We start from the raw sequence: 144,179 nt of genomic DNA, 5'->3' as shown, positions 1-144,179 counted from the left end.
ATGTCCAAATGCAGTAAGAACCTACAATGGTCCCCCAAAGAAAGAGGGAGAACATCGCAAGACCAGATACCACAGGAAAATGAACATTTCGGCCCGGAAAAAGAAAGTAATCCGGAAGTAGGAGGAAGCTGTGAGGAACTGGGAGACAGTGACGTCCATTGGCAGAAGAACATCTAAGAGAGGAAAGTGGAACCCCGCGGGGAGAAAAGCCTGGAACTCAAGAGGATAAGGTGGCGAGTCCAGCTGAGAACAGTTCCAGGGAAGTTAACTCTACTCCGGTAAGGCGCACACAAGCAGGTAGAGCGGTGGTGAGACCTGCCCGATTTCGAGACTTTGAACTGGAAGAAGAAAAATAACTTACCCCTTGAGACTGCATATTTTCTGTTGTTGTGCAAAAAGGGGGAGATATGTAGAGTCGCGCTCTAGTGTTGTGCGCTACGTCACGATGTAGCGCGTGAGGCGGACAAGGTGGCGAGTCCAGCTGAGAACAGTTCCAGGGAAGTTACCTCTACTCCGGTAAGGCGCACACAAGCAGGTAGAGCGGTGGTGAGACCTGCCCGATTTCGAGACTTTGAACTGGAAGAAGAAAAATAACTTACCCCTTGTAGAGACTGCATATTTTCTGTTGTTGTGCAAAAAGGGGGAGATATGTAGAGTCGCGCTCTAGTGTTGTGCGCTACGTCACGATGTAGCGCGCGAGGCGGACATTTTGTAGGCTTGCCGCAGCAGCGCGAGTCGGGGAAAAAGCCGTGAGAGCACCGGATGCTCGGCGCTCTCCTGCCTGCATTGAAATAATAAATTACTTGTTTCCTCACGCGCCTGGCCCTCGAGTTGTTTGTGCAGGAGGCTAAAGAGCCTCATTACAGAGTTGTAGTTGATTAATGCTGTGTGCGCAACCTAACTTTATTCCAGGTGTATGTAAGAGGCATGGTGTCAATCTGTCGAGGGCGCTCACTGATGTGAGAAGCAAAGAAAGCAGGCGCTTTGCAGCTAACACACTTCTCCCCTCTCATATGTAGACTCACGCTGGGACGGCATCTAAGTAGCTTTTAGACCTCTGTGACCAATATAAGCCTCCAGCGTAACTTTGCCCCCCCAACCCCTCTTTGTGTACCAGTGGGCAGAGGGCACGCACGTGCTATGCCGATCACTCTTTAAATATAACTGATGGCAGTGCACCTCTGCACCCGGGTTACCATAAAACCAGCGGCAGCCAGTGTCTGCCCACGCGGTTACTGGGGCAGTACTAGTGTCCCAATACAGGGACCTCAACCTTTGAAAACTGTTGTATTCTCTTACTCTTTTATAACTTGCTTTTCTCTTTAAATAAGAACAGTCTAACTTCGCTGATGTCACAATGCAACTTGGTGCTCTGGTGTTCTGAGTCTGCCAGTTGCTCCTCAGCCTTGGATGGGATCACCAGCTTGTACTCTGTTACTTACATTAAACCATCATTATAATTCATATGGTTTCCTTGACCATTTATCTTTGTTTATATCAAAAACCCTGCTGCCCAGGGCAGAGAACACATGTGGGCAGTGGCACTCTGTCCTCCAGAGCTAACTGCCTTGTGTGTGCATCCAACCATAAAACCGGGGTCACCCGGTGTCTGCCCCGAAGTAACGTGGGCACTACTGGGTGTCAGGGCAGAGCGTTGGCTCTGTGAGAGCCCTGCTGCCCCGGACAGAGAGAGCATGGCAGTGCCAGTGCCATTCCATCCTTCAGAGCTCAAACAATGCCCTAAAAACTTGTAGCAATTGGTGTGTCGACCCAAGAGCACCAGGTACTGGTGGCTTCGGGGGTGTCAGAGAAACGAGAAATGACTACGCTCCACCCCCTGTGTAGAGGTACACAAACTGAAGCAAAAGTGAGCACATGCCTTCATGGGATGGAATGATGCAACCTTACAGATGGGCACAGTACCGGATGCACACAGATCATTAATGTGTGTGTTTATATAAACCTATAGTGTGCGTGCACACGTGCCCAGAAGGCTGGTTGACGGAAGTACCGACTGTTCAATGAAAGGATAGACAGGTAGAGAGACAGACAGTCGCATAGATAGATAGATAGATAGATAGATAGATAGATAGATAGATAGATAGAGAGACAGACGGTCGCATAGATAGATAGATAGATAGATAGATAGATAGATAGATAGATAGATAGATAGATAGATAGATAGATAGATAGATAGACAGACGGTCGCATAGATAGATAGATAGATAGATAGATAGATAGATAGATAGATAGATAGATAGATAGATAGATAGATAGATAGATAGATAGATAGACAGACAGACAGACGGTCGCATAGATAGATAGATAGATAGATAGATAGATAGATAGATAGATAGATAGATAGATAGATAGATAGATAGATAGATCGATAGATAGATAGATAGATAGATAGAGAGACAGACGGTCGCATAGATAGATAGATAGATAGATAGAGAGACAGACGGTCGCATAGATAGATAGATAGATAGATAGATAGATAGATAGATAGATAGATAGATAGATAGATAGATAGATAGATAGATAGATAGATAGATAGATAGATAGATAGAGAGACAGACGGTCGCATAGATATATAGATAGAGAGACAGGCGGTCACATAGATAGATAGATAGATAGAGAGACAGACGGTCGCATAGATAGATAGATAGATAGATAGATAGAGAGACAGACAGTCGCATAGATAGATAGATAGATAGATAGATAGATAGATAGATAGATAGATAGATAGATAGATAGATAGACAGACAGACGGTCGGATAGATAGATAGATAGATAGATAGATAGATAGATAGATAGATAGATAGATAGATAGATAGATAGATAGATAGATAGATAGACAGACGGTCAGATAGATAGATAGATAGATAGATAGATAGATAGATAGATAGATAGATAGATAGATAGATAGATAGATAGATAGACAGACAGACAGACGGTCGCATAGATAGATAGATAGATAGATAGATAGATAGATAGATAGATAGATAGATAGATAGATAGATAGATAGATAGATAGATAGATCGATAGATAGATAGATAGATAGATAGATAGATAGAGAGACAGACGGTCGCATAGATAGATAGATAGATAGATAGAGAGACAGACGGTCGCATAGATAGATAGATAGATAGATAGATAGATAGATAGATAGATAGATAGATAGATAGATAGATAGAGAGACAGACGGTCGCATAGATATATAGATAGAGAGACAGGCGGTCGCATAGATAGATAGATAGATAGAGAGACAGACGGTCGCATAGATAGATAGATAGATAGATAGATAGAGAGACAGACAGTCGCATAGATAGATAGATAGATAGATAGATAGATAGATAGATAGATAGATAGACAGACAGACGGTCGGATAGATAGATAGATAGATAGATAGATAGATAGATAGATAGATAGATAGATAGATAGATAGATAGATAGATAGATAGATAGATAGATAGATAGATAGATAGACAGACGGTCAGATAGATAGATAGATAGATAGATAGATAGATAGATAGATAGATAGATAGATAGATAGATAGATAGATAGATTGATAGATTGATAGATAGAGAGACAGACGGTCGCATAGATATATAGATAGAGAGACAGACGGTCGCATAGATAGATAGATAGATAGAGAGACAGACGGTCGCATAGATAGATAGATAGATAGAGAGACAGACAGTCGCATAGATAGATAGATAGATAGATAGATAGATAGATAGATAGATAGATAGATAGATAGATAGATAGATAGATAGACAGACGGTCGGATAGATAGATAGATAGATAGATAGATAGATAGATAGATAGATAGATAGATAGATAGATAGATAGATAGATAGATAGACAGACGGTCGCATAGATAGATAGATAGAGAGACAGACGGCCGCATAGATAGATAGATAGATAGATAGATAGATAGATAGATAGATAGATAGATAGATAGATAGATAGATAGATAGATAGAGAGACAGACGGTCGCATAGATAGATTGATAGATAGATAGATAGAGAGACAGATGGTCGCATAGATAGATAGATAGATAGATAGATAGATAGATAGATAGAGAGACAGACGGTCGCATAGATAGATAGATAGAGAGACAGACGGTCGCATAGATAGATAGATAGATAGATAGATAGATAGATAGATAGATAGATAGATAGATAGATAGATAGATAGATAGATAGATAGATAGATAGATGGTTAGATAGATAGATAGAGAGACAGACGGTTAGATAGATAGATAGATAGATAGATAGATAGATAGATAGATAGATAGATAGAGAGACAGACGGTCGCATAGATAGATAGATAGAGAGACAGATGGTTAGATAGATAGATAGATAGATAGATAGATAGATAGATAGATAGATAGATAGATAGATAGATAGATAGATAGATGGTTAGATAGATAGATAGAGAGACAGACAGTTAGATAGATAGATAGATAGAGAGACAGACGGTTAGATAGAGAGACAGACGGTTAGATAGAGAGACAGACGGTTAGATAGATAGACAGACGGTCGCATAGACAGACAGACAGATAGATAGATAGATAGATGGCTCATTGTGAACATTGACTGGAAACTATTTCCAGACATTTTCACAGATTCCACCTCTAAATCAGTGAGTCGCCCAGGACGGAATTCATATCGAAATAAATTAATTAATTTTTGTTGTCTAAAGGAGTATTCTTAGTGCTATTGGTTTCTTAATATTGGAAGTATCTGAGAGAAGTGTTAGGTGCTATTCACTTGGACCACTCGGTGTTACACAGCTGGTACCATTACCCCTGGTTATGACATAGGGTGTAATTTGGACATTAGGGAAAAATTAGGACCTTGTAGAGTAAGGTGCAGCGTGTGCTTGGCCAAGGAGGTCCTATAGTGGTCAAGTTGCTCCTTCTTCTCCACGTAAATTGTTGCTATCTTTGTCTCCAAACTATTATTGACAGACTATCGGGCTCACTCAGACCTGTGTACCTCCCAGAGCCTCCTCTCATCATTGAGTGGCTTGCGCTAGGAGTGGACTAAAGGTTTTTTCGACAAAGCCATCATTTTTTCCTCTGTCACTTTTTTCTCTTCTAATTTCATTGTGGTTTTCAATTGATTCCCTTTTAGATCTCGCCTAGCATTGCAGCGCGTATGCGCTGCTTGCTCTGCGAGACATATTGTGAGAGAGGAGATTTCAGAAGGGGACTTGAAGCCCCGCCCAACATTTTCATTGGGTGGTGTCAGCGTTTATGCTAAATGCTGGCTTCCCATTGAAAAGGATGCTTCTTTGTTACTGCCCTGTCTCCCTTTTGGACGGCCCATCCGGACTTGGTTGTGTGCTTGACGGGCTGTCATGAGGGTATTTCTTATCTCAAGGAGACGTGTAGTGACGGATCATGTTTCCGAAGTTAGTCTCTGAGCTCTACTTTCTTTAATGCACGCACAACATGCATGGCGCACTTTCAGTTTCCTAGCAGACCGTCACTTGTTGTTGCAGTTAGAGAGCAGATTGCTCAGCCTCGCAGAAGTTGCTGAATGTGCACGGTCGGGATATTACCCATTTTAACCTGCGTAGGAGGAAACATAGGGCCCGATTCACAGAACTAAGTTAAGACAAAGTCCTAAACTTACTACCATTTTGGTATTCACAGAAGGCACTTACTCATTTTGGTATTCACAGATTGCACTTACTCATTTCGGTTTTCACAGAAGTTAGGAGTCCTAACTTTAGGACTCTTAAATGCCTTCTGTGAATACCGAAAGTCTTAAAGTTAGGATTTTTCTCAATTTAGTAGTAGTAAAGTTAGGACTTCTAACTTTAGGACTCTTAAATGCCTTCTGTGAATACCGAAAGTCTTAAAATTAGGATTTTTCTCAATTTAGTAGTAGTAAAGTTAGGACTCCTAACTTTTGGACTCCTAAATGCCTTCTGTGAATGCCGAATGTCTTAAAATGGTTTTTTTTCTCAGTTTAGTAGTAGTAAAGTTAGGACTCCTTACTTTAGAACTCCTAAATGCCTGCTGTGAATACTGAAAGTCTTAAAATTAGGATTTTTCTCAATTTAGTAGTAGTAAAGTTAGGTAAAGGTAAAGGTACGAGTGCGTGCTTCGTGGAGTGTTGCGTGCCTCAGGGGCTGCAAGGGTGCGCCTCAGGGGTGCGAGAGCATGCGGGGGGTGTGCGTGCGTGTTTTTCAGGGGGTGCAAGAGACTGTGCCTCAAGGGGGTGTGAGACTGCGCCTCAGGGAGTATGAGAGCGAGCCTCATGGATTTGTAAGAGTGCGACTCAGGGATGTGCGAGAGTGTGCCTCAGGAGGTTGCCTCAAGGGGGTGCAGAGTGTGCCTCAGGGGGGTGTGAGAGTGCGCCTCTGGACTGCGCCTTAAGGGGTGCCAGAGTGTGCCTCAGTAGCAGCATTCTTCAGTGAGGTACGAGTGCGTGCTTCATGGAGTGTCAGTGGGTACCCAGAATGTGAGTATCGTCTCAGCAAGTTGAGTGAGTGTCTCAGTAAGTATATGTATATCCCTGTCTTATCACGGTCTCCGTGAGGTAGGGAGCATGAGTTTCGTGTGCTGCGTCAGTCTCTCGGACACACAGGATGCCTGATGGCGAACCCTGAAGATGGGGACACCCCACAGCAAAAACCCTGGGACAAGCTCTCGAGACTCCCCCAGCGAATGGATCCGTTCACCATGCAACAAAAGTGAAAGGAGGAGCAGCCCTGCGACAGGGTTAACCCTTAGGTGCCCAAGGGCAGAAATGTTGTGACACAGGAGCCTGACCCCAGTGCAAGTTGCAGCAAAGACAGCACAATGGTGACCGCTGTGGTGATCATGGCAGACACTGCCAGGATCATGTCCTCTTCGGAGTCTTCCTTCTCGTCCACCCCCTGGATGATCCTTCTCTCCACACTAGTGTAAATGCAATGCAATGCAATAGGTTTCGCATTTACAAACATTTTATCTATTGCCATTTCAAATCCCAATGCATTTTATTTATGTTTTACAAAAGAAAAACAAAAACAAAAAACAATGTCATTTACAATGTCAATAGCTCAAAATAATGTCATTGCGAGACCTATTGCATTGTAAATGCTTGTTCTTGATGTTGTAGTACTGATAAAAGTATTGCAAGTATGTTTCATGTTGAATGTTATGTCTCATTAACGCTTCTTTGTGCATATTAAGGAATTGCCCCTTTTCATATTTGCTATTCCAATACTAAAAGTACAATTCACACTGTTTTGAATTAACCATTGCACTTTCTTACCGGTTGTTATTTATCATATGTGTTGTTTCATCTAGTGTGAAAGTTGTCTTGATGCATCATTGTCCTAAGTGAGCTCATAGTAAAAGTAGTTATTGCCGGTATAATCCCTTGTAAATATTTACCCTATGATCAGAGTAAAATTTAGGATTATTTCAAAAGCCTTGAAAAGTTAGTAGTGTACTATCCCTTTAAAAGTTTCCAAACCCATCATGGAGTTGCCTTTTACCCACATGCAAACTAGATCCCCCCATGCAGGATAAAAAGTTAGATCAATGTTGCCATGAATGGCATGCACGCACTAAGACACATGCCTTCCCCTGGCCAGAGGGGGGAACCTGTGACACCAACATAAAGAAGTACACAAGTACACACATTCAACCAAATGTGTAGGGCAGAAGAAGGCTAGTGGAGAGGCACTGTTAGAACTTTGGGCGCCTTCAGGGTGGCCCTGTCTACCATTTTGTTCCAGAATTCAAAAGGCAGATGTCTGCACCTTGCCACCATATGCAGACGTGCTCGCTCTGATGCTGGCTATTGCTGCACTAGGTCACACCAACCCGCCGATTGGGTGGGCCAAATGGCCCCCCACCGGGCAGCGAACCACCAGATTCAGGGTGTGATGTCACTCATAAGGTACATAAGGAGCACGAACAGTGCAATGGTGGAGAGTAGAGTGACGTAGAGTGTCATAGAGTGCAATGATGTAAAGTAGAGTATAGTGGCATAGAGTGGAGTGACATAGAGTGACATAGAGTGCAGTGGCATTGGGTGGAGTGCTGCAGAGTGCAGTGGCATAGCGTGAAGTAGTGCAGTGTAGAGTGGCAAAGAGTTCAGTGGAGGGGAGTGTACTGATGCAGAGTAGAGTGTCGTAGAAACATGTATAAAAGATGGTCATCTAATCTTGTTGTCTTTCACCCACCGAAAAAAGAAAATGATTCTAATACCCTATATTTAAGAAACAGGAGCACTGAGATTTGGAATTCTTTAACTGGCAATGACATGTGACCCGCCCAAATCTAGTTTTATTCCTGGCCCTAAAGCAAAAGATCAAGAGTACCCCGATGTACAGAAACACATTACAGGACAAAACAAGCATTGTATGTGGGGAGCCTGATATAATTTGAAAAGAGGTCTATAGAAGTATGTAGTCTATACACTTTCCTCACATTAAGGTTTACTCTTTTGAGCTGCTTGCTTCGGCAGAAATACCCAAGTTAGGTCCTTCACATATGGGGCGTGTGCCGTTCGGATGCTATGTCTGGAACGATTCTGCCACCTAGTGAACAGACTGTGTACGACGTTTAGTCCAGTTCTCAACCTGTATTTCCTCTTCGCTCTGGAGTTGCTAATTTGTAAAGTATTGTGCTGAAGACAGTTTTAATACTATGCTGATTTATATGTGTTCTTTTTTTTACAAATTGCAGTAAAATGCCTTAATTTATTACGCCTCAATTGTTTGCTAGATGATTGTGTTATCTGAAATTAGCCATGAAATGTGTCATCATCATGCAGGAGCGCAACACCCATTGGGCTCACGGGGCTTCAGCCCCCCCCCCCCCCCCGTTGTGTGTGTCAGCCCGGCCGGAGACAGCTTCGCGGGCTGGCGAGCATTTAATTGCAGCCACACCCGAGTACTTAACAGGTCTTTAAAAGACCATTTACGTGTAAATGAGGCTTTTGTTGTGTGTTCGCCCCTTCTTACAGCACTCTGTCTATGTTTGGAAGAATTAGCCCCCCCCCCAAAATATTTTTCAGCCCCCCCCCCCGAAATTTGACTCTAGTTGCCCGCCTGCCATCATGTGTACTTCGGCCGTGGCTACGAAAAGGAGGTAACTCTCTATATAAAACAGATAAAGAAGCACAACAAACATAAAGAAACACTAATAACTGAAAGAAACCATAATAACTGGTGGGTGAGGAGGGTGATAAAAAAATTAACAAACAGTATTAATTAACACCTTGGGAGCTTCGTAAATAGACCTCCCCAGTGCTGCGCTGTCCATTATCCAGTGCTGAAATGGACGTCCAGCGGTCGCACGCAGCACTGGGGAGGTAGTGCCCGTGACGACCGTTGGCCGACGGCAGCACTTAAAGGGTTAAAAGAATAAATGTGGTTCAGCTATGCAGCCCAAACGAAACAGGAAGTGACTGCAAAGCACATACTGGCCAAGTAGGATACAGAAAAGAAGAGAGACAAAGGGGCCAATGAACGGTAGTGAATGGGTGGGATGCAAGCCCCTTACTGATAGGGCGATCAGACGTCCCAAGTTTGCATGGACCATCCCTGTTTTTGAAGGACTGGCCCGGCGTCCTGACACTTAGTGTCAACATCGGCCCATACCCCAAACCGCTCACAACAATTTCCCATAATAACAGACACCACACAATGGGGGGGCAGAGCGTTACAGGCAACCCCCGGTTGCTCAAGTCCACAACCGCCCGAAGGACTAACGGGGTGCCATCACTCCTCCAGGATCCCACCGAGGATCTCCCGGGGGATAATTGGTGTTAGACGGGGACCCTGAGGGTCGGCCGGATACTGCGGGAGAGATCCCCGAGGGGGACCGTCTCCGGCGATCGTACAGACAAGTTACCTCCCTCCCCACAAACAGGCACCACACCAGGTCGAGTTCAATACTTTATATAAGGTTCGTAAGGCAAGGATATCAGCGATACAGGATATCTCGGACCCGGGGGTCCTCTCACTTCTAGTCTCTGTAGGGAAAGGGGGTAGCGGGACAGTCTTGGTACCGGATCGGTACAGGTAGTGGTAAGAGGCGAGCTCACAATCCTCGAGCTGGAGTGTCTGTGGATCGGGCCGCGGCAGCGCCAGCAGGCCAAGATGATAGTCTCACAAGGCAGAGGGCCGCGGCAGCGCCAGCAGGCCGAGTCGATGGTTTCACGAGGCAGAGGGCCGCGGCAGCGCCAGCAGGCCAAGACGATGGTTTCACGAGGCAGAGGGCCGCGGCAGCGCCAGCAGGCCAAGACGATGGTTTCACGAGGCAGAGGGCCGCGGCAGCGCCAGCAGGCCAAGACGATGGCTTCACGAGGCAGAGGGCCGCGGCAGCGCCAGCAGGCCAAGACGATGGTTTCACGAGGCAGAGGGCCGCGGCAGCGCCAGCAGGCCAAGACGATGGCTTCACGAGGCAGAGGGCCGCGGCAGCGCCAGCAGGCCAGTCACAGATGAGTTCTTCTCGGGTCTCTCGACTCCAGGATACAACTGGCTTCCTGGTCTGGCCCTGCCCCAGTTATAGGTCTGGTCCCCTTTGATGTCCGGACCCTCGCGCCTGGGGGGCCGGGAGGTCCGGGATGAGGGAGTCCAGACACCCAGCAGGGGGGTGGAGCCAGCGCCCAGGGCGGCCTGGGGTGATCGACACCTGGCGGAGGAGAGCCGTTGACGATTCCTTTCTCCCATTGACTCGCCAAGTGGTCACTCTGCCTCCTGGGGGGAGGTTGGTGCCTCGATGTCGGGCCCGGCCGGGCCCAGGGTGAGGGTCGAGTTGAGGCCACGCGGCCTCGTGCTGCAGTGCCCCAAGATGGCGGCTGGGCCGAGGCCGTGGTGTGGATGGTGACCCGGGCCAGCTGGGTCCGGAGCTGGTGTCTTGTGGGTGAGGGATTGCAGTGTACTTCGGGTGGTCGTCGGGGACTCTGGCTGGGGATGCAGGGGGAGCCAGGGTCCAGGTCCCATTGCGGGGAGGGGGGCAGCCCGACCATGCGGCCTGTCCAACATGCGTCCCCCCCAGCTGAAGGCGGGGAGAGTCAGCCATCTTCCTGGGGACTCTCCTCGCTGAGGCGGAAAAAGCGTGACAGGCCGTCGGCGTTGGCGTGGTCCTGGCCTGGACGATGTTCTACCGTGAAGTCCATCCCCTGCAGGGAGATGGACCAGCGCAACAGCTTCGGGTTCTCCCCCCGCATTTGCATCAGCCATTGCAGGGGTCGGTGGTCTGTTTGCACCCGGAAGTGGGTGCCGAAGAGGTAGGGCCGGAGCTTCTTGAGTGCCCAGACTACGGCGAAGGCCTCCCTCTCAATGGTGCTCCAGCGCTGTTCTCGGGGCAGCAGGCGTCTGCTGATGTAGGCCACTGGTTGGTCGACCCCTTCAGCGTTGAGTTGGGAGAGGACGGCCCCCACACCATGATCGGAGGCGTCCGTCTGCACAATGAATTCCCGGCTGTAGTCGGGAGCCTGGAGCACGGGGGCCGTGCACATGGCGGCCTTCAGTCTCTCGAAGGCCGATTGGCAGTCCGGGGTCCAGTTGACGGTTTTGGGGCCCTTCTTGGAGGTGAGCTCTGTGAGGGGCCCCATGATGCTGCCATAGTCCTTCACGAACCGCCGGTAGTATCCGGTGAGCCCCAGGAAGGCCCGGACCTCCGTTTGGGTCGTAGGGGGTCGCCAGGCCTGGATGGCAGCAATCTTGAGTTGGAGAGGGGCCACCAGCCCGCTTCCCACTTGGTGTCCCAGGTAGGTCACGGACCCTTGGCCAACCTGGCACTTGCTGGCCTTGATGGTGAGCCCGGCTTGCTGGAGGGCGTGTAGAACCTCCCGCAGGTGGCGGAGGTGGTCGGTCCACTGGTGGCTGTACACAGCAATGTCGTCCAGGTAGGCGGCGCTGAAGTCTTCCAGGCCCGCCAGTACCTGGTTTACCAGCCGTTGGAACGTTGCCGGGGCGTTTTTCATGCCGAAGGGCATTACTTTAAAGTGGTAGTGCCCGTCCGGGGTAGAGAAGGCGGAACGTTCTTGGGCCCTAGGGGTGAGGGCGATCTGCCAGTAGCCCGCTGTTAGGTCGAAGATGCTCAGGTAGCGGGCGGCCCCCATCCGGTCAATTAGCTCATCTGCCCGGGGGATGGGATGAGCGTCGGTCCTGGTAACTGCATTCAGCCCCCGATAGTCCACGCAGAACCGGAGCTCAGGGGCAACGCCCGGGGCGGCTGCTTTGGGAACCAGGACGACTGGGCTCGCCCAGGGGCTGTCTGAGGGTTCGATCACTCCCAGGGTCAGCATTTTGGACACCTCGGTCTGGATGCAGTTGCGCACCCGATCGGGTACGCGGTACGCCCGGTGTCGAATAGGAGGGCTGTCCCCGGTGTCCACATCGTGAAGGCACCAGGGGGTGACTCCGGGGGTGAGGGAGAACAGGGAGGCGAACCGCCTCAGGAGCGTTTGGCAGTCTTGGCGTTGCTCCGGGGACAGGGCCTCGGAGAGCTGGACCCCTTCCACTGAGCCATCCCGTTCGAGGACCCTCAGTAAGTCCGGAAGGGGTTCGGAGTCTTCTTCTGTCCCATTATCGGTAGCCATCAGGAGGCTGAGTTCGGATCGCACAAAATGGGGTTTGAGCCTGTTGGCATGGAGGACCCGTAGGGGGTTCCGGGCAGTCTCCATGTCGATTAAATAGGTGACGGGCCCCTTGCGTTCGATCACCTTGAAGGGCCCGGACCATCTGTCTTGGAGTGCACAGGGTTCAACCGGGGACATCACCCAGACCTGTTGTCCTGGTTCGAACTCAATGGAGGACGTGTGCTGATCGTACCACCTCTTCATGTCCTCCTGACTGGCCTCGAGATTGGCTTTGGCGGTGTCTCGGAACCGCCGGGTCTGGCTGCGGAGAGCCAGGAGGTACCTGTAGATGTCCGGGGGAGTTTTCTGGGGGGGCTGCTCCCAACCTTCCTTGACTAGGCTGAGGGGGCCCCGGACGGGGTGCCCGTACAGGAGTTCAAATGGGCTGAAACCGAGGGATTTCTGCGGGACCTCCCGATAGGCAAACAGGAGGCATGGAAGTAGCACGTCCCACTGGCGTCGAAGGGGTTCTTCTAGGCCCATAATCATTCCTTTGAGGGTGCGGTTGAACCTCTCAACCAGTCCGTTTCCTTGCGGGTGATAGGGGGTCGTGAATTTGTAGGTGACCCCGCATTGTTGCCAGAGAGACTTCATATATTTGGAGATAAAGTTCGTGCCCCTGTCACTGACGACCTCCCGGGGGAACCCCACCCGGGAGAAGATCCCCATCAGAGCTCGGCCCACCACGGGGGCCGTCACAGTCCGAAGAGGGATGGCCTCGGGGTAGCGGGTGGCGTGGTCTACTAGGACCAGGATGAACCGGTGTCCTTGGGCTGTTCGAGGGTCGAGGGGCCCCACAATGTCTATTCCCACTCGTTCAAACGGGGTGGTGACGACCGGAAAGGGTTGTAAAGGTGCTTTGATTTTTCGGCCACTTTTTCCGCTGGCCTGGCAGGTGGGGCAGGCCTTGCAGTGGTTGGTGACATCCTTTCGCATTTGGGGCCAGAAAAAATGGGTCACCAGGCGGTCGTAGGTTTTATCCTGTCGCAGGTGTCCGGCAAGGGGGACATCGTGGGCTAAGTTCAGGAGGAAGTCTCGGAAGCGAAGGGGCACCACCAGCACCCGACTGGCTCCTAGTTCTGCAATTTTCTGCTCGCTGTAGAGCAGGTCTTGGTCCCAGTAGATCCAGTGGGCCCCCGAGGTATCCCCTGTGCCCTGGGCCAGGGCTTGCTGCCGGAGTCCTTCGAGAGAGGGACATGTTTTCTGTTCGGCCCGGAATTGTTCCTGAGTGGGGCCTCCCTCCTGACGCCATTGTGCCAGGTCAGGGACGTCCCGAAGCTGGTCGGATCCTTCTTCTGTTTGGGTCGAGGGACTGGCTTCTGGGGCGGCCTCCTCTGGGATGAGCGTGGGAGGAGGTTCCGGCCACTCGGGCTCTTCTAGACTGGGGACCGCGCGGGCGGTCATGGACCGGGTCGTGACGCAGACCCATTCGGGGAGGCCGAGCATCCCCAGGTGTTCCCTCCGTTCGACAGCTGCCCAGGGAGAGCTTTCGAGGTCGTTTCCTAGGAGGCAATCCACGGGGGCATCATCGCGGACAGTCACCTTTAACATCCCCGTTACTCCTCCCCACTCGAAGGGGACGCAAGCCATGTGGCACAGGCTTTCGGAATTGTCTGCTGAGCGGACAGGGCAGAGAATGTTCGGCAGGATTTGGTCTGGAGTGACGAGATGGCGTCGGACCGCCGTTACACTGGCCCCGGTGTCGCGGAGGGCTCCCGCCCGGCGGCCATTAATGTTGACCCATTGACTGTACTTCTGCGTGTTGGCGGGAAGGGGGGCCCGCGGAATCATCTCTCTCTCCCCTAAGCAGGCCAGTGCCATGGCGGCGGGAGCCCATTCAGAGGGGTCGGTCTCGTACTCTTCTTGGTCTTCCGGGACTAGTTCTTCCCCTAGGGCGGCCGCTGCGACCTGGCGGGGGGTAGTGTTCGGATTCTTTGGGCAGTTGGGATCACTGGCGTAGTGGCCGGGTCGCAGGCATCTGTGGCACATAACGTGGGCCCGAAAACCGGCCCGGATGGCAGGGCTTCCTCGGCCGACCGGGGTCGAGGGGCTCCTGGGGGGTGACGAGGGGCCGGGGTCTCTCCCCCGACTCTGGCCTCCTCCTCCTCCTCGGGGGCGATGGGGCCCTGGGTACGGTCTGGATGATTCGCTGGGTCCGTTCCGGCCAACTCGGGTGCTTTCCCACCGGTCGGCTTCGGCGGCGAGTTGTCGAGGTTCGGTTAGCTTACTGTCCAAGAGGTGTTGGCGGAGCTCCACGAAGCAGTTGTTCGACAGGTGCTCCCATACGATAAGGTCAAAGAGTTGTTCGTAGGTGGTCACTTTGTTGCCCTTGATCCACCCCTCGAAGGCTCGGCTAAAGAAGTTCACGTACTCCACCCAGGTTGTACCCGGAATCCGTTTGCAGTCGCGGAACCGTTGGCGGTACATCTCAGGTGTGAGCCCGTATCGAGTGAGGAGGGCGGCCTTCATGTGGTCGTAGGATGTCATCAGCTGGTCCGGGAGTTGCAGCAGGGCGTCCCGCCCTTCGTTGACAAACCTCCCCCATAATCCGGCTCCCCAGTCGCTTCGGGGAATCCGGTGGGAGGTCATTGCCACCTCATAGGCTTTAAACCACTGCTGTATATCATCGTTCTTGTGGTATTCCCGGATGACATCTTTGGGGATGTGAACCTTGGGCTCGGTAGAGGCAGGCATGGTCGGTCGTTCGGGGAGCCCGAGGTCTTTATTCTGTTTCTGGATCTCCAGTTCTTTGAGATTGCGCTCATGTTCTTACGCTAGTTTCTTTTCCTCTAGCTCTCTCTGTTTTTGCTTCTCTTCTCGCTCCTCTCGGAGCCGTAAGTGTTCCAGAGTTATTTTTTGTTCCGCCAGCTTGAGTTCCCCATCCAAGCGAAGTCGGGCTAGTTCTAACTCGTGGAGTCTGCTTTTTTCTCTTTCTCGGATCTCTTCCAGGGAGAGACCCGCTCTTCTTTCTTCAGTTGGTGCGGGGCTCGTCTCGGTTGTTTGTGTTCGGGGTACGGCCGTACCCGTTTCCGCCCAAGCTTCTAGGGCTCGTTTGAAGTCTTCCTTTGTGCTCAGACCTGTGGTTGGGAGACCAAGTTCTATGCAATATTGCTTCAGTTCTCGGTGGTTGTAGTCTTCCAATTTTTCCATCTGGAATTTCTCCGTTGTTCCGCTCTCTGTTGTCATGGTGGTCGTGTGCCGTGGGTCGAGTGACTTTCTGTACGATTATGCGTAGGTTCGGATCCCGTCGCTGGCCACCAATGTTAGACGGGGACCCTGAGGGTCGGCCGGATACTGCGGGAGAGATCCCCGAGGGGGACCGTCTCCGGCGATCGTACAGACAAGTTACCTCCCTCCCCACAAACAGGCACCACACCAGGTCGAGTTCAATACTTTATATAAGGTTCGTAAGGCAAGGATATCAGCGATACAGGATATCTCGGACCCGGGGGTCCTCTCACTTCTAGTCTCTGTAGGGAAAGGGGGTAGCGGGACAGTCTTGGTACCGGATCGGTACAGGTAGTGGTAAGAGGCGAGCTCACAATCCTCGAGCTGGAGTGTCTGTGGATCGGGCCGCGGCAGCGCCAGCAGGCCAAGATGATAGTCTCACAAGGCAGAGGGCCGCGGCAGCGCCAGCAGGCCGAGTCGATGGTTTCACGAGGCAGAGGGCCGCGGCAGCGCCAGCAGGCCAAGACGATGGTTTCACGAGGCAGAGGGCCGCGGCAGCGCCAGCAGGCCAAGACGATGGTTTCACGAGGCAGAGGGCCGCGGCAGCGCCAGCAGGCCAAGACGATGGCTTCACGAGGCAGAGGGCCGCGGCAGCGCCAGCAGGCCAAGACGATGGTTTCACGAGGCAGAGGCCCGCGGCAGCGCCAGCAGGCCAAGACGATGGCTTCACGAGGCAGAGGGCCGCGGCAGCGCCAGCAGGCCAGTCACAGATGAGTTCTTCTCGGGTCTCTCGACTCCAGGATACAACTGGCTTCCTGGTCTGGCCCTGCCCCAGTTATAGGTCTGGTCCCCTTTGATGTCCGGACCCTCGCGCCTGGGGGGCCGGGAGGTCCGGGATGAGGGAGTCCAGACACCCAGCAGGGGGGTGGAGCCAGCGCCCAGGGCGGCCTGGGGTGATCGACACCTGGCGGAGGAGAGCCGTTGACGATTCCTTTCTCCCATTGACTCGCCAAGTGGTCACTCTGCCTCCTGGGGGGAGGTTGGTGCCTCGATGTCGGGCCCGGCCGGGCCCAGGGTGAGGGTCGAGTTGAGGCCACGCGGCCTCGTGCTGCAGTGCCCCAAGATGGCGGCTGGGCCGAGGCCGTGGTGTGGATGGTGACCCGGGCCAGCTGGGTCCGGAGCTGGTGTCTTGTGGGTGAGGGATTGCAGTGTACTTCGGGTGGTCGTCGGGGACTCTGGCTGGGGATGCAGGGGGAGCCAGGGTCCAGGTCCCATTGCGGGGAGGGGGGCAGCCCGACCATGCGGCCTGTCCAACAATTGGCTCTCGCACCCTTACTGTTTTCCTGTAGAGGGTATCCTTCGGTACCTTCCAGCGTTGGTTCGCCCTGTAACTCCGCCTGCAACACAAAGCAAAATAGTATTAGATAACTACCTCTCCCCCTGCTGCCCGACAGCCGGGTTAGCAGTAGGGAGGGAAAACAGCATCCGGGCAGCACTGCTCGTCCGGGTCAAGGGGGAGAGGGTCCGTCCACGCGGTCGATCAGGGGTCAAAGAGGGCGCCAGGCACGCGACCCTAAGCCATATACCTTGGCTCCGCCCCTCCCCCGCCGGAAGTGACATCATTGGAGACCCTCCGGGTCCCAAACACTAGACCGCTCTTTGTGGGCCTGTGCCATCCTGTGGCACTAAGGGTAGCCGCCCTCTTAGGTGGCCCCCATCGGTGGCCCGGGGCAGCCTGGCATAGCAACAATTTCCCATAATAACAGACACCACACAATGTTTTGTCGGAGAAAGTTGTTGCAGCTTTATTTGCATAAACATTATGCCAACATGTTGGGTTATCTTACGGGCGATCCAGGGTCATGCCGCCTCTCGCGACCTACCCACCTGAAGAGCCATAAACCCCATGTGGTGTTAACCGCGGGGGCGTTGTCAGTTTTGGGGGAAGGGCTAACCCCCTCCCCCGGCGGACCTCCAGTCCACCCCTTACTCACGCCCCTCCCACTACTGGGGGGCGGAGCGTTGCAGGCAACCCCTGGTTGCTCAGGTCCACAACCGCCCGAAGGACTAACGGGGCGCCGTCACTCCTCCAGGATCCCACCGAGGATCTCCCTGAGGATAATTGGCTATCGCACCCTTACTGTGCTCCTGTAGAGGGTACCCTTCTGTACCTTCCAGCGTTGGATCGCCCTGTAACTCCACCATGACTCTGGGTGTGGCCCCCGCCGCCCCAGAGCCCCCCCACCTTATATTGCTCTTTCGCTTACCACCTGCCGCTACCAATGCCTCCGCTAAATCTAGCAGGAAGAGGTCCATCCCCACTTTGGATAGGTGTATGTCTTCCTCTTCAAAGCACCCTGTGCATACGCATGTAGCAACCCATGCCTGACCAAACCAAATCCTCTTTGCTCGGTGAATTTGCACATTGCGCTGTTCACCCGCCTGTACGAGGCCTCCATTGCCTCCCCTGACCTTGCGCCCCATCAAGATAGCCTTGGGGTAATTTCGGAACACCATATCTCACAGGTCCCCAGCAAGTTGCTCAATTCGCCCAAAGTGCTCCTCATCATGTGCAGCCGGCCCCTGCGCCCCAGGTGAAACCAACTTATCACCACCTAGGTGTATTACCAATAAATCGGGTGGTGAGTCCCCCTTGCCCAGTATCTGAAGAATTTTCCGCTTTAAGCTATTCCAGTGCATGTCGGGAGTTCCCAGCCCCTGACCCTTCACTTCCCGCCTGCTGCTGCCAATGCTTGGCCTTATTCTAGCAGGAATAGGGCTATTCCTACTTTGGGCAGGTGAATCCCAAGAACCTCAAAGCCCCGTTGCTCCTTCAGGGTCAAACTTGAGGACCTCCCTGTGGATATTCGGCTTTCGCACCCTTACAGTGCTCCTGTAGAGGGTACCCTTACTGTACCTTACAGCCTTTGGACCGTCTTGTAATTCCGCCACAGTACTAGGTGTGGCCTCCGTCCCCCAGGGCACCCCACTGCCAAGACCTAGATACCTACAGCCTGTTCATTCAGAGGCCTCCCTCGGCTCAAGCAAGGACATGTCCTATCCTCCTCTGGACAGCAGTGCTGTCCAGCAACCAAAATACACTTTCAGTTCTGCCGCTCCACAGGACTGTGAACTGTATCAGTAATGTCCCTGAACCTCTAACTATCACTGCAAACTCTGCTATGGAGATGTGCCTATTAGTGCTCCATCCCCTCCATTTCAGCACTGTCAAGGCCAATCGCACCCTCTTGGGAATGGCTCACTTGCGCACCCTGCACAAAGCAAGGCCTATCTATGTGTAGCCCATAACCTTGAATTTATCCCAGACAGTGTATCAGAGTTCTGTTGAAACATAGTTTGCTTGACTGCCAAGTGCACAATGCTCTGTCCCGGATATGAATTTTTCTCTACTCCGTATCCGGCTGCCAAGCTGCCGACCTTGCCCGCCCCAACCCTGGGCGAAAAGAGGTTATACTGCTAACCATAAGCAGATGCTGTTGCTAATGATGGTCCTATATATAATTGGTAAACTCGGTGCTGTACTATATCACTTACACCTGGTGCAGCACCCTTGGGCCATCACATCAACTTTACAAAACCAGGAGCGAGCCTGAGCTGGCTACCCCAGGTCCATGCTGCACACGCCTAACTCTAAGGAGCTCCACCCCACGGAGCATATGTCCCCTCTCCTCTGCTGTGTGCAAACCCTATAGTGTGTCACAAGTACTGACCTTCAGAAAACTTCTGGAAAAGACCCTTGAGCACCCTCCTAAAGATACTGTACCAGTCTTCTGCCCAACTACCCTTGTGGTTACCCCTCCTGTGAACTAAGAGCTGAGGCCAGTATTTGCCTAAGGTACTTGAGCACAACTGGGGCTGATGTGTACGGAGGTCATGTTAATAGCACAACCGCTACACTTAACACTGCTTCTACACTCCCCTACAAGAAGTCAGAACCGGGTTGTCACCTTGCCCCCCAAGAGCTCTTAACCAGGAACAGCATTCAGGCTCCGAGACCGGAGCACCCTTGTCCATTCCTGCTTCCGTTCCCACCTGTCCTTCTCAGAGTGGTGCCTATGTACTTGATCCGATTATCCTGAAATTAGAAAACAGGTTACACTCCAATCCTGGACGTGCTGACCCAGAACCCCACACACTGGCCCCAGTGTGTTCTTCCCCTGTTCCTGCTCTGAGCCCTGGCTGGCCAGCTTGCTAGGCGTGTTTTGACCATTATAGAACAAAACCCATGCGTTTCTGGAAGAAATAACAAATCCATGAAAATAGCCCCTAACCAGCATTGACAGGTAAGCCGATTGCTCGCTCGATTGCCAGGATCAGAGCCCCTTACTTGCGCACCAGTTGCTGTACAAACGAACACATTCCCTTATTGCACATGGGATGCGTGATATGCCAGTTGTGTAAAAGCAAACATATTTCATTTTTTGTCACAGGGAATGCATGATTTGCCCACACTCTGCCACTGCTTACAGCCAGAACACCCCAATTATTGCCCAGTCAAACAACAAATTGCCCAGCCGTCAGTTGTTTTTACAAGATGTAACATCCAATTATTGCAAAGGGGCTACCTAATATGCACAGACTCACCAGTTAACTACCACTGTATTACTTCCATGGGGTGTAACCTGCGCGCCCCACAACAGGGACAGTAATGACACCTGGGGAGAACCTGGGAATACCAGACCCTAGCACACTGCCCGCAGTGTGCTATGACCCTTCTACCTGTTGAGAGTTCATGTCGCCCCCCATGTGAGTAGGGTGGTTCTCCAGCGCGGTTCCTGCATTTGAGACATAAAACATCCATTAGAAGCCATGCCCCCCCTCATATACCAAATGGATTCTCTGCAATGAGACAGGGGCCATCAATGCCCCCCACGCTACCAAGGCCAAGCCTGTTTTGTCGGATACGAGAACTAGTTTGCTAACTCGATCGCCAGGATCAGAGCCCCTTGCTTGCGCGCCAGTTGCTGTACAAAAGAACACATTCCATTATTGCGCTTGGGCTGCAAGATATGCCCTGACACATCACATGTGTACAAGAAAACACATTTCAATTTTGTCACAGGGCATGCATGGTTTGCCCGCAGTCTCCCACTGCTTATCGTCAGAACACCCCAATGATTGCCCAGTAAATCAACAAATTGCCTGGGTTCATCCGATGTTTTACAAGAGAAAACATCCAATTATTGTACAGGAGCTACCTGCTAAGTTCCGATTCACCAGTTGACTACGAATGTAATATTTCCATGGGGTGTAACCTGTGTGCCCCACAACAGGGACAGTCCTGACACCTGGGGAGGACCTGCGTGTCCCGGACCCTAGCACACTGCCCCCAGCGTGCTATGACCCTTCTACCTGTTGATAGTTCAGGTGGACCCCCATGTGAGTAGGGCAGTTCTCCAGCACGGTTCCTGCATTTGAGACATAAAAACATCCATTAGAAGCCCTGCCCCCCTCCGTATAGCAATATGGATTCTCTGCAAAGAGACAGGGCCATCAATGCCCCCCACGCCACCGAGGCCAAGCTTGTTTGTCAGTTACGAGAACTAGTTTGCCCACAATACATTCTCGTATGGAGGGGGACATACTTGAGTACCTCCAGCGCCAGATGCAGAAGTGTAGTGTCTTCAAACTAAGTCAATTATTCACATGCTAAGTCTAATAATGACCATTGCACTTTGGAGGGTGTGAATTAGAGTCACTTCTTAACACGTCCCCTTACTATTCTTCTCTCCTTATACTTTGTACGCTTTTGTAACCTGCACACCTGTCACCTTACCTCCTATAACGCGCCGTTTGCTACCTCTTGTATTCTTTGATCTGAGTCAAATTGTCCACGGGGCCCGTCCATGGGCGAACAAATAACTGCCAAATGTAGGAAAAGCTCTATACAGTCACCGTTAATTGGACAATAAATCCCACACCAAGCTCTCTCCCCGTGCTGTGGTTTAAAATGTTGCATAATCCTGGGGGTAGCTTTGACACCTACACTATTAGAACCACAGGGACTCAAAAAAGGTTGTGACCCTGCACACACTCGCAGTGAAGGTATATAAGGATGGTATATAAAACACATCTGTGACACACAAATGCTGCGCATTCACGCACAGTGGTGACGTGCTTAAGAGATATCAATCTCTCCCCATGGCACATTGCTGTCACACAAACTCCCACACCCAACACAGCGACAGTTCGCAAACAGTAGTGGCGCCCTCATCCAACCACAAAGGCTCATGACGCCCTAGCCCCAGTAAACTAAGACTCAGTTTACACGCAAATACATGTAGGCAGCTGACAGGTACGCAAGCCCTAACTCAGTCGTCCGTGTCCCAGCCCCAATACGATAGCACCAGTTGCTTTACAAGGGGGCATCAGATTTATGACACTGGAAGAACAGGATTACCCTCGAAACACAGGATGTATGCGTGTCAGTTGCCGGGCATCGAACCTGATGCTACCACTGCAGATACGCCCAGGCCCAAGAGCAACAGATCCAATGGTGTCCTATTTTATAGAGAGAAGCCACACATAACCAGGGTACACTTGGACTGTACTATTATAGATAGTGTGTCCAACCATACCTGCTCCAGATCAAATCCCAAAGTCCTCTTTGTCGTCTAATCCTTTGCCAACAGACAATCTGTAATTAGAAAAACACGTTAGCCTCAAACCACATCTGTTTTCCGTTACATCTGGCTAACTGACCCCAGTGTGCCGACACTTGTTTACCCATGGTCACTCCCGTGACTCTCAACGAGGCGTGCCCGGGCATCCTTTTCTGAATGGTAGCCTGCATGGACATAGAACAAAACGTAAAATTAGCCCCAACCCTGCCCAACATCATTACACCAGGCCCTGGGGGTGCAGGGCGGGCTTGGAGAAAAGGCACACTAAATAACCACATGGTTTGGGCCAATTGCACCCTATCAATGCTGCGTGGCCTTGTACCTACAAGAAGTGAGCAAGAAGACTTGTACCTGGGTCTACGATGCACACCTAAATTAGCAGTCACATTGCAAGTGTAAATAGAAACACTTCCCCTATCCTCATGTCCATAAGCAACTCTAGCATTTTATTCCCCTTATGAACTCATGTAATCCACAATACTATGTAATGCCACTGATTCACTGTAAAGCGCTCTGACACCTTGCGGTAAATTTCGCGCTATATAAACTCTCAATTAACTAAGCATAGCCTCAACTCCTGCCAAACATCGTAAAGGAGGCAGTAAACATGGCATACATAACTTGGAACTGGTTCTTCCGCGAGGCGCTCGTACACCTACGGGTAAAGTTTGCTCTGATTACAAACGAATATGAACATTGAACGTAACGTTTGCTCTTGTGCTCAAGTGTCTGCCATGTACTGCAGTATTATACCTCTACTTGTACATTGTGCGCCTATGTAACCTGTACACATGCCACTTTAACTTCCTGTGATGCACCAACTTGATACTGGTGCTTCTGCGAGGCGCTTGTACACCTTCGGGTAGTGTTCACGCTAATTCCAAACGTAATTAAAGAACATTGCTACGTAACTTTGGCTATTGCGCTTGAGCGTCTGTCATCTATAAACGCTTCCACTTGCCACTGTTCATAACCAACTTTAACCATTTGTGCCTCTTAAGGAACTCATGTAATCCCAAGTCTATGGAAAGCGCTCTGACAAATTCAGGTAATGTTCACGCTATTTAAACACAAATAAATAACTTGGGCACAGCTCCCGCCAACGGCGTGAGGGAAACAGTACATGGCTTATATAAATTGCGCTAGTTCTTCTCTGAAGCGCTTGTACACCATCCGGTGATATTCGCACTGTAGCCAATCGTATTTAATCCTCGACACTCCAGCTGAGCCGCAACGTTTGTTCTTGTGTTTCAGTGACCTCCATTTATTGCAGTATTATACCTTTACTTGTACTTTATGCTCTTTTGTAACCTGCACACACGTCACCCTTTCCTCCTGTAATGCACCGCCCGCTACCTCTTGCATTCCGCCTGCCCACCATTGCCATCCTTGCCTAATGTAATGTAACGTTTGCTTTTGTAATGTTCTCATGTATCCGTTCTGTTCCTATTGTGAAGCGCTCTGACACCTTCGAGTAAGGTCCGCTCTATATAAAAAAACGCGTAAACAAATAAATAGTCCCCGGCAATGCCTCTGCCCGCCCCCCCCCCCCCCCCCCCCATGCAGACTCTCTCCGGTCAGGTGACCACAGGCGTGGTAAACACCCGATCACCCACGAGCCCTGAACCAAACAAGGCTAGCCACGGGGGAGTGCAGCTGGGAGCGTGCTTGATCCCCGCGCCCCGCCCCTACCAAGCTCAGCTCGGGCAGGGGTGTAAGCAGCACGGGGACGCACGCTTGAAGAATCCAGGCCGACCTACCCACCGCGACCCCATACCATGCCGGCAATGAGCCCCAGGGTGCCCCCCCTCACAACCTGCCCGAAAAGGCGCGCACAGGGAGACTGGCCTCAAGGGGCACAGACGGCATGGGGTTCATGCCCGAGAAGGCGCACTAAGGGGCTGCAGCGAGCGCACCTATTGGACCTGGCAATGCTCCTAAACCTGAGGTGAGCATGAAGGGCCACAAGCCCCCGAAAGCAGGCCCCACCTCCTCAATGCTCAAGCGCCCACACCGCCCGAAGCGCGCATCACCACCCCCGAGACTGGCAGAGCCCCGGCCCCCAAGTAGAGTTGACTGGGCCACGGGACACACAAGGCAAGGAAGGTCGCAGACGGGGCAGACGCACACAGTACCAGGCAGGCTGGAAGAACGGAAAGGCACAGTGAAGCAGTGCCACGCAAGAGATCACAACCCCCCCCCAAGAGACCCACAGGCAGAGGGACGGCCGCACGGCCACACCAAGGCCGCCCTGACCAGCGCGACACCAGCTAGGAGAGCGCGTCCCCCAGAGCACAAACTACTCCCAACAGCCCCGCAAACGAGAGGCCAGACGGACCCACTGGCTCCCCACTCCGCCCGCAAGACCAGGCCCACCCTCCCAAAGGCACTGTCCGACATCCGCACCGGTCCCAGACCACGCGACCGCAGCCCACCCCCCGCACCTAAGCAGGCAGCACCCGCCCACCGAGCACCCGAGGGGAACGCAGGAGCAGGGGGAGGGGGGGTGAGAGGGTAAACCACTCACCTAACAAAAACAGCGTCCGGGCAGCACCGCTCGTCCGGGTCAAGGGGGAGAAGGTCCGTCCACGCGGCCGATCAGAGGTCAAAGAGGGCGCCAGGCCCGCGACCCCAGGTCATATACCGTCAGCTCCGCCCCTCCTCCGCCGTAAGTGATATCATTGGAGACCCTCCGGATCCCAAACACTAGACCGCTGTGGGAAGGATATGCCCAGACGTGGGTCCCGTGCTCACCACGCCACTGGAGTCAAGCTATCCTGGCTGATGACGGCTGATAGCCAGAAACCGTTCCTAGGATGCTTGATTCCGGACCAGGGAAGACATGGCTTGGCAGCTCGGGCTGGACTGTTCCCATGAGGCACAGGGTCAAGACTGATTTTTATATGGCCATGTCTGAACTGGGGTGGTGTGGTGAGCAAAATAACGATGGATTAAACCCAGATCTGTGACTGGGGGTGAATGTTTTGCCAATGTGCAACATTCCGTCCATCATCTTATGTGTTTTGCTGTTCGCCCTATGTGGGAAGGGTATGCCCAGACGTGGGTCCCGAGCTCACCACGCCACTGGAGTCAAGCTATCCTGGCTGATGACGGCTGGTAGCCAGAAACCGGTCCTAGAATGCTTGTTCCGGTCCAGGGAAGACATGGCTTGGCAGTTCGGGTTGGACTGTTCCCATGAGGTACAGGATCAAGACTGATTTGCAAATGGCCATGTCTGAACTGGGGTGGTGTGGTGAGCAAAATAACGATGGATTAAACCCAGATCTGTGACTGGGGGTGAATGTTTTGCCAATGTGCAACATTCCGTCCATCATCTTGTGTGTTTTGCGGTTCTGTAGATATAGGCATGGCACTTATAAAAGATGCTTTATAAGCTTCGGTGTTGGAAAAAAATGCCCAGTTTTCCCCCCATTGCCAATCCCCAGTTACAAAGGTTAACATGGCAAGAAGTTATTCATTAATAATTCCCACCAGGAAACACAGAAAATATAATTCAAGGACTTACTAAAATGGGATTGTAAAATCCGCCATTATGATATTGTTGAATTTATCTTAAAATGTACAGACAAGAATTTATAAGACTTTCTTGTCTGTTAGCCAAAATTCAGCCTTCCAGTGCTCTGCCCTGATTTTTCAGAGTTAGGTGGATTAGCCAGGCTGCTTTGATGAGGTGATAAGTAGCCCCTGGGGTGAAAGAGCCATTCTGGGAGGAGAGGGTTTTCCTACATAGGAATGCCAGAGCAAGAGGGAGGGGTTCTAAACCATGATCTTCCAAGAAGGAGGAGGCAGGCAGAAGAAACCAGTTTCATGTACACCCCTACCATCTGAACCCGGCCAGATGACAGGCTTAAGGAAGGAATGTGCAGATGCAAGGGGGAGTGTAGTGTAATTCCTATATTCCCAATAGGCTCTGCGCATTGGAATAGTATATCCTATAGATTAGACGTAGGACTGAGGTTGACTAGGTAGCTATAGAATATACTAAACTTAATAGTAAGTGCCAGCTAGCTCAGTGGTCACTAGAAACGTTCTCGAATTCACAAGAAGGGATTAGTTTCTGACAACCGCCTAAACATGACAACTTTGTTTCCCAAGAGTAAGAAACATATCTCTAGAGTCGCGGAAACAATAGATAAGTATTTCACTCAGTCAATCGTGCATGCTTCGTTTCAACCTCCCCAGTCATCTGTTCTAACATCTTGCCAGAACACTGGATCGCTCATTTCAAATCTCTGTACAACCAACAGGAGGCAGACACTGGTGATGGAATATGGAGGGGACCAAGGGCAGACAAATTTGAACTTTCTTTGGATGAAGTATTCAAAGCAATCTTAGGGCTAACACGAAATAAAGCCCCGGGCCCGGATGGGACCCCCCCTGATCTCTTTCTTAGCAATACTGAGCTATGGGCCCCAATGGTAACAAAAGTACTGAATGCAGCAATTAAAACGGGTCTGCCGAGATCATGGTCCACTGCGGTGATTGTCCCGATTTATAAGAAAGGCAGTAGGGACAGCCCGCAGTGTTATAGACCGATCTCGCTCATTGACGTCTCCGCCAAGGTACTAGGGAGGGCACTTCTCAATCGACTATTAGATTGGACCGACACCAATAACATCCTGGTGGACACCCAGTATGGGTTTAGAACAGGCAGATCAACCACTGACCAATGCCTTAACCTATACCTGCTCACCGCTAAGTATACCAAGGCGTCTGATGGCACCATTTACATGGGGTTTATGGACTTAGCAGCTGCTTTCGACAACGTCAACAGAGCCAAACTCTGGATACTCATGTTCAACCTAGGAATTGATCCGGATCTCATTAACATCTTGAGGGAGCTACATTGGAACACCACTGCTAAGGTCCGCTACAGCGCGGGGGGGTGAGTACTGATCCCTTCCCGTGCTCGGGCGGGGTGAGGCAGGGGTGCATCCTGGCGCCATTCCTGTTCTCCCTTTATATAAATGGCTTGGAGAGTGACCTGATTGCATTGGGAACTGACTGCCCAAAGGTGGGCACACGTCATCTGCCAGTACTTCTGTACGCCGATGACGCGGTCCTCCTAGCCCGAACGGCTGTTGGTTTGCAACTTTTAATTAAGGGTTTCTCAGATTTCATGAGGAAATTGGACCTCTCTGTCAATATGACTAAATCTTTCATCATGACAGTGGGCAAGAAACCACAGAAGAAATTCGTATTTAAACTGGGGGATCATGTCTTGGACACTGTTAAAACATTCCCATATCTGGGCCTTTTATTTGATGAGAAGTTAAAGTTCGCCCCTCTGATAGAGGAGAGGGCGAGGAGACTAGTCTCAGCTAATGGGGCTATATTGAACTTTGCACGTCGAATGGGTCGCTGGTCCCCAGAACAGGTGATGACTTTGTATAGATCAGTTACCATATCAAAGACCATTTACGGAGCTGAAGTGTGGGGTTTCAGAGATGCACAATCAATTCAAAGAGAGGAAGATAAATTTCTAAAAAAACTGTTAAAACTTCCGCCGAGCATCCCCGCAGCAATTACTCACGATGAGCTGGGAACCACATATATAACCGACATCATCAGACTGAGACCCATAATGGCCTGGCTTAAAATTTGGCTAAACCCCAATGCAGAATTATTCAGACAGATCATCCAGGACTGCTTGTTGAAAGAGAAATGCCTTCAAATCCCATGGCTGAAATATGTTAAAGACACTTTGGGAGATATTGATGAACAAATGCTATTCTTGGACCCCTCCAGGGTGGACATATACTCCAGACACTCTGTACAATGTCAATTGCTGGATAAATTTAATAGAAGGAGGAGGGAGCTTGACTCTACTAAATCCTCGGCAGTTGCTCACTCGCTTGTATCTAATCAAGTTGGCATGGAACCGTACCTCTTTTTAATGTACAGTCAGCACGAGAGGTTTTTAATGACTCGTTTTAGGCTCAATTTGTTGCACCATATTTTAGCCTATCCGTCAGGGTTCACTCAAACAATTGAGCAGAAGGGTGCCTGCGGCTGCGACAATAGGTCTCCGCAGGACACCCTTCATTTTGTTTTATTGTGTTCTTTTTATAAAACACCGCGTCAAAGATTTTTAGTGGGTGTCTTGAAGGACTCAAATATTTTCCATGCCAAAGCTGCCTTACTGTTTCTGCAAAGAGCCATTGAAACGCGAACTTTATTCGCTATTATAAGCTTTCTTAAAATTGTTTTTAAATTGAGAAACACAAGGGGTTGATGAAATTGGTGGGTTTGGGAGGCACCTGTAATGTTACATGGGGTCTTGCATTACACTTGTTTTCTGGTTTTGCTACTCACAAAAACCCTCCCTTTTTAACTGGAGGTTTCTGCTTTTTGTTTCTTTCAAAAAATTGTCATGCTGTTCAGAATGTTTTTAATGGAGATTATGTATTATTATTATTATGTATTTTCATGATGGTTTTTAACCTTCGAAACAAATAAACGAACTGAACTGAACTGAACAGAGTTGCAGAGAAATAGAGAGACGGGCGTTTTCAATAAAAAGGTTTTATTGAGCAGTCTTCTTTCTCAAGCAAGAAAAGTGAACTGCTACAATCGTTAGGCAGACTGCAAAGTATAATGCGTACAGCGTAAAAAGTAACATGAAATAATACTGTAAGAGCATTGTATGGTTTCTTAGCCATATAAAAATATATACATAAATAACAATGACTAAAATACTCCACTGGTGCTTCTAAAATACGCCTACCCCAATGTACATAACCTAAGTCTAGTACGCGGGAAGAAGTAAGTATTGTGTAGCATAGGTTTTAGTTTTCTTTGCCAAGAATCTATCCAAGATTTCTCTAGGTTCTAATCAGCTCCAGCCCTTGGTTAGAATGAAGGAGGTCTGGTATCTCAGTCTCAGGATTTGATTTCCCAACACCCCGCAAGGGGAGCTTGGAAACACTGGAGCTGGATTCTCGGCAGGAGAAGAGACAGCTTCCTGATCAGTGCGTCAGCTGGAGGGTCGGCTTCTTTCTGCACTTGCTGTAGCGAGCTGCGTCGGGCAAGTAGATAGTCGAACTTCTCTGAACCACCGTGTCTTGCTAGAGCAAGTGAAGGTATATTAATACCTTAAAGGTGTCTAGGAATTCCATAGTTTGACGTAAAGCCGGGCATAATAACGTCAGGAAAGAACCTCTAGGGAATAGTTGTTCTTTGCAAAGTACATGAGTTCTTGGACAAATCAATATTCAAGCACGGGGAAGTTCCCTGACTGCTTAAGCCGATTTTCCAAGAAATCGTTGTGACGTTTGGTACGGGTGGAAGTAGCCATGCCTGTATTTGGTCTGCATGGGCTATGTCTAAATAAGTTCTTGATTGCTATACCTATATTAGGGCAATGTGAATTGTACCTACATAAGACCATGAATCGGGAAAATTCACTCGGAGCCTAAAACGCCACACAACAGGAGGGAGTCTATGGAGATGAGCCATCATGGAGGTTGGTTTAGCCATCTCTTGCCTCTCTGCTGGGACTTGTGCCATATTGAATTTTAGAGAATCAGTGCTCTCTGGGATACCATTGTTCCACACTTTGGAGGAAATGGTCATGCTCTGGGGTGTTGCCTTGCACCTTATTTGACAGGAGTGCCTTCCTTTGTAACCCCAGAGAACAATGAAAAGGCATCTGAGAGGGGCAGTTCCTCTCAGGTCTTCTTCTTGAAATTGAGAGAAGAAGAAGGATTGCCAAGCTGGAAACTTGATGCTGCATTATCTAGACCTTACATAAACTAAGAGGTCCACAAACATAGAGGTCGAAACGCGTCTGCATCATTTATAGAGGACTAGAGTATAACACACTTGGAAGATAATGTTGAAATAAACATGTGGAGCCAGATTTTGGGAGCCCACCTTGTTTCTATTAATAAATAGACTCTTAACTCTAATAGGACCAAAACATTAGGAATTGCCAAGTAATAAACAGTGCAACTCTGGCAACAAAGTAGGACGCTTATCAGAAGAATTGATATAGGGTCGATGTTTTGAATAACACAATTTATTGTTTATGATTTGAATATATGTATGATATTTGTATTCACAGGCTAGTTGTAAATATTGTATGGTGTATATATTTTTGTGCAAAAATTAAGACATGAAATGTTAGTGACCATTCTTTGTGTATAGACTGCAAGCATACCGAACCAAACATTGCATATAAATAATGAAAAAGGAATAAGACTAGTAGAGTCAATAAAAAGGACTTCTGCTTTCAAAATAAGAGTGCCAGATTTATGGTGTCAGAGGTAAAACTTTTGATAAAATGTGTTATCTAGAACTACAGTCCTATGGATGTACTTTGCTTCAAGAGAAATAAAGAGTTAATGACCAAGCTAGAAACTTGATTTGCACCATCTGGCCCTGCATTCTGACTGATTGCGGCTGCTGCATTATCTGGAACTACAGCCCTTTGAGTGCACCTTGTTTTAAGAGCAATAAAGAGTTGGCTCCTTGCAAGCTACAGGTTAACAGAGCTCACCTGCATCAACTCCACCAAAAGTACCCTGCCTGGAGTGTATCCAGTGGACTTATAAGGGTGTTGTCCAGGTGCTTTGTGGGGATTGTGGTCCCAACCTTTAAAGGACCACTTTGGAGATTCCCAAGCCTTGTATTGTGTTTTGGACACTTTGGACCCTCAAGAGAAACTTCAGAGTTTGGTGAACTTTTGTAAAAAAAAGCTCTAAAGGGTGACTGGACATTCACAGAAAGGCAATCCGGTGAACCCTCGCCGAATCTGCCCTAATGGAGGAGGGTGCATAACATCTGGTGAGAAATCATCCACAAATGTTTCTAAGTGTAAAGGTAAAATCTTGACCGGGGCTTCCGGTTAGTGTATCCAACCAGGGTTCCAACGCGATTGGCCTCAGACTTTGACTTTATCCCGGTAAGAGGCGACCAGAGTTCCAGAAGTGGCACTATTGGTTTCTAAGCACTAGAAAGTGTTTCTTCTTTAAAAATTTAAATCTCTGGTTCTCTACAGTTTATAGATAACAATATTTCCTATTTTTATACATTGGTGTTGGATTTTTATTGTGTGTTGTGGCTTCATTATTTACTGACTTGGTGTTTTTAAATGTTTTACATACCTGCCTCTGAAGTTAAGTCAGCCTGATTGCAGCCAAGCTACCAAGGGTTGAGCATGGGAGTAATTTTCTGAGACCTATTCAGGGCCCTAGATTGTGTTATTGGCCTTATTGCCCTACCAATACTAATAATCCTATTTCCAATATATATACATATATTTGAGCTGATGGGGTTTGCTTTTGAAGGCCATGGAAAGACACTTTGTTCAGGGGTTTTGTGCTATCGTCCGCCGGGCAATGCACCCTCCCTCCCCGATTTCATTGATCTGATCTACGATCTCTCGAACACCCACTCGAAGCTGGTGATTCTAGGAGACTTTAATTTGAGGCCGGGCGGTCCACTGGACAGTGCCTTCTCCACTTTGTGCCAAGCTTGCAACGACATCCAGCTGCATCAGCTGGTTTGTTCTGCCACACATCAAAAGGGAACTCTTATCATATTCTGAAGATTATATAGATAAATTGTTGGAAAATCCAAATAATTTTTTTGTCTCCAACGACATCCCTACTATAGACTTTACACTTAAAGATAAAATCTCTCGCCTGGAACGCCTGGAAAAAAAGTTGGTCCGCACCAGATGGCATGGCCATCTTCTGACACGATATCTCAAAGAGAATATCATTCCAGTGGGGCTCCAGATTAAGATCGAACCGGCCATCTTCGTAGAAGTCCCAAAATTTAAAGAAGGGTTCAGCCACGTTGCCAACAATTGCTCTCGGCATTGGATGGTCTTGGGGGTGGAGACAGCTGCTGACCAAGTCCAAGTTATTAGTGCTGAGATCAAGATCCTGAAAGCGGAAATAGCAGCCGACGCTAATTTTGCAAACGCCAAAGAAACCCTCAACAACTTGGAAGCCACTCTCAAGGATTTCGACTTAACCACACAAAATCGTAAACTTGAGAAACTAGCCCGAGACATAAGGCTGTACGACAAGAAAAAGACCTACCCGTACCTCCAGGAAGACTATTTCCGCCAGGACGGCCAGGGCCGCTTCACTAATCGGGGGCGAGGTTCCTACAGAGGGAGACGGAACTATCAGACTTTCTCGGATTCCTCCTATAGCTCTGAAGGAGAACACGAACAACCTGGTCCAAGCAACCAATACAACTGCCCAGACTACGGACATCAGCAGCAACAACACCAATACAATCCTTTTTTGGGTCAGCGCCAATGGTCATGGCGTCCCCCTCGAGGTCGGGGCAACAACTGGCCCAGAGGCAACCAACGTGGATTTCAACCAAATGCAGGCAATTGGGATGGAGGTCGTGGTCAACCACAAAAACAGGTTCAGTTCCAATCAGAACAACACGGAGAACGGGTTACCCGAAACAAAACATACAGATGGTGAATGATACCGACGGACGTTTTGAAATGAAACTATTGGGTGGTGCCCCCCCATCGCCTAGTAGTCCTGTTGTTAACATCTCAAAACAAACTCTCAGTGATAATGAAATCAAAGTATTGGAGAAAGGACTATCATATGTTCCCACGAATAACCCTGACAACTTCACCATCCGCGCAGAACTTTACCAGTTTTTTCGCAAGGTGAGGCTTAAGTATTTCTTTCGAAATTCGGAACCGAGAATGCAACCATCGGTAACCGGCCTCAGACCCCCCTCTACTTTTGTCCCCTTTAATAGCACCTTGTCACACAAGATTCTGGCATTTGAGGAGGTAGTATGGCGTGATGTTCAACTACTTTTAGGTACCAAAACGTATGTCCGGTATAATACAAGCAAAGAAGAGAAGGCTGCCTTACAATCACTTGCCTACAACGACCAAGTGGTTATCAAACCGGCGGACAAAGGGGGAGCCATTGTTGTCCAAGACTTGTGCTCATACGAATCCGAGGTCCTGCGTCAACTCAATGATGGAGTCAGCTATCAACTTTTGCGAGCTGACCCTTCGAAGGCGGTTGCACTTGAAATTCTTGAAATAACCAAAGCGGGACTGGATCTGGGTTTCCTTTCTGAATTGGAATTCAATTTTTTGAACCAAAAACATCCCCGGTTAGCTACAATCTATACGATCCCCAAGATCCATAAAAGTATGAACAACCCACCGGGTAGACCGATTGTATCTGGATGTGGTTCTATACTTGAACCCCTAGGCAAGTACATTGACTTCTTCTTGAAACCATTGGCGGAATCCACCCCCACTTATCTTCGGGACACAATGCATACGATCAGTATTGTTGAGAAGTCTCCCTTTGACTGGCGACATGCGACGTGGTGTCGCTTTATACATCAATCCCGCAACAAGAAGCATTGAACGTAATAACACGATGCTTACAACGACGCCCGGCACCGGTCCAAGTACCCACTGAATTCATCGTGTTCTTGCTCCGGATTGCAATGACTAAAAACTTTTTTATTTTCAAGAACAAGTTCTATATCCAAACGTCCGGTGTAGCAATGGGGGCTCCCTTTGCTCCAGATGTAGCCATTCTATATATGGCCGCATTTGAGGAGGACACCATACTCAACTCAGTAAATCCATTTAGAGACCAACTTGGTCTCTGGATGCGTTATATTGATGATATTCTCATGATTTGGAATGGTAACCGAGACGATCTGATGTCCTTCTTTAACTGGCTAAATCATCAATCTGACTTCTTGAAGTTTACAATGGAATCCGACAACCATAGGATAAATTTCCTTGATCTCACCATCTACGAGGATGCAGGAGCCCTACTTACGAAGCTCTATCGTAAACCAGCAGAGAGGAATTCCCTGCTGTTGTACGACAGCCATCATCCCAGAGCCCTGCGGGATAATCTGCCGTTCGGGCAATTTCTCCGGATTCGTAGAAACTGCTCAGATCGTGAACATTACCAGATGGAATCTGATGAGCTCACTAATCGACTGTTGGCGAGAGGATATCCCAGACGTCTAATCAAGCAGTCCAGAAAAAGAGCTTGGTTCTATCCTCGTGAGGAACTACTATCTCCTAATACCAATAGGAATCAACAGGAAAAGAGGATTGTTTGTGTTACCACTTTTAACACTAAAAGCAACCAGATCAAACGGATTATAAATCATCACTGGCAATTGATATCGGACGATATCGACCAACCGTCAGTACCTCTACATGCCTTCAAAAAAGCCAAGAGTGTGAAAGATTTCGTGGTCAGATCCTTGTTACCGACACCTCAGGATCCCACGATAACAACTCTGTGGAACCTGCCTCCCGTGACCGGCCACTCTAGATGCGGAAACTGCAAAGCCTGTGAGACCACCATTCAGGGAAAAGAATTCCAACACGATCAATTGAAAATTCAGCTGAAGGCACAGACGAACTGCAATTCTTCGAACGTTATATATGCGATACTTTGTCCATGCCAACAGATATACATAGGCCAAACACAGCAGAAAATCAAGGTGCGCATTCTCCAACATATGAGCAGAATCAGGTGTGAGGTACAGGGGGCTCCCTTGGTTGAACACTTCAGCGCTTCCTCACATTCACCAGACAGCCTCAGATGGGTAGTAATAGAGACAGCGATTCTGGGACCCCGGGGTGGTAATATCTCAAGCATCCTTAACACCCGGGAATTGAAATGGATGTTTTTCTTTAACTCCATTGAAAAGGGGCTCAATGAGCATGACAGCTCCTTCTCTCAGCTGGCCACCTTGCCCTGATTATGTAATCAATTCAACGTATGATACTATGGCCTTTACCCTTATGCTAGAGGTACGCCATTCAGTTACTGTATTGACACTGATTTTCTGGTATTTTGTCTATGTTTTCACTGTGTGTTTTTCCTATGTGTTTGATGTCATCAACATCGCTCCACCAGTGGCCTTTACCCTCTTGTGAGAGGTACGCCAGTCACTCATAGATTGCCTCCACCAGTAAAATATGGATGTTTGTTATATTAGGCTTCGAAGGATTAACTGGCCTTACCCTCGTGTGAGAGGTACGCCGGTTACTCATAGATTGCCTCGACCAGTAAAATAGAGATGTTTGTTATATTAGGCTTCTAAGGATTAACTGGCCTTACCCTCGTGTGAGAGGTACGCTGGTTACACCAAAAATGCCATGAATAGACACACGATTTTATCACCCGCCAAAATATTCACCCTTTCGCGAGGGGTATGCCAGCGATCCCCTCTGGCACGTGATATGTTATACCTGCTTATTTGCATCAACACCAACAAGCTTTTTGAATTTTGTTGTCCTCTTGTAACCCTGGTGTGTATTAGTTGAATTTTCCCAAAATTATTGTCTATTCAAACTTCCACGTGGTCTCATTGAATGCTACCACTGAGTAGCACAGTAATTTTCCAGTATCATTCCTGCACGCGGTATCCTAGCAACCGCTAAACAGTCTTTCGTTTAGCTCCATACTAGCTCGAGTCATCATGTGACTCCGTTACCACAGTAACTTAAGGAATCAGGAATCGAAAATCGCCATTGCGAACTCGTGCGGATTCCCAGCCAGATTAATTCGGCCTCCGGTAAGCTGGTTATGTGGCATGTCCTGGCTGTTAGCGTTTATTTCACAACGTTAGAAGGAGCGCCCCCTCATAATCACACTCTCCTTTTTACTTAACGCACAGATCTGTTCGACGATCTAATCTGACTCCGAACGCTGTCCTCGGACTGACGGGGTAAGTGCCTCCGGGCTCTCTGCCTGTCTGCCGTAATGAATGCATGATGTGTCGGTCCCGACGTGTATCAACTTGTCGAACAAAACCCCCCCCCTTTTTCTTGTACATTTCCTCACAGGAACATCAAACAGGATGTCCCCTCAACTTTGCCAGATCCCAAATCGGTCTCAGTAAGGTAATGACATATATTCCTTTGTATACGTGTCCGGAATTGTCATGCCGGTTACACCCCATCTGGTTACGGACTACTAATTGTCTACGTTCCCTTTTTTAAATATACTTTACCATTCACGGGGTAATAATCAACTAATGACACCCGTTAGTCAGGGGGTCACTATACGTGATGCACACACAGCATTTCACGCTTTTATTCTGTAATGTATGCCACCATTCACGGTAATGTGAACAACCTATTTTTGGCATCCCACAATCCGGGTGTCATAACGTCTTTCTACATTGGTGTATGTTCCCGTCTATCGTAATTTGAACCGTGTGCTTTCCTTTATCCAAATCAATGTAATTCAATTCCTTGAGTTTAATTCGTATAATAATACAAGACATTATATATCGACATAGGTGGTCTGCCCCAACTCCCTTGTCCTGAAGAAGACCCCACCGCAAGGATTTAATAGGACCTGCAATTTTGAGAGGGTCGAAACGTCGACAGCCATTTAAAACGTCAACTCCACGGCCCAACCGTTCATATACTGTACTGTGTGGAGTATGATGTAGTCTTGATTAGTAATCTAAGTTCTTTTGGTTTTTCTTGTACATTGTGTGTAACTATCAAAACTATTGTGGCTTGAAGTTTTGATTATTCTGTTACCCTAACCCTTCCTTATCACAGTATCCTCACATCATCACGCACTCCCCCTCCCTCCGGGGCATTGCTCCACCTGTCCATTTTTAATACGTGATTATTGTTGCTATTTGTTATTCATCCCCATTGTGATTAAAACATGGTGGTTTGATTCAATGTCTATGTGATTGCGTTTTGTATTATGTTATAATTTGTGTTCTTCATCCTTATGGGACCCCTTCCTCATAACACACATCGGAAGGGTCACGCTTTGGATCTTGTATTTGGAGACGCTCAACTAGTGACGGTGAATGGCATCTTCTGCCAGTATTGGACGGATCACTCATTGGTTGCCTTCTCCCTTCACGTGGAGGATTATATCTCGGCGGAGGCTGGGTCCAGACAGGCCAAGCTGAGCAGGCCCTGGTCCCGCCTGTTAAAATCTACGCCCTTGCCACGCTTACTACCGGACAATTTTAATTTGAGTAATTCGTCTGAAGAGAGTTATACTTCCTTATGTCGATCCATCTCGAACTCTTTGGACAAGGTGGCACCACTCCGCAGATCTAGGGGTAGACTGAATCGGGCTTGCCCCTGGTACACGGATGACCTGAGGCAGTTAAAGCTGCGCTGTAAACGTGCTGAAAGGGCATGGAGGAAGCAGTACTCTGACTCGTTGAAGGCCATTTTTAGACAGTTATTGCAGGAATATAAGGCACAGATCAAGGTGGCTAAGGCGTCCTATTTGGAAGCCACCTTGAATCAGGCCTCTAACAAGTCACAAGCACTGTTTAAAATTGTCAGAGACCTGACCCATCCTTCATGTGCGGCCAATAATATACCTGCATCGCAGGTTTTGTGCGACTCCCTGGCGAGTGCCTTCGAAGAGAAGATTGCCAAAATCTTGGAAGGTTTACAGAGTCCAATATCCACCCCCTCTGATCTGGGAGCTCCGGATAGCTCGCCCAGTCGACCCCAGCTGAATGGCACTGCTCTCAGTCTGGGAGCTCCGGAGGAGTCACCTAGTCGACCCCAGCCGCATGGTCGTACTCTTAGCTTGGGAGCTCCGGCGGTCTCATCCAGTCGACCCCAGCTGAGCCGTCATGTTCTCAGTCTGGGAGCTCCGGATGTCTCAGTCAGTCGACCCGGAAGGAGCGGGCCTGTCTCCGGTCTGGGAGGTCCGGGCACCTCGCCCAGTCGACCCCAGCTGAGTGGATATGCCCTCAGTTTGGGAGCTCCGGACGTTGTGCCCAGTCGACCCCAGCTGAGCCGTTTCCCTACCCCCTCCTTTGAGGAGTTTCGTAGTGTGGCACAAATGGTGTCATCTGGCTCCCCTTTGGATCCACTGCCACCAAAATTTTGGAAAATATTTCAGGACAAACTTTTCCATCCTTTGTATTCCATCTGCCTCCAGTCGTTTGACACCGCAACGGTTCCGGAGTGTTGGAAACTGGCAACTGTGTCTCCCCTCCTTAAGAAATCCAGCTTGGACCCCGCCTGCTTGTCTAATTACAGACCGATTTCCTTGCTCCCCTTCCCCATTAAGATCATGGAGAAGTTAGTGACCCGCTCTCTGTCTGGCTTCCTGGAAGATAACACCTGGTTCGATGAGGTACAGTTTGGTTTTCGCCCAGCACACGGGACGGAATCGGCGCTGGTGACCGTGCTTGACAACTTACGTTCGCGGGTCGACAGTGGGCGGGCAGCCTTTTTGGTGCTGCTCGACATGTCGGCCGCGTTCGACACGGTCTGCCATCGTATCCTCATCAGGAGACTGGAAGAGTGCGGGGTCACGGCAGGGGCAAGGGACTGGTTGGTCTCCTATCTGAATAACCGGCAGCTGGTGGTGGCGCTGCCTTCTTTCAGTTCGGAGGTGCGGAGAGTAGGGCAGGGGGTACCGCAGGGCTCGGCTATCAGCCCTATACTCTTCAATCTTTACCTCCGACCTCTGGTCCAACTAATTAAATCATTTGGCATCTCCGCATTTAATTATGCGGATGATACCCAGTTGGTCTTTTCGCTGGAAGGGAAGAACGCGATTCCGTTGGAGGCGTTTCACAGCGGACTGGCTCCGGTCCAATTCTTTGCAGTTCAATAGTACAAAGACCGAGGTGCTGTACTGCTCCATGGACCGGATTCCTCGTGATCTTCCGGAGAATTTTTGGCCTCCGACCTTCCCCGAAATTGTGTCAGCTGCTGAGTCGGCACGCAACCTGGGGGTGATTTTTGGCCCCAACTTGCAGCTGGATATGTACGTGAATAAGACCACATCCACGTGCATGACGCTGCTTCGTATGCTGTGTAAAGTTCTGCCCCTTCTCCCCGAGCAGGCCAGGCCCGAAGTGGTGCGTGGTACCATCTTGAGTCGTCTTGACTATTGTAACGCGCTGCTTCTGGAGGCTCCAAAAACACTGCTGGGGAAGTTGCAGCGGGTCCAGAACTTGGCCGCCAAGCTGGCTCTTTCCCGCCCCCCTCACAGCTCCTCATCAGCAGCCCTACGAGACCTACACTGGCTGCCGGTGCACCTACGTATTTGTTACAAAGCTGCATGCTTAGTGTTCAGGGCGGTGCATGGACAAGGCCCGGTCCCATTGCAGAATATGTTTGTCTGGTACTCCCCTGCGCGGTCCTTGCGCTCTTCTTCGGATCACCTGCTCGTGGTACCGAGATTCCAGAGAGTGAGGATGGGGGGCCGCTCGTTTAGTGTTGCAGCGGCCAAGCTCTGGAACTCGTTACCACTGCCCCTAAGAAGCCAAAGGGACCTCCACCCGTTTAGAAAAGCTCTGAAAACACATCTCTTCCCAAGGGTTGCCTGAGCAGCGTATATGGTGTGAACGTCGATTCAAGCGCCAGGATGCCCTTGGGGTGACAGGACCGCGCTATATAAGTATACATACAATACAATACAATACAATACAATGTCAATTTTCATTCATCACATGATTCAATTTAAATCCTTCAAACAGTGTTGTTGTGCAATAATATTCATTAACATAAAAGAGGGCAATGAAAGTCCAACCAAGTGAATACAAAGGCAGCCATCTTAGAGTGATTTCAAGCCGAGCAACTACGAATGTCTAGTCATATCTAGTTCATTACAATATAAATCTCCCGCTGCTACATGATTGCTGATATATCGGGGAGGGAGAAATAAGGGGGGTAATAGCAAATCATACCTTACCGACATTTGTGAGAGCCAATGATAAGAAAAATAAAATACAATTTTAACAAACAACAGAACACATATGTCATGGTTGATACTTGCTAACGGATCATGTGCGTGAATCTCAATTCAATCACTTTAAGATAAACATTGTACCTGTTATCCATTCCTCATGGTGATCCGCCCAGGCGACACGCTTCTTCCACCAGCCCATGAAAAGATTTGCCTAGCTGGGGGCGAAGCACGTGCCCTTGGTGGTCCCCTGTTACTGTTGGTATAATTGCTCAGCAAAGGTAAAGATATTATTGATCAAACAAAACTTTGTCATTTCTAAAAGCATGAGATTATGGTCACTAAATTTAAGCTGTCTTTTATCCAAAAAACATTTCACTGCTTCTAATCCTTTTTCATCATTAAAAGATGTATACAAGCTTGTAATGTAAAGGGTGATAAGTAAAATCTCTTCTTCCCACTCAATCCCATCTATTAGTCTAAGGAAATCCTGAGCATCCTTCACATAAGAAGTAAGTTCTTTTACAAAAGGAGATAAGAAGGAATCAATATAAATGGATGTATTTTCCAATAGACTACTTCGTGAGGCCACTATGGGTCATCCAGGGGGATTCATCATATCTTTGTGGATTTTTGGAAGATGATAAAAAGTGGCAAGTACTGAATATTCACAATACAAGAACAAGTATTCATCTTGGTCTAGCATGCCATTATCCCTCCAAGTTCGTAAACGATTATAGAAACTCTCAATACATTTCTCATATACAATTCTCTTTATAGGAGAGTAACAGTTCGTGTCCTGCAATTGTCTCAGGGCTTCCGCATGGTATTGCTCTTTCTTTAGTAGGACAATATTCCCACCCTTGTCAGAGGGTTTTATGACAAGGGTCTCTTCCTTATTTAGATCTTGTATTGCCTTCCATTGTTTTGAAGGGATAGTGTAGTTCCTTTGGTGTGCCTTCGCATTATCTAGAGCCTTAATGTCTTGAATGGTTGCCTCATGGAACACATCTATGGCATCATGTGGCATTTGTAGCATGAAACGTGATTTTGCTCGCATACTGCTCATGTCACTTTGTTGTACGACTCCTGCTCTAGTTAGTGAGTTTGCAATATTATCGTTAGTGTCAATAGATTGCGATTCATCCAACGCTTGTAGAGAAAACAGTGCTTTGAGGTCATTGCCTGTAAGAATGTCCATCTGTACTTCAGTTTGTGGAAGACGAGGTGGCTTATTCCTTGGATGTAGAAGATGTACTTTTCTTCGTTTTAATTTCCTTACGACTTTAAACAGGTCTATACGAGTTTGAGTGTAGTTAAATTCGACAGTAGGAAAAAAGGTCAGGCCAAGCTTCAGCACCTGTATCACATTGTTGTTCAAGATCCTGTCTGTCAAATTAATGATGGTTTTCTCTTCTCTATTTACTACCATTTCCCTCGTCTCTACTTGCTCCTTGTCACCTGAAGAGTAAGGGATTCGCCGCGTCCTTTTTTGCTCCTTCTTGTTTTTCTTTTCGTCTGGGTGGTGGATTCTTGGGAGTGTTCCCAGTCGGCTTTCTCTTATCAGCTGGTATTCCTGAAAATAAGTTGTTACTTCGTTTTCTCCTGGCCATCACCTGTTGAAGTTGTTGATTGCTCACCTTCTGAGGTTTAAATCTCAGATTCTGAGGTGTGTCTTTGTGTTTGTCCGCTCTTTTTTTGTTGGCTTAATTTACTTCGTGGTGCATCATATCTTTTTGCGAACTTTAAAACACGTCCTGTGCTGTAGTCTCTCTCATCTCTGGCAAACTTAGTTTGTTTCTGGCATCAAATGGAATTTTCATAATCCCCTAGGTGAACTCATTCGCATAAAAAGAAACAGTATGACTGACAGAAGAGGATATACTAAAAGTATCTTACGAACAGCAGAGATAAGAGCAGATCAGCTGGTAAGATCCAATCTTCTAGCTGCTAAGACTGAAAAAGACCATATGACTAATATAGATGAGGCTCTAACTACAATGATTACTAGCTTCAACTCCAAGTCCTATAACATTGTACAGATTTTCAAGAAAAATTGGAAAATTCTAATGACTGATAATATTCTAAAAGACATCATTACACAGGCTCCCCAAATCACATATAGATGTAGCACCTCCTTGAAGGATCAACTAGTGCACAGTCATTACAAGGCCCACCCAAGAAGAAAGGATCCTGTTCCATGGTTCTTCCCATGTCTCAGGTGTAAGGCGTGTAAAAATAGCAATACAATTATAGAGTTCAAGACAGGAGGAGGTGGTAGAGGGAAAATTCTGAAGATAACTAAATTATTAAATTGCAACTCATAATACACAGTCTACTGTCTGGAAAATATCCTTGCCCTATAAGGCACATTGGCAGTACGATACATCCTGCGAAGTAAAGAATACTCAAACATATGCAGGCATCTGCCAGTGCCGGCTGCCTGCCAATAAAATGTATATTTGAAAAAAGACCCGTGAGTGCACTTGCATTTTGCCACGCCACAGCGAGACACCATTTGTGAATATATATATATATATATATATATATATATATATATATATATATATATATATATATATATATATATATATTCAGCATAAAGACGTCCTGCAGCGGTCTGGCAGCAAAGGAAGACGAGGCAAACCCAGGTATAGTGTATAGTGATTTTAATTGCTCAGCACCACTCCCCCACCATATATATATATATATACACTCACTTTTCTTGCTTATCTATATCCAAGAAAGAAGCACTCACAGGGATTTTCTCTCCTTCCATTTTATTTTAGAGCAAACATGACGTGTTTCGGCATCCGTCTTACTCTAATGTTTGAATAGCACGCCAAAAGGACGGTGTATTTTTTATAAATCAATTTGTCACATGATGTATCACGACATAAACAGTAACAACGGAAAACCAGAGACAACGGATTGTCTTGCAAACGTAAGTGCCATATTGGTACATATACCTTTGACATATAGACAGCTTCCATTATGGATTACCTTATTTGTCCCAAACTTTGTTAGACTTTAGCGCCGAATTGTCATGTCGATTACATCATTAATTCGCAAAATCCACAACACCAGAGTTTTTCATACAAAATGACAGCAATTGTGTTATTTTTTGGTGAACAGTCGCACTATCACGCCATGTATTGGCCTGAACTCATATTATATTTGCAACTAGCAAAATCTCTGCTGTGCATACTTATAACGCCGTATATCGGCCTTTGTGATTTGATCACCTTTAAAATTAAACACATGCTTAATGTGACCTTTGATTTAAAAAAAACCTCCCGGTAGCGGAACACATTTCAAATCTAAAAGAATTCATACAGTATACTTTTCATCTTCAATTGTTAACCACAGACAATTACATGATCTTAAATCTCTTTGGACTATCATCTTTGATCTCCCAAATGTATTGCCAGCTCTTCTCCACTATTCATCCCTTTCAGTGTTTTGGTCGGTAAATCAATTATATACCTTGATTCTAACCTTCGTAATCTGATCACCTTATCACCCCCTCTAGCATTGGGTAGCACTTGGTCAATGCCGAAGTAACACAATAGATCCCTATCGCTGCAATGTTTTTCTGCAAAATGCCTGGCCACAGGATACGTGGCATCCTTTTTGGTTATCGCCCGCATGTGCTCTAAAATGCTGATTTTAACTGGGTGAATAGTACTTCCAATGTACCTCAGTCCACATGGACATACTAAACAATACACTGCATAAGCAGTGTTACATGTTAGAAACTTGTTTATAGTCCTGTGTAGAAAAACAAACACGAACAACAAGAAAAGGGGGCAGGATAGAAACACCCTGACCCCCTAGGCCTGCTCAGGGGGTCCCACAAGGACCCCCAGGGCCCATTAAAAAAAATGCTTTGAGATTCGCGGACCCAGCGCGAATTTTGGCCGAAAATGTAAAAAAAAAGAAAAAAAACGCGGGCTCCCGCGCTTCGTTATTATTTAGCCCCCGGGTGGGCCAAGTCCCGGGTGTTGTGTCGGAAGCCGGAAGTAATCACCACAACACACAGGTCAGACTGTTCGCTATCCTGGTCTCACCAGCATTCTTTTATTACAAAGTAAAGCCCCACTCCTATTAAACCAATTAAGTCCCCACCCTATATAATGCACAGGTGAACCAGCGCGATCCCTTTATCTGCCGCCAGTCGAAACAAGGTAAGAGCAGCGAACAGATTACATTCCTCCACAAATTCAACAAAAATGACAAAAAACAAACATAAATTAATCTCAGACATGTTACATAATTCTTCAAACGTGTAGAATGAGCAGGACATGGCTGTAATTGATACCTCCCCACACCCCGAATCTGAGAATCAGAATCGGGTATCAGACGTGCAATAGGGGGAGACATAGGAACAGGTTCGGACTCCACACCGGATGGTGATACAGATGGAAACGCACCATGCTGTCCAGATGCCACGTTCTCCGCCAGTGGAACAAAAGGAAAACCCGAACACATATCATCAAATTCGTCATCCGTAACCACAGAGTCACCATCAGAAGGTACCACATGTCCATAACTTTGATCAAAAACAGGAGCTCGATAAGATTTAAAGAAAGATACATTTCGTGAAACAACCAACCCATCCCTCACAGCAGTCACTTTTGTCCCATGAACAGACTGCACAACCCAAGTCTCAGGCTCAAAGGGTAAACTGAACTTCCCTTTACGGGGCCGGTTTTTCACCATTACAAGATCGCCAACCAAAAATGTCCGGGGCTTAGCCCCACGTTTAAGTGCCACTTTATCGTTCATCACTTGCCAATTCTTCAGCTCCTCAGCCACAACTGCATAGCTTGCAGGAACCGCCTCCATTTGGAGCACAAAATTACTTAGAGGACGGTTCATGCAGAGGGACATTGGACTGACTTTAATGATGGAATGAGGAGTCATCCGATATTCCTTTAAGAACATAAATATGGCGCAGTCCAGATCCTGACGGTCTGTGACGGCAATCCTGATTGCTTTGTTAAGGGTACGTATAAAGCGTTCTGCTTCTCCATTGGCCTGGAGCCATAAAGGGGTGACTTTACGATGTACAATACCCCTAGCTTGCAGATATGTCGAAAATTCATGACTGGAAAAAGGAGGTCCATTATCAGTACACAATTCAGAAATCAAACCATGTGTCGCTATAATTTTATTAAACAGCGGTATAGTGCGACAGGCTGTGGTGGTGTCCATTATCTCGACTTCGGGATATTTAGAAAAGTCATCAATCACCACCAACATGTGCCGCCCATCAGGTAAACATCCAAAGTCAGCACTTGCCCTCTGCCACGGGAACGAGGGGATGCCTTCTGTAATGATAGGAACTGGGGCATCCCCACCCCCAGCGGCCTGACACAGCGCACAACCCAACACTGTAGTCTCCACCAGAGCGTCCAATCCGGAAAACCACACCTTGGATCTTAAACGGGATTTGGTCTTCACGACCCATTGATGCACCAGATGGGCCAAATCCACCACACGCTGTTGAAGACAGGCAGGAATCACCAACCGAGGACCTCTCATGAGACACCCCTCCAGGGAACAGGCCAATTCATCCCGCACCTAAAAGAGAGACGCCAAGGTAGATCTAGCGTCCTCCGTACGGCATTTGGAGGAATTCATGATCTCGTTCCACTTCCCAGTACCAACAGCGGATAGGCAAAGTTAAAGACACCTATCCCGAGCAGTGGAATCCACAATCTCCTCCATAGAAATCGGGAGAGATCTGGAACGCTCCACCACCAGCCGCACATACTACTCAATATCCTCGGCATCATTTTCCTCAGCAACAGTAGCAGGACGAAAATGCCGGGAAAGATAATCAGCGGGATTCAAAACCCCAGGATGAAAGACCACTGTAAAACAGTAATCCTGCAGCTGCAAAATCCACTTTTCAATGCGGGGAGGGGGCTTTGAAGATGAACCCATAAACAAAGGAATAAGGGGCTTATGGTCCGTATACACAACAAAAGGTTGGCCATACAAATATAAATGAAAGTGACGACATCCCCAATGTCCTCCTTCTCGATGTGAGAATATCGCTGTTCAGTGGCAGTCAAAGCACGACTAGCATACGCCACTGGAACCAACTCACCATTCCTCTGCCGCTGGGAAAGTACAGCCCCCAGGCCGCCTTGACTTGCATCCACAGAAAGCTCAGAGTCCAGCAACGGGTTAAAGTACACTAAAGTAGTGTCAGCGGATAGGGCCTGCTTGGTAGCTTGAAAGGAAGATTCCTGTTCCGGACCCCAGTCCCAGGTAACATTAGATTTAGTGAGTTCTCGTAAAGGAGCCGTTAAATCAGACAAACCACGAATGAAGCGGCCACAGTATTTGACCATTCCCATGAAGCTCCTTACACCAGACACGTTAACAGGAGCAGAGGCAGACTGAATGTCACACACCTTCAGAGGATCAGGGGACACACCATCTTGTGAAAAACGATACCCAAAGAACGAGATGTCTGTTCTCAAAAATTCACATTTCTCCTTATGTAGGGTTAGTCCATGATGTAACAACCTCTGAAACACACCTTTGAGGCGGCTAAGATGTACATCCAAGGTAGGGGCATGCACCAGAATATTATCGCTGACATTTATTACGCCATCCAGTCCAGACAAAACCCCACGAATCGTATCCTGGAAAACCTCTGCAGCACTAGAAATGCCAATGCAGGTGTGTGTGTGTGTATATGTGGGTGTGTGTGTATATATATATATATATATATACACACATATATACATGGTCAATGGTAGCCCCATCAGAGCATTTATTTTTAGGTCTCGCGACCTATCAATGCGCGCAAGCGCATTGAGCGGAGCGAGAATTCATGTCTCGAAAATCCTCGTCAAACCAAGGGCTTCGTTCCTGCGGTTTTCTTGAAGTTCACGTGAATCACGTGACCAAACAAGCGCGCGCATTCCGGCCGCACAGCACATCAAAGGGCTTCTCCTCCCCTAATTATTCAAGGCCGGCCGTACTTTCTGTTTCCCGGCCGCTCTGCATTCCCGGCCGCACAGCACATCAAAGGGCTTCTCCTCCCCTAATTATACATGGCCGGCCGCAGGCCGGCCGTACTTTCAGTTTCCCGGACGCTCTGCATTATCAGGTACGTGTTGTTTTTCACTTGTGTTGTTTTTCACTTTGTCTCCGTACAATCTCTCTGTGTCTACCTCTTCCCTCCCCTCTTGTTGTAATTTCTGTATCTTTCTTGCTGTTACTTGGTGTCTATAATTTGTTTAACAAGTATTGTTGCATTTGTTTTGCTTTGTACGTTTCTTCTAGTCCCACCCAACTAGTTTTATCACTGAGGGCATTTCCAGAACTTTAAAGAAGGAACACTCGCTGCTTCGATCCCGTGCCCCGCAGTGTCTGCTCGGACTTTGGGTCCCACTCCAAACCTCTTCGACGTCCTGACATCTGCCCTTTGACCACCGTCTCTTCCAGCCTTTCACCCTTTGTATTTGCCCCTTCCAACCACTTACACTCCAGTGTGACTCTCGTGCCTCAGGTCGTTCATTCTCCGGCTCCCCTTTTAAAATCTGCCCCTTCCGTCTCGTGCTCTTTGTTACCTTCCCGTTTGTCACATACCCTCTCATGTCTGCCCCTCCACGAACCCCGTCTGATACCTGTGCCCCCCGCTCTTTCTTTATTCACACCTCTAGGGTACTGCTCGGCCTCATTTCTCTCTTGCCCCTGATATAAATACACCCGCCCCGCAGCCTTCGGGAATGTCGCGAATTTGCCCCTTCCAACCACTTACACTCCAGTGTGACACTCGCTGCCATCTCGTGCCTCAGGTCGTTCATTCTCCGGCTCCCCTTTTAAAATCTGCCCCTTCCGTCTCGTGCTCTTTGTTACCTGCCCGTTTGTCACATACCCTCTCGTGTCTGCCCCTCCACGAACCCCGTCTGATACCTGTGCCCCCCCGCTCTTTCTTTACTCACACCTCTAGGGCACCGCTCGGCCTCATTTCTCTCTTGCCCCTGATATAAATACACCCGCCCCGCAGCCTTCGGGAATGTCGCGAATTTGCCCCTTCCAACCACTGTGCGCGCACAGCTGACTTGTTTGCCAAATTTATTTGCATTCCTCTTCACACTCTTTAGCTCACAGAGGCACGCGGTAAAAATTCACAACAATATCGGATGCTATCCCATGATAAATCCCCCCATTCAGCATCCACTAATCATCGTTTTGTCCTCCTCCGGGCGTTGGGAATGCTGCTCGGTTCTTCACTTGTGCCAACGACTGCATTTTCATGTACTAATTACTTTCTGTTAAAAAGAGGTCCTTTGTGTACGAATGTATTTTTAAATTTGATCGTTTTTGTAGCCTTACAAATGATTTACAAATACCCATTCAGAGGCGTGAGCACAAATCTGCAGAGAGAAAGGAAACAAACAGGACACATTTTTAAGGATAGACTGACTGGTTGCCAGAAGAACAATATGTATGACGCCTTTACGTTCCGACCCCAAGAGACAAAGTTAGTGCTGCGCTGTATGTTGAATAAATATTCTGGGTTGGATGCTTGGGGGTTATTGCATATACTTGTTTCTTTTGTTCCAGTTTTAAAAGCATGTCCATCAATACATAAAGAAGGGCAAGGGAGTGTAAGCCTAAATAGGAGCATAATTGCAGTCTGCTTCTGTGTCAGCCCCACTTACTTTGCTGCATTTTTATTATTTTGAATACTTTGTTGCTCAGCCATATGTTGCGCACAGAATGAAAAACTGGGCCATAACCACAACAAGCACTGGCGTTGCCAATAGGTTTCGCATTTGGAAAGTTGGAGATATTGGTTTTGTAAATGACATTTTATATTTATATATTGTTATTGACAATGCCAATAACGATATATAAATATAAAATGTCATTTACAAAACCAATAGCTCCAACTTTCCTACTGCGAGACCTATTGGCAACGCCAGTGCTTGTTTTAGTTTTAGCCATGTTCCAAAGCAGCCTGCATTGCTGTGCAACCAGTCTAAAAAAACAAATTGAAAAAGCCAGTAGATATTGAATACGTCAAACCTATTGGCTTTGCCAATGCTTGTTGTGCACTTCTCACACCTCGTTAATGGTGCCACTTTTCCCAAGTCCATGCGTGAACATGTAGCCCAGACCGCGTTTCTTTTCTTCAAATTCTGGTACTTCTAATCCTAGTTTTATACCGGGCTAAATAGGACTACAAGTCCCAGAATGCTACAAAAAAAACTGGACCGATTTCATGAGTCAAGCTTTACCCGGGAAAGTTTGCAGCTATGCCACTTCCTCGAACTCTCACCCTGCCCTGGCCCACCTGACCTCTCTCATCTCAGCTGATTTGTGCTCTCCGCACAGGCACTGCGCTGGCCACCTCAGCTGCAAGGGGTCAGTGCCCGGCGGGTCCTGGGGGCGGTTCCAATATGGCGGCGCCCACTGCAGGTGTGAGCTGCGAGGATTTCTCCGAGTTCCAGGTGAGCACAGCGGGTGGGGCAGTCTAGGGGCACAGAGGGGCGCCAGGCAGATGGGTGCATCCTTCTCCACAGCCACAGAGGCTCACCCTGCCTGAACGGCAGCGGGAGGGCGCCTCAGCGGTGCAGGATGGAGTGCCTACCCAGAGTGCAGCGGGGCAATGTCACTTATGATGAAGGGCAGCCCCAGCTCTTCACGTGCAGCAGGTAGGCACACACATACACACACACACTCGAGGCATTCACCAGGGAGGGGGGAGCAGATCTCGAGGCAGTGAGATTGCGATAGCCCCTCCACTGGGGGACAGAGAGACAACACAGGGTGTCTTCAGACTGCAGAACTACTTGTGGGAATGTTTAAGAGAAGAAAGCAACACACAGCTTAATTTTGAACGTGATTGCGATGTATATGGCTGGTGGACTGATGGGTTGTGTGTTGGAAGTGGGTTATGCATCAAGACATGTAAGATAGGGGAGAAGCACTGAAGCGATTCCTGCTAGACCTGCTTTGTTTTAAGAGGCAGGAAGGCGAGCTTCTCTTCAAAAGAACATGTTGTTTTTTATTTTTTTTATTTATTTATTTTAGGCGTTTTTATCTAGCGCGGACTTTACTCGAAGGTGTCAGAGCGCTTCACAATAGGAACAGTACTGATACATGAGGAGAAAATTACAAGTGAACAAATTACAAAAGCAAACATTAAGTAACCTGAGGCAAAAGTGACAATTGTGAGCAAACAAAATACAAGAGGTAGCAAAGGTACGCTACAGGAGGAAAAAGTGACATGTGCGCAAGTTACAAAAGTGTACAAAGTACAAGTAGAGGTATAATACTGCAATAAATGGCAGACACTCAAGCACAAGAACAAACGTTGCGTAGGGAATGGCGGCACTTGTGCAAGTATCTAAAGCAAACAAAATGTAAGAGGTAGCAAACAGTGTGTTACAAGAGAAAAGTGACGTGTGCATGTTACAAAAGAGTACCAAACACAGGTAGAAGGATAATACTGCAATAAATGGCGACTCTAAAACCACAAGAACACATTGGGAAGGCACTTCCATAGTCATGGAGAATAGAATTTTCTATAATGGAAGATCTTCCTTCAGATAATAGAATTTGGAAGTGTCTCTGAAGGAGGAGAACTTTGAGGTCAGTTTTGAAGGCCTGGGAGGATGAGGAGGTGGTCCGGAGCTGAGATGGACAAAGTAAATTCCCAATAGACATGAGGGCAATAGAGACCCCCAACCTAGACATTTGTATCTTTGGAAAGAATCGAGGGCACCCAGAGACAGGCATGGAGTAGACTGACATATCAACTCCTTAGATATTAATGCAAGTGAGGGTGGGTAGAACTAGCTTCCTGTTCGCATTGATGGTGTTAATGGCTGTAACTCCCTGTAGACTGGCATGGGTGGGCTGCAGTACTAAGGCTCCTAAGATAGGCACGGTGGAGGTAGCTTCCTGTTCGCATTAATGGTGTTAATGGCTGTAACACACACAAGATGTTTGTTTTGCTGCTCATCCTATGTGGGAAGGGTATACCTAGATGTGGGTCCCGTGCTCACTACGCCACTGGAGTCAAGCTATCCTGGCTGAAGACGGCTGATAGCCAGAAACTGGTCCTAGGATGCTTGATTCCGGTCCAGGGAAGACATGGCTTGGCAGTTCGGGATGGACTGTTCCCATGAGGCACAGGGTCAAGACTGATTTGCATATGGCCATGTCTGAACTGGGTTGGCTTGTTGAGCAAAATAACGATGGATTAAACCCAGATCTGTGACTGGGGGTGAATGTTTAGCCATTGTGCAACATTCCGTCCATCATCTTGTTTGTTTTGTTAATGGCTGTAACTCCCTGTAGACTGGCATGGGTGGGCAGCAGTACTAAGTCTAATAAGCTAGGCATGGTGGAGGTACGGTATCAGCTACAATTGTAGATAGGGAAGGGACTAGCACGCTCGTGACCATAGTACAGTACGCAGTTTGACATTCGTATGGCAGTAAAGCTTGTTTAGTTATCCATAGTTGACATGCCAAATTGTTCTGAGGTTTCCACTGTGGACAAGAGTCTACCTCTGCTTATGGACATACACTCTCTACGAAGAAACTGTGTATATTCCTAAGTAAGAAGAATGTATCCACTTCAATGAGTTATTGGTGTTTGATGGCAAGATGAAAAAGCTGTACTAAATCCATTCACCATCCTTTAGGTTGACAAGCGTGCCCACTGTTCAACAGAAGTACATGCGTATTACGCAGTTGGCGGTATTATGTGCTGTTGTTTAAAGGCGTATTTGGGTCATGTTGGAAATGTTCAGGGTTCTGTTAAAATGATGTGTGCTGTTGCTTGAGGGTGTCCCCGGTAGAGCATGGTAGTACGAGGTGATAAATAGCACTCTGCCCTCAGCTGCACTTGTAATAAAGTCCTGAGCCTAGGCATGTGCAGTACTTTCCAGTTATGAGTTGCAATTAGTTTTCACCTATGTAAGAACAATCAAACTAACTTAATAAGTTCAACGTAAAGAACACGCTCTGTATAAGATGCGATTTATTAAAGGTAAAGTAATAAACACATATAAGTAAAAAAATTTATATCACGTAATTCACAAATGGCATGAAATGCTGATGCTAAGATAGAAAATGATGCATCCCAGGCATCAAAGGGCTACATCACAGTGCTCCACAAAACACCTACTTTAACAAACATGACTTGAACAAGTTCTCACTAGTGTATAGTATCATTTTATGTGCTGTCCAGTATGGCCTAAGGTTATAGTTCCTTTCAACTTAATTGTCCATGTGAATGGACTTAAGCTATGTCAAATGCATCTTGCACTCGGATTGTTACAGTTGGCACATTAACTTACTAACCTACCATACCATGTTACTTTTCTGGTGTGAATTGTTGAATAGCCCACATGTTTTCAACATAGGCCCACAAGGAATAGATCCAGGTAGGATTTTCAAAATGAACACCAACTCTGTAAAATTGCTCTATGTAGTTATTTTGCATGTAAATTCTGTAGTCGGGTAGCCTTAAAATAACCACACAAAAAAACCTGGCACTACTGGACCCATGTAGGACACTTCTAAGCGAGATCAAAAGAGAGTCTCTTCATGTTTTTGGTGTGGGAGGCTATTGATTACAGCTAAAGCAGCTCCCCCACCAGATGCTTCAGGAATATGGGGGAGGGGGCATGTAAGTTGATGAGGGCTGCTGTAGGCATCTCCTCTTGCCTTTTCAATTCCACTACAGTGATTTCGAGTTGGCCCATAGCCTGCACAAGTACTTCATCCAGATAAGATTTCTGTTCGCCTTCAGGGAGTTTTACATTTGTTTTCGTCATTGGAAATGCACCAGTAAGTGTGCATGTAAAATAATAAAACAAGCATTAGAAATGCAATCGGGCTCGGATTTATTTGAGTTTGAGCTAATGGCATTGTAAATGCCAATGTATTGTTGCTATGTGTTATGGAGTGTGTTCATGTGGTGTGTACTGCCAGTGATTTCATTGTGAGTGTGAGAATATTGCACCGTTACTGCCTGTGTTGTCCTTCTTGTGAGTGTGAGAAGCTTGCACCTCTGCTGCCTGTGGTCTCCTTGTGAGTGTGAGAAGCTTGCACCACTGCTGTTTGTGATGTCCTTTTTGTGACTGGGAGAAGATTGCACCTCAGCTGGCTGTGGTCTCCTTGTGATCGTGAGAAGATTGCACTGCTGCTGCCTGTGATGTCCTTCTTGTGACTGTGAAAAGCTTGCACCACTGCTGCTTGTGATGTGTTTTTTGTGAGTGGGAGAAGATGGCATCTCAGCTGCCTGTGGTCTCCTAGTGGATGTGAGAATTTTGCACTGCTGCTGCCTGATCTATTCTGCAGTGCACTCCCTTGCACCACTGCTGTTTTTTAGGTCTTTCTTGCGAGTGTGAGAAGCTTGCACATCTGCTGCCTGTGAGTATGAGAATATAGCATTGTGCATCTCTGTGCTATTCCTGTTTTTCATTGTTGCAAATGTGGAAGTTTGCACCTCTGCTGCCTGTAGTCTCCTTGTGATTGTGAAAAGCTAGCACTGCTGCTGTTTGTAATGTCGTTCTTGCGAGTGTGAGAAGATTGCACCTCAGCTGCCTGTGGTCTCCTTGTGAGTGTAAGAAGCTTGCACAGCTGCTGCCTGTGATGTCTTACTCACTACTCTACTCTGCACTCACTACTCTGCACTCACTACTCTGCACTCACTACTCTGCACTCACTACTCTGCACTCACTACTCTGCACTCACTACTCTGCTCACTACTCTGCTCACTACTCTGCTCACTACTCTGCTCACTACTCTGCTCACTACTCTGCTCACTACTCTGCTCACTACTCTGCTCACTACTCTGCTCACTACTCTGCTCACTACTCACTACTCTACTCACTATTCACTACTCTACTCACTATTCACTACTCTACTCACTACTCACTACTCTGCACTCACTACTCACTACTCTGCACTCACTACTCACTACTCACTACTCTGCACTCACTACTCTGCACTCACTACTCACTACTCTGCACTCACTACTCTGCACTCACTACTCACTACTCTGCACTCACTACTCACTACTCTGCACTCACTACTCACTACTCTGCACTCACTACTCACTACTCTGCACTCACTACTCACTACTCACTACTCTGCACTCACTACTCACTACTCTGCACTCACTACTCACTACTCTGCACTCACTACTCACTACTCTGCACTCACTACTCACTACTCTGCACTCACTACTCACTACTCACTACTCTGCACTCACTACTCACTACTCTGCACTCACTACTCACTACTCTGCACTCACTACTCACTACACACTACTCTGCACTCACTACTCACTACTCTGCACTCACTACTCACTACTCTGCACTCACTACTCACTACTCTGCACTCACTACTCACTACTCACTACTCTGCACTCACTACTCACTACTCTGCACTCACTACTCACTACTCACTACTCACTACTCTGCACTCACTACTCACTACTCTGCACTCACTACTCACTACTCTGCACTCACTACTCACTACTCTACTCACTACTCTACTCACTACTCTACTCACTACTCTACTCACTACTCTACTCACTACTCTACTCACTACTCTACTCACTACTCTACTCACTACTCTACTCACTACTCAACTCGAAATACCACACACACACACACACACACTCAGCAGCAAGCAGAGCGTGGACATAAAATTAAAAACTAACGGCAGGCCCAATAAACAAATCGTCACACACTCCAACACGCTAAATGTCACATACATATTAAATGGTATAAAGGACAACTGGCACAAACATACACACATGTACCGTCTGTAATATAAAGATAAGCAGCAAACACAATAAATGCTATACGTACAAACGAAACTGTACACATCTACCCAAATGACAACACCCATGCACCAAAAACTCAAACGTACTACATAATACCAAAGAGGAGACAGAAACTAGTTAACAGATATACAAGTAAATTAAATAAACTCCAAAGAGCACAAAATAAGTGCAAGACATACAAACCAAAAGGCACACAAGCGACACAATTAGCAAATGAACCTACCAACAGAGATTTGTTAAAAGTCGCCTAAATGCACATTATATGTACATAATCAAATGGTATTCAAATGCAGCTGAAATGCCCACTCCGATCATTAATCTGTGAATGAAGCACAAATGATGAAACACACAGGGCCTGGATAACTATCTGCCCACCAGCTCTGAAACGTTTACTTTGTTCCAGGCAGAAGGGATTTATTCAGTTTTCAATGTGAACAAGGCCCGAATTCTATTCCTCTCAGAAAAGTGCAGCTACCTCTGTCACATTACAAGGTAAAAATCTGTTTCTCATTAGAATATAAATGCAAATAAAAATTCCTGTTGTCAAGAAATATTTTCCAACTGGGTGGGCCTGCCCACTTCCCTCCGGCTCGATTTCACACTTCTGTTTCTGCAAAGAACTTGATAAATCTTCTTTCCAATTGGTGATGGAAAAACGTAAAACCCCCAAATACTAATTTAAACATACAAACGTTCGAAATGTGCAGCAAAAACGAAACTAGACCGAGAGAGCGGAACCAAAGTGAAAAAAAAAACATGTCTGCAAGAGCCAAACATACACATGGGCCGCTTGAAGTCACATTATTATGTCAGTCACATCATAGTGCTTTAGGGCTTTCACCTTATTCACAACCACTTTCACTTCCCTTACTTTTCTGAGGCACATTCAGGTTCTCTATCTATTCTAGACTCTCTGTATTTCTCTCTATCCCATCTCTCTGTGTCTCTCCCGCTCCTGCAAATACTGGTATTAGGCGCTACAAACTACTCCTGCCCTTCCCTCCTAGACATTTTGCACCTCGAGGCACTGTCCCTGGGCCAGTCTTTGGGGTACTCGTTTGCTGAGAACCTTGACCTTCTGCGCTTAAAGGCTCTGTGTCCAGGACCTGTGGCTCACTATGCAGCCTACTGCACCCCCCTCATGCTCCGGCACACTCGGGCTGATGACTCTTCTAAACTAGCGTTCATGGGCAGCTGAGAGTGCCTCGAGGCGCGTGGCATGGACAGTAATCCCTAGTGCCCTGTGCAGGTGGTGGTCAGTAGGCTGGAGGAAGTGGTCTGCGTGGAGAATGGCATCCAAGCTCTGGGGTACAGCTATCAATACAGGGGCCTGTTCTCAGTCTTTGGCTCCTTTCTGATAAGGCAGCTCAGTTGGCTTATGCAATGCCTGAAGCGATCTGCTTTTAAAGTGAGAGTCACGATATCAGTTTAGCAGGGCCCCCCAATCCTGCTAACCTGACTGCCTCGGGTTCAGCAGCTTAGGGAGAACTGGTGATACGTGCAATAAAGGAACGATCGTTGCTCATACACTTAACTATCCCTGAATAGGAGATATAAACACATGTAGGACTTAGAGGGGGATTTTCTTGCACTGTCAGTGACCTAGTCAAAGAGGTCACAAACGAGCCGAAACTATCAGAACTCCAACTTTCCGCACAAGGACCCCATAAATACATTTGCCCAGGGCGCCCCAAATGCATGAAACTACCGGCATGTTATTAAAGCGTTACAGCGTAACAAGGTTCTATAAAATTAATTACCTTGGCCCCGGGGAGGAATGCACGCCTCGAGTCATTAGAGAATACTGCATTTAGTAGATTCTTGCTGCGCTGTAATGGAACCCCAAGAGGTACGACACTCTCGGTTGGCACGAGTTCGGGGAATAATAGAGGTAGAGATAGCGCTGCAATGGATTTCATTCGGCCCCTCGAAATATAGGAGTTGGCCGTGCTCACTTCACTCGCTCCACACGGCGAGCACACAACTGACACCGAACCTCACAGGAACCTTTAAAAATTGCTGTAAACAACGCATTCCACAGAAACTGTATTACCCTATTATACAAGGCGGCAAAACCCAACATGCATTTAGAGGTAACTCCGCAGCATCAGCGTGGGGGCAGGTTTAGGTCCCTTGACAGATGAAATATTGGCCCATTGCTGTCCACAAACGGATGAGCTCCCGCCCAAGCAGTCAGTGGCGTCTAATCTACTACGGCCACACTCAGTGTATATTGGACTCCCTAATACATAGACTGGGGCTGAAGGAAGACCGGGTGTGTCTGTTGTGGGGAGGAGGGTGCAGAGTTTCTCCACCAGGACTGGAGTTCTGCAGTGGCTTGTAGGTTTTCGTGTGAAGTCTTCGCTTCTCTACAAGAAATCACGGAGGTCCGTTTTTTTTTTGCCGAGTTTTATATAGCGCTAACTTGACCCGAATCGGGTATCAGAGCGCTTTACAGAGCACCAGTTACGTTACATGAGGAGTCAGGACACAACACTCACCTTTAAAGTTGCTGGGGCGGCCGCCGGTGCAATCTGCAGACTCCAGAATTCACAGGAGAGGAGGGGCTGGGGCCGGGAGGAGCAGCTCAGGCTCGCAGTCCGCAGTCGCAGGCTCCGCTCAGCTCGAAAGGAATTTGAAAAGGAGGAAGTGGCAATGGCTGCATTTTAGGAACGTACTTGCAGTGATCCGGATGAGTGAGGCTGATGAAGCGCTTTCCCGGCCTGGCATGCAGCAGCTGCGCGCTGAGCGCTGCTGAATTGTGAACGCGCCCGGCCATCTGGATTCACTAACGGAGGCACCCTGACAGCTCCTAATTATAATTTATGTACTTCTTTGCGCGAGCACGAACGAAATATGCCCAAAATGGCGGAACAAAACTACATTTACCCTATCACTTCAAGCCTATTAAAACGAAAACACAAGGAAGACGAATTACTGGCCAGATGACAGAAAACGCTAATGAATGTGTGGAATTCCTCTCCCCAAGGCCCTAGGAGATACTTCTTTTTTTTTCTACTAACATTAGGATCTCGAAACTCCTCCCCCACTTACAGTGGGGAGGAGTCCGAGCCCTAATAAAAAGGGACTGGATGAGCTACTCTGCAGGAATAGGAATATACATTGAAAACTCTGCAGGTCTGTTCTTGCTGTACACGAGATATAAATGATGAGAACTGAGCAGGCAACGTTAGGTTATTTCATTCTCCTTTTACACTATCTGGCACCATAGTATCTTCTTAGACCCATGCAGGAGAAAAGTTCTCTTTGCGGTCTCTAGCTGCTTTCTCTTTTATTTATTTGGTGGTGAGAGAATAAAATGCAGAGAAGAAAGATTAAGTGAAAGACAGAAGCAACGAAAGAGTGATGCATTTTCTGAAACCTATTCAGACTACGGTTTTACCGTTGGCGGATGTAATAAACATCCCAATATGAGACAAAGAACCTGGTGGACTGCTCGTTACATGAAGATGTTGCATTGTACGCAACAATCAATCCTGTTAGATTCACACGTCTACCTATTCTTGGGAAGTTAATTCCAAACCTCCTTTTCCCCATGCATGGACACACTGAAGAATATGTTATGCTTTTTATTAAAATCAAAATAATTTCCTAGTGCATACTGTTGTATAGTTGTGACTACAAAAATAAACAGAATAGTGGCAATAGAAATATTGAAACATTATAACAGTATTTTTTAGAGTTCCCCTGCATTTGTTATTTAACTCCTCTCTTATTGCTTTTAATTAGACTAAGATAACTCCAACCGAGACTGTACGAGATTCTTAGGTGACCTTGTCTTTTACAATGTACCTTAGCAGGACAACAGAGGCACTGTTCTATATGAATAGAGCTATTGCCACAGAAAGCTTGTAAGGCCTATCTGGTGGCCATCTACAAAGTGTTTAAAGCGCCTATCTGCGCGAGCCCACTCTCTCAGCCGTGAGCACACTCTCTCAGCTTCCTGGAGGTATAAAGATTCATTGTTTGCATTTAACTTGCATACTCTTTTCAGATCATTTTGAAAAAAAGGGACCTCCAATTGAATATTATCAAAAACTACAATCAACATGCACTTTCACCTTTTTCTGATTCTGTGAAACATTGACTGAAACACATACATAATCAGTTGCTGCAACAAACATTAAACGGAAACGTTTTTTGGTAACACATTTTATTAAGGGTTTTGCTACAATGTGCATTCGTACACCAGAAGTAGGAACGTACAACATATGGTATCATAGCAAGAGGGTCACCAATGATGATAGATAAATTGCCGATACTAAACAAGGGGTATCCACTGTAAAATCCACCAATAATAGCATTTGAAACCAGGAGTACAAGTATAAGGTGCTGCAACATGTGGGTATGTTGTAGAAAGGGGAATTGTGTGTGCACCAGGTAAATTCAATGGGGATGGGCCAGGTAAATTCAATGGGGATGGGGGAAGAGTAACAGGGTGCTGGGGAACGGTCAAAAGCGGAAACTCTTACAACTAAAAAGTCACTGGGGTACCATAGTGAGTTGGGAAGGAGCAGGCGGGACATTAGTGAGGGGAACAACTGTGTCCCAATATGAGGTGAGAGCAGGGCAGACCCATACCAGGTGACAGAAGTCCACTACCTCGAATTGGCATCTGGAGCAGGAAGCCTATGCATCGTGCTCTCTCCCCGATGTATTACGTCACACACACATCCTTCTATCCCTCTTACTTACTCCCTACCCCACCCAGTTAGTCTGTAAAAGCATATCAACAGGTTTTGGTAAAGAGGAGTCTTTATTGGATTGATTTTCTTTCATCTCCTGCCTTCCATATATTGTATGAAGCCCCAGGACTTGGCATCCAATGGCAGTCTTTGTCACTGTGGAGGGGCAAGCTGCTGTGCTCGCTCATCTTGCGTTTGCGGCAGAATGTGTACTTAGAGTGACTGGGTAGATTTCACTTTTCTCTGAGGGCAATAAATCTGCCCCCCGGGCTGCTTTAGCACACTGTAGAGACGCTCTAGATGTTGCACGGCACGTCGGCGGACGTGACGTGCAGGCGGCCAGGATTGGCTGCGGGTGTTGGGGGCGTGGCTAGCGGGAAGAGCGGGCGCTGGAGCGGAGGCTCGGCGCTCTTTGGGGTTGTTGGAGTTATAACCAATAAAGAAGAGTTAACTACAGCAAGGTCTCAGAGTAGTCATTGGTGCCTGCCTACATCATTACAGTGGCGACGAGGGTGGGACTGAAGACCACCCAGCAAGGCAGAACCACTGACTCAGCCCTATGCGACAAGCGAGCACCAGAAGCTTCAGGACCACCCCACGAGGTACAGGGGAGCAAGACTACCTGGTGCAGGAGAACAGTTACCCCAAAGAGCGCGGCAGAGCCCGGCACACCGGAGGGTGTGGCGCAGAGGAAGGAAAAAAGGGAGGAAAAGCCCTGGAAACCTAGAAGTAAGGCAGGAGAAGAGCGCCGACCCACCCAGCGAGCAGCAGACCAGTGAGCACGCGCTGGAGGGTTCACAAGGAGCCGAGGGGGCCGACACGGACAGTCCCTGAACCCCAGCAAGTGGAGAAGAACAAGACGACGCACTAGGGAGTCCCCGTGGCCAAGTAAGATCACTACCTGCAGCGAAGAGCGAGAAGATGAGCGCGCAAGCAGGCTACGCGATGGCTCCGGTACAGTTCTTACCTCGCCCAGGAGAACCCCTCATGAAGTGGGAGGACTGGAGAGAATACATCGACAATTTCATAGGTGTACTGGAAGATGAGAATGAGGAGGTATTCAAACCCCAGAGGAAGAAACGCATTTTGCTACTGAACTTAGGCCCAGAAGGACTCCGGATTTACAAGAGCTTGGTCCCGAAACAGAGGACATCCACAGACGACGACGTATACGCACATGCGCTCGAAGACCTCAATGAACACTTCAGACCGGCGGTGTGCGTGTCGGTGGATAGGTTTAATTTCCAACAGAGGAAGCAGAAGCAAGGAGAAACAGTGGAGGAGTATGTGGCGGCACTGAAACGACTGGCAGCCACGTGCAGGTACGCCAACTGGGAAGAGGAATTCATCAAGGACCAGGTGGTGATGCATACCACGTGCACGAATGTGCAGGACAAGCTATGGGCTAGTGGAGACACCACACTGAAGGAGGTGTTGGTCATCGTGAAGAGAGCGGAATTAGCACGGCGATGCGCTGAAGTGACGAAAAAAGATATGGCGTCCAGCACGATGGTGAACAAAGTGGATGACGAGGGGACTAGCAGAGAGTACCGAAACAGGAAACCAACCGAAAGAGGGCCCAGCAAGTGGCAAAGCAGCACGAACACGTCGAGTAAACAAGCGGGAAGCAACAGGAAGTCATGCTACAGGTGTGGGAGCTGGTCGCACGAGGCGCACGATCGGAAGTGCCCCGCGTTCCGCGCCAAGTGTGCGTTCTGTGGAATAATCGGCCACTACGAGAAGGTTTGCAGGAAGAAGGCCTCCAAGAGCATGGTGAGATGTGTGGGTCAAGGCAACGACGATCCGGACGGCTATTCGGAGCCAGAAGAAGTCACGGTGATCTACATTGAGGATCAGGTACTGAGCACGGAGGGCAAAGTTCTAGACAGAGAAGGTAGACGCACGATGAAACCGGTTTCGGAGATGGCTATAGGCGGTGTCAAGATCAACGTGGTGGCAGATACAGGGTCTCCCTTCACCATCATCCAGAGAGCAGTGTGGGAGGAGAAATTTGCGCCACGACTCGGGCCAGAGCTAGAAAAGCTAGACATCCGCCCGGTCACGTACAACGGAGATCGTATCCCCATGGCAGGATTCAGACCCTTGACCTTCGAATTTCGAGGCCGGTCAGCACGCTGTAAACTCTATGTATCGGAGAGAGGGCCGTCAGTCTTGGGTTGGTTGGATCCGGGCGACCTAGGAATCAAGCTGGATCCGGGTGGCAAGGAGCAAATTCTTCTGACGGACCAGGTGGCAGGGCCAAGTCTGGACAAATGGAAAAGCGAATATCCAAAGGTATTTGGGGGCACAGTGGGGAAGCTGGAAAAATTCGCCCACAAGATCATCCTGAAGGAGAACGCTGTCCCGGTGGCCCACAAGGCTAGAAATGTCCCGTTGGCAGTGAGAGACGCTGTGAGAGCAGAACTACAAGACCTGGAAAACAAGGGGATCATAGAACCCATCACGTGCGCCGAGTGGCTGGCGCCCCTGGTAGTGGTCAAGAAACCCAACGGAAGGGTCCGGTTGTGCGTTGACCTGAGAGAACTGAATAAAAACATTGTGGTGGAAAGATTCCCCTTGCCCAGGATAGAGGAGATGCTGGCCAGCACCAGGGGGATTAAGTGGTACTCAACAATAGACTTGACCTCTGCATATCATCAAATTGCTCTGCATCCGGACAGCCGCAAACTAACATCTTTCATCACCCCGTTTGGGTGCTATCAATTCCGCAGGATGCCATTCGGTTTAGCTTCTGCAGCGGCGGTGTTCCAGAAGATGATGCACCAATTATTCAAGGACATCAAGGAAGTCCAATACTTCCAAGATGACATCCTGGTGATGGGCAGAGACATACCAGACCACGACAGGAAGTTGGCAGAAGTCTTGAAGATCCTAGAAGGAAAAGGACTCACGGCTGAATGGTCCAAATGCAAAATAGGGATGGACTCGGTAACCTACCTGGGGCATGAGATAGGGGCGCAAGGCGTAACCCCCAAAGCAGACAACGTCAGAGCGATTTGCGAGGCACCACCCCCCTCCACCAAGGAAGAGGTCAGGTCATTCCTGGGGATGGCAGAGTATTACGGAAAATTTGTGCAGCACTTTGCCTCTAAGACTCATCATATGAGACAGCTAACGAAAGAGAACACGGAATTCAAGTGGTCAGAGGACACACAAAGGGAATTCGAGATCATCAAAAAGGAGGTGGCAGGGGCCATACCCCTTCAAGGGTTCGACCCTCAAGGCAAAACCGTCCTCACAACAGACGCCAGCGACAAGGGACTGGGTGCAGTCCTCATGCAAGACCGAGGGCAAGGTCAGCTGGAGACGATCTGCTTCGCCTCGCGCACACTGAGTGAGACAGAAAGGAAGTACAGTGTGACAGAAAAGGAGATGCTGGCGGTGGTGTGGGCCACCACGCGCTTTCGACAATTCCTGTGGGGCACCAGATTTCAACTACGGACCGACCACAAACCACTACTGAGAGTGCTGACATCGAGTGGCCATGCAGAGGCGACACCCCGGATATCGAAGATGTCGCTAAAGCTCCTAGAGTTTAGGTATGATGTGGAACACATACCAGGCAGCAAAAACAAGGTAGCAGACTACCTGAGCCGAGCGGCGGCTATGGAACCTAGTGAAGAGGACAAGTCATGCACAGAAGAATGGGTGGCACTAATGGAGGATCATGAAAAGGTTATCAGCCTTCAGGAATGGACACAGGCGTATGCAGAGGACCAGACGTTAGAAGAGGTGAAAACTTACATCACTCAAGGATGGCCGGATAAGAGGCGGGTCCGGAAGGAACTCAACCCCTACTTTGAAGTGAGGGAGGAACTCTCCCTGGACAATCAAGGAACATTTGTATATAGAGGAGAGAAAGTTGTCCCTCCAACGAACATCATACCCCGACTGCTGGACATGTTGCACGAAGGGCACCTGGGCATAGGGAAACTCAAACTGAGGTCCAAGCAGAACTATTGGTGGCCGGGAATGGACATAAGAGCGGAACGACATGTAAGAGAGTGCGTGAGGTGCCAAGGCGCAGACAAGACACTCAAACCTCTGCGCCCAGCATTGGGTGCATTCGAAACACCAAAGAACCCCTGGGAAGAGTTGTCTGTCGACATCTTAGGCCCCGTCCTAGACACCCAAGGGGTCCAGAAGTACGTGTGTGTCCTTGTTGACAGGTTCTCGAAATGGCCAGAGATCAAGATAGAGGAAGCCATGGACACTGATACCATAGTGAAATTCCTGGCAGACACTTTTGTGAGGGAAGGCATACCCAAGTCTATCCTCAGTGATAATGGGCCCCAGTTCCGATCGGAAAAGTGGGACAACTTCCTAGGAAGGAACGGCATCCAAGCGAAGCACACATCGATATACCACCCAGCAGGGAACGGTCAAGTCGAACGCTTCAATAGGGTGGTGATGGGGTCGATCCAAGCAGCCATCTCGGACAACAAAGACTGGGAGAAGGACATATGGCACATGTTGTGGGCGTACAGGATCACTCCCACAAGTACAGGATACAGCCCCTTCCAGCTGCTGCGCGGCCGAGAACCGTTCACTCAGGACAACCGGGTGTGGAAGGAAAAGACAGTAGTAAGTGAATGGTCCCCTGCTGTGGTGCGGGCTAACATTGAGAAAGCCAAGGCAGTATACACAAGACATTATAATGCCCGGAGGAACGTGCGAGACACAGAACTCAAAGAAGGAGAATGGGTGAGAGTGAAGCTGCCCACTCTGCAAAGAAAAGGAGAGAGCAAATACAGCAAGCCCCTGCAGGTGAAGGAAATTAAGGGAAGAGCGGCCAGGCTGAGTGACGGCAACATATGGTCACAAGACCGCATGGCCAGATGTAATAAGATCCTTGTTTGGGACTGTGAAAGGGCAGGTGGAGAATCAGGAGAATGCGAGAGCGAGAAGCGAGAACATCAGGAGAACGAGATCACATTGGAAGAAGGAGAGCTAAGACAAGGAGAAGCAAGGAACAGCGAGCAGGAGATAAGAGTCGAGGAGAATGGCGATAACAGAGACAGACAAGGCGAAGAAGAGAACAACACCACCCCTGCGAGACGGACACGGAGTGGTAGAGCTGTGGTGAGGCCAACGAGATTCAGAGACTATGATTTGAGCGACGGACTGTAAGTTGAAATGTTTGTGTGAAAAAAGGGAGATATGTAGAGACGCTCTAGATGTTGCACGGCACGTCGGCGGACGTGACGTGCAGGCGGCCAGGATTGGCTGCGGGTGTTGGGGGCGTGGCTGAGCGCGGAGAGCGCAAAACGACAGCGGGAAGAGCGGGCGCTGGAGCGGAGGCTCGGCGCTCTTTGGGGTTGTTGGAGTTATAACCAATAAAGAAGAGTTAACTACAGCAAGGTCTCAGAGTAGTCATTGGTGCCTGTCTACATCATTACACACACCAAATGGCCAGAGTATTTATCCAAGTCCTGTGAAAAGGTCGACTTCCTTACACAGCTGTTATGTATTATGTTTTACGTACTTTTAGCTAGTCCTCTGTGTTATGTTTAAGGTGAATTTCATGCAACAGGCTTTATAAATTCTGTCCACGGTTTTGTGTGTGAAATTTGAAAAATAAACTATACCGTTTATAATGATATAAAATATGGAATTACATTTCCAGTTTTGAGATACCTTAGGATATATTTGCTTTTACTCCAGTCATTTGAAATGTTTTTTTCTTTAAATTTTTTAACAGTGCTTTACAAACGGGTATCGGCAAAGCTAATCGTTCAACACTCTCATTGTAACCATGAAACCAATTGGCTATGCCACAACTTAACTGTTCTTCCACACTTGTGTTGCTTCTGTGCCTCCCTCTGTGCTGCTTTTGCACCTCCCTCGCTAGTTGTTTCCTGTGCACCATTATTTACCAACATTTGTTTTGGGGAAATATTTTTATTAAGTTTGCAACAAGAAGCAGCATAGACGGCCTCTATTGCCACCAACGTTGTAAATGTGGTAAGTGCACCACATCACCAGTATCTGTTCAGTTGTCCCTTCTCAAACCCACTCATGCCTGCTCGCCCTCCAAGCTCACACTCTTTCTACGTTCTATAGCGATTCATGGATTTATGTCATACTCCTGTATCGTTGCTAACGGCTCCATACCCCATCCCCTTTTTTTCGCATCTCCTTCCTTCATACACCTGTTTCTCTGCCAACATACACCAATCAATGTCCTTCATCCAGGTCTGAATATATGGTGCCTCACAAGCCCCCAGCTCCTGCCTGTGTTTCTTTTAGTCCTTGAAAGTCCCACCATAATTAGTAGCTCAGTATACGTAGGTGGATTGTGGTTGCCCCACACATTGAGTATCGTGGTTTTAATTGTATTGTCTAGGTTTTTGTTGCTGTATACAAGCCCTTTCTTCCGCCCAATAATGCTGAATTCTCGCACAAGACCACACTGTGTACAGAAAGTCTCCCATTCATTGCACCCCCTGCTGCACATGCTGGAACCTGCCATTCCCATTTTGTCCAGGACTTCCCTGGTGTAATACGTTCTATGTGATCTATTCACAGCTGCACCAGACCAAACCCGCCACGTATTGCTGTTTCTCCTGGGGCCTGGAGCGCCTCCTCCCACTCTCCATTCTTGAGTGGGCCCACATCACTCTCACAATAATAAATAATAATAATAATCCACATTTGTATAGCGCACAATCACCCGTTAGGGTCTCTAGGCGCTGGGGGCCGTCGGGAAGATTAAGCAAGCTATTGCCCAGAGTCCCATGGTGCTGGGCTAACCTGCCGCCGGAGCCGGGGATCGAACCCTGATCCCCAGATTCCAGCGTCAGCCGCCCTGGCCGCGGCGCCACACCTCTCCCATCCAATCCATCCTGAGTTTGTTCGGTTCCTCTAGAGAATAGTTTATAATTTTTCTATATATCCGAGAGATCACTTTTTAAGCAGATGGTTCCCCGAGTACTCTGTCGTCCATGGGCGAGGATACTTCAACTGCAGTATCCTTATGAAAGTGGGCCACTTACACCTGCCTTATCTGCAATTTCCAGAATAATTCAGCTTCTGCTAATTGGTATTCCTGCCTATGCGTCTCCAGGGACACCAGGCCATTCATGTCCCAAATGTTCCCTTGAGTAGAAGTTCCTATCGTGCCCCAATACCAAAGCCTTCCTACCTCCCTCAGGACATAGCTATCCCACAGAAGAGCTGATCTTGTCAGTTTCTGTCCCCACCCCTGGTGTCTCGTAGCCTGGTTCCAGACATGGGCTACTGTGAGGGTGTATTTTGGGAGCTGGATCCGTGGTCAGTTTCTGTAGAGAACTGCTTGTACACCCTACTTCCCAAAGTATGTCGGTCTACCCACAATGCTAGCCCTGTTGAAGGTGTGAAGGCCCAATCATTCACCGTTACTAATTGTGCTGCCAAATAATATTTTCTAATATCCGTGAATACAATCCCCCGTCGTACACCCCTCTCGCCAGTTTTACTATCGATATACGAGGTGCTTTCCCATTCCACAGCAAGAACCTCACTTCACAATCTATTTGCCGGAAGAAAGTAGTCCTGGAATTAGCGCCGGCTCGGGTACTAGTTTCTGTTCTGCCTTCTGACTGAGCTCTCTGAAAATCCTAAACATTTCCCTCTGTTTATTTGTAGCATCTGTAATTCTAGCCTCATAATATTCAGACTTTCTGGCCTTTTTATATAGGGTTATCATGGTTTTGTAGCTTGCAAGCCGGCTGGGTAAAGAGATTTGCTCCATAGCCTCTCCGATTGACAGAGGATTTGCTTCCTGCCCCGCAGTTCCTCATTAAACCAGGGGTCCCCCTTGCCCTTATATCTGACTCTTTCCCTCCGGGCCGGTGCTACCTGATCTATAGCCCTAAATAGGTTACCATTGAGGGCTTCACACTCCTGGTCGAGGTTATCTTTTGTAGGTTCATTACGGGAGGTACTGAGCAGGGTGCCTATTAGGTTGTCTGCCTCAATATTGTTCCAGCTGCACACAACTCTCCAACATGGAGGTGGGTGTAACAATTGGTTAGCCAAAGGAAACCAACAGCTGATTAGTGAGTGATCTGACCAGATGCATGGGCTTATGTCTGTGAGGCTAGCCCGTGGCTGAGTAGACCAGATGAGGTCCAGAATGTGGCCTTGGACATGAGTGGGGGACTCAACCAGCTGGTGAAGTTCCAAAGAGCTCATGACTCCCTCGAATTGACTAGCAGGTAGCTCTCTTTGTAGTTTATCGCAGTCTATACCTGCCATTAAAGGCTCGCTCCACGGAGAGGGCCTTTAACAAGGGAGCGGGCGTTTAATGACCCTCATAATGGTCAAAGACCGATATAATTCCTATCCATAAAAAGGGTGACCAATCGGTGCCAAAAAACTATAGGCCCATATCTTGACTGGATGGTGCAGCCAAGCAACGGGCTGATGCCATTGAATAGTTTAGAGAACTGGGCAATACCCAAAAATATCTTATTATCTGTGCTGTATGGTTTAAAAAACAGGGAAAGAGACATTTGACGAATGCCTAAACCTGAGCCTGGTTATCGCTAAATACACTACAGCCAAAAAGGAAAGGACTATATGACATTTATGGACGTATCGGCAGCCTTCGATTGCGCTTCCCATGCCCATCTTTGGAGAATCATGGGAGAGATGGGCATAGATGAAGCAATAATTCTATTTATAAGACAGCTATATTCACAAGCTGCGTCTTGTGTCCGATATGGAACCCAGGGAGAATGCAAAAAGTGGTTTCACAGGGGTGCGTTCTCGCTCCCTTTTTATTCTCAATTTATATGAATGGCTCCAAAGCACCCTTATTAGACTGTACCTTAGATGTCCCCATGGTGAACCAGGTTCGTATCCCCATTCTCCTCCATGCAGACGATGCAGTGGTAATCGCCTAGACTGGCACAGCACTTCAGAAACTCATAGACGTATGAAAAACCTAGAACTACAAGTTAACAAAGCTAAATCTTTTATTTAAGTGACAAGTCAACATACAAAGTAACTTCCATTTTTCACATAGCGGGACGCAAAGTAGAACTGACAGACACCTTCTCCTACCCAGGGGTGTATTTTGATGGAATGTTTCTTGGTCGCATATGGTAGCCAACAGAAGTCTTCTATTGGAGAAAAGCAATTATGCCATACACTCCATCATTAGAAAACTGGGGTCTAAGCCACTGGAGGTAATTAAAAATATCTATACCGCAAAAACCTTTTCCGTAGCCACATACGGGGCAGGGGTGTGAGGTCAGACAAACATAGACGCCCTTCAAAGTATAGAGGACACATTCATGAACAAATGAGTAGCCCGCCCTAGAAGTTGTTAAAACTTTAACTGTCATCTTGAGCTGGATGTCCCTTATATATCTGATCAGATACGCCTAGCGCCAATGCTTTTATCGCATTCAGTATGGAGAAGGGAAACCGTTAACTTCACCCAACATATCATTAGGAATTGCCACCACTTGATCATGTACACATGGTTCCCTGGATCCTTTGTCAAAAATACTCATTTCTTTGGGTTTACAGTTGCTGTTTGAGCATCTAGCCAATTGTCTGACTACCACTAAAATGCTAATTAAAAGTCCGTTCTTAACCAAAATGGACAGAGCAGGATATAAAAGTAATTGCTATAAATTTATGGTGCTAACTTACAAGGCACCCACTATCTCTGATGGGTCAAACTCCTACCTGACGCTTGTGACAAACCCCATCACCGATTTGTATTAGTAAGGTTTTGTTTACTTCTTATTCCATATATGCTGGGTTACCCTATGGGAATGTTTTCCCCTCAGTCCTCGCCGGTTTGTCCGTGTGATGGAGTGTCTCCCCAACCAAATCTGCACATCTGCTTTTGTAAATTTTACGCGGTGCGTCTCAAATGTTTCATCCTTTCCCTTATGAGGAAATATAAATTCAGGCAGTGCCTTCCAGGAATATATTCTTGCAAATGTTGCCTGATCATTTTATTTGCTACTGTGTAGCATCCTATCTTTGCCTCTCACTAATGACCAGGAGATCGCATCAGTAGCTAGGAATAACGGAACCTATGCTGTTCACGCTGGTTGTAATTTTATGCCTTTTATCATGTTTGTATGTTTTTAAGATATTTATATATGATTGAAGTCCTAGGGAGCATTTCCCCCCCCATGGTCTTTTTAAAGGTCCTGAGTTACATTTCTTTTGACTAATCTAATTATTGTAACTCGGAATGATGGTTTTACTGTGAAAATATATGTGAGGTATAGGAGCGCTTGGGGGCCTGTCATTTAGGTCTCTTCAACCCTGTTACAAATTCTGCTCTAAGCAATGGCACTTTAGAAATTGATGACAAATTTTGTATTGTATTTTCATGAGTAGACTCTAATCTTATGGATTATGTAATCATGTTCTGATATTTTGATATATGATGCTTTAGTTGATTTCTCCTAGTGGTAGGAGATTTTAACTACCACTGCGATAAACTACAAAGAGAGCTACCTGCTAGTCAATTCGAGGGAGTCATGAGCTCGTTGGAACTTCACCAGCTGGTTGAGTACCCCACTCATGTCCAAGTCACATTCTGGACCTCATCTGGGCTACTCAGCCAAGGGCTAGCCTCACAGACATCAGCCCATGCGTCTGGTCAGATCACTCACTAATCAGCTGTTGGTTTCCTTTGTCTAACCAATTGTTACACCCACCTCCAGGTTGGAGAGTGGTGCGCAGCTGGAACAATAATGAGGCAGACAACCTAATAGGCACCCTGCTCAGTACCTCCCGTAATGAACCTACAAAAGATAACCTCGACCAGGAGTGTGAAGCCCTCAGTGGTAACCTATTTAGGGCCATAGATCAGGTAGCACCGCCTCGGAGGGAAAGAGTCAGATATAAGGACAAGGGGTACCCCTGGTTTAATGAGGAACTGCGGGGCAGGAAGCAAATCTTCCGTCAATCTGAGAGGCTATGGAGCAAATCTCTTTACCCAGCCGGCTTGCAAGCTACAAAACCATGATAACCCTATATAAAAAGGCCATTCTGGCCAGAAAGTCTGAATATTCTGAGGCTAGAATTACAGATGCTACAAATAAACAGAGGGAAATGTTTAGGATTTTCAGAGAGCTCAGTCAGAAGGCAGAACAGAAACTAGTACCCGAGCCGGCGCTTTACAACAAATTCCAGGAATACTTTCTTCAGAAAGTTAGGGATATTTTAGCCGAGATAGATAACACTCCTACAAATCAAGCAATCCTGGACCAGACTGTAGCACCCTGCACTCCAGACGAGCAACTCTCCTTTTTCCCTAAATTGGACTCCGAGACCCTGCCATGCTTGATGAATCGCGTTCAATCTGGCTCCCCTGCAGATCCTTTCCCCCCCCCCCCCCCCCCCCCCTCCCAAGGAATTTCTGAATGGCCCACCCCGGGATAGAATCATTCCCTGGAGACAGGCCACCTATCCACCAGCATGAAGGAAGCCAGGGTCATTCCCCTGCTGAAGAAACCAGGTGGACATTCTTAAAAACCATAGGCCCATTTCCCAGCACCCTTTTCTGGCAAAAGTCTTGGAGCAACCTGTCCTCAAAACACTTTCAGCCTTTATAGAGGAACACCAGCTACTACAGGGGCGGCAGGCAGGCTTTAGAGCCCACCATAGTACTGAACTGGTGATGTTGGCTGTACTCGATGAGCTCAGAGTGAGGGCTGATAAAGATTTGAGCGCCCTGATTTTGTTAGACCTGTCAGCGGCGTTCAACATGGTCAATCACGACCAACTCTTGTTTCAGATTGCCAATATGGGCATTTGCGGATTGTCTTACCAGTGGCTTGAGTACTTTTTGCTGGGGCGGTCCCACATGTCAAATAGCGGTGCTCTCACCTGTGGTGTCCCTCAGGGCTCAGCCCAGTCCCCCCGCCTGTTTAATGTGTGTCTCCAGCCTTTGGTGGCTGCCCTAGCCTACATGGACTGTCAAGTTTTTTTAATTACGCGGATGATACCCAACTTATTCTGCAGATCAATTACTCCCGGCATGCCCACACTTGTGTGCAAAACATTCTTAGACCCACTGTGAGCTGGATGACAGCCAACTTGTTAAAAGTCAATCCGGACAAAACGGAGGTTCTCGTAATCACCTTCAAAGTCAATCCTTGGAACGTCCTCTTCTGACCTCAAGAGCTCGACACCGCACCTACGCCAGTTCCTGTCGTAAAAAGCCTGGGCATCAAGATTGATGCCAATCTCTCCATGACCAATCAAGTTGCTGCTGTGGTCGGCACTTGTCTGGGCTTACTGAGACAGTTGCAGAAACTTGCCCCTCTTCTCTCACCCACCACTCTACAGATTATCGTGTCGGCCACGATTGTGTCCAGGCTGGACTATGGCAATGGCTTATATATTGGTCTCCCTGAGATACTAATCCACAAGCTGCAGGTGACCCTGAATGATGCAGGTAGGCTGATCTTCAGGCTCCCTAGAAGGGCACAGGCGACCCCTCTGCTGCACTGGCTCCCTGTCAAACAGAGAGCAATGTTTAAGTACCTCTGTCTTGCCCATAAAGCCATCTACAGCCAGGGCCCAGCTTATACCAAAGAGCGCCTGCTGAACTATTTACCGGGACGCACACTTCGATCATCCGAGGCAGTCCTCTTGGCCTACCCACCGGTCAAAACTGCATCTAAAGGTGGCAGAGCTTTTTCTGTTTTAATTCCCCAACTTTAGAACCAACTGCCAGAGAATCTCCGCAAGGAACCCACCCTTCTTCCTTTTAGGAAATGCCTCCAGACTCATTTGTTTAAGGAGGCACTGGACATTGTCTAACTCCTCTGCTTTGGTGCTTCGGGATTGGCAGATGGGTCCTCTCAAGAAGCGCTAAGAGACCTGCAGGTGATTAGGCGCTATACAAATTGTAGTTAGCATAACATAACATATATTACATTGTACTTTTATGATCTGTGTTTTATTTAGAACAAATTAGGTGATTTGACCGTATAGACCGCTATGGAGGGCTATAGAATACTCAATCCAAAGGGGACATAATGTTTTAAATAGTAAAACAGAGGCCTTAGTGAGACCGGGGGTATTTAAATCCCCTCGGCCTCTGTGAGGCCTTTGTTCACAGCAACCGCTGTGAATGACAACATTGGAGTGTTTGACTCCAGGCTTCTACCAGCCATTAGAAGCCAAGATCGCACCATTGTTTTCAATGGAGATCCCAACATTTCAATGTTCTAATATAACATATCTACTTTCTTTACGATAATAATAATTGAACAAAGGGTTTACAAAAAATGAATAACATGTTTCTTATGTAAGTGTTAACAAGATAATGTTACTCTACTTTTTTCAAATATGAATTACAAGTTGATGTGGCTAAAGTGGAAAAATGTTTTGGTGGGAAATATATATATTAAATCTAGCAAAAGGTATAACATGTCTCCATATAATACAACCCATCTTTTACCAATGAAACGAAACAATGAAAAAGAAAAGAAAAAAATGCAAGTATAATCAACATATTCAAAGTTAATCCAGAAATTAAAAACATTGGCTGGATGAACTCATAATATGGTCTTGATACCTAACTGGTGCGTGATGTTCTCTGTGGCCTTCACCCCATGAATTAACAATCGCTCTTGCGATTCTATGCAATGTCCTAACTCTATCTCCTCCTGTTCTTCCACTCACTCTTTGTGCACTTGCTTGGTCACATAGTCCCCTGCTTTCTGGGTTAAACATCTGCATATCATCCATCAACTTGTATCAACTACAGGTGTTTGTCATTCTCTCTTTCTTCTCAGTGTTTTTTCACACTCGTTCTCTTTTTTCTTTTTTGCAGTACAAGGCAAATCTTTTATTTCACCTTATATATTTGCACCAGTTACACATGCAAAATTCTCTACCTTTTACTAGTTACACATCCATTCTGAGTACTCAAGGAAGTTCACTTCTGGAATCGATTTCCACGCTATTCTTGGAGAAACTCTGTCAACTCCATTAAAGCTGAAAACTTCTCCTAACTTAGAAGTAGCCCTAGTAAGACATGTTTCAATAGTGACTGAACCCTGTTCCAATTTGAGGAAGAGCTTAAGACGCACATCGTTAAATTACATTACATCATGATGCATTGTAAGTCCACTTCTGCTCTCAGAACACATTTGGCCTGACAGTCACGCTTTAAAAATATCTTTGTCTTTGACCCAATACAGTGCTCTGCAGCCTTATGGCTAGGTTTGAGCCATACCATAGACCTATTTACTACATTATTTCTGACTGTCATTAATCTGGTTGATGCTGAGCTTTCGGACAATGTTGTCTAATTATTGTTCTATAGAGAGGTTTGCCTCTCCAGACCCAGAAGGCTCTTGTTGAACCACTGCCCAAATAGTGTGCAGTCTGTCAGTACCACATTTATGCTGTTTTCTGCTGCCAGCTGCACAGTGGATCTATTTCTTACTGTCTCAACCATAATTACATTCATCACTGACACTATTCTGGAATGATGGTTTGCTTTTACCAAGTTTTTAGACCGAGCATATATGATTGCTGCTTTTTATGAATCTGGTGTATGCCTAGTGTTCCAGTTCTCGCAATGTTTCCAGTTGTACAATTGTTTTAGGTTTTAAAGCGTAACTGCTTCTTTTTGTGCACCACTTCTTTTACAACACTTCTAGGAAACTCTCAGAGCCATGCGAACAATTGATGACCGGATAGTTCATGGACTGAACACCACAATACCCACCGTGTCCTTCGCAGGCCAAATTGACGCCAGCCAAACATGTAAACAGCTCTACGATTCGGTAAATGTTGATGTTCTAAATGATCTTCCAGGAGGTATTTTCTGCTTTGTGCTTATGTTTTACCTATTCTAGTTCCGGGGGGGGGGGTCAGTCTTGGTCATAGTGCACCAGTCTCCTACACCTCTTGTAGCAGTAAGTGTGCCTTTATAGGCAATGATCTGACCAACATTTTAAATGGTTATTTATACATTAGGTAGACCTGGTAATCCTCAGCATTTGTGTCTATTACATATAAAATTCTAGAATGATTCTGTTGGGAAGGCTTATTAACAAAAACTTTACACACACAAAAAATTTAGAAAACCAACTTTTTGGTAAGGGATCAAATATTCTCCCCCCTTAAACAGGATATGTTGTGACTTTCAACAAAACACCACGTGGCCAAAAACAAAACAATTTTTATGATTTTTAAGACAACATTTTATATAAGGGTGTTCGACAAGGTGAGATCGACGCAGTGCTCGTGAAAGTGAGGTCACAACAAAAGACAAATGTATAACATTTAACACATCAATAAGAGCCTGTTAACAGTTTTACAAAGTTTGTCAAATGTGCCAAGTTGTCAACTCCTTGTTTAGCCCCGTGACAATCAGTCTACATAAAGCTCATATCTTAATTCATTGTTGACGTTTTGACCCATGTATGCTTTGGATTCAATCTTCAGCAGGACAGCAAGCAAGGGCTACAGCCTAGAAAACCACATAATGGTGAGAAGAGGTATTATTATAAGGCCTTGTTCTGGTAGGCATGCATAAATTGAGCCATCTGCTGTTTTGTATTCCCGGTCAATATACCTAGAATATAGACCACGCACAAGCTTATGATTAAGTGCGTTGCAGCTCCATTAATCGTAAGTTTGAGTGTAGTTCACAGATGTTTTCCATGGCCATTACTACCCTGCACTTGGAAGGTTACTCCTAAAATGTTGGTTTCCAATGTGGAATGGATGGGAAGCAACACCAGGTTTAATGAATATGTAAGTGAAAAATTAAAATCTTTAAATGTGCGAATGCACCATTCTTGTGGAACATCCACAAGAATAAATGAGCTAAAAATGTACATTAACATGTTAACATTTTTCCACTCAGTGGAACATCCGTGCGAGAGGATTTTTGGGCAGAAGAATGAAGTATTCTGATGGATTTGGGGAATCCCCTGAAAGTCTGTAATTTACTTCAGGTCTTTTGAGGAAACGACTAAGACGAATAACCATTTTTAAACAGCATTGCTTTGTGGATTGGACACTACTTTGTTTTGGTCTTGCCTGTAGACTGCTTTTATTTGTTGGCCATGGAAGACCGAACGTGGAAATAAATACCAATATTTAAAGTCTGCTTTGGGATAGCCAATTGCTTACCCTTGGTTGGCTTATTTATTCTCGTTTTCTTGCTTCGTACTCAATGGTATTCCTCTTTTTTTCCCCTGTGACTGTCCCTCCCATGGAGCATAGCTTCTTTATCTAGGTAGCTATTTTTACCTTTTCCTTCAGCACTCCGTGTGAGTGCATGTTTTAGTGTTGCTTTCTCCCCCATGAGCAAATTCCCTACTGAAATTGCTCCTATGCTCAGTTTATTTTTGTGTTCAAACAGTCTTTATTTTCATACAGGAAAAGAAACAAAAAGAAGGGAAAAACCAGGTAACAGTGATATCCCATGCACTCTAGATGTTTTACATTTGGAAGACGCAAAAATGTTGGTCATTAGGTTTAAACATGATCACCAGAGATAACGAGATCTGCGTCCAAAGGGCCATAGAAAATATTTTCATGTTGTGTACTCTGGGACCAGATACAAACGGAGTGTAAACTGGCACAGCGTATGGCTCCTAGGAGAAGAGAGTAGGGGAAAGTAGATATAGGGGGTAAAGCAAAGAATGAAACAGAAAGAAAGAGATTATAGAGGATAGAGAGTAAAGTGCCACTGGATTATTCCTCACCCAACCCGGTTGAACCGACATACGTGTTATACGTGCCCAGATGGGGGAAATCTCAGCCAAACCTGAACATAGGGTCAGGGTGAGTAGTCTAATCAGGGGGGTTTGATTTCTTGAAGGTAGTTTTCTAAAGCATACCACAGTCGCCAGCGACCAGTAGAGGTTTGCATTCTGGTATATAGCATGTTATCTGCACCCCGGAGTAAGCACAGTAGGTTCCACCATTTGTCAAAGGAGCTTGGAGTTGTCGTTTCCCAGTCAGTGAGTATGGATTTAGTTCCCAGAGCAATGAGGAGGTCCATAAGTGATGCAATATTGTCAGTAATCTCAGCTGAGAGGGGACTAGCGTGGAAGCCCAGGTCTGTCATTAAGAAGGTAATTTCTATGTTTAATCCTGAGATCTTCTTTAGCAGTGTTTGTATCCTCAACCACAACAGGTGAGCCATTTTGCTAGTGAAAAACATGTTTTCTAGGTCAGCTATGCCCTCCTCACACCTCCAACAAAGATCCAAGTCTCTGAGACCCAATTTGTGAATCTGGACCGAGTTCAGTAGGTGCTAGGGATTGACAAGAATCTGGATTGTGCAAGTGCTGGTGTGTTTTTCCCGGTAAAGAGGGATTGCCAAATGTTACTCCATCTCTTGTCAGTGAAGTCTAGCGTTAATGTGGACTGTAGGTGCGGGTCCCACTCCCATGTAAAGAGTTGCAAGGTGGAGGTAATGGGTGAATCCAGGAGCTTGTACAAACACGAGGCAGTGCAGCCCTCTCTTTTGAGTTTTGCCAGAAGCCGGGTAGGTCTGGTTAATGTGGAGACCCCAACTTACTTTTACGTAAGTTTGGTAGATCGAACCTCTGCTGCAAGGATGAAAATGGGGTGGGATTGTATGCGAACCTAGGTCTGATATCGTAAAAGGTTTTTGGTACCGGAGGTAATCCGGAAGGTTTATACCACCTGACAATATATTCTTCAGCATTTTCGTAGACTTCTCAGTCTTTTATCTCTCCACAAATGATGGTTCTGTGTATCGTTTTAAAGAAGGATGGAGAGAGGTTAACTGGCAGCATGCTTGTGATGAAGTTAATCAGAGGAGCAATCATCATCTTAATGGTGCCCATGTGCCCCTACCAAGTGATGTTTTTTGGGGACCAGGAGCTGAGTAGTTCTTTGAATTTTGTAATATTTTCTTTCATTGATCTCAATAGATTGTTTTAGGTCCACTCTGAACCACACTCCAAGATATGCTTACTGTGTTTTTTACCACTACCAGCTAATCTGTTACTTCTCCTGCCCTCACTTCACTGTGCCCCTGCACTTTCATTGTTGCTTCTCACATCTTCTCCCCATCCCTCTTGAGTGACTTGCTTTATGCTTTATTTATCTTTGTAATTTCAATACCCTTGCACTGATCCAGCTCCTTCATGACCTCTGCTGCTGCCACAGTTCATACCACCAGTCCCTTGCCGAACTCTCCTACCCACTAACTGCCTCCATTTAATTTTTTTGTTTTTTCCCAAAAAGTACATTTTGGAGGGCTCAGCAGATTTACCTGGTCTGTCGCTCCATTGTCCAGCCTGAGTCAAAAGAAGGAAACCTAATTGGAAAAATCATTTTAGTACCATTCGACATTTAAAAAAATTTCATCAGTGTGTGTATGTATATTTATATGTATGTATGTATGTATGTATGTATGTATGTATATATTATATATCTATCAACATGGGTGTGACCATCTCATTTCAGGCATGCTCCCTCTCATACCAACCCATAAAAAGGTTGGCTTAAGAGGGAGCAAATATGGCTCCCGTTGCTGTTCCTCTTTTTGGATAGTACAACTCACCCTGATACAGGAAATAGTTGAAATGCATTATTTCTTAATGTTATGTAACATTTCTAACAGCATCTCTACATGTCCCAAAAACGTGCTGATTTGAATGAAAAAGTAGTACTTCAAAGCATTTAATACCATCCTCATGACTTATAATAGTGTACAGACTTTTCACATGTATGCATGGACACCACACAGTATGTAACCTCCCATGAGATCCCAGAGAGTTTCTTAATCAGGTCTTTGGAGTCCTTGATATATAAGGCTACATTACTAACCATTGGTGATAAAAAATAAATCAATGGATTCCGAGAGTCTTTCAGTACATGATCAATACCCGATATTATAGGTCTACATGGTGGCATGAAGCCACCTTCATGAATCTTAAGCAAAAAGTATATTAGTGTAAACTGGTTCATTAAATCCACAAAAATCACCTCTTCTTAATCCAACAATCCATCATTAAACCATTTTCTAAAAACATTGCTCTTACGTTTCTTATAGTCAGTAAGCACAGTGTCCTTACTGATAATGATAAATGTAAAGCAATGTATATGTATAAATATCCATAAGAAATTTCATAGGTCAATTAGAAAATGGTTTAATGAAGGATTGTTGGATCAAGAAGAGGTAATTTGTTTGGATGTACTTCAGAACATCAGACCTGATTTTGTCAGCTGGTGAAATCACTTTGGATATGAGTTGCATTGCGGCCTGGACTCGTTTTCCAAATCCTCAGCCATGGCACATGGGACACATGTAATGCTCCCCTCTCTTGCCTCCTCCAACATCCTACTTTCTCCACCATCTTCCCTCCTGCCCTTGCTATGCAGCAGCCCTCCTGCTCATGACCTGTTCAGAGCAGGTGGTAAATGTGAGCGATAATACCCACAGGAAAGGAAATATCCTGCATAATTCTACTCAGTAAAACCAGGTCTGCCTTGTTCTTTCTCATTCTGTCGGGATGAACTTGTAATTCAGTGGTACCGATAGGGTGTTAGCTCCTAGTAAAAGTTGAACGGGTGCGGATTTACCACCTACCAGTACTGTGTATTTGGAACAGACAGTGGCTGTAAGTAGGCGGGAAGCAGTATATCCAGGGTTGGAATGCCCTGTCAGTCTTTGCTTACGCACAAGCACACTTGTTTAAGGGTATTTATTAACTCCTCTCCAACAGGTTGGAAACTTACTCCTGACAAAAGGCAGAAATAAAATGGGAAAAGGATATAGAGAAAGTTAATTTACAATTGTTCAGCCTATTTTTCACATTGACAAATGTACGTGTGCATGAGAAAATGTATATCACAAATGTTTGCTAGTAGTATGGTTTCCAGACCTGCTATTCTAAACCCTTTTTAATTCCTAAAAGTTGTAAATCTGCTCTAATGCAACAACATATACTTGTGAGTTCATTTAAGTGGCATTCTTTTTGTAGTAAAAAAAATGGAATTCATCTCTTCTTTGACTAACTGATGCGTCCGAGAACTGATATCTAAAGTTGCACAATAGTTATGCAAAACAATTTTTCAAACTGGCCTTTTTTGTGTACATTTTATTTGGAGGGCCTTTGCCAATCTTGGATTCATGTTTCCGCATGCATTATAACAATCTGGGAGCATTCTAGCTTAAAAACAATAGATTCCGCCAACATGTATACATGTTTTTAGACTGGAACCACTGTTATTGTTGCAAGTTGATCTCAGAACTTTCTTTCTTTGCTTGGAGTATTTACCTAAATAGAAAGGCTTTTGTAACACTGAATCGTATATAGAAGTTTGTACTTGGTGACTTAAAATCATTTTTCGGAGTTCACATTTCCATACTTTGGTACTATACTCTGGCAGCCAAAGATTATGTGCTGCAGTGGTTGGGGGTACTTGCCCGCTGAACAAAATTAACTTGAATACCTGTTGGCCTTGACCCTAAATAATACAACTTGGGCATCAGGTGATAGAAATTCGGAACCCCTGCAAGTACTGGGTGACTAGACGAGGGACATATTGGGTAGCTGACTTCTTTTTACATCAAACATAACAGTTGTAAGGTGATTTGTCCAGAATCACTTTATATTTTTTGTCACGAACCACAAGCCTGGCTTAGAAACCAGATCTCCAGGATAAAAGATAAAACAACTTGGCTACTAGACCAAGTTTCCTCCCTTATTTACTTTATATTATGCTATGTTGTTGCAGAAGAAGTACATTCTTCTGTGTTTTTGATTTTATCTGAACTACAATACAGTTAATAAACTTTGTTCTGGGTTCCATTTTTTTATTTTTCTGTGCTAACTGAGTGACTGGCAGACAGACTCAGTATCTACATTGAGAAATGCATAGTTGTGTTGCCATTTGTACGTAGAAAGATTATCTAAACAATATTGCGGTTATAAAACTCTTTGTACTTTCAGGAGCCAAGAAAATAAAGAAATCTGTGTGTTTGCGCATTCATCATAACTCACTTAAATGTGATCAAGTAGAGAACGGTCATGCTACATACATAAAACTGAATTTTCCCACGAAACCCAGGCTTTTGATGTTAAGAGAAATGCTTTTATGTTGGAAGGGGTGCTTTTTGAGATTTATGGTGCAACTGCTGTCATACAATGGTCTTTATTTCAGCATGTACCTTTGTTGAAAACCTTTATTCTACAATTCAACAATGCAAATACCTCTTCGCTCCTAATTTAATCTGGAGGCATAGTTTGTTTATAGACTATTAGAGATTGCAGATAAACATTTTGCACTGGTTTGTAAATACAGGACAAACACAAATGTGCATGATAAATTCTTACTTGTAGGCTCAGAACCTGAAACCAGTTGTAGCTGAATGCACATCCCGCTGTGATGCTTTATCATTTGTTGGTGAACTCCGAACTGATGGTACAATAGTTTGTTTTACATTTGAAAAGTAATATTTACCAAAATAGCATACGTTTGGGAATGCTTACTCAAAACTAGATTATCCCCTATTCAGAAGCTTATCTGTAAGTGTTTTATCAATTTCCTAACTGATTAATACATGATTTTCAGTCTGATTGTTTCTTCATTTCGAAAGTTTCAAATGCCAATTTGAGGTACGCCGACCACACCCCTCTCTCGGCCCCCACTCCCTAATGGAGCTTTCTTCCCATAGCTTGTTAGTTCAGTGTCCATCCATGTATATGGTATTGGTGCTACAATAAATGCTATTGCCACCAATGAGACATCTCTTATATATTGGAGTAAACAGAAAAATATTCATATAAACAATTTTGAATGTAATGATCAGATTCCATTAGGTGAGAAGAGATGTAGGAACTCCTCAGCTAATTCTTGTTAAAATGACACCAGAAACTTCAGATAAGATCACAAGAAACAAATTCCCTTCTGGAAACAATAACTTTAAGACCTTTTCAGAATACAGACCAAAATATGACTGCAATTCCAATTCCAATCTCACTATAGTTGAAATAAAAAATATTAAATCTCAAGTATTAGTCACTGATAAGGCAACACTATCGTCGCCTAAAGGAATCTTTCATATAAAAGTGGGCAGGAAACAGAAATCCATGGGGGCGATAAAGAATTTTAGGTACAAATCATTTTTTTACCCTGTTTTGCTATCAAGCAGTCATGTGGTGGAAATAAGAAAAACTATATAAGTGACTTGAAATGATGCCTAGACTGACTTAAGATGTATTTAAAATGGGATTTATGAGGTAATGGTAGTTGGTATCTGAACCATAAATTAACAGGATTATGTTGCTTTCTTTTCCTCAGTTGATAGATGCTCACCGGAACAGGGAAAAGGCCATAAAGAACTGCATTGCACAGACTTCCACAGTAGTAAATAAGCTCCGGGATGAGCGACTAAAGGAAGCTGATGACTTAGCATTAATTAAACAGCTCAGAAAAGAGCAGACAAAGGTATGTATCATCAGGCACCTGTCCTGTCTTTTGCTCTTGCGCATTGAGACTTCCACACTGAGGAGGCTACAGATGGGTTTAACGACTAAGGGAGGGATGTCTCTTGAGCGTATTCTTGTTGATTCTATGGAAAGATAGACATTGAATAACCTGTTAGACCACTCTGAAAGTCAGAAGCCTGCCATGAATCTTGTTGAAGCACAGAATCTCCTTGTTATTCATAGCAAGGGATGTTCTTGACTCAAACTAGGGATGCTTGTTTACAAGCTATACATTTTTCTGGACTTCTGAAAGGTATATGTAGATGTTGTAAAAGGTATATTGGGAGGAACCCTTTGTTGAAAAGGGAATGGGTCTGTATGTCGGCAAAAATAAAAAATTCCCCTTTCCTTATTTTTATGAGACTGACGTCTTGAGGAACTCTTGGGTCAAAGAACTATTCTGAGTGGGGCTTAGACTTTCATTCAGATTAGCAAATTTACATATCATACAGTTTTGCTAATTTTACAAATGATGAACAACAGGATAAAAGGAAAAAAATATGTCGACGCGGCGTTTCGGTGAAAGAGATAGTCACCTTCTTCAGGACACTTTTTTTCATTTAAAAACAGTCTGAATAAAACAGATATTAAAACACTTACTACAAAAACTGCCATATTGCACTCACTTTCACCGAAATGCCGCGTCGACATATTTTTTTCCTTTTACGAATTTTCTCTGTATGAATTGTTTTAAGATGTTATTGTTTTTATGATTAAAATAATGTTTTTAACAATACAACTAGAAAAGCTTTATAAATAAAAATATAGTATCCATCTCTCTGTTCTCTCTGCCCTTATTGTATCCTGTTGATCATCATTTGTAAAATTAGCAAAACTGTATGATATGTAAATTTGTTAATCCGAATGAAACTCTAAGCCCCACTCAGAAAAGTTCTTTGACACAAGAGTTCCTCAAGACGTCAGTCTCATAAACATAAGGAAAAGGGAAATTTTGATTTTTGCCGATATGTAGATGTTGCCCACAAATCGCTGCCATTATCTTAATTTGTTCTTCTGCCTCCATATCATTTAAGAGGTCATCTGGACCCCCACGCAGGTAATCGAAAATCTATGGCCCATCGGCCCATGTTGTACGATTTCCTTGATCGATGTAACTCTTCTTGTATGATGATGTGAAAAAGTCACCTCAAGCAAACTGCTTCTGATAAAATAATTCGGGTTGAGCAGATTTCTTGGAATCTTTCAGACTGGTTCCTTGGTTTCCTTTCAAGCCTCATTAATATTTTAAATGGATGGCCTGGAGGTAGCACTCTTCCCATACAGGTTTCCTGGTTCCAGAAATGCTTCGGAGACTTTCCACTGTAGTTTGTTTTAAGCTCCAGATTTCATTCCGCACCGCCTTGTTGCACGCAGGTGCCATTTATTTCTCACCACTTGCTACGTATGTTTAGTTCACCAGTTAGCCTGCACCTTTTTAAATAGTATTCCTCAGTCATGCATGATGTTGGTTTCCATAAATGTTCCTGCTGTTACTATGCAGAGTTCTTTCAAACTGACAGGAAAGGTTTTTTTTGTCCTGGAGGATCAAAAACCATATTCTAAACAGAAGCACTTTGTGGGTCTCATTGAGGGAAGCAGAGGGCTATTGTGATGATCTCCTATGTATTGAGTTCTACCTGGGCATCTTATGAGGTAATCCGAATGATAATGCATCCAGATGATGCATCCAGAGTCTAGAACACTAATTTATTTTGTAACTCCTCTTGGTGCGTATCGTTATTGCCGGATGCCGTTCGGCTTAGCATCGGCCTATACGGTTTTCCAGAGTGTTATGCAGAAAATCTTTCAAGGAATGTAAAATGTGTTGTGCTTTCAACACGATGTATTGGTGGTGGGAAAATCTAGAGTATTGTTCCAAATTTGTCTCCAACTTCGTTGATGTGGTTGAACCTTTGGGGATTTTTTTGAAAAATGGGGAGGAGCATGTGTGGGGAGCAAATTGTGATACTGCATTTACTACTATTAAACAGTCTCCTGCTGCACCTACATTGGGGCATTTTGATGTCACTAAAAAGACTACTTGGACAACTGATGCCAGTAATGTGGGTTTGGGCGCTGTTTTGATGCAAAAAGTGTATGAATTGTCATATTCAGCCATTGTAAAGGATGCATAGGCTTGCTGTTGGAGCTTGAACCATTGCAGGTACTATTTTTGGGGTTTACCCTTTATACTTAAGACTGATCACAAGCCTTTGTTACATATGTTTAAGTGTGGTAGAAGACTTGAAGGCAGTGTAACTTCCCGCATTTCTAGGTGGTTGTTATCAATAACTGACCTCAATTTTAGTGTGGAATTTATCAGAGGAAACAGAAATGTGGTGGCTGATTTGTCTATCACGTTTGTTTTCTTCTCAGACAACTTGGTTGCCAGTCCTGTTGCTGGAGAGTTAGCTTTGGGACAAATGGAGTGGAAAGATGCTATTCTTAATTATGACAAATACAAGCGATTTAAGGTTCTGATTAGCAACGGATGGCAGGACTTGAGTGCTCTTGATGAGTCCTTGAAGCGATATCTTGTGGTCAGAGATTAATTGAGTGTTCATGGGGATAAGGTCTTGCGATGTACCGCATCATGCCTCCAAGGATGTTGAGGAGTAGAATTATGAGGATTGTTCATGAAGGTTATCTGGGAAGGAGTTTAATGGAGTAAAGGTTGAGACCGTCTTTTTGGTGGCCAGTTATGGACAAGGAGGTTGAGAGAGTAGTCCGTGACTGTGTTGCTTTTGACCATAACGACAAATGCAAGGTGTTTAGGCAACCGCCGTTGGAGCATATAGAACTTACTACTCGTCCATGGGAGAGAATGGCTTTGGATTTTGTCAGTCCTGTGGATAGGTTGGGTGTGAGAGACAGATTTTTGGCAGTTCTTGTGGATTACCATAGCAAGTGGTTTGTGGTTAAGTCTATGAAAGAGATCACGAGTTGGAGTGTAGTGGAATTTTTGAAGGGAGAGTTCTTGGAAGAAGGAATTCTCAAGGTGCTAGTTTATGATAACGGTTTACAACTTGTTCCACTGTCATTACAAGTTTCCTTTAGGGGTTTGGCATTATACATGATAGAGTAGCATTATTTAGGGCGCAGGCCAATGGTTTAGTGGAGAGGTTCAACAGAATCATCATGGAGAATATCCATTTGTCGTTGGCCAGTATCTTGCATGGAAGAATGAGTTGGACAAAATGATTTGGGCTCAAAGGGTCACGCCACATTCTGTGACGGCAGTGTCTCAAGGTTAGGGAACCTGCAACAAAGGAATCACCTGTGTGGTTGTGTAAAGAAAATAAAGTGTGGGTAGATCGTGGTTGTATGCCTGCAAAGGCAATGGAGTCCCAGAAGCGAAATAAGATGATTTATGACAATAAGAAAGTAGTCAAGAAGTTAGATTTGAGTTGAGGTAACTGAGTGGTGAAAAGGAAGTCTGGTCTTGTAAAAAAGGATAAAGTACGTTTTCCTCAACAGTTGGTTATGTTAAGTGAAACTTATAGAGCGCACTGACACCGGAGGTTTCTTGGCGCTGAGTGACAGAGTGAGTGAGTGTAAGGTCTGAGGAGGCAAAGTTAGCCTATTGAGGGGAAGAGGAGGGTTTTAAGCAGTTTCCTGAAATGAAGGAGGGTAGGGCTGGATTTGATGGAGAGAGGGAGAGGGTTCCAGAAAGCAGGGGCTAGGTGGGCAAAGCGACGGCCACCGAATTTCTTGGTTTTGGCTATGGGGGCGACTAACAGATGGAGATGGGCTGATCGGAGGTTGCGCGTAGGTCGGTGTGGGGTGATGAGTGTGTTCAGAAAGACGGGGCTAGCGCAGTGGAGATCTTTGAACGTAAGGCAACCCAATTTGAAGGCCGCCCTTTGTTCTATGGGCAACCAGTGGAGTCTATGGAGCAAGGGTTTTGCCGATTGCCACTTGGGAGTTTTGTAGATGAGCCTGGTTCTGTACTACCTGAAGGCGACGTGACAATGATTGCGGGAGTCCATAGTACAGGGAGTTGGAGAAGTCCAGGCGGGATAGTACCAGAGAGAGGATAACCTGGACCAGTGCGGCATAAGGCAGTAGGCGGCTGACGTTACAGATTTTCCGAAGCTGGTGCATACAAGAGGAGATCACAGCGCTCACTTGGGCTTTGAGGGAGAGCTCGGCATCGATGATCACACCCAGACTTTTCACCCATTTAACCGGGACTGGGGGAGGGCCTAGCTCAACGGGCCAGAACTGCGGGCCCCAGTGGGCAGGGCTGGATCCAGGGAGGAGAATCTCGGTTTTCCCAGGATTTAATTTTAGTTGGTTGTAATTCATCCACTGTTGGATGTGGATCATGGTGGCATGGAAGTTGCTGACGGCATTAGGGGAGTGAAGTGGGAAGACGATCTGCAAGTCATCCGCGTAGTTGTACACTGTGATGTCCCAGTTCTGAAGTGAGTGAATCAAAGGCCGGAGGTAAAGGTTGAACAATAGGGGCGAGAGGGAGGAACCTTGGGGGACTCCACAGGTCGTAGGGGTTTTGTCCGCTGTGTATGGGCCGAGGCGGACGGCTTGTGTTCTTCCAGTCAGGAAGGACTCAATCCATTTAAGGGCGGGACCCTGGATGCCTGCCTGTCCGACACGGTGGAGAAGAATGTTGTGGTCCACCGTGTCGAACGCGGCCGACAGATCCAGGAGTACGAGGGCTTGGGGGATCCCTGCATCGGCATTCCTCCTCAGTGTATCTAGGACTGCTAGGATGACGGCCTCAGTGGAGTGGGCCGGCCTAAAGCCAGCCTGGTTAGGCTCAAGGTGGCAGGAGGTTTCGATGAAGCTTGAGAGACATCGGGTGACTTGGGCCTCCATTAGCTTGGAGAAGTAGGGTAGGAGGGAAATGGGACGGTAGTTAGAGGGTTCCGCGGGGTCCGCACCAGGTTTCTTGAGGAGGGGCACTAAGATGGCCTCCTTAAAGGATCTGGGGACGATACCACTGCTGAGAGAACCGTTCAGCAGGGGTAGGATGCAGTCTGGTAGATTGAGACGGAAGGAGTAGAGGCAGCTTGTGCAAGGTCAAATTATGCTGCCCATGCTACCCATTCATAATCTTATTATTATTTCTGTACGTATATGATTTATATGTATTGTCTGTGTTTGAAATTGGTTTTTTTCTATTGTAATTCTTGTTGTTATCATAAGGGGTGAGGTATGTGATCTCCTATGAATTGAGTACTACCTGGGCATCTTCTGAGGAAATCCGAATGATGATACAGCTGTGTTTTAAGAAACAGCAGCAGTTGCTGTTGGACTCTGGCTGGAGGCTACAGGTTGATGAACATGTACTGAAATAAAGAAATTACATAACCACCTTTCATGTCTGCTCAGTTACTAGAGCTGTCCATCGAGTCACGGCACCATTTGCTGTTCATTACTACTATGATCTGTGTGGTTTGTATGGTTAATTCGTTCACCTGTTAGAATTTTTAGTGCCCGACTGATGGGGTTGAGACTTATGTGTAGTGAATTTAATGTTGATGTTTGGTCTTTGATGCCATTTGATTCCCCTGAGCTCTGGCTGCACCTCTGCACCTTTTGGTTCTCATTGGGGTGTGATGGTTGTGTAACGTTTCTCTGCGTTTGTGTCTTATTTCTATTTCCGCAGTTAAAATTGATGCAGTCGGAGCTGAATGTAGAAGAGGTGGTGAATGACAGGAGCTTAAAGGTACCACGCTTTTTCCAATTCAAGTGCATCTTCCCTGCCCCCTGACTCTCTATTATCAGGAATGCCTACAGTGTGTGGTCTGAGCATATTCCAGTTTTAACAGTCCCAACTTTTTCAGGGAAGACACACATTATTACTAGTGTGGGGTTTTTAACATCACAGATGGGCAGAGTGTCTTTTTCAGGGGCCTAGCATGTTGCTTAGCACTGGAGTCTGGTACAGGTTTCTGTGTATTCTGGCCTACAGTTGGTCTCCAAACATTTTGCCTTTTCATATTTTACACTGACTGAGAATGCCTACACTTATTTTAATGTAAAATGTGCCTATGATGTTCACATTGGCCTACCCCCCTAGGCTGTCCACATGCATGTGAAAGAGGTGTGGCGCAGCGGCCAGGGTGCCTGACTCCGGGGTTCACGGTTCAATCCCCGGCACCGGCGGAGGGTTAGCCCAGCACCATATGACTCTGGGCAATAGCTTGCCTAATCTTCCATTGGGCCCCCAGCGCTGGGACACCTCTCCGGAGGTATCTGTAGGCTTTACAAATGCTGGTATTTCATGCCTATGATCTATGATCTCTGAGAGCCGATCGTGTGAGATGTCTGCACGAGCATTTTGGTGTTGAATAGAACCACCGGCGCAGTGTGACCTCCTACGCACCCCTAAGGATACCGTTTTACATACAAATGCTTTGAAAAATACTAGAAACCGCGACTGAAAGGCTACCGTTTCCCAGTCATATCTTTCACCATAGGAACCCAAGAAGGTCCTACCTCAATGGCCATTGGATGGCCAGACTTAAAGCGCTCCTGTCCTTTTCGTGTCCTGAAGAAGACCCCAGAATGAGGTTTCCACTAACCCTTACACCAGGGGTCGAAACGTAGACCAGACCACACCTTTCCTCTAAACATAGGAGAAAATTAATGGAATGAAACTAATCCTATGTAAAAGAGTGATATGGAACTACTGATCTAAACTAGACTGTAAAGGCTGCACTGTATTCCACTGTGATTGTTTTATGGTCACAACACCTTTACCCAGTCCTCACGTTTATCCTATCACACCTATCCCACCTAACTACCTCCTTTTCTTCATCACCAAGAGCGCGTTGATATACTATTATGTAAATAACATGTTACATTTCTTGACAGATACAAGTTAGATATAGGATGAGTCCCAAAGGAATTGATTTTTATGGTTTTTTTACAAGTATATCTGGCTCAATGAACTAATTTACATGTCTTTTCATAAATGTGTTTGATTCAACAATTTCCGGAACTTTTTGATTGACACTTAATTTCCGTTTGACTTTGTGCTAAAATAAAAGATGCACTATACCGATGGACTGGTATTATTTTGAGATATGTAATCCTTAGATGTGACATTTGATGCTGTTTAAAAGAAATAGACTCTGACCACTTCACACGTACCTTATGATCTATGTAAAGCAAGCACTGGCCTATTATCTTGTGACCTGTGGATTCCAAACCCAATTCATCTGAAATGTAGGATACTTTGTGTGCTAGTAGACTGGTCTAGGGGTGTACACAGACTGATGTTGGTTGTTGCCACGCCTGCTGCCTGCCTGGGGGTTCCAAAGACTTTCTCTGCATTGCTGCCAACTCGGTTAGCGCAAAGGAGAAATGCACCGATATGACTACCTATACGGTCAAGAAACACTGTCTGCTACTTGTGACAGAGTTCAGCAGTGCTTATACTTTCTTCCTGTTGGATTTGTAGTCCTTATTTAAGCACAGCATGTCTGCTCCACCAGATGTAGGTCAGGAGGGAGCAGAATTCAGTGCTTCTGTCCACTCTTATTTTTCATTTACAGTTACTTAACTCCCTGTTGCTTGACATTAGACATAGATGAGTTAAGTTCTTATAATCCAGTCCAGTGCTCTCTATATTCTCATCACTGGATCTCCTGTAATTATTTCATTTAATCTTAAATCAATGGTCATCATTAATATTAACTGGCGCCACAGAATGCTCATCAGCATGTGTGTAAGCTTTGTGACTCCGAAACAAGTTATTTTTTTTAAAACAGCAATTCTTTAACATTTCAGGGACTGGATGTCTTTCTGTCTCCTAGTTGCTGTTTTTAGAATATGTGTTCCAATCCAGGCTTTTGGAATTTTGTCAAACAAATATGTTGTTTTATAAAAAAGCACTTAATGTCCCTGTGCGTAAAAATGTCAAATGTAACACTGTTGTAAACATTAGAAATATAATATGTTTGTGTAAGAACCTACATGATGTATACAATCTTGAATCATGGCTCAACCCCTGATATCTAGGGTTCTGATTTCACCCAGCTAATTCTGCACCTTGTAAGCACCAAAGCATACAACCTTAATGTTTACTGTAACGTTAAACAGACAGCAAATGTAAAACGTACAAGTAATCTAGTCTTTTATAGCATAAAATCACTGAGTATAAATTCAGTTATTATATTTGTTCCACTTGATAGCTATTATATTTCCCACCAAACCTGTTTGTGGCAAATGAGAAGAAACGTGACTTTCTAAATTTAGAACATCTCTGCTATTATTTGCACTGCTCTACAATATTAGTATGCATTTGTGTTTCCTTAATGTTATATTATTCCCTTATTAAAATACCACAACCCCATAATTCATTTGATTGAACAAGCCACAGATCTATATCAGAGATAGAGAATAGTAATTCCTAATAAATTATCTTCTGATGCTCAAACTCAACAACTCTGGTGCAATAGAGTTTTAAAATGAATTTGCAAAATTCTTTCCCAACCTGAAAATTTCAGTGGAAAATCCAAGTACTGTTGACCAGGTTTCCGGATATTCCCGACATCCCAGATGTTTTTGTCTGGATTGCAAAAGGTTGCCAGACATAGAGGCAGATCTAACTCCTCCTTTAAGTGAAATTGGGGAAGAATCAACAGTAGCCTTCCCAATATCTACCATTCTACTGAGAGAGCAGAGTAGAGAAGACTTTATTTGCCAATATCCTGCAAAGTAACTTTGTGGAGCTGCTGAAAAGTTAAAAATGCAACCTCCTTGAACAATGAGTTTAAGTAAAACCAAACTCTTCACTTCTCAAGATTTCCTATAAATTATTTTGGTATTAGCACAAATGTTTTGGTTAAACCAGAGGCGATTCAGAAAAAAAACATTGATGTCATAGTTGAGAGTAAGACAATGCTTGGAAAACCTTTCAGGCAAAACTAAGGATAAATGTATCATGCATCCGGATTGTCTCATGGCCCGAGGGCCTCTGCAAGAACAGTGTAATAGAAAAACAGTTTATTAGAGAGCTAGGTCCAAGATGAAAACAAGCACCCACTTCACATTTACTTTCATAACGCCAGAAGGCTTTGTTTGCCGACAACAAAGCATTGTTCATAGATGAAATAGGAATGTTAGAAAATGAATACTGTAGCCTTGATGTAAGTATTTGGATTATTTGTGGTGGAATACTACCCACTTCATGGAATAATAACTACCCTTGTGAGGATGAGTACTCGAAATCACTTAAGTGCCCTGAGCTCAAAACCTAGTTTCTATGGCACAGAGCAGGCAGACTTAATGTAGGGCAGTATGTAAAGTATTTATGCAGTAACAAAACAGTAGTAAAGTCAGAATGCCACACAATGAAATGCCAAGCCGCATTATAAAAATAGACTCTAAAATGTTACAAAGAAAATGACACCAAACTACCAAAAATCCAATAAGGAGAACCAAAAATCAGAATTTATAAGTATAATAGCAATGCCAAGAAGCATAAATTGCCAATGATAGTCAGTGGTCACAATAGACCAGAACCTAGGCTCAATTTGACACTGACCACAATGGACTTTCAGTATCCAGTTTTGTCCTGGTTCAATGATTTTACCTTCTGGTTTTGGCCCTCTAAATCTCAATCCACCACAGAAGTGCACATCTGATGGCCTCCTAGACATCAGGGGAAGCTCTATAAGACTCTCAGGGTATCAGGCAGAGGCCAAACAGCAGGGACCAGTTCAGCGGTTACTGGTCAGCTGGTGGACAGTTGCTGGAAAAGGCCTCTTGTAACGTGTTGTGTCCCTTTAGCTTTAACAGGACGTCTGCCTTATAACCATTGGAGTTCAGTTCTTTGTTTTGGGTACAAGAGCGAGCAGGTCCAGTCCGTTCAGGGCTCTTTTCAGGTCGCGCACAGCAGGTTCAATCCTCTTCTGTTCTTCCAGGAGTGTTCTGATGTGGGTGCCTCGAGATGATACATTTGTGCCTACCACAAGCTAGCGGGTGGGAATGACTCCTAGGCACACCCTAAGCAACCTGTCGTAAAATTTCCCAGGGCCAACCCTATGGGTATTTTCAAGATAGCTGTAGTCTTCGACCATACTAAACCTGGGCTTTGATGGCAGCGGTGTGTTTGGTGCTAACCCTCTCTTATCACTAACCTTTTTTCTATTGCCCATTTCGAAATAAATAGTCTACTGACCTGCGGCTAGGTGTTTCTGCCTCTCTATCCTGCGAGCCTCCCTGTTCTCCCTAATCTGCTATGCGGTGTTTACTTTTTCTTCACTATAATATTCTAGCTAGCGACTGATCCTTCATTTAATCTAAAATATTCTTCTATATTGCATCTGAAGCTTTCAGCAGTAACTCGGCAATCCCTCTGGAGCAGAAACAAACATGGACATTTTACAGTGTTCTGGATATATGTAAAATTGCTGAAGAGTGGTCCGAAAGGGTGCTTGGTAGTACCGTGCTCTCACTGGTCATTGTATTCACATCACTGGTGTCCTGCCAGGAGTCAATGCATGAATCTTCATTGTGCCCTGATGAGTTCAAAAGTGTAGTCCCGAACATTAGGATGTAAGGGCCTCCAACATCAGTCATTAGATGGCTTTTCTTTATTTCTTGTATACTGCTGATGTGAGCATCCTCTGACTTTGTTTCTTCTTTTTCAGTGTCTAATAAGGTGTTAAAATCTCAACACCCTATATTTGTGTGAGTGCACAGTGCATCCCACTTCAAGAATGTGTCCTCATACGAGGCGGCATTATCAGTATTCAGGCTATTGGAATTGATTTTACCTATTTGTTCACCATCATCGTGCCCGGAAGTGTAACATATCCTTCCTCAGGATCAGCAACATAGTTGATTTATTGAAACTGAACTGTTTGTTTAGTAAGAATCGCGACCCCAATGGGAATGGGACATATATGGAGTGAAGTATCGGTGCGTTCCCCAGTTCTGCCCAAATCTTATCTCTGCTTGTAATTTTAAGTGTGTTTCCTGTAGGTAAGCCATGTCTGTCTGGCGTTGGTTTAGATATGTTTTTATTTTCCCAGCGTTATGTTGGACTCTTAACATTCCACGTCATCAGCGTTGGCTGAGTCGGTTTTTCATTCATCCGTGCGGAATGTGACATTCATCCTCCCCAACTTTAAGAAATGGCAGAACCATAACACATTTTCTCAGCTCTCCGTCTTGCATTTACAGTTTGTGAAAATGTGATGTATCGTATTGCATCAGTGTCTGGATTTAAGTCTTGAATTAATCCCAGAACTCCCACCTCCACCCACACTACATCTCTCAATTTACAGTGATATGATCCACACCCTACATTATCCAACTCTTTTACTACGTCTGTCAATCTCAATAAAAAGAGAAAACCAACAAATAAAAAAAGGGTGCGATTCATGTCACAAGGTCTCCAGAGGGCTGCCATGTTGTGACTCGCTTCACATCCCCAGTCTCTTTCAGGCTAGGGCGGAGCCTAATGTCCACCCAAAACATAGTTGTTTCTTGGAAGTGCTGTGTCTGACAGTCAATATAGCTTCTGCATATTTAAGACAGTCCCCCCACTTGTCACTTTGGACTCAATACAAGTTCCATTTCAGGAGTTCTTGCGCTGTTGTCATGACTGCATTAATCCTTGCATTGTGCATTTGTGATCGCAGTAAGGTTTCCATATCTGCTATTCTTCGGTGACATCCAGCTGTTGCACGTTTGCTTTGTTTGCAGACTCCATAGTGTTTGATTTCGTATTAAGCATCTTTTTTATGAATTTCATTGCAGTCTTGGGATCTCTAGCTGTGAATGTTGTAGTTTATCTCTCTGCCTTATCCTCAACTTAGCTGGGTACATCATTGTGTATTCTGAACTGAGCTGTTGGACTTTCTTCCTATGTTTTCGTGAGACTGTTCTCCTCCCTGGTGCAGTATCTTTCTTTCTCTTCGTCTTAATGCCGCTTCATTATCTCTAGAGTTGAGAATGTGCACCACTATAGACCTTCGAAGGGGCTTCCAGTGAGTGTTGTGGTATCAGATCATGGTGGGCTCTATCTACATTGAAGACCACCAAGAAGTGCTCTATCATGAGTTCAGCCATTGATATTTTAACTAATTGTTCCATTAGTCTGGTGATTTCTGTTTCACGATTGACCATGATACATGCCTTATTGCTGTGCAATTTGGCTTCTAAAGCCTCATTTCTGGCCATCTCCAGCCATCAGATGTCAGATTCATAGTTAGACACACCATCTTCAACATCTGATATATGTTCCAGCTCTATCCATACATTCTTGAAACTTTCTAGCCTCTCATTCATGTTGTTGATGCAGGCAATGAGCGAGTTCTATTTTTTCAATCTATTGATTTTAAGATTTTATTCTTCTTTAACAGCAGGGCTTTAACATCTAGGTTGTCTTCATCACTGCCACCCACCCACAAGTTTCTGCATCTCTGTGACGTGGTTATGCAGACTTCTTTTAATCAATCATGAGTTTTCCCTGCCTTTGATCTGTTTTCCCCATAGTCCCTTCCAATATTCTTCCTATGTATGTCCCCCTATACATAATCCAGATCCACTAGTGGCAGATAAAAACTTTACATCATGGATCGAAAGCTCCCTTGACAGCACTCTACCCAGGAAAAGAGTGGAGACAAAAAGTAGATCTTTTAAATCCCCTTGGTACACGGCAGAACTTAGGGACCAGAGGAAATTATGCAAAAAATTTGAACGAGTGTGGAGAACAGACTGGGCCGAGAATAAAAAATCTGCATACAGATCAGCCATCAGGACCTACAAAGCCTCTCTTAAAGCTGCTCTTGCCGCATTTTTTGAGGAAAAAATTCGAGCCTCCTCAAATTCTTCGAGAAAGAGACGTTTCGAATAGTGAAGGAACTTCTGAAAGTTCCTGACACCCCCCCCCCGCCCCTGACATCTCAGGGTCAAGATGTAATCTACTTGCGGAATTGTTCTTGACTAAGATCCAAAACCTCTTAAAAAGCCTACCTCAACGGGATCATCTGTCTGAGCCTAGCACTCCTAGAATGCCATGGAGTGGACCAGTTCTGGATTGCTTCTCCCCAATCACTAGGGAGGAATTCCAGAAAATGTTGGGCGCAATAAAAAGCGGCTCCCCGAACGATCCTGCACCAATGCACGCTATGAAATTAGTGGCGTCAACCATTACCCCACTAGCCACTGACCAAATGAACTCTTCCTTTTCCCGAGGTACTGTCCAACCCAGCTGGAAAAAGGCCACAGTAAGGGCCCTATTAAAGAAGCCACAGCTGGATCCATTGGAGATGGCCAACTACCGACCCATCTCCCTTCTGCCAGGGATCAGTAAGATTGCGGAGAAATTTTCTAACCAGCAACTGTCTGCCTTTTTAGAAGCAGGCAACCTCCTGCGCAGATCTCAGACAGGCTTCCGTCCTGGGCAGGGCACGGAGACCGCCCTAGTTGTGGTGGTTGAGGAGGCAAGGCAGATCCTGGATTCCGGAGGATCAGCAGCGTTGATCCTCCTGGACTTAAGTGCGGCCTTTGATACGGTTGATCATCGTATCCTCACCCGTCGCCTCAGTGGTTTGGGAGTTATGGGTTTGGCTTTGGCATGGTTGGAATCCTTCCTTAATAATAGAACTTTTCAGGTCTCGGAAGGCAACATTCGCTCTAAATCTATCCCTCTCCAGTGTGGTGTGCCACAGGGCTCATCTCTGAGTCCGACACTTTTTAATATTTATATGTCCCCACTGGAAAATGTGGTTTCCCCTTTTGGGATTAAATTAGTCACCTATGCAGACGACACACAACTGGTCGTCTCACTTAAACAATCTGAACATTGCTCCGAGAACCTTAGATCCTGCCTATCGGAGATCTTTGGTTGGATGAATGATTCCCTGCTCAAGCTAAATGGGGATAAAATGGAGCTTATGATCTTGGGACATAAGTCAGCCCCCATCTCCAGTCTTATGTGGCCCACGTGTATGGGAACAATTCCCACCCCTAAAAGTGAAATCAAAAGCCTTGGGCTCTGGCTGGACCAAGATCTCTCGCTTAAAACCCAGGCAAAGAAAACTGCCGGTGTGTGCTTTGGGTTACTCCGTACAGCGCGGAAAATTCTTCCCCTACTACCTCCCCATTCCAGGAAGCTCCTTATACAGGGCCTAGTCCTGTCCAGGCTGGACTATAGTAACGCCCTATATCTGGGGCCCCCCGAAGCCACTATAAAAAGTTTACAACTGGGCCAGAATGCAGCAGCTAGACTGTTAACCGGATCATCATCCAAGCTCTCAGCCAAACCCGCCCTTAGCTCGCTACATTGGTTGCCAATAAGGGAGAGAGTTCAGTTCAAATCCCTATGCATTATGCACAAATGCCTACAGGGCAAGGGCCCTCCCATCATGAGTAGTTTGGTAGGCCCCTACAAAGCAAACCGGGCTCTTAGGTGGAATCATCTGTATCTGGCCTGTGTTCCCAGAATAAAGAAGACTCGTACAGGAGGACGGCGTTTTGCCGTCAATGCCGCGACACTCTGGAATTCCCTCCCCCTCAAGATTCGCACTGAACCCAGCCTTCAGAAGTTTCGTGGGGCTCTAAATACCTTTCTCTTTCCGAGGGCTTCTTGATTTTCCACTTTCTCTTGGTAATCCTGACTCACAGCGCTGGGACGCCTATGGGTAGCAATGCGCTCTATAAATCCATTTTCATTTCATTTCACTTCATTATATGTTCTCTAAGTTATACATAAATTATTGAATTAGCCCAAACTCTCCAATTAGTAATGAAGGTTGCTCCCTCATATCATGAGTTACTAATTGCATTGTCTGTGATGCACCATGCCCTTTTACAACAAGATGGTCTCCTGCTATTATGGCAGTGCTATAATTTCACAGTTTATCACAAAACTTATCAGTGCCATGAGTGAGTTGTCAGTCGTCTCCCTGGATGCAGCCTTCGATCCTCAATTTAGCAGCCATAATCCTCACCACCAGTAGGACATCCCCGGGAGGTCCTCTGAACAAGCCCAACCATCCGATCTAGCGGTTGTTCTGCAGCAGCTGCCTTCTTTTACGGTGCCGTCTCTGGCACCAAGTCCATTTCACTCTGCATGCCCACACCACCAGTTCGCACAGTACGCCGAGAGCTCCCAAGCCTTCAGCTGGGTCACAGTCCCGCTCTCCCTGTACAGTAGCTTTCAGATCAGTTGTGGCCCCTTCGTATTACCAATGGGCCTTGTGGCCCGGTGCCTTTTTGGACCACACCACTGGATTTGTTCACTTCTTTGGGCTCCAAGTAAGCATCCAGGGCCAGGTGGATCGCATATATACCCATGCGTGCGCATATCAATATTTTGTCTGTTCTGACAGTCCTTGATGGACTAGGCAGCATTATTTTTCAAAGGATTATGCTGCAAAGTCAGGAAACCACTCTTTAGAGTAGCCATCTTGACTGACTGCTTTCTGGCCCCTCTCCACATCTTTGCAGCAGTAACCTTACCACAACTCCACACATCTGTCACAGTCTACTTTGATTTTGGGTAGCATCTACTTCAAATTCACCTGGGTTATTTATTTCAAGCACGCAGTTGTAGTCCCTAGATATGTTCGACTTCTTGATTCCACATTACATAAAACTTATGACACCAATGCTTCAGATGGAAAATTTCTGCCTCTTCTATGTTCAACTTCTAAACCCGAGTAGGTATCGTACTCTTCAAAAGCATTCAAAGCATGACCTAAAGAGTCTTCTGGGTCGGACAGAAGGTGGAGCATGTAATCAGCACAACAGAATTTAAAATCCTGATCACCAAAGTCAATGCTAATAACAAACTCCCATCCACCTCAGTGAAGCTGGGAAAGATTCTAGGGCAAATATATGGGCAAACTGAAGGCCTTCACAAAGGAAAGCAGTATTTTTCTGGTACACTGTGTTGTACTCTACTATGTTAGAAGACTAGTGGAAGCAAGATCCAGATGGCATGTGGGGAACAAAATAAGAGATGATGGGTTTTAATGGACGCTGTCAAATTAAGCAGACCTAAAAAAGCGCTATCATTTCTATCTGGTACTGTTTGGAGTTTTTTTTTTCTGTTTGCCAATGTTTCCATTTCATGCAATCTTGTTTGTTGCTAGTTCATAGGTTAATGCATGGGCCAATAATAATTTTTGTCACTTGACTTTAGGTATCGTTCGATATGCTTGCCTATGATATTTCAGCTGGGAGTATGTAGGGCCCGAAGGTTGGAGCACTGTGTATAGCATCATTGTTAATAAGCACATGTTTAATCAGCTTTGAAGATAACCAAAGTGTAGATGTATGTCAGTTAATGGGAAAGCGGCCTTCCCTGGTGCACTTCTTGTTAATTTCATATTTTTTCCCCTCTAGGATTAAAATGTATTCTTAAAAAATTGTTGCTGTTATGGATCTAGATTAATTTGTGAATTTTCTTAAATACTCAAAGCAGAATTTTGTGAGATTCAGTCATTAAAAGGATAACCTAGTTGGCAATTGATGAATCAGTTACAACATCCACTACATTTTGTTGCAAAGATTTCATCTATCTTAATGATCTTTCAAATATTTTCTATGCTGCGAGTAGTTCTTGGTCTGATCTTTCTTTTTCTTGATTTAAAAAAGATCCATAGCCAAATCACTGATGGTTACCTCCCATGCAATACACAAAACCTGAAGTTCGGCATACCAAGCCCCTTGTTACATCTTCAAAAGATTTAGCATATTACCTCTGAAGCAGCATAAACTCTGCATAACTGCCAAATCTCTATTTGAGACCAAAGAAAGTTTGAAAGTGTTGTAGATTATTCATGTTTGCATGTTTTCTGTCTTTTGAGGTCTTCAACGAACGCTGTAGGATTCATTACAAGCCACCCAAGAGCCCATGAGAGAAGGAAAATCTTGGACCTGAAAAGATGGTGCTGCTGTGTTGGTGTAGCAGAGGGGTTCTCATGTGGAAGGCTACCTGTGGGGCCCATCCAGAGCCAGGATGCACTACATGTGTTTTCACTCTGTTTTTTATCTTTGGCTAATGATGCCGGGATCTTAGGTTCAGTATTGCATCGATAGAGCCAATTTGGATTAATCAACTGCTCTTTTGTACAAAATCTGTGAACAAGAAGGGATTGTTTTATAGCAAATAAACATAATTTTCAGATGAAAAGTCAAGCACTGAAACCCTTTTTCCACAGGTCCTACTGCTGCTGAATGAAAAGGGGTTCGAGGAAAAATGCATTGACCTGGTCTTCACACCCTAAAAAAAGTTACAAATGTTCAATGGTGGAAAAGACGTTTTCTGTGTGTCCCGGTCATATTCACATCTGGAAGTCTCATTAACCACTGCTGAGATCCCAGCAGGATAGCCCAAACTTCTGAAAGAGACTGCTTTATTTACAAAGCCTTAGGTCCAGAGACACTTAGCAAGACTTCAGATATTGACCATGTATGAGTTCCCTATGCACACAGCTCTATTTCCCCATAATTTGCATGTCTTCCGAAGTCAGTCTTATCACACCCACTTTAAAATATATATATATTTTTTTGTCAAATAACACAGCGATATTTATTAATTTACCAATTTATTTAACTAGTGTCCTTTTTTAGAGGCACATTTCCTGGAGGAGTTTTTACTGACTTAATTTTATGTTTTTATTTGCATTTCATCAACTAATACAGTACAATGCATAAAGCATCATTTATAATTGTCCCATATGCAGGCCCAGTTGTGGATCATGAGTTTTTATAAAACTCGGGCAGCAGGCCGTCGGGGCAGAGATAGTTGCTTGACGCAATCGCACGGATGGGCTCTGTAATCCATGTAGTGGGATTTCCCGTTAAGGTTCTCCTGGTGCTCCAGAGTGATACTGGGGAGAGCCACTGTGTCCAAGGAGGAATCAAGGTCGCTGAATTTGACCTGTGATGCTGACTGGTATTGGAAGGTATGCTATCATGTGAATGCCTCATGTATGTCCTTCTGGGTATGGGCACTAATGCTTGTCTCAAGGCAAATGGTGAGTTCAGGGTGGCTGGTTGTTGCGGTCGAATCAGCCAAGTATGCACCAGCTTTGCCAGTGTATGTCCTGTGAGTGTGTACTGCATAGTTGAGGCAAGGCAGGTACGCAAAGAGGTCAGCAGGTGTAGTGCGTGCCTGACACAGCTGTTTCCTCACAGGTAGGGTTAGCTGCGCCTGTCGCTCAGGGTGGAGCATCTTCTGCTTGGTTTCCGTAACCTCTTTGTCCAGGTTCCTGATGTATATCGAAAGTATTCCCCAGACAGGGGCCTCGTATTGTGCCTTTAAAGGTGTTCCATTCAGCATTTCTAGAGGAGTTCGTTTCCGCATTGGTGTAAAAATATTCTGAAATGCAGTTGTGTACGGAGGCCCAAAACAGTGGGGCCTTGAGCATGGAGGGTTGAAGACGCCATGTGGCGATTGGGGGAAGGGAGTGGTCCTAGCATATGTTCCTGGGTTGCGAGTTATGGTGAGAGTGTCCTGCCTACATAGTCTATGTATGTAATATGGGGTTGTACGTCTTCTGTAGTGATAAAACGGTTGATATGGACATGTAGGTAAGTGTGTGTACAACTTGCCAGCATTACATCGCTTATATAGGGGTGGTGATCATGTTGTCCATTACGTAGGTGACATGATCCGGACTGAGCGTTCCAGAGCCTCTGTCTGCCTGCCTGCGGACAGGAGCGAGACCAGGTGTACTGTGATTGGGAGAAGTATCAAGGACAGGTAGGACAATTGGATAATATCATCCAAAGTATGTGGGGTGACGTCGGGAGGTTTACCAGTGGCAAGCAGGAATAGGACAGATGAGTCTGAGCCCACAATGCTAATGGACTTTGCATCGCATTCTTCATCTGCCTCTGAAGGCGGGTTCGGATCAGAACGCAGCCACAGCCTGCAGGGCCTTCTGCCTCTGTGTCATCTGTTCCAGGTTAGGTGGTTGAGGGTGCCCGCGGCCCTTCCGCTTCCTCTGTTTTTTGGAAGCCTGAGGTAAGGGGGTGTTGAGCGGCAGGTGTACGATGGGTCAGAGGGGATCCCGGGTATTCGTGGTGTTCTGCCCAATCCCAGGCCTCTTTAGGATCGGTGTTTGTCCATCTGCTTGAATCAGGAGGAATACTGGAAACAGGAGAAAGTATTTGATATTGGCCCCTGATAGCTTGAACTTGACACAGGAGAGTGTACCACTGATGCTAGACTGAAATAGTATAATCTGGCAATACCATTACTCATGCATTGTCAATAGCAAGAGCGTCTTTCTTCTGGGCCTCGCACAGGATGAGGTCATGATCCCTTTAGTGCATAATTCTCGCTATTAGAGGTCTGAGGGGGCTGGATGGCACCTGGTGCACCTGTTCAATCGAAGAAAAATTATGTGAGGGCAGCCGCTGGGATGAACCAGTGAAAGTATGCTTCAAGGAAAGCTTACATGTCTTGGCCCTTGGCTTCTTCTGGAACCCCTATGATGCGTACATTATTCCTGCATGAGTGGCCCTCGGTGTCCTCCGCCCTGTCCGTCGGGATATGCAAATGTGCTTTAGTTCACTTATTTGGTTCTGCATCTCTTCAGTTAGCTGCTTAAGGGTCACCAAATCCTGCTCTGTTGCACAGACCCAGTTAGCTAGCGTGTGCATGATGTCTATTTTGCTCTCCAGGGACACTTGGGAGATCTCTATGCCCACCAGAACCTTGTTCAACTTGTCACCTGTCGTGATGGGTCCTGAAGCAAACTTCTCAGGAGCTCCTTTCTGCTGGACTAACTGCTGCAGTAACTGCTAGCACATTGTAGGAATCTCTGTGTCACAGCGACCACCTGTTTAGGCATGGCCCCAGGCACGTGCAGCCCAGCGGATTGGCGGGAGCCACACAGGAGTAACAGTCCAGCGTGAGCTTCATGGTAGTGGTCAAACCAACAGCTGCCAGAAGGCCCACAACTTCGGGCCAGGCACCCCATCTGGTGGCCCACCAAGTCCAGGCCATTTGGGCGCGTCCCCTGCAGTAGTGCAGCAATGGATGATGCCTAGTGGCAGATCTTTCAGGAGTCAAGCTGCGTGAACAACCCCCTGCATGACTGTGGTCCAAAGCAGTGGGGGGGGATTCAGGGCCACATACTGCCAGCATCACTTGGGGCCACCACCTCCAAGGGCCCTCTATGGAGAAGGCCAGTAGATGCCCCCAGAGACTTCAACGAGTAGGGCCTCTTCATGACCTCTCAACGTCAGGCTTCCATCCATGCTTACATTATTTCACCTGCTGGAAATGTGCTATGCAGTCACGGATCTCGACGGGGCCCACACCGATTAATGTGGGGGTGGGTGGGGCGGCATTCACAAGTCTCGAGCACCAGCTGCGGGCCTGATGGTAATTCCCGTGCGTCTCCTTGTGAAAATGTTGTGGGGCTAAAAGTACCGCCCGGCAGACTCTGCAGCTCCGCGAGTCGTAGCCGGCACAAGTCTGTTCAAAGTCCTTTGCCCGGGGTGTGGCGCTCCACAAGATCCAGTCCCTTGACGTCTTGAAGCAGTGGTCAATGAAGGGGCCTGGTCTCCTCAGCTCTGATGGTTGCATCGTGGCCTGCGGGCGGCCACTGCCCTAGGTGTAGATTACATGGCGCAGGCCCAGCGACTAGGCAGCAGTGCATGTTGCATCTCGGGGCTCGGGCCCTCGGAGCAAACATCTGAGGAATAGCTTCTGGGCTGCCGACATTGATGCCTCTGCTGTATTCTCCTGTGAGCATGGCAGGTGATGGTGGCAGGCTCGGGGGGCCCGAATAACAAGGAGCAGGCTGAAGAGCTCTACCACTGAGCGTCAGCATTTTTATTAACTTAATGTGCTTCCAATAGGCAGGTGAAATGTTTCCAACTGATCCATCTGTTCCTGACTGTTCCCGTCCTACAAGATTCAGTTTTGCTTTTCTTTCTCCAAAACTAGACCTTGGGCTTGATGGGTATGTGGCGGCCAGTTTTTGAAGCAGTGACCAATTACAATGGTATCAACCAGCTACGCTCATCAGCTCAAAAATTGGTGAGAGTCCCACCCGTGAAAAAAGCCATTTGGGGTGGGAAAAGATTTGTGGTAAGTGCTGCAAAGATGTGGAACCAGCTTCCCTTTTACTTGAGGAACTCCACTGATTTGCTGCCGTTCAGGAGAATGCTCAAAACTTGGTTGTTTTAGTCTCTTTCTTATTCTCCCCTCTTCTCAGGATGGCAGATAGCGCCAGGACACCCAAGGGTAACAGACACGCTTAATAAAATAATTAACATAACATAACATAACCACTCAGGAAGCACATGTGCTGACTGCATGCACTTTTGAACAAAAGTCAAGTTCACCTAGCAAGGCTTAGAACTAACCCCATCACATAAGCCAAAAATCGCCACCCCACTAGTACTCACCTGTACATTTACATTCAATGCATCCTTATGCTGATAAATAAGAGCATAAGGGAACTCTTGCTAGAGTTAAGCGTATTGCTCAATTAATTGCAGACTCCGGTCATCACTTCATATTTTAAATGTGCCTAAATGAATCTGAATTAATACTGCGTCCCTGATAAAATAAGTAAATGATCCGCTACACTTTATTTTTCTCTTAAGAGACAGAGACATGCGTTCTTTGAACCATTTTGATTGATGTTTAAACTTTTAAGTGTATAAAAAGAGGGAAAGTTCTGCAGTATTCCCATTCACAGTCAAGGTATAACAGTGTATATTGCAAATGTCATTATAACAGAATCCTACACAAAATAAAATGTATGAATGCCATCAAGTTCACAGCTTAGCGGAGATCCTAAAGAGTAAGTACTGGCTTCTGTACTTCAGATTCTACCCAATATACTTAAAAAGCTCAAATTTAAACCGTGTGCAAATCCTGTCCAGCATTAGAAATAGTACAAAGTCATCTACTACTGGTTTGTGGGTGCAGAGAATACAGAGATGGGACAAAGGGGTAATATCATGGGTCATATTTTGCAGACCGCTTGAGAGGACAGCGGGGCTGGGAAGTCGGTCCTTGAGGATAACTGAAACAGTGCGGGGGAGGGAAGATTCTCCACTAGTAGGAGGGAAAATCCTTGGTGTGTAAAGCCATGCAATAAGATAATAGTATCTTCTGGGGGCGTGGGGGGGTCAGAGGTGATTATAAATGAATTTTAAGTCTAATTGAAGATGAAATATACAGCACACAGACCCATAGGGTAGCTTGGAAATAAGGTAGGTCCATACCCCTTCAGGAGGGTAATGTATCATCTCTGGGGTCCGCACCAATGGCCGCCTAAAGTTCATCTCAATAGTCTGCTATTGGGTATTCAACTAATCCCCTACTTTCTTCTCGAAGAAGAGCCTTACCCTCAGCCTGGCCCATCGCAAGAATATGGTGCGCCACAATTCGTTCCACTGAAGGCGACGCCAGTGGCTTCTATCTGCTCAACTGCGGTCTTAGCCCGGAGGATGCCCAAGTCTAGGAACCAGAATGTTACCTTAAACTTTTTAAGGTTACAGAATGTCCCCAGTGCACAGGTTTCCCCAAGAGGACTGGAAGGGTATATCAATGCAGGCGGCTAAAGCTTGAAACATGTTCCCAGTAAGATGTACCTACCAACATGCACATTAGGTGGATGTCCCTGGAAATATTGTATGAGGAAGGGCAAGAGAAAGATCCGCTCAATGCAGTATGAAGTATTGGATCAGCTTAAAACTGGTATTATGTGAGATATCATGCATACATAGGAAAGCGCCCATACCTATTCTTTCTCATATGTCACGCTCTTAAATTCCATTGCCCAGGTTTTTCTCAGTTGTTAAAATAGTAATTGGAAGTGGGAGCACTGAGATTTATATTGCCAGCTCACACAGTGTCTGCCAACGCATAAGGTATGGTGAATGGGTCAGTTGGTGAGTGTCAAGTTCTTTGTCTTTTATCTTCCATCTGGTGCTCTGTGTAATGTGTAATATAGGCCCCCGTGTAGTGGATAACAATCTTGTAAAGCCATAAAATAATGGTATCACCCATCTAGGAATAAATCCCACACCATCTCCAGACTAGCCAACGTCCAATATGTGAGCTTTTGCCTCTCCAGGAAAGGATGTTGGTCAAAGAGGCCTAATAAAGGGATATTTGGAGCATAAGGCGTGTTTAGAGTTTGTGAGTAATCCAAGTCTGGCCTGCCAGCGAGAAGGTTCCACTGTTAGTCCTATTTGTTCTGGTAAGGCAACATGTTAACACCACAACCGGATGGGATAGTCCTCTAGTCGACCAACATTTGGAGATTACCAGAGTATATAGATCGGTCAGAGGTGCAGTAGTTGCCCCAGTTTCCTCCAGGACCATCCCAACAAACCACCTGGACAACCACTGCTGTTGGGCCGCTAAATAATAGGCCTCAAAGTGAGGGGCTCCCAAGCCTCCTTGATCTATTGAGAGGCTCAGGATGGACTCACCCAACCACACCAAATCTCCCTGTAAGGCATCCAGATGTACTAAGTAGATAGTACAAGAACCATTTTGGAAATGCCAGTGCATCCCATGGTTGACAGTGGAAGCACCCTCCAAAAGGGAACCTGTCTCCTCAGGAAGATCACAGATTTTCCATCAAATTGCCATTGTGTAAATCTTCATTCGAACAAAAGTGATTACTTCCCAGGTACCTGGTCATGGTGCCTTCAACCATATATGTATACAAAACGGTGATGGATGGAATTCTTGAATTAATCTCAGCCACTGGTAATCACTTGAGCTGGATCCCAATCCATCGTTAGTTTGCACACCATGTCACCTCAGATTGCACCTAGCTATGCAAATCAGTTTTGACCCTGTTCCAATAGGACCAGTCCAGCCCGAACCACCAATGCATGTCCTCCCTGAACCAGAACACAAGCAACCCAGGATCTGTTTTGCCCTAGTTGTGGGCTCATCAGCCGGGTACAGATTGGTTCTAGTGACAGTGTGCATGGGACCCACAATTGGGCATACCCGCCCCACTTGGTCAACACAATACGTATACAAAACAGTGAATGCTTGAATTAATCTCAGCCACCGGTAATCACTCGGGCTGCATCCCAATCCATTGTAATTTTGCACACCATGCCACCTCAGGTTGGACCTAGTTATATGCTAATCAATCAGAGGAGTTTCTTCTTGTCACACGCCTTCGATAATATAGATGTATTCTGTTTTGTAATGTGGATTCATCACAGGCTGGTAGAAATCTAGTCGCACCTTGCTTCATGTTGCACTGAGACCAATTTTGCTGGATTACTTGTTCATGTGTATCTCCCAGACAGTTCCCTTGTAGATCTGCACATTCTCCGTTCATAGACGATTTTAATATACATTTCTGAAGTTGTCCTGATTCTTGTGGGTTCTTTGATGGCCCGTATGGTTGCTTCACCCACCCATACGAGAGGGTGTTCCCATAAGCATGTGGTACACTCCCTCTTATACGAATGGTCTGGCATGAGTTTGCTGATGACCTGGCATGAGTTTGCTGATGACCTTTGGATTAAATATTTTCGCTTTTGAATGACTGACTACTTTCCTTTCTGAATTTTCTTTCTTATTGAATGATGACACTTGTCCATCTTGTTTATTCACTCTGATACTGACAGTATCACTCTTTCAGTTTGCTACGTTTGTCCTCCGGAAGATCCCACCGAAATTATTTCTTTTAGGGTTGAAATGTTAACCAATACATCTCAACCATGTGTTCTTTTGTGGAAAGGTCCAATACTAAGCTATGACAAGATTTCATATTCTCGTATATTGAAATTTTGTCCTGTTGTTTGAGCTTTTATTTCTGTTATGCGCACTGTACATATTTACTAACATTATTTTACTTGACCTCACTTGCACTGCGCTGTCACATGTAGCGCCCTGTTATTTTTGGGAAGTCTCCTATAAGGATTTTTTAATATGATTAAGCCAATCATTAAATCTGAATAAATTTTGCATATGCTTTTGCCCTGAATTTCTTTCTAGTATGAACTTCTATGCCTACCCTCTTGGTAGATCTTTGTAATAATTGCCTTTGGAACACTTGTGTTTTACCGATGGAAACCTTTTTTATGGCAGCTTTCATTTCTTGGGGGTATTGGGGCCTTCCGGCTCTTCATGGAGGACAGCTGTGGTCCTAGGACTTTCCAGGCTATCTAAAAAAGCCTGAGAAGCTTCTGGTCTTGTAGCAGAAGTAGCTCTGTACATGTGACTATAGAAACAAAATAATACTTGGGAGAATCTCCTGTTCAGAATAATCAAGATTATTTAGCTAATTACAGAGAGCAGTAATGGGGTGACCCCATGTGTCCTCTGAGAGAAGCCATGCCAGTAGGTGGCCCGATTTGTCTACTTCAGAATATGACCTAGTTGTATATGCCGCCCAGTCAAGGCGTCTCAATTGACCAAATCAAGGTTGCTTCCTCTTTATGAAGTTCATACAAGTCTACTCTGGTAGTAGGGCCGGTCGCCGCTCTGTGTTCAGTTTCTAAATAAGAACGCTCCACTCGTAGCAATTCTTACCCTAGTAGTATTTGACAAGCCACCTCTGCCTGAAAGCAGTGCCGTCTGGCCACCACTTTCAACACTTTCCATTCCAGGGCTCTAGAAGATGCTGAATCCATGTTTTGATCAAACCATTCAGTCAGTTGGGAAGCTAGAGTTTCCCAGAGGACGCTGTTGCCAGGTTGGGATAGGCGACTGACGTCTACCCCAATCCATATCTAGGATCAATAGGCTGTCTTTTTGCTTTCCGGCCTCCTATGTGTGTGCCTAGGGCCTGTAAATCAAATGCTGCTAGTGGGCTGCAGCACTGATTGTGCCGCCCACACAAGCAGCCTCTAAATGTAACTCTGGCCTGCCATTGCAGAGCCTGTGTGCAGTCTAGTACAGCCATGTCGACATGGCAAGTGTACCCACTTGCCAGGCCCTAACCTACCCATCTGGGCAGAGTGAAGTGTATGTGAAAGGTAGGACATGCCCTGGTGTGTGTGGCATATCCCGATAGTGAATTACTGCCAATTTCGTTTTTCACTATTGCAAGGCTACCTGTTCCCATAGGATAGAATAGGGAGTTTGTTTATAACATCTTATAAACATAACTGTCCTTAGGAACAAGGTAGGAAAATAAAGTTTAGTATGCCTGACCTCCGTATGTTAAAATGCATCTTTTGGTGAGGGTGATTTTTTAAATTCTGTGTTTGAAAATACCTCTTTTAAAAAGTTGGTATTTTCTTGCTTAGCCATCCAGTGTGCCTCTTCTAGGTGTGTGTAGTTCATGTCTGGCTTTTGGATGACCGGGGCTGGAGAGGAGCAGTGGCTCCAGAGAGCCTGATTAGTCAGGGCTGGGCTGAATAGACCGGAGTTGCATTTAGAGTAGGGTTAGGGGATTTCCTATCACCTGAATGGGCCTGGTCTGCCTTCCACAATGCTGTCTCCACCGCCTGCCAGGAACCTGCACCAGAGAGGACAGAACTGGTTTTGGCCGAGCACAGGGCTTCTCTGCCACCAGAGAACAATAGGATTTTGTAGTATAAATATTGGGGTCCAGAACATTAGATCACTTCTGGGAATCAAGAGGGACCTTTGCCAAGGAGAAGAGCCATGGAAGCACTACCCCTGTGCTGTTTGCTGTGTGGGGTTGGCCTGCAGTGGCGACTTGCTGCCAAGGAATGGAGAAATGACTTTGCTATGTCCCCTGCTCGAGAAAGACCTCTAGGGCTTGAAACTGAGCTTCCTCCTGTTCTGAAATCTCAGGGACACAACAACTTCACCACCAGCTCCCCTGAAGTTCCTTGCTGGGAGTTCTGACCTGCAAAAGAGGTGCCGGCTGTTGTTTTGGAACTCTAGAGACTGTTTTCCACGGGGAGATGGAAAATCAATGCAACACTGAGAAGCGTGACACATCTGTACACCTTTCCGACACATTCCCGAAGAAACCGTTGCAGCGCCTGCTGTGGCTCGAGAAATCTCAACACGCTGCATCAAGTGCATCGATCTCCGAAGTCCGAGATCACCGCACCAATTTCGACACAAGGCCTGCTGTGCGGCTGCAAGAATCCACGCATCGTTCCGGATCATCGCATCGCATCAAGGTGCCAAGTCTGTCGCATTGTTAGGGGACGCAGTAAGAAACTGACGAATCACCTCCCCACGCAGTAAGAAACCGACGCATCACCTCCTCTTCGGTATGGAACCGTAGCAAGATGACTGACTCATTGGCAGTGAAATTGCTCTCCCACCCTCGCAGCTCCACCATCAAGTGAGGCCCTCCTGAATCCCTGCACTCTCAAGTGTTTGGTGTTCAAGGCCCTCCTCCACCCGCAGTGGTCCAGTGGACCCCTCTCCCCAGCTCTCGCTCCATTTTTCTGCCTACCTCTCTCTTTAGCCTCTCTACTTTCACCTTTGTTTTACTCGCCTCTCACTCTCTTCCTATCACTTTTCTCACTTTTTCTATCTCCTTTACTTATTTTCATACTTTGCGCTGTTTTTGGCACCTCTCGCCCATTTTTCCTGTAGCTGCTGCCCCAGCGGCCCCTCCCCCCCCCAACGCGACCAGCCCAGTTCCCTTCCCCGCTACTGCCTTGCAGCTGTCCAGCCCTCCCCGACCACTACTTAATGGAGGCCGCGCCAAAAGAAAGCCCATCTGCGCCCGGCCGCGACCCGAACGTGACCCGCGCCAGGAACCCTGGACCACTGAACCATCAACGCTACAATCCTGCGGCAGTCTACACACTCAACCCAGGTTTCAACAACAACTGCACGCTAGCTTCACCAGGAAACACCCACGGACCCTTCAGCTGTCACTGCTGCCGGCGCACCTGCAGCACCGCCAAGATCACAGATCCAGCACAACCCGTCTGTAAGAACACAACTGCACCGAAGACCCTGCAATGCTGCATCCTCAACGTTCGATCCCTCCACAAACACGCCACTGCAATGTGGGACCTCCTCGACAGCACCACCTAGGATGTCACGTTCTTCACTGAAACCTGCACCTATTCCATCTCGGGACTGGACATCACAATCACCATTCCCCAAGGATACAAGATCTTCCGGAAGGACTGTCCCACCCGCCCTGAAGGGGGAATCGCCATCATCCACAAATCCAACCTCCGGCTGAGCACACTCCCAGACGAGCCCACAGACCTGATGGAACACCTACACTTCAAGATACAGGCCTGCCCTACCACCACCCTCCGAGGAACCCTCATCTACCGACCTCCTGGACCCTGCAGACCATTCACCAACTCCATCACGGACATCATCTCCCCGCAAGCCATCGCGTCCACCAACTACACCTTGCTGGGAGACCTCCATTTCCACCTCGACAACCAACTAGACCCCAACACCACATCCCTCCTGGACAACCTGCACAACATAGGACTCTGCCAGATCGTAACTGAACCTACGTAGACAACAGGAAACCCCTTCGTCCCCCACTTCACAACAGGAACCTCCATCACTTTCAGCCACACCACTGAACTCCCGTGGACTGAGCATCGATAAACCCCCCATCCACAGAACCCAGCACCTGCGCCCACAAAGAAACTGGACCGAAATCACTGATGACCAGCTCACCTCCTCACTCGGCAACTCCACCCCAACCATCGTGGAAGCCGGAGACCCCAACACCGCAGCCCGAACTCTGCACTAATGGATCTCCGACAGCACAAACACCATAGCCACCCTCAAGAAAAACAACAACACACACACCAAGAAAGCCAGATGGTTTACCACCGAACTCTGCCATTGCAGAGCCTGTTTGCAGTCTAGTACTGCCATGTCGACTTGTCCAGTGTACCCACTTGCCAGGCACTGACCTTCCCTTTTCTTACATGTTGGTCAACCCTGGGTCGGGTTGCGATAGCCAAGATGGTCATGCTCCCTCGATTGCTGTATTTTTTTGTTAACTTGCCGGTATGTCTCCCACAACAGGTCTTTCACACAATAGACACCCTGCTGATCACTCTGATATGGGGGACGGGCAGACGGAGGATAAGTCTCCGTAAACTCCAGCTCGGTACCAGACTGGGAGGCCCGGACTTCCGAGGCTATTATTATGCCAGTCAGCTCCAGTGGTTGTCATTCTGGCTGGCAGGTAGAAACCTACACGAGATTGGCTTCGCGACGGACCGATTAGATCGGGGAGACTTACATAGTCTACTATTGCCAAAAAGTAGGATCCCACAGACGTGTTACCCACTACTTCGCACGGCCCTCACTTGCTGGAAGAAAGCGCTCACATATACTGCGTCAGTAACACCCTATGCAGGGAACGTCCCACTATTGGGTATTCCAACACCACAGGGGAGACTCACGAGGCAGACACTGCGCCACTGGACGGAGAGTGGGGTGGTGGAGATAGGGAGTTTTTTTTGGAGATAACACACTTCTGGATCACGACACTTTTGTACATTTTACGGGAACCTCTGATAGACAGTATTTATTGTACGCCACTGTGTCCCACTATATTCGGACGACATGGGCGCCACAACGAACTCAACCACCTAGACACGAACTCGTACACCTGATGTCCTACATGGGGACGGGAGGGCACTTGGTGCGATGGTTATATACCGGGATTAGAGCACACGCAGCGAGAGGCACTACCTGAAAATATGTGGCGAATTGTGCTCGAACACCCTAGGAGAGTATCACGGAATGTAAAATTTAAATGTATTCAGTCTATGGTTCTTCATAGGGCGTACCTAACCCCGGAAAGGATCCATAGGATGTTTCCAGACTCTCCCCACTGCTGTCGTAGGTGTGGAGCGGATCAGGCGGGCTTTCTCCATATGCTTTGGACATGCCCACCACTGAAGAGATATTGGGGGGAGGTATGTCAGTCACTGAGTGAGGTCACACACATGCAGATACAGGAGACAGCCGAGTACTGCCTAATGGGAGCCCGCCATCGCCCTAAAACATTGAAAGTCAAATTGAGATTTATAGATCAGGTGCTTCTCTTGGCCATCAGGGTAATCACCATGAGATGGAAGTCCCCCAGGGCGCCCTGTGCGGAGGCATGGAGGAGAGATGCTGTGAAGTGGGGCCAGATAGAGAGTGTCACCCTTAAGAGAGAGGAGGACACTGGAAGACGGAGGACCCCCATAGCTGTGGAGTGGGAGGTCATGCTACTAGAGCTAGATAGATGGGACCCGGCACTATCCCAGGGAGATAGCTCACAGGCCATACACTGAGTAGAGAGGTTTGAAGTCACTCATACCAAGGCCAGATTTGTAGCTTAGGTTTCTGTAAGCACATGGTAAAGATGTAGTCGGTACTGTAGACCGGAGAATCACACCAATTAGAGACTATTGCGCCCAGGAGACGGGGGGGTTGGGGGAGGGATGGTTGGGGGGGGTGGGGGTGGGAGGGACGGGGTCTTCTTCTTTAGACACATGTAAGGCTATTGGAGTTTTCCGGCACCCTACCCGAGGGTAGGTGTGCAATGCCCCACGCCGAGGAGCCATTTTGCAAATGTAGAAGTTACATTGATGTGCGCCTATTGAAGGGGATTACTGCTGTATGTTCTACTGTTGGGGTGAAAATAGAAAACCGTGAATGTTAGACATGTGATGATCATAGATGGGCTGTGCCCTGTATGTACATTCATGAATAAAGAATTAAAAAAGAAAAATGTTAGTCAACCCTAAGGTAGGCCCAAGATACCTCTGTGGGCAGGGTACAGTGTATGTGAAAGGTAAGACATGCCCTGGTGTGTGTGGCATGTCCTGAAAGTAAATTACTGCCAATTTTGTTTTTCACTATTGCAAGGCTACCTTTTCCCATAGGATAGAATTGGGAGTTTGTTTAGAACACCTTATAAACATAACTACTCCTGGGAACAAGGTAGGAAAGTTAAGTTTAGTATGCCTGAACTCTGAATGTTAAAATGCATATTTTAGGAGGGGCGTGGCTTGACGGGCGATGATGGCGGTCGCAGCTTTGTAGAGCTCCCGCCGGCCCGACCTTAATTCGTTCACTTATCCTGGTCCCCGAGCCCGATACTGCTTCCCGGCGACTGGCGCGGAGCTGGTGGAGTCCCCCGCCTGCTCCGGAGTACCAATCCTGCACTCTTCTCTCTCCTGTGCCCGTAGGGAGGCGACGGCGCCCTGCGGCCTGGTGACCGGCTGGAGACCGGGGTCCTCGAGTTTCGGGACGCCCGGCGGTGGTCGCGGGCTCGCGGGTGGTGGCGGCTTCAGCTGCGCCGCTACTGGCTCCGTCCTACTGCTGCAGCTGCCCGCGGACCGCGGCGGCGCCCCTCATCCTTGTGCCTTGGGTGGACACCTCTCTCCCCTGCAATCGGGGGGAGGCAACGACGGAGTGTGGCCTGGTGACCGGCTGGAGACCGGGGTCCTCGAGTTTCGGGACGCCCGGCGGAGGTCGCGGGCTCGCGGGTGGTGACGGCTTCAGCTGCATTGCTCCTGGCTCCATCCTATTGCTGCAGCTGCCCGTGGACCGCGGCGGCGCCCCTCATCCTTGTGCCTTGGGCGGACACCTCTCTCCCCTGCAGTCCGGGGGAGGCACCAGCGAGGAGCGGCCTGGTGACCGGCTGGAGACCGGGGCTCCCGAGTTTAGTGACGCCCGGCGGCGGCTGTGGGCCTGCGGGTGGCGGTGGGGTCCGCTGCACCGCTCCTGACTCAGTACCCCTACTGCTACGATTGCCCTCAGACCACGGCAGCGCCTCCCCCTTTCCTGCACCTTGGGCGGACATTTGTGGAGATAAACGCCGGGACGGCCTGTCCCGCCTGGGTGAGACCGGTCCTCGGGTTTCGCGGCCTCGGGCCTGGGCTGGCCTCTTGGGACTCTTCCACTGCAGTTCTCTCCAGGGGCCTGGGGCCTCCAACGCTAGTGGCAGTACCTGGGGGGTCCTGAGCCTTGTTGGAAGGAGTGCCGGCCCTGCCCGGCGTGCGGTCCCGGCGAGCCCGTGTTGGGCCATGACCAGAACCGGAGGTGGCGGCCCGCCTAAACATGGCCCTATCGATAAATTCACGGGGCCTAGTGGTGGCTCCGTGGCGGCCGGTGGCAGCGGTGGCCCTGGGCCGGACAATGCGGCGATCCTGGCGGCCATCACCCAATCCCGGGATGCGCTTGATGCCAAAATCGGAGCGGTGGGAGCGGATGTCGCGCTGTTGTGCCAGGACCTCCGGAATGCGGTGGGTCGGATCACCGAGGCCGAGTCCCGGATAACGGTGACCGAAACAGACATTGGCGCCCTGAAGAAGCGGTTGGCGGAAGTGGAGGGAGTCCAGAAGACGTTGGCGGCCCGCGTGGAGGATGCCGAGGGGCGCGCACGGAGGAACAACCTCCGCTTTATTGGCTTTCCGGAGAGGTGCGAGAAGGACGACATGGAGGGGTTCTTGACCCGGTGGCTGGAGAGTTGGCTCCCCGAAGGGGTGCTGTCCACGTGCTTCGTTATCGAGAGGGCGCATAGGGCCCTAACCCAGCGGCCACCGGAGGGTGAGCGTCCCAGGTCAGTCATAGCCCGGCTGTTGAATTATCACGACCGCGATGTCATCCTGCGGGAGGCGAGGACCAAAGGCTCGCTTACCTTTGAAAATCGTACCATCATGATCTTTCCCGACTACACGAAGTTGGTGCAGAAGCAGAGATAATCCTTTGTGGCCGCCAAGGCCAAGTTGAGGGGCTTGAAGCTCCAATACTCTCTCCTATACCCAGCCCGTCTACGAGTGGTGCACCAGTCCAGGACGCATTTCTTTGATTCGCCTGAGGAGGTTTTCCGTTGGACCGACGAGACGGTGCAGCTCCGGCCGCATCCCCAGCCAGGTCTGAATCCGGGCGGGTCCCAGAGGTCATCGCCGGAGCGGACGAACCACCAGAACCGGAAGGGTCGACACCGGAGGTCCCGGTCTCGGAGGCGGGCGGCCTCTGCTAGTGCATCGCAGACGAGTGGTGCGAGGGACTCGGAACACTCTGATGCCGGCAGTTGAACACTGGTGGGACTGGGCCTTGTTGCTGAGTGCTGAGTTGCCCTTCATAGGCTGGTGAGACTGTTCTCTTTTGACTTCCCTATGCCAGTCTGTTCCCGGTTGCTGACTCCTATCGCTTTTAGCGGGAGCACAGTAGGGCTCGGGAGGCACCTTTTGTGGGCCTCTGACCCTCACGGTTGTGAGTGTGGTGGGGGGGGTGGTGTGTGTGTGTTGATTGGGGTGTTGGGATCCATTGGTATGGCGGGCCCTGGGTTCTCTGTTCTGGACCCGGGTCTTTCCATGCCGCGACAGATGCTTCAATGTTCTCTGAGGTATTGGGGTGGGGGGAGTGGGGCGTGGGGGGATGTTCTTTGGTTGCTAATGGTTGGGGGGGCCTGGGTCTGGGGGGGGTTGCTGAGTATTGGGGTGGGTAGGGGGGGACCACACGTGCCTATGATCGTTGATTTTGTTGTTTTGTGGGGTGCGCCGGGGTGGTGTGGAGGGCCGGGTGCTGGTCCCTGTATTGATTATGGCTGATGACGTGACTATGTCTCCTCCTAAGGCCCTGCGTGTTGTGACATGGAATGTGAGAGGAATTTTGGATAAAATCAAGCGTGGGGCTGTGCTACGATGGGGGAAGAGGGAGATGGTAGATGTGCTGCTGCTTCAGGAGACCCACATGCTGGGTTCCAAGGCCCTTAGCCTCCAGAGGTTTGGATTTCAACAAGTGTACCATGCCGGTTTTACAAGGGGCTCGCGGGGGGTGGCTATCTTGGTGCACCGCAGGGTGGCTTATGTGCATGAGAGGCAATGGATAGACCCTCAGGGCCGCTTTGTTTTCATCAAGGGCCAGCTGGGTACCGAACAGGTGGTGTTTGGTAGCGTGTATGCCCCCCCCTCTCCAATGGGCCCTGTCTGAGCGGCTGTTCGCGCTGTGGGATGAGATTCCGGAGGTGCTGACCATGGTGGGAGGTGACTGGAATGTGGTTATGGATGTGGGCCTGGATCGTCGGAGGCGGGCGCCTGCTGTGGTGGATCCCCCCCCCGCTGCTGCTCCCACCAGATTGAGTGCGACTGCGAGTGGCCTGGGATGGGTTGATGTGTGGCGCCACTTTCATCCTGCTGCGCGGGAATTCACATTTGTGTCGGCGGTGCATGGGTCCTTTTCAAGGCTGGACTATCTGTTTGTGCCGGGTGCCTGTCTGAGTCGAGTCAGGGATGCAGTGATACTCCCCAGGGGCCTGTCTGATCACTCCCCGGTCCTGGCAACCATGACCCTCCCTTCCAAACGACAGCCGTTTAGATGGCGGATGTCGTCCTGGCAGCTGCAACGGCCCGAGTACGTGCATCACCTGCGCGAGGCGATTGATCATTATTGGCGTGAGAATCTTGTGGGTGATGTGGATGCAATGGTGGTGTGGGAGGCGCTGAAACCCACGTTGCGGGGTATTGATATTGCTTGGTGCGTGGCTGCTAGGCGGAGGCATCGGGAAGCCATTGTGACCGCTGCCGCCCGTGTAGAGGAGCTGGAACGGCGTGGTAGTCTCGGGAGCGACGAAGACATGGTGCGGCGGCTCCTACAGGCCCAACAATCGTATGCCTCCGTCTTACACGATGAAGCCCGGCAGGCGTGGCTCGCCACGCGCAGCAGGGTGTACCAGTGGGGCGACAAGTCCTGCACTATGCTACACAGGTTGTGTCAGGCGACTTTCCAGCCTCTTGTGTTGCCGGGTCTTACGGCTGAGGACGGCTCAGTTATGACTGACCCAGCCCTATTGGCGGCTAGCTTTGCCCGCTATTACGAGACGCAGTACGCCCCTTGTGACCACTTGGAGGAGGGTGGGATCTCCGCTTATCTTGACGACCTGCTACCGCGGGCCGTTCCTGATGAGACCAGGACTGCCCTGGACGCCCCGCTCACGGCTGAGGAACTCGGGGAGGCCCTTGGTCAACTGAATGCCGGGAAGGCGCCCGGCCCGAGCGGCTACCCGTGCGAATTCTATAAAAAGTTTCACGTCCAGCTGGGGCCCCACTATCGGCGTGCCCTGGAGGCGGCGCGGGCTCAGGGGGAGATGCCGCCGGACTGGCGCCACGCCGAGATCGTGGTCTTCTTAAAACCGGGCAGGGAGCCGGACAGATACGACTCTTACCGGCCTATTTCCTTGTTAAACGTCGAGGCTAAGATCCTGGCTAAGGCCTTAGCGAACCGCCTGCTACCCCACATCACTGACCTGGTCCACCCCGACCAGGCTGGATTCATGCCAGGGAGGGCCACCCGACATAACATCCGACGGGCGCAAGCGGCAGTGGATGCTATGGGTGCTAGCGATGAGCAGGCGGCACTCTTCTTGGCGGATATGGACAGGGCCTTTGATTCTGTGAGTTGGGATTATCTGTTTGCCCTCCTGGCCCGCCTCAACCTGGGGCCGGTTTTCCTGTCGTATGTCCGTCTCCTCTACACTAACGTGACGGCCTCGGTCCGTGTGGCCGGAGCTACCTCTGGGCGTTTCCATATAGGACGTGGCACTCGGCAGGGCTGCCCTCTGTCCCCGTATCTGTTTGCCCTTGCCATGGAGCCCCTGCCGTCGCGGGTACGAGTGGATGCCCGATTGTGTGGCTTTGTCTGGAATGGGGACCTGGCGGACAGAATTGCGCTGTATGCGGATGACGTCCTCTTCTTTCTCACCGACCTGCAACGCTCGGGCCCCCGGGTCCTAGAGATTATGCGTGCGTTCGGCGAGGCATCGGGCCTCCGTCTCAACCTTAACAAATCGACCCTGTGGGTGCTGGGCGGCGGAGTGGTTGCCGACCCCTGGGCTGCGGAGTTGCGAGTGGCGACGGGAGGCCTAAAGTACTTGGGCGTTTTCCTATCGGAGTCGCGGGTTGTGGCCTGGGCGCGTGGAGTCCTGCCGGTGTGGGAACGGGTACAGGCTGATGTCAAAACTTGGTCCAGGATGCCGCTCACTATCTTTGGTAGATCGGCCATCTTCAAGATGGTGGCGCTTCCGCGTCTACTGTACCAGCTCCAGAATATCCCATACCCCATCGGCCTGGAGTGGTTCCGTCAGGTTAACTCGGTGTTGGGTCGCTTCCTGTGGGATGGGGGTGCGGCCAGAGTAGCACTGAAGACGTGTTTTCTGTCCACATACTGTGGCGGCCTGGCCACCTCGGACCTCCTCTCCTACTACCAGGCTTCCCAGCTACTTGTTCTTAATGAGTGGTGGTATGGCGATAGAAGCGATCCGGCCTACGCCCTGGAACGGTCACTCATGGGTGATCATACGCTCCACACCATCCTGTATTCGGCTCGCCTGCGTCGTGGGTTACCCTCGGTCACAAGGGTGGTCTTTGCCGTGTGGCGACAATCCTTGCGCCGCATGGGATGGTGGGGCAAGTTGACGGCTGAGACGCCGCTTTGGCATAATGGTCTGCTCCCAGAGCTGGCGGCTCTGGCCGGCTTTGAGGGTTGGGAGGCCATAGGGGTTACACAACTGGGCCAGGTCGTGTCTGGCACCACCCTCAAATCCTTCGAGGAGCTCCGCACGGAATTCCAGATGCCTCAGTCCCAATTCTTCCGCTACCTTCAGCTGCGCCATGCCCTCGCCCCGAGCATCGCCGGTCTCGACTCCTTGCCAGAGTTTAGCCCGGTCGAGGCTAAGGTGTTTATGGGAGACTTGGGGGACAGAAAGGTCTCCAAGATATACCAGACACTTGTTGTCCACTGCTCCTCCACCCTGCACTCTCTTCGGGAGGCGTGGGAGGTGGACGTGGGTCCCCTCGATGAAGACGATTGGAGGGAGGCGCTGGAGTCCCCACGTGGAACTGCCATTGCTATCCGGCTCCGGCTCATTCAATTCAAATACCTGCATCGGGCATACTATACACGTGAACGATTGTGGAAAGCTGGTTTGATTGCATCCCCGGAATGCTTGCGCTGTGGGTCGGTGCCTGGGTCCTTAATGCATACTGTGTGGACGTGTGGCCGGCTGACTGGGTTCTGGAGGGGTGTGTGGAGTTGCCTGGCTGAGGTGCTGGGCTGGGACCTTCCTCGTACCCACCGGTTGGGCCTACTGCACATCATGGAAGGGATTGGGGGTAACATATATAAGCGCCATTTGCTGCTATTGGGGCTGTTATGGCCAAGCGAGACCTGGCCCGGGCATGGAAAGCGGTGAGGGCCCCCCCCTTTCTGCTTGGAAGGCGGGGCTAGATTACTTCATGGGTCTGGAGAGGCCGGTCTTTGAAGCGCGGGGCTGTCCTCACAAGCACTTCAAAATTTGGAAGCGTTGGGCTGACTATCGTGGTCTATCCCTGGACCCCCCAGCAGAGCGAGAGGAGGACATTTGATCACAGTGACACTGTTGGCCCGAAGTAGCATTGCCCTGGTGGCGCTACACCTACTTGCTTTTCTTTATTGCTTTCTATGCACGTGTGGTGGGGGGGGTTGGGGGGTGTCTGGGGTTGGGGGGGTGGAGTTGTGGGTTAGGGTGGGTCACTGGGGTGTTTCTATACTGAGCATATTTTATGAGTCTACTCTAGCATTTGCTGCCTATGTAATTGCTGTTTTGATACTGTCGTGGTGTTCTTCGGTTGTGGAGATGCCACATTCTCAATGCTCATTTGCTCAATAAAATTGGTTGTGAAAAAAAAATGCATATTTTAGTGAGGGTGATTTTTACAGTCTGTGTTTGAAAATACCACTTTTAGAAAGTGGGTTGCGTAGCCATCCAGTGTGCCTCTGCTAGGTTTGTGTATTGCATGTCTGGCTTTTGGATGAGAGGGGCTGGTGAGGAGCAGTGGCTCCAGAGAGCTTGATGAGTCAGGGCTGGGCTGCATAGACCTGGGCTGCATTTAGAGTAGGGGGAGGAGATTTCCTTTCACCTGAATGGGTCTGCTCTGCCTTCCACATTGATATCTCCACCTCCTACCAGGAAGCTTCACCAGGCAGGACAGAACTGGTTTTGACCAAGCACAGGGCTTCTCTGCCACCAGAGAACAAAAGGATTTTGTAGTATAAATATTGGGGCCCAGAACTTTAGATCACTTCTGGGAATCAAGAGGAACCTTTGCCAAGGAGAAGAGCTGGAGAAGCTGAGGAGGAACACTGCCCCTGTGCTGTTTGCTGTCTGGGGTTGGCCTGCAGTGGCTACTTGCTGCCGAGGAGAGGAGAAAGGACTTTTCTGTTTGCTGTGTCCCCTGCTTGATGAAGATCTCCAAGGGCTTGAAACTGAGCTTGCCTCCTGTTCTGCAGTCTCAGGGACACCAAGACTTCAGAACCTGTTCCCCTGAACTTCCTTGCTGGGAGTTCTGACCTGCAAAAGAGGTGCCTGCTCTTGTTTTGAACCTCTAGAGACTGTTTTCCACCAAGAGCTGGAAAATCAACACAACACAGAGAAGCGCGACGCATCTGTACCTGTATACAACGCATCGCCGAAGAAACTGTAACAGCGCCTGCCACAGCAAGAGGAATCCCTGCACGCTGCATCGATCTCCAAAGTCTGAGATCTCTGCATCGATTTCGATGCAAGGCCTGCTTTGCGGCTGCAAGAATCTACGCATCGTTCCAGATCGTCGAATCGAGGAGCCAAGTCTGTTGCATTGTTGGGGGCACAGTAATAACCTGACACATCACCTCCCCACGCAGTAAGAAACCAACGCATCACCTCCTCTCTGGTAAGGAACCGATGCATCACCTCCCCTGCGCAGCAGTAAGGAACCGACGCATCAGCTCCCTCAGAGCAAGGAAGCAACGCATCACCTTCCCGAGTGTAAGGAACCGACGCATCACCTTCCCTGTGGGCCTTTTTGCTTTGTGCGTGATGCATCCAAGGCCCTTTGTGTGAAAAATTTTGCATCTGCAACTTGCTTTGAACTGAACTATTTCTACCATTTCAAAGTCCTAGCTTGTTTTGTTTAGATAAAGATTACGTATTTTTCTAAACTGGTGTGGTGTTTGTAGTGTTTTCACTGTATTACTATATGTGGTACCAAATGCTTTACACACTGCCTCTGATATAAACCTGTCTGCTTGTGCCAAGCTACTAAGGGGGTAAACATGTTATTTTAGAAGTGTATCCCTCTTACCCTGACTAGAAGCAAGGGTCCCTATTTGGACAAAGGTACCTATCTCTACCAACTAGAGACCCCCATTTCTAACACCACCCAACTCAGTATAACAACCTCTGTGCAAATAGGAGTTTGGAAGAGGGTGGAAAACCCTGTCCCATTCCTAATCAGAGCCTATGTATTATCCTTATGTTTATTATGATGAATTAGTTTTAAAAGGTATGTCAAATAGCTGACCTAAGATGGGTTCAAAGCATGTATTTTACAGCACACTTATTTCAGATATTAGGGGTGTATCAGGCACTTCAGAAGAGGATGTTGTGGAAAATACCAATACCTCCAGGGTTACCACAGCACAAAGGCACATTAGGCCTCTCAACTAGTAGGTAATTTATGGGCTCATCAGAAAAGTCAAGCAAAGGCAGACTCGGCTGTTCCTATAGGTTAGAAGGTAGGAAAAGTTCAAGATAAAGCGGCGGTCACAAGAAAGGATAAGGTAGTGCTCGGTGGAGGGCTACCCTGGGTATCCAATATGTTGGTATTAATGGCCTCACACACCCTTGCGAGTGTCATGCTTCATCATTGGCGGTTGCTCCTCGTTGGGCAGGCGGTGCAATGCCCAACGGGCTCACCTCAAAGAGGGGCTCTTTGGCGGAGATCTTTTTACCAACTGCCTAAGGGTGAAGTGCGAGTGAGGGGCCAGAGAAGAACGGATAGTGTAAATACGTGGGTTAAAATGTGGCACAAGGTACCAGAGATCAATTTATTCTGGTGGTCCCCTGCCACAAGTAAAAACAGTGAGTAGCCTATGACCGCTGGAAAATTAGGATTCCACGTAACGATCCAGGACTACAATACATATCGTGAGGTCAACATGGGTCTCGCCTATGCACACTGGCAGCGATTCTTCAGGACCTAATGGTTACATCTATCTATAGTGAGACATGTAACCATTAGGTCCTGAAGAATCGCTGCCAGTGTGCATAGGCGAGAAACATGACCTCACGATATGTATTGTAGTCCTGGATCGTTACGTGGAATCCTAATTTTCCAGCGGTCATAGGCTACTCACTGTTTTTACTTGTGACAGGGGACCACCAGAATAAATTGATCTCCGGTACCTTGTGCCACATTTTAACCCACGTATTTACACTATCCGTTCTTCTCTGGCCCCTCACTCGCACTTCACCCTTAGGCAGTTGGTAAAAAGATCTCCGCCAAAGAGCCCCTCTTTGAGGTGAGCCCGTTGGGCATTGCACCGCCTGCCCAACGAGGAGCAACCGCCAATGATGAAGCATGACACTCGCAAGGGTGTGTGAGGCCATTAATACCAACATATTGGATACCCAGGGTAGCCCTCCACCGAGCACTACCTTATCCTTTCTTGTGACCGCCGCTTTATCTTTAACTTTTCCTACCTTCTAACCTATAGGAAAAGCCGAGTCTGCCTTTGCTTGACTTTGTCCCTTTGGGCTCTAACTGTGGCTGGACCTTCCATTCTGTGGTTTTCCTGAATGGTAATTTGAGCCCTTGGATCTTGAAGTGATCCACTTCCCCTCCTGTTTGATACACATTCATCAGAAAAGTGCCCTCAATAGGTGCTCATGAAGAATAACAGACCATTTGGCTGTTATCATCACTCAAGCAGTGTATTATGGCTCTATGCCGCACAAACAGGTGTTATTCCTCATTTCTTTGCCAGTAAGAATGACACCAATTGTAAGTACTATACCATGAGGTGTAACACCATTGTTGTCCACCAGGTGTGCTGTTAGCTCCATTCTATGCATAAGTGATGCATAAATAGTCTAGGGTGTTGCCAATCATATCTGGGAGGTCCTCAAACATTGCACAGTGCAGCTACTAGCGTGTCTGTTGCTCAATGTCCCAGCATTCCAGCAATGTTGCTCATATGTACCAGCATCCTGCTTAATGTGCCAGCTTGTTATTTTCCACTTCCCATTATTGCATTGCCCTGCCTGAGAGCGCATTTCCATACCTGTATCATAGTGTCCCAGTTTGGTGCGCTGACATGTTTGAATTTGTGGAAACCTAGCTACAGTTCCAGCTAGCTACAGTGCAATCAGTCCCCCAACCCCTCCAGAGGATGCCTCTTGGCCAGTACGTACCTGATCCTGATGCAGAGGACCGTCCACCTTGATAAAGGCCTTTTTACTCTGCCTTGCAATTCTTTGCCCTAGACAACCCCACAAAAAGCTAATTTGTGCAATTAATGTAAGAGCTCTTATAGGGTCATCCGAAGGAGTCTCTCCTACTTTTTTGAGGGATGAGGTGAGAAAAGAATGTTGGAAGAGTGATAGAATGTCCAAAGTTAACAGCAATAACAACTTTAAGTATGCAGGCCTCCTTGTTCTGCAGTGCCACTTTGCCTAAGAAAAGGGTGGCAAGGATCGGAGGCAAGATGGCGGCCGTGGCGTGGGCTGTGTGAACAGCTTTGTCCTCTCTCCTAGACCTCTTGACCATAGCGGAGTTGCTGGAGCCGAGCATAACCTCTTATCATTGTAAAATGGAATTGGAAATGTTTTCTTTTGGCAGAACTTTGGAAATCCTCTTACACGTTTTCTGCTGACCTGGTACGGAAAAAGAGGAAAGAAAGAAGAACATACCTCTGAGCTCCCTCCTCGGCAGGTTACGAGAAGCAGTGGAGGTGTGTCCCGGATCTGGCTGCAGCAAAAGTACGTGAGCTGACCTCCGGAGGGCTGTGCGTGTGAGCGGCGTTTGGCAGACTCAGCTTTGCAGCGGCGTGAACGCTAATGTTTTGGCTTTTGCTCCTACCACAGAATAAACTTGTTCTACGGTGGTTGCCCATGTTTTTGTTTAGCCATTGCTTTGGGGTTATCCGCGGGCGAGGAGGAACCGCAAAGAGGAAAAAAATGCCTCCGAAAGGTCCCGGGAAACCGAGTGAGACGCCAAAGGTCACTTCACTACCCGCAGCGGGAAGAATAAAGAGCAACCGATGGTAGAAGCCCCCGAGTACCCGGTTGGAGCTACACCCCTGGATTCTGCTATGGCGGGTGAGCGAGTTTGCAATAATACAGAATATAATGATATTATGAAACCGAACTCTAAAAAAGGTGGTGATAGCCGGGGGAAAGCGGGGCTGCCAGCGTGTGCAGCTAAGCAAGGAACTCAAACTCTCCCTGCCATGTTTGAGCGGCAGAATGCATGTAACAATGTATCTTCAACGGAACTGCCCGATGGAGGAGATGAAAACAGAACTGTAACAGAGTTGCCTACAAAGGAGCCCATAGAGGAAATATTAGAAGAGGCAGCACAATCTGTAGATTCAAATACAGATCTGGAGCAATGTAGACCTAATCTGAACGAGTCTGATCCTGGTAGGTGCACTATGGGAGATGGAGTTTTCGCGCGCACAGACGAAAATATAAGGGGTAGCCAGGATAACCTAGCTGTTGAAATGGACCCATTAGCTCTACACGATCGGGCACAGGGAGGTGCAATGGCATATGAATCCGCCGAGAATTTGAACTTTTACTCATTATCTGAGGCTTCTCAGGTTGAGGGGTCAATTGTGAGTCAAACTGGGGAGTTCTACAGTGAAGGGAGCAGTTCTGCAGATGAATCAAGACACAGTGTGAACTCCCCAAACTCCATTGCCACTACCATCAAGAGGCGGAGGAAGAAAAAAAAATATCTCGGCAAGAAAATGGCACTTTTCCTGTAGAGAATTGAAAGGGAGCAAACCCAGCAACAATTGAGAGTGAAAGAGAGGAATCCGGCACTCGTGCACACGCAATAGTGCCCCCGCTTACTTTAGGTCCTCCACATAGATTACCCTAGCCACTATATACGAAACTATGATGGACCATAGAAGCGAGAGTAAAGCGGAGAACGATCGAATGCAGGCTACGTGCAGCAAGGTTAAAAATGCAATGAGACGGGCTATTAAAATTGGGGCTGAAACAGCCGATAGAGTTAAGGAAGCAGAGGCTAGAATATCAGCTCTGGAAGATCAAACTGCTGCACAAAAAAGCGAGTTGGAGTCCATTAAGGCTCACCGGGATGACTTGAGTAATAAACTGTCAGAGTTGGAAAACTAGGCTCGCAGGAACAATTTACGTTTTTGGGGGGTCCCGGAGAAAAAGGAGGGCTCTGATGTGCATAAGTTTATTGCGGAACTGCTGGAAGAAGCATTTCCAGAATTGACTGTTTGGGACTGTGTCACGAGGACGAGCTCCCTGTCCTCGACGGACGGGGCGTACCTGCTAACTTGTGTCCGTTTCCGCCCCGTTCGCAGGATTCCTTTGATGTTGCCTGGAGTGATTCAGCGCTGCCTTCGCTGACTCCGCTGTTGGCCCTTCCTTCAGTGACGTCAGGGGGGAGTCCCCTGACGATTCCGACGTTCCGCCTATCAGGAGAGGCCTCGTCATCGACAACGGCCCTATCAGCGGATCCGGAGGCGGTTAAGGAAGTGCCGGGTGTTCCTACCAGCGCGGTATCTGACGGGAAGACGCCGACCCGCGAGGAGAACGCCAACACCGAGGAAGACGGAAGGGGAGACGCGCCATCGCTGGGATTGACGGAGGAGAGACGCGACAAGCCAGGAGGCCCACGGACCCACGAGCCGCCCTGCCACACTTCCAGGGGAGAAGTGTGGCTAACCAAGGTACGAGGGCGTCTACAAGGGTTATTCACCACACGGGGTGGGACGGGGTAGGACGAGGGTGGCCACGGAATTCCTCCCGTTCCCCAGGCACATGGTCAAAGCGACGCTATGGTACAAGGTGGTGGAACCCTGGTGATCCCTCACTTCCCCTTCCCCCCTCTCATGCCTTTCCCTTCGCTCCGCCACTAACGAGGCTATCCTGTGTCTCTTTCCTCCCTGACTGCAACCGGAGCCGAGAAGCCCCCGAGAAAAGGGAAGACGGGGACCCTGGTGAATACAGCCCAGAGCAAGACGAACCAACGGCAGGAGGAACTCTTAGAGTGGAACAAGACTCTGCCCACGGGCAAGCCCCTTTTCTGACAATAAATCACTTGAATGGTCTTCACTGTCTGTAGAGTCCTTCCTTCCCCGGCCCATCTGTCACAGACTGGTCTAAGGAGATACAAAGGGCCCATCGATTTCCCTTCACAGTGAAAAAACCCCGTCAAGGGGAACAGATTCTCCCCAGGGCTATTTTAGTTTCCTTCAATAATTTTCGAGCATGTGAGGATATTTTTGCTCTGGCGCGACCAGATAAGAAAGCACTAGCCAAGGAGTGCAGTTTTTTTGTTAGACCTGATTTTGGACAGGCCACTGTCTCAAAACGATGGCATTTAAGTCAATTGATTCCAGATTTTCAGAAAAAGGGGGCAGTGGTGTACCTACAGAACCCGGCAAAATTGAAGGTTATATCTAAGGGTCAAACAAAATTCTTCTGGTCCGAAATACAGGCCAAAGAGTTTTTGGACTCATTGGAGTGATAAGGACCGAGATGTACTCACTCTAACAGGGATAAATTGTCTCATGGTTGGACTTTTCGCTCTTTTTTTTTTCTTCCCTGTTTTTTTTTTTGGGGTGGGCCTTGTGCTTAATATTCTACGGTTAACAATATTGGGATTGTTTAGGGGCTTTCTATGTTCTCTCTTATCATTTGTTTTTTCAGTGACTATGAAACAAGTCTGCTTGTATGTTTTTGGTCTCTGGGGCTAGGGGGGAGGCGTATGGCACTCCATACAAAGCAGGGTCCTATGGTCCCTGGGCCTCATAGGAAGGGTGGGAGGGGGTGGGAAGGAGGGGAGTAGCTAGGTGGGGTAGGGGGGTTTACAGGGTTTTGGTGGTGGGGGGGTGTAGAAAAACATCAGCAGACCTGAGAAAGCTGACGCAGAAGGATACTAATCAGCAGGAAGCAATGTTAGTCATGTCTATAAAAGAAGTACAAGGAGTTATTAATTTTTCTTATGTTTCTTATGTTTGTGTTATCAACTATAAAAGGAGGCAGCTCATAGTGGAAATAAATTTAGAGCATAAAAATGGCCTTGTCTAGAAAAATTAAGATCTGCTCCTTAAATATCTGTGGCCTTAACGACCCGAAGAAACGTCAGTTCCTGGCGAAATTAGTGCAGATATTACAGATTGATATACTGTGTCTGCAAGAAACACACGTGCCATGGGATAATAGAGGATACCTAAAAACAATGGGCATGGATTTGGTAGTTTGCTCCAAACAAACAGGTGTGAAAAGAGGAGTTGCGATTCTTAAAAGAAGGGGGGTTGGAACCAGTCTTAAAGTTGCAGCTGATAAATGGGGCCGTTGGGCCACTGCAGTGTTTAAATTGGGACAAATGAGGTTTACAGTGTGCAACGTTTATGGACCAAATTTGGATGATACCGAGCTATTCAACTTTTTAAATCTAGAATTAGCGCAATGATCCTTGCCTATGGTATTGTGTGGGGATATGAATATAAATCTGGAAGCAGCTGTGGATGTTAGATCTAATTATGTTTATAAGGGAAGAAAGAGGCTGGTCTTTAAGGCACTTTGGGGTTTGATCATGGATCATTGTTTATATGATGTCTGGAATTTAAAGCACCCAGAAGATGATGGGTTTACATTTTTGCTCCTCACGCTAAATTTGCGCGTTTGGATTACTTTTTTATCACAATTCCATTTACAGCTAGTGTTAAAATCGAGACTCATCCCAAGTTGGTCTCCGATCATAACCCGGTTATATTGGAGCTTGATGTCAAACAGGAAGAGAGGGCAGAGCCTCAGCAGTGGTTGTTTGATAGAAAACTGTTGTTGGATGGAGAATATCGTCAGTTTATGGTCAAAAAAATTCAGGATAATTTTGAGTTTAATAAAGGTAGTGCCTCAATAGCAACAGTTTGGGACGCATTTAAATCAGTGGTCCGGGGGAAACCCTAAGTTTTGCCAAATTTAAACGTAAAAGGAACCTGCTTAAGCACCGTCAGGACTTTGATCAGACGTTACGGGCTGAGAAAAAGCTGGCAGAGGCATTAAGGGTTGGCGTTGAGGCAGATATACTTAACCACATTCAGAAGGAACTTACTATTCTAAGGTCTAGGGCTTATGCGAATATCGCTGACAATTTAGCGGCACAATATATCCAACATAAGGAAGAAGTGTATGAGTTCGGTGAGAAAACTGGTAGGGAATTGGCCAAAAGGGTTAGGGAAAAAGCCGCCTTTAATGATATTCCCCAAGTAAGTGATCTGCAGGGGGTGTTACAAGAGACTAAGGAAGGTGTTCTGACCGCCTTCCAAGGATTTAATCAGGAGCTATATACTGACGACATTGGGGAGGTCGCCATGGGCGGGTATTTAAACGAGGTGACCCCAGCAACTCTGTCCGAAATGCAAAAAGCTATTTTACAGGAGCCACCAGAATGGGGGGAAATAGAGACGGCAATATTAGGATTAGCCCAGGGAAAAGCTATGGGCCCAGATAACATCCCCTTGGAATTTTACCGGTTATTTAGGGATAGCCTGAGAGTGGAATTGGTAGAAGTTTGCCAGGAAGCCTTTTCGGGGAATGCTTCCCTGTCCTGGACTAATGCCACGACAGTGGTGTTTAAAAAGAAGGGCAAAAAAGATAATGAAATGGGGTCTTATAGACCAATATACCTACTAAATTCGGACAGTAAAATATATTTGAAGCTGATAGCCAATAGGCTTAATGATATGATGCCGGACTTGGTTTCTTTAAGGCAACAGGGCTTTATACAACATAGGGAAACCACTGATCATATAAGGTGGATTATTTCAATGTTGGACTGGGCACAGGGAAAGAATTCTCCGGTCGGCGTGGCCCTGTTGGACGTCGAAAAAGCGTTCGACAGGGTCTTGTGGAGTTTTTTATGGCTACTTTTGGCGAGGAAGGGGTTCCCCGAGGCCTTTATTAGAGCTATTAAAGTGTTATATAAAGAACCAGCTGCATCTATTCAGATTGCAGGGAAATTATCTGGGAAGGTGTTGATAGAAAGGGGAACGAGGCAAGGTTGCCCTTGCTCCCCCCTTCTCTTTGCTTTATATATTGACCCTTTTATTTTAACTTTAGAGAAAAAGCGGGCTATTAAACCTGTTCAGATTCAAAATAGGGAGTTTAAAGTCTGTACGTATGCAGATGATATTGCGGTGGTATCATCTGACATTACTAGCGCAATACCTAATATCATAGAGGTTGTAGAGGCATTCGGTCGGCTGTCCGGCTATAAACTAAATGTCACTAAGACTCAATTTATCCACTCGGAAGCCGGCCGACCAGGGAATATTAAATTTGAAAATGAGGCGACATACTTGGGTATAAAACTCATGGCTAAGGTTGAAAATATTATCCCCGCTAATTTGGACCCTATAATAGCTGCCTCTAATAAAAGGATGTACGACATTACAACGCATGCTTTTACATCGCATGCTTTTACAACACGAGTTTTACAACGCATACCATTACAACGCATAGTGCTTTTGGGCGCTGGATAGTGAATTATTTAATTTACTATTCCAACTCCAGTCCTCGTGGATAGTATGGAAGGTGTTGGATAGTAAATTAAATATATTCCCTATCTTAGAGCGCCCCCCAGCGCAATGCGGTGTAATGGTTTGCATTGTAAAAGTTGCGATGTAAAAGCATCGCGTGGTAAAAGTCGCGTTGTAAGTGATGTTTCCCCTAATAAAACATTAGAGAGATTAGATAATTTAAAACTTACTCTTGCTGGGCGTAGTAATGTACTGAAAATGTTTGTTTTTCCCAAATTTTTATATATATTACGGGCTATTCCCTTTTTAATTTCTTCCCATTATTTTGCCCGAATAGATAGAATGTGCTCTAGATTCTTATGGGGATATCATCGGGCCCGAAGATCATTTAGAAAATGTACTTTATCCAGAGATAGAGGGGGTTGGGGCATCCCCAATTTTCAGTTTTATCACTGGATGGCGTTATTACAGCATATGGAGGTGCTGGTCTTATCAGCTGATCCTACTGAAGATTTCTCTGTCCCATCCATCTACGAGATGCTTCTGGATACAGAGGCTAAACAATGTCTAAATAGAATTGTGGAACCAAGTTACTATAAGAACACCAAATTTAAAACAATCTATACAGCTTATCTGGTATGGAGGATAATTACGAAAAAACTTGGAATTACCCATAACTGAACACTATATACACCTCTTCAGAAGTGCTCTATCCTTCCTGAAATTTTTAACGATCATGTGATGTCAAGATGGAAAGAGTTGGGGGTTTGTGATCTAGGCGATCTCTTTCAAGGGAATAGTTTTGCCTCTTTTGAATACCTTATGAGGAAATATAAACTGCTTCGTGCTGATTTTTTTAAAATATCTTCAGCTACGGAGTTTTTGTGAGCAGAAGTTGTCAGGAAATATGATTGCATTAGGAAAGATAGATATTATCGAGGCAATTAAGGGTGGTTATAAAATGGGTCCTCTGTATCAACTGCTTCTTGCAACGGTAGAAGATGAACTTCGGGCAAATGAAGAGAAATGGCAAGATAAGCTGGGTGTAGAACGAGTTAATATGGAAAGAAGCATAGAGTTAGCCACTATTGCATTATTAAACGGGTCTTTCCAAAGTCAGCATTATATGTCGGTGTTTGATCTATATTACACACCAATGAAATTGGCAAAATGGAAGTCAGGACGTGGGAATAACTGTAGCCGATGTAGTTTATATGCTGCTGATGCTGCCCATATATTTTTTTTATGTCCAAATCTTTCTCAGTTTATTGGGGATGTTGAGCTTTTTATTACGCAAAGCTTGGGCATCCATGTTAGACTAACTACGCAACTGGTTATATTAGGTGTGGAAGAAATCATATTGCATAAACGGACACTTGCAGAGGAAGCTTTTATCTTTATATGTATGTACGTATATAGATCTTGTATTACGACGCAATGGATCGATCCGGAACCACCAAATTTTATTAAATGGCAAGCAAAATTACTGTCAATATATCACCTTGAATCCTCATTGTATAAAATTAAAGGTCTAAGGCGGAAAATGTTTGGGTATAAACTATGGCTACCAGTTGCCAATTGGATAGGTCTGTAAGACATATAGTTGTGGGTTTCTTTTACTATGTATTTGCTTTTGTTTCTGTCCCAGCTGGTATTTAGTATTGTTATGAGGCGACCTGATATAATTGTTTAAGTGTCATTTAAATCTATGTTTATGATATATGTAAAGCCTAGTATTTGTTTTTGTATCTTTCTCCTGTCTGTCTGCTGTTAAAAAATCAATAAATTAAAAAAAGAAAAAAAGAAAAAAGAAAAGGGTGGCAAAAGGTGTCTGTACCAAGAAAGCTTTGAGCTCGCTAACATAACGAGCCAAGCTTACTTCGACCAGAAACACAATCTTCCGTCAGGAGATGTAGTGGGCAGCTGTGCATGCGTTCTAATGGCAGGCACATAAGAACAAGTATTTGCAAAGTCTATAGGTTCCGCCTATGCAAAATCTATTGGCTTTGTCATTGTTTTTAAGTTATGTGGTTTTACCTGTCATTGTAAATTTGTCATTGAGAATAGTGTGAGGGCTCCAGACACATGGAAAAGAATGTGAGCTATGGTGGCACCGGATGTGTGACAGAGTGTTAAAGGTTGCTAAACAACCAAAATATCCACGGGTCTAATGAGTCTAAACAGACCCTTAAGCAAACATAGACCTAAATAATTGTGATCCTGTTATCAGAGGAAACTCCTTAGCACAGGAAAATCCTTAAAAAAGGACGGATTCCCATCACTCACCGAAGTGACCTGCTTCATCATCTGGGATCTCCTCCTAGTTACACACTGGTGTAACCAAGGGCTACAACCCTCTCACTAAGAGAGGAGAGCTCGCAGATGTTTTAAAAAAAAGTGTGGTGTACAAGGAGAGCTCTATGGGATCCAACAGATGTGAGAAAGTATTGTGTATAAGAGTAATGGGCGCAGTGAATGAAAGTGAAGAGTGACGATAAAATTGGGTAGCAAGAGAAAAAGATATAATAGGTTTCTCTTGTTATCCAAATTAAAAACAGTGCAAAAGCTTTTTTACCAAAATAACTGCAAGGGTGTAATAAGTGGGTCTACGTGTTTCAGCCGGCTATACATATAAAAAGACCTAATTCTGCATGACAATGCAATCACATAGCATAACTGATCTTCATATCGGTTAGTAATATCACAATGTTGTCTGACACAGTTTATAAACATCAAAAAATTACATTGCAAATACTTAAAACGTTTTGCTTAAAAAATCATTCAATTTTATAAAAAAAGATACACCCATAAATCAAACCATGTAAAGGGATAAACACATAAGACAACCACATATGTCTTTTCTTGCTATTAATCTGTCTGAATCATTAATTGAGACATGACTTTTCTTTTTTTTCTAGTGCATCCCAAAATTTAGCACATTTAGTTCTTATTGTCTGTGACGCGTTTCAGTGGATAACATTAAGTTTGATCACCTTCCTCAGGACAAAACTATATCTACCACTTCTAAACACATAGAGACAAATTAAAACCGGCATGGAAAAAAACTAAATTACTACAATAATAAAAAAAATGTCAAGCAGTTCGAATTTTCCTACCCAAACAAAAGATCTTCACAACCTCACACAACTGCAGTACCCAGCAGCGAGATTTGCCTCAATTACACAGTGTTTATACTATATTCCATGCAATCCTCGCTTATTTGGTACAATTACATGAATTGAGTCCGTGGTCCATTGCTGGTCCTTACTCATCCACCAATCATAATCCACTTATACATACTTCATTACACATCGATGCCAATCAATCATGCATGCATACCCACCATACTGTAATCTTCTGTAGTAGGGGATCTCTGTGTATAGTCATAATCTAGTGAATAGTCCCGCCCATGTGCATGGACCCCGGAGCAATCATAAATAATCTCTTAAAGTGTCGAAAAATGCAGAACTGCAGAGACACTTAAGAGAGAATTAAAGACAGATAATGCAGCCTATATCCACAGGCTACACTGTCCAGTACTTCAACTAGGAATTCCACCAAAAATCCACAAGCAGCAAAGCCTGTCCAGATTTCCCTTGCTTTAACAGCAAAATCCCTCTGGAATGATAGAGAGGAAGACATGGACAGACAAGCCCCATAGGCTGCCATTATGTGGCTCAGAACAGGATACTGTGCCTTTAAGAGAACTTTCCAGAACTTCACAGTATCCCAGAATGCACTGCAGGTCCCTTTTACTTTCAGTTCTTTTTTCCGACTCCTGCAAGCAGGACCCTGGAGCATTGAGCTCTCCCTTTTCATGGGATTATTGGTGATTTTTTGACTTTTTTGTCAAGTTGAGTGCTTTCTAAGTACTTTGGTGCCTTTCTTCTTGTTTTTTGCACTCTTTTGATGTCAAATATGCCTGCATTATTTGACAAATGCCCGGAGTGCTCCAGGAAGAAGGCCAAATCAGATCCCCATGAGGTGTGTATCCTCTGCCTTCCTTCTTCCCATGTCCCAGAGGAGTGTGGGATTTGTCAGGGCTTCTCTGGCAGGACCCTGAAGGACAGAAAGAAGATCAGGCTTCAGGGCCTTGAGGAAAGAAGGCTGAAGGCGCAGGGTGGGTCTGGAGGGGCTTCCTCTGCCCGTGCTGAGTCCTCTGGGGGGCTCCCCAGGGGCAGGAAGACCAGCAAGCATCACCATTCTCCGTCTGGGTCGATTGCACCGACTACGACGTCGAGAGGGATGACTACAGTCTGTTCCCCGTCTCCCCAGGGCTCTGGGTCGAAGCGCCTTTGACGCTCGACGTCGAAGGAACTGAACAGAACGCCGTCGAGGTCTCCTGTGACTATTTCGTCGTCGTCCTCGTCGGAGTTGGCGTCGAGTGATCGACGTCGAAAGGCCCGGCGTCGGCGCTCGCCGTCGAGGCGACACCGCCGTTCGCCGTCGGCGAAAAGGAGAAGATCGTCGTCGAGGGGATCCTCGTCGTCAAGGAGAAGTTCGCCGGCGAGGCGAAGGAGGTCGCCGTCGAGGCGCTGAAGGTCGATGTCGAGGCGAAGGCACTCGCTGTCGAAGGGGAAGCGGTCGACGTCGAGGAAAGGACGCTCGACGTCGAGGGACCGACGCTCGCCGTCCTTCGACGCCGAAGAGACGGGGAAGGAGTTCTGGCGCCATGGGGCGTTCGCCTACGTCCCAGGCTGGGAAGGAAGGCGGATCACCGGGTTCGGTGTACTCCATGGTGTATACCCCGTCACAGAGGCCGGTTACACCCCTGCCTCCGTTACCGAGAGGTCTCCCTCCGAGGGACCCTACTCCTCCTCCTCTACCAGCAGACAAGCCGCCTCTGGTTCCCCCGAGGTCATTCTCGCTGCCCAGGCTTCTGACCCCTCCCAAGGGGACCCCTAAACTAAAGGCCCCGGCCAAGCCGAAGTCGCCTGCCCCGGTGGAACCGGCGGATCGACGAAAGCCGAGGAAGTCACGATCACGTTCCGGGCGGAGAGGAAGATCGAGGAGTCGACGTAGATCCTCCACCAGGTCAATCAAGACGTCGCCATAGGAGGCGTGGATCGAGGTCCCGCACGGACTCCTCCATGTCCAGGACCAGGACCTATTCTCCGACCTTGTCGTAACCCCCGGGGCAAGGGTGTCTCCGGTGGACGACATCAGCACGTTCCAGGATGTTCTCCTGAGGGGGGCTGCAAAATTGGGAATCACGGTGACGGCTCCAACACCCTCGACGTCCGTGATATTTGAGACGCTTCACAAGAAGCATTTGTCTCGCCCTCTCCTGCCACTAGTGCCTGGTTTGGTAGAGCCTGCGGAGGAGCTGTTCCTCACGCCAGCGGTGGTGAAGGCCGCTCCTTCCCGACTTCTGAAGAAGTACAGGGCCCCGGATTCGGACCCGGCTTTCCTGCGGATAGACCCGGTGCCTGACTCTGTGATAGTGACGGCGGCCAGGAAGTTACATTCTACCTCCCCGTCCTCCACCGTACCGCCGAAGAAAGCAGGGAAAGCCGATGGATCGACTCAGCTGGTAGGAAGGCTTGTGGGACTGCATCCACGGCCATGAAGGCGTCCAGCGATGCGGCGTTACTAGGGCAATATGACTGTGCCCTCTGGGAATCCCTGCAACAGTTCACGGAACTCCTGCCACGAGACAAGAGGGAGGACTTCAAGGAGATACTCAAAGAGGGGATGCTGGTTTCCAAACCAGGTCATCAGCGCGGCTGCGGATGTCTCTCTTTTGGCTGCCCATGGGTACTGTCATGGGATCAACCAGCGGCGCCATGCTTGGCTCAGGCTAACATCACTCAAGCCGGAGGCCCAGCAGCGGGTGGCCAATCTGCCCTTCTCGGGGGAAACCCTGTTCGGAAAGCATGCCGATGATGAGATGGCCCGCATGAAGGCGGAGGCAGAGACCCTGACAGCTGTGGGCTTGGAGAAGCCCAAAGAAAAGAAGGCCTACCGCCCGTTCCAGAGACGGTTCGGGGCACAGGGAAGAGGACGAGGGCAGTCTTCGGGACAGCAGCAGCAACAACAGCAGCAGTTCCGGAGGCCCTTCCAGAAGCGCCAGAAGCTGAGTGGAGGTCAGCAGTCCTCTACAGCGAACAAGGGCACGGCCGGGTCTCGACCCTGAGCGGTTACTTCCCCTACATCCGTTACCCGCTCCGGTGGGGGGAAGCGTTCCATTTTTTCTGGCAGAGTGGAGACAAGTGGGTGCTGAATATTGTTTGCAATGGATACAGTCTTCGGTTCACCAGCCCGCCTCCATCAATTCCTCCGGTCAGCTCGCAGTTTCAGCTGCGCGAGCTCCAGGCGGAGGCCGATATCCTGTAAAGGAAAAGGGCGATAGAAGACGTACCTCTGTCTCAAAGAGGAAGAAGTCTGTACTCCCGGTTCTTCCTGGTTCGCAAGAAGGACAAGAACGAGTTCAGGCCCATTCTGGATTTGCGACAAGCCAACAAGTGGATTCGCAGAGAGAAGTTTTGCATGCTGTCGTTGCATCAGATTTATCCTCAGCTGCAACAGGGGGACTGGCTGTGTGCCATAGACCTACAGGATGCGTACTTCCATGTGCCCATTGCACACAAACACAGGAAGTTCCTGCGATTCCAAGTCGGCGCCAATCATTATTAGTACACAGTACTGCCATTCGGATTGAAGTCTGCGCCCAGGACGTTCTCGAAGTGCATGGCAGTGGTAGCCGCACACCTAAGGAAGAACAAGGTGTTTGTCTACCTGTACCTGGACGATTGGTTGATCAAGGCCTCCTCCTTCTCGGAAGCTCAAGCGCACTTCCAGAAGACGTGCGTTCTCTTGAACAAGCTGGGGTTGCACATCAACATGAACAAGTCTGTCCCGACTCCGGTCCAGTGCATACAGTACTTGGGGGCCTCCATCAATACGCTGTCAGCAAGCGTGTCTCCTTCGGAGGAGCGACGATTATCACTCCTTCGGAAGGCTCAGGCTCTTATGACCGCTCCATCTACAACAGTGAGGACGGTGTCTTCTCTACTGGGGTCGATGGCCTCTTGTATCTTCCTCACGCCTCACGCACGACTGCACATGAGACCATTGCAGGAGTGCTTGGAGGATCAGTGGGATCAGAGGAAAGGATCTTGGGACGACAAGATACGACTGTCTCTGCATGCTCTTCAGTCTCTGAAGTGGTGGTGTTCAGCGGAGAATCTCCTCAGAGGGGTTCCCTTCCACAAGGACATTCCTACGCAGACTATCGGGACAGATCGTCTCTCCACGGCTGGGGGGCGCACTCCGGAGACTTACAGATTCAAGGGACGTGGTCCCCGACTGAGTCCACGTACCACATCAATTTCCTGGAACTCAGAGCTGTTCACTTGGCACTGAAGGCCTTTCATCCGTCCTTCCGGACCAACTCTCTGCTTGTTCAGACGGACAATACGACCACGATGTATTACCTCAACAAACAGGGGGGGTCGAGATCGCGCACTCTGTCGCAGGAGGCGCAGGCGATCTGGCACTGGCTTCTGGCCAGAGGATTGACGATAATGGCTACCCATCTGCCAGGTGTGCAGAATGTTCAGGCAGACGCACTGAGCAGGCTGATTCAGGAAAACCACGAATGGGTCATAAACGACGAAGTGCTAGGAGATGTCTTCGCAAGGTGGGGGACTCCAGACGTAGATCTGTTCGCCACCGCCGAAAACAGCAAATGCCGAGACCTCGCCTCCAGGTACTACCAGCCAGGGACGCTGGGGAATGCGCTTTGGATCAACTGGTCGAACAGCTTTCTGTGCGCTTTTCCACCCATTCCCCTGATTCCGATGGTTCTCATCAAGCTGTCCCAGTCCAGGGCGCGGATGATACTGATTGCCCCGGAATGGCCCAGACTGTGGTGGTTCACGGACCTGCTTCACCGGTCTCTCCTCCCTCACATGCGGCTGCCGTGCAGGCCGGACCTTCTCACGAAGTTCGGGGGGGCAGATGTTGCACCCCAACCTCTCGTCCTTGAGTTTGGCGGCATGGCTCCTGAGATAGTGCAATATGGCCATCTGAATCTCCCAGAAGATTGCATGGACATACTGTAGGAGGCTAAGCGACCTTCCACTAGGACTTCTTATGCTTACAAGTGGAAGAGGTTTTGCATCTGGTGCAAGTCCAAGAACTATGACCCGACGACATGTAAGGAAGATGTCATCCTTCCATATCTTCTACATCTGGCGCAGTCTGGCCTTAATGTCCATTCCATTAAGGTTCATCTGGCTGCATTGACTGCCTACAGGAAATGCCCTTCACAGACTTCCTTCTTTCAGATCCCTGTGATCAAAGATTTTTGGGAAGGCTTGAAGAAAGTGTTCCCTCCTGTCCGGCTTCCTTCGCCTTCATGGGAATTGAATGTGGTGCTGTCCAGATTGATGAAGGAGCCTTTTGAACCTATTCATAAGGCTTTGTTGCAGCACCTGTCCTGGAAGGCGGCGTTCCTTGTGGCCATTACATCGGCCCGCAGGGTGAGTGAAATTCAAGCGTTGTGTTGCCAAGAACCTTATACTGTATTTCATGCTGCTAACGTTGTTATGCGTACTCACCCTAAATTTCTTCCTAAAGTCATATCTGACTTTCATGTTAACCAGACCATAACTTTACCTACGTTTTTTCAGAATCCTTCCTCTCCAGCTGAAAGGTCCCTGCATTCCCTGGATGGCAGGATGGTGTTGAAATTTTATCTGGATAAAACCAAGGATATTCGTAGGTCAGAACAATTGTTTATCAGTTATGGATCAGTCAGGACAGGTCTTGCTACCATTTCTAGGTGGATTGTGTCCTGTATACAGTTGTGTTACCAAAAAACTGGTAAGACCTTAGGGGGTAAACCTAAGGCTCATTCCACCAGGGGCAAAGCTGTCACGACTGCTTTGCTCCGTAATGTTCCAATTGCAGAAATCTGCAAGGCGGCCACTTGGAAGTCGGTCCATACCTTTGCTAAGCATTACTGCCTGGACACTGATGCCAGGGCAGACGCTCAGGTTAGGCAGGCTTCGCTGCGAAATCTGTTCGCACAGTAGTGGTGTTATTTCTCTTTTCTCCACCGCCGCTTTGGTGTGGGGATGGGCTTGCCATTCTATTCACTAGATTATGACTATACACAGAGATCCCCTACTACAGAAGGAGTAGTTTCTGTCCTGTAACTCCAGTTCTGTAGTAGGGGTATCTCTGTTATAGTCATAAGCGCCCGCCTCCCCGGTGGAGAGAGATATTCATGTAAGGAATGCTGTAGGTCTGGCGTGTTACGCCTTCAAAAAGAACTGAAAGTAAAAGGGACCTACAGTGCATTCTGGGATACTGTGAAGTTCTGGAAAGTTCTCTTAAAGGCACAGTATCCTGTTCTGAGCCACATAATGGCAGCCTATGGGGCTTGTCTGTCCATGTCTTCCTCTCTATCATTCCAGAGGGATTTTGCTGTTAAAGCAAGGGAAATCTGGACAGGCTTTGCTGTTTGTGGATTTTTGGTGGAATTTCTAGTTGAAGTACTGGACAGTGTAGCCTGTGGATATAGGCTGCATTATCTGTCTTTAATTCTCTCTTAAGTGTCTGTGCAGTTCTGCATTTTTCGACACTTTAATAGATTATTTTTTATTGCTCCGGGGTCCACATACATGGGCGGGACTATTCGCTAGATTATGACTATAACAGAGATACCCCTACTACAGAACTGGAGTTACAGGACAGAAACTACTCCTTACTGTTGTCTTATGTGTTTCTCCATTGGCATGGTTTGATTTATTTGTGTGCTTTTGTAAAAAACTTTCATGATTTTCTAGTATTTGCGCTCTAATTTGCTGTTGTTTTTAAACTGTGTTAGACAACATTGGTATATTACTAACCGATATGACGATACGTTCTGCTGTGTAATTCCATGGCCATGCAGAATGATATATCTTTTTATATGTGATATTAAGCCCACCCGGCCTCCTGTCTAGCCGCCGGATACAGTTCTGGGACTGTTGGGTCAGTGCCAGAGTGTCAGATCTGACCAAGCACCTGGGGCTACTGCCCCCACCCTCTAATGCCACAGGGGTTTGAGAGCCCTGAGAGGCATAAGGCCTGGGTCTCATCCCTGATCACTGGCGGTGGTCACTGTGGCTTGCTGTCTGTCTGTTGGGACACACCTGTGAACAAGTTACAGTTGGGTGCTGCACAGGTGGTGTCCACAGGTGAGGAGAAGGGTTCCACATGGATTGGCATGGTGGACCCTGAGAGTATGGGTAGAGTGATCCAACTAGGTTCAGGTTGGCGTAGAACAGGAATTGTGCCCTGCTGTTTGGGCCAGTTTCCGTGTTCTATCGCCTTAAGCAGGGAATGCCATCAAGCTAAACCCCCTGTTTTATTTTTCCCTTAAGAGACAGGGACATGATTTCTTTGAACCATTTGTATTGATGTTTAAACTTTTAAGTGTATAAAAAGAGAGAAAGTTATACAGTATTCCCATACACAGTCAAGATATAACAGTGTATATTGCAAATGTCATTATAACAGAATCCTACACAAAATAAAATGTATGAATGCCATCAAGTTCACAGCTTAACGGAGATCCTAAAGAGTAAGTTCTGGGTTCTGTATTTCAGGTTCTACCCAATATACTTAAAAAGCTCAAATTTAAACCGTGTGCAAATCCTGTCCAACATTAGAAATAGTACAAAGTCATCTACTACTGGTTTCTGGGTGCAGGGAATACAGAGATGGGACAAAGGGGTAATATCATGGGTCATATTTTGCAGACCGCTTGAGAGGACAGCGGGGCTAGGAATTCGGTCCTTGAGGACAACTGAAACAGTGCGGGGGAGGGAAGATTCTCCACTAGTAGGAGGAGGGAAAATCCTTGGTGTGTAAAGCCATGCAATAAGATAATAGTATCTTCTGGAGGGGTGGGGGGGTCAGAGGTGATTATAAATGGATTTTAAGTCTAATGGAAGATGAAATATACAGCCCACAGAGCCATAGGGTAGCTTGGAAGTAAGGTAGGTCCATACCCACTTCATGAGGGGAATGTATCATCTCTGGGGTCCGCACCCATGGCCGCCTAAAGTTCATCTCAATAGTCTGCTATTGGGTATTCAACTAATCCCCTACTTTCTTCTCGAAGAAGAGCCTTACCCTCAGCCTGGCCCATCGCAAGAATATGGTGCGCCAGGATTCGTTCCACTGAAGGCGGTCTTATCCAGGGTGATGCCAAGTCTAGGAACCAGAATGTTACCTTACACTTTTTAAGGTTACAGAATGTCCCCAGTGCACAGGCTTCCCCAAGAGGACTGGAAGGGTATATCAATGCAGGTGGCTAAAGCTTGAAACATGTTCCCAGTAAGATGTACCTACCAGCATGCACATGAGGTGGATGTCCCTGGAAATATTCTATAAGGACGGGCAGGAGAAAGATCCGCTCAATGCAGTATGGAGTATTGAATCAGCTTAAAACTGGTATGTGATATCATGCATACATAGGAAAGCGCCCATACCTATTCTTTCTCATATGTCTCGCTCTTAAATTCCATTGCCCAGGCTTTTCTCAGTTGTTAAAATGGTGATTGGAAGTGGGAGCATTGAGATTTATATTGCCAGCTCACACAGTGTCTGCCAACGCATAAGGTATGGTGAATGGGTCAGTTGGTGAGTGTCAAGTTCTTTGTCTTTTATCTTCCATCTGGTGCTCCGTGTAATGTGTAATATAGGCCCCCGTGTAGTGGATAACAATCTTGTAAATCCATAAAATAATGGTATCACCCATCTAGGAATAAATCCCACACCATCTCCAGACTAGCCAACGTCCAATATGTGAGCTTTCGGCTCTCCAGGAAAGGATGTTGGTCAAAGAGGCCTAATAAAGGGATATTTGGAGCATAAGGCGTGTTTAGAGTTTAAGGCGTATTTAGAGTTTGTGAGTAATCTGTCTGGTAAGGCAACATATTAACACCACAACCGGATGGGATAGTCCTCTAGTCGACCATTTGGAGAGTACCAGAGTATATAGATCGGTCAGAGGTGCAGTAGTTGCCCCAGATTCCTCCAGGACCATCCCAACAAACCACCTGGACAACCACTGCCGTTGGGCTGCTAAATAATAGGCCTCAAAGTGAGGGGCTCCCAAGCCTCCCTGATCTATTTAGAGGCTCATGATGGACCCACCCAACCACACCAAATCTCCCTGTAAGGCATCCAGATGTACTAAGTAGATAGTACAAGAACCATTTTGGAAATGCCAGCGCATCCCATGGTTGACGGTGGAAGCACCCTCCAAAAGGCAACCTGACTCCCTCAGGAAGGTCACAGATTTTCCATCAAATTGCCATTGTGTAAATCTTCATTCGAACGAAAGAGATTACTTCCCAGGTACCTGGTCATGGTGCCTTCAACCATATATGTGTACAAAACGGTGATGGATGGAATTCTTGAATTAATCTAAGCCATTGGTAATCACTTGAGCTGGATCCCAATCCATCGTTAGTTTGCACACCATGCCACCTCAGAATGCACCTAGCTCTGCAAATCAGTTTTGACCCTGCTCCAATAGGACCAGTCCAGCCAGAACCACCAATGCAGGTCCTCCCTGAACCAGAACACAAGCAACCCAGGATCTGTTTTGCCCTAGTTGTGGGCTCATCAGCCGGGTACAGATTGGTTCTAGTGACAGTGTGCATGGGACCCACAATTGGGCATAATCGCCCCACGTGGTCAACACAATAAGTATACAAAACAGTGCTGGATGAATGCTTGAATTAATCTCAGCCACCGGTAATCACTCGGGCTGCATCCCAATCCATTGTTATTTTGCAAACCATGCCACCTCAGGTTGGACCTAGTTATATGCTAATCAATCAGATGAGTTTCTTCTTGTCACACGCCTTGGGTAATATAGATTTATTCTGTTTTGTAATGTGGATTCATCACAGGCTGGTAGAAATCTAGTCGCACCTTGCTTCATGTTGCACTGAGACCAATTTTGCTGGATTACTTGTTCATGTGTATCTCCCAGACAGTTCCCTTGTAGATCTGCACATTCTCAGTTCATAGAAGATTTTAATATACATTCCTAAAGTTGTCCTGATTCTTGTGGGTTATTTGATGGCCCGTATGGTTACTTCACTCACACATACAAGAGGGTGTTCCCATAAGCATGTGGTGCACTCCCTCTTATACAAATGGTTCTGGCATGAGTTTGCTGATGACCTTCGGATGAAATATTTTCGCTTTTGAATGACTGACTACTTTCCTTTCTGCATTTTCTTTCTTATTGAATGATGACACTTGTCCATCTTGTTTATTCACTCTGATACTGACAGTATCACTCTTTCAGTTTGCTACGTTTGTCCTCCGGAAGATCCCACCGAAATTATTTCTTTTAGGGTCGAAATGTTAACCAATACATCTCAACCATGTGTTCTTTTGTGGAGAGGTCCAATACTAAGCTATGACAAGATTTTATATTCTCGTATATTGAAGTTTTGTCCTGTTGTTTGAGCTTTTATTTCTGTGTTATGCGCACTGTACATATTTACTCACATTATTCTACTTGACCTCACTTGCACTGCGCTGTCACATGTAGCGCCCTGTTATTTGTTGGAATTCTCATATAAGGATTTTTTAATATGATTAAGCCACTCATTAAATCTGAATAACTTTTGCATATGCTTTTGCCCTGCATTTCTTGCTAGTATGAACTTCTATGCCTACCCTCTTGGTAGATCTTTGTAATAATTGCCTTTGGAACACTTGTGTTTTACCGATGGAAACATTTTTTATGGCAGCTTTCATTTCTTGGGGGTATTGGGGCCTTCCGGCTCTTCACGGAGGACAGCTGTGATCCTAGGACTTTCCAGGCTATCTAAAAAAGCCTGAGAAGCCTCTGGTCTTGTAGCAGGAGTAGCCATGTACAGGTGACTATAGAAACAAAATAATACTTGGCAGAATCTCCTGTTCAGAATAATCAAGATTATTTAGCTAATTACAGAGACCCCATGTGTCCTCTGAGAGAAGCCATGCCAGTAGGTGGCCCGACTGGTCTACCTCAGAATATGACCTGATTGTATATGCCGCCCAGTCAAGGCATCTCAATTGACCAAATCAAGGTTGCTTCCTCTTTATGAAGTTCATTCAAGTCTACTCTGGTAGTAGGGCCGCTCGCCGCTCTGTGTCTAAATAAGAACGCTCCACTCGTAGCAATTCTTACCCTAGTAGTATTTGACAAGCCACTTCTGCCTGAATGCAGTGCAGTCTTGCCACCACTTTCAACACTTTCCATTCCAGCGCTCTAGAAGATGCTGAATCCATGTTTTGATCAAACCATTCAGTCAGTTGGGAAGCTAGAGTTTCCCAGAGGACGCTGTTCTCTAGCATAATATCCAGGAGATGCCAGGTTGGGAAGGGCGACTGACGTCTACCCCAATCCATATCTAGGATCAACAGGCTGTCTTTTTGCTTTCCGGCCTCCTATTGTGTGCGCCTAGGGTCTGTAAATCAAATGCTGCTAGTGGGCTGCAGTACTGATTGTGCCACCCACACAAGCAGCCTCTAAATGTAACTCTGGCCTGCCATTGCAGAGCCT

At 47.1% G+C, this 144,179-nt stretch overlaps 1 protein-coding gene across 1 annotated transcript; it reads left to right on the top strand.

Annotated features, from left to right (window-relative positions):
* The first annotated feature begins 49,489 nt into the window (after nucleotides 1-49,489).
* Nucleotides 49,490-99,310, top strand: MIX23 (mitochondrial matrix import factor 23). The gene is made up of 5 exons (XM_078656632.1): nucleotides 49,490-49,624; nucleotides 74,353-74,478; nucleotides 81,995-82,141; nucleotides 87,815-87,874; nucleotides 98,985-99,310. Exons 1-5 carry the CDS (start codon nucleotides 49,574-49,576, stop codon nucleotides 99,033-99,035), a joined length of 435 nt encoding a protein of 144 aa, XP_078512758.1. The 5' UTR covers nucleotides 49,490-49,573; the 3' UTR covers nucleotides 99,036-99,310.
* Nucleotides 99,311-144,179: the final 44,869 nt, after the last annotated feature.

This window comes from Lissotriton helveticus, chromosome 8, assembly GCF_964261635.1.
Source record: "Lissotriton helveticus chromosome 8, aLisHel1.1, whole genome shotgun sequence".
In the NCBI taxonomy this organism is placed as follows: domain Eukaryota; kingdom Metazoa; phylum Chordata; class Amphibia; order Caudata; family Salamandridae; genus Lissotriton; species Lissotriton helveticus.
Note: the sequence above shows the minus strand (reverse complement) of the source record. Positions and strands in the feature narration are given on the sequence as shown.

Excerpts from the sequence above, each read along its gene's own strand:
- MIX23 (XM_078656632.1), top strand. The coding sequence starts at position 49,574 with ATGGCGGCGCCCACTGCAGGTGTGAGCTGCGAGGATTTCTCCGAGTTC. Across the intron at positions 74,479-81,994 it reads GTAAACAGCTCTACGATTCG|TTGATAGATGCTCACCGGAA; the intron begins GTAAATGTTGAT and ends TCTTTTCCTCAG. Across the intron at positions 82,142-87,814 it reads TCAGAAAAGAGCAGACAAAG|TTAAAATTGATGCAGTCGGA; the intron begins GTATGTATCATC and ends CTATTTCCGCAG.